This window comes from Tinamus guttatus, unplaced genomic scaffold (genome assembly GCF_059628265.1).
Source record: "Tinamus guttatus ecotype Peru unplaced genomic scaffold, ASM5962826v1 Tinamus_guttatus_pri_ptg000115l, whole genome shotgun sequence".
NCBI lineage: Eukaryota > Metazoa > Chordata > Aves > Tinamiformes > Tinamidae > Tinamus > Tinamus guttatus.
The window spans coordinates 10,862,851-10,984,746 of NW_028288649.1; the positions used below are offsets into that span (position 1 = coordinate 10,862,851).

Here is a 121,896-nt window from a genome sequence, read left to right on the forward strand (position 1 = left end):
GAATTTTGCAGAAGAGTGATCCAGAGCCTCTGGCTGTGGTTTGACCTCTAGCTACAGACGAGGTCACTGCCTGGTATGATGGTGATAGCTGAGTCCTTCAGTCACTTTGGCTGGGTATTAGTTTGGGTGAGGAGCACAGTGGGGGCACATTGGGTCTCTGACATATCACTGTGTGGCCCGTGTGTCACCTGTGAGCCCTCAGTACTCAAGGTCACAGGCTTTTCGGGAGAAGAAGGTCCAGCAGGACCTTGCTGATGAGATGCTGACGGGGTGGCCAGCCTGGCCAGAGCGCCGCAGCCATTGCAGGCCCATGTGGAGTTGTCAGCCCCACACCATCTCTTTCTGAATGGTGCCTTCATTGCAAGTTTAACCTAGGTTTGGGTCTAAACACATGGAATGGCTGTGTTCAGAATTAAAGGAATTGCACTGTCAAACTGTCATACTTGTGAGGCTTCAGGCATATTGAAACTGTCCTCTTCTTGAGAAGAACTAAATTAATCAAAGTCATCCTATGACTTTTTGTTCCCCATGTAATATTTCCCTTGGATAACGTTGTTTCGCTGCACAGGCAGGCATGGGCTTCATCCTCTTACCCAACAACTACTTCTGGCTTGCCGTCTACAGCCTTTTCCAGCAGAAAAAAAGCTATAAACAGCCAAGGCTGGCGATGACATGTACTAGCAGTTGGCGTGAGTGCAGCTCTATTTCTTGCAAAAAGCAGGAGGCAGCTGCCAAAGCTGGGGTCACTGGGGCTGTCCCTGCATCTGGTGGCCTTGGGAAGGCAACGCGGACCAGCCGCCACAGACACACTTTGGTAGCTGCGACCTCGGGTCTGGAGGAGGCTGGAGCCCGAAACAGCAGAGCTGGAAAAGGCAAACTGTGGGTGGGCAGAGCTCTGCGCCCGGGGCTGGTCATGCCCAATCTTCAGTGCTACCTCAAACCCAGTGCGAGTTATCAAGGGAGGGGGAACGACCAGCGCGGAGAGCAGCGTTCAACAGCAGCGCGGTCACATTTCACACTTCCTGCTGTGGTCAGAACCGCCCCGTGTTTGATACGCTTTATACTCAGTAACTTCGCTCTTTCAACTAAAAATAGCCCCTTTTCCGCTTGCTCGGCCGCCGCGCTCCGGCGTCAGGCGGGACGGTGCCTTGCGGCCTCGCAGGGCTGCGGCCGATGCGCGGGCCGCACGCTGGTCCAGGCCGCGCGCTGGTCCGGGCCGCTTCCCAACGCATTTCTCAGCGGATCGAGGTGAGGCAATGCCGAGCAAGGTGGCTGGTTGATTCACCGATCTTGTCCATGTCAGCACATATTCCTTTACTCCAAAGCAGCAGCTGAGCAAGACTTGAGCAAGTTCCGAGTGCCTCATCAAAGGATGCTTAAACACGCTTAAATCAAACAGGCAAAAATGCTTAAACCAGGATAGAACAGTTTTATTCCTATCTTCTGGCCTGACCTCGCTTCCTGGAAGGTTAGTTAATGAGTGGACGTGTTAGTTAATGAGTGCAAGGTAGTTTGATTTGACTTCTTGTTTCTTACTTTCGTGCTGATATTCACATTTTTATTTTAAAAAGCGGAGTCACAAATAGACAACTTTGCTGCCTCTACATAGATGAGACTTTTATTCTGAAGAGGAAAGGAAGGTTAAGATACATAGAAATGCACAATCTGAAGCTGTTTTCATAACATGCTCCCTCCTACTCCCCACTAAAATCCAAAACTGCTTATTTTGGTCTGCCACGAGGCGCGGAGAAAAAACAGGAAAGATCAAGGTATTTTAGGCACAGAACTTGAAGGAAACAGAGACCAAAAAGCAAATGAATGGCTAAGTTAATTCTTATTTAAGCAACACTGGTAGAAGTCCTGAGTGACCTGCACAGAGCTTTGCCGAAGCATCCTTTTATACCCTTCTGCAAGGTTAAAGCCAACCTCCATAGTTTTAAATATCCGTCTTCATGGATGCCATATGCTATCATTCTTGATATATATAAAAGAGAGCTGATTAGAGAGCCACCTTGAAGACATGACTTTACTGAGTCATCCAGGTCTGATGATATGTAAAATTGTGACTGGTTTCTAGGCATTTCCCCTGAAAAGGGTGAATGAGCTGATTAGGTTGAAACTGCTGTTGGATCTTTATTGCCCGTAAAACCAGCCATTGCCTGGAGCAAGAGGACGAAGGCGAAGTGCTGTGGGCTGCTATTTTAACAGCACTTTACCAAAGAGATTAGGCAGGATATGTCTGATATTGAATCCCTGGCTGATGTAAACCTCAGACGTGAGTGAAACATAAGTGTGTTGACTGAAATGTTGTGTTTTGCCCAGGAGCAGCAGCGGATTGTTTAAAGGTAGTGCTACTGTACCTCATATGGCAACCACAGGCACGAGGAGCAGGTAGGAGATGCTCCTGCGAACCTGCTGTTGCTCCCCCAGTGCGTGTGGGACTGCACTAGGAGCCGCGGCCACCCAGGGCTTGCGGGGAGGGTTGCAGGTTCATCTGCCCGGGGTGGCCAACAGCAGAAGACACCATTCTGGAGACTGGAAGAGCTGGTGGTAACGATATCGGGGTTTATCCGCAGAGCCATCCGTGGATAAAGGGAGGCTTTGCTGGAGCCACCTGGGAGCTGCGCAAGGCATCGGAGAGCCGCTCCGCACCACCGGGCTGTTAAATGAGCGCCGTTATCCCGCCGCTCTCCGGCAGCGAGCCGCTTGGAGCTGCTTCCCTCCTCCCTCCGCGCCGAGCCTGGGAGCACCGGCTGCGTTCCGAGTGCAGTGAGCCGGATGCCGAGCGCCCCAAATCAATCCCCGTCTCCCTCCGGCCTCTTTGAGGCAGGAAGGACTGCAACTTTGCTGCTCACTGCCGTGGCACCATGGAGCGAGGAGGGAAGGGGCTTCTGCGCTTTCTCCTTGCTCAGCGCACTGAAGCCTGGCACTCGACACCAAACCAAGATGAGGGAAGGGGTTTTTTTTAGCAGTTTAAAGCAAATTAAGCTTTTTTTTTTTGAGTTTTGGGAGCAAACGATTGTTGTTTGTTACTGAGGGGAAGAGCTGGGTGGTTTTAGTTGGAGTCTGGCAAAATAGTGTATATATAGAGCCAGGAAAGCCAGGTTGTTTTGCTGCCTCTAAATATACTCTTTTCCCTGACTTTGAGTAAGATTTTATTTTTAAAAACAGACAACATTCTCGCAGGCTCTCAGCTCTTGCCTTGAGTAAATTCCCTCTTTTGGGTTCAAGTTGGCCATGCTTTCCCTTTGCTTTGCCAGCTCGACTCTGAACACGGACATCCCCGGCCGGAGCCCCCCTTGGAAGCCGCGTGCCCGTTGCAGGCAGCCCCCGCGCGCAATCCCCTTGGCACAGTGTCCCCAAACATCCCTGCGAGATTTCCCCGGAGGCCGGTGAGGGCTGCACGGGGGGCAGTGCCTTCCCCCGCACCCTGATCTGCTCCCTGAAACAGGGTCGATGCCTTGAGGAGCCAGCGGAATCATTTCCAAATTCACTTTCTTTTCATGTTCCCCAGCGCCGCAGTTCTCCTCCTTCCAAGAACGAGTGGAATTTTGTCTCTTCCGTTGCTCCTATTGAGAAAGCATTAGTAACATAATTTGTGATATCATATGCTATATGGCCAACTGTCTCCTTTTCATTTGCAAAGTGCCCCAAGACGCCTGAATAAGCCTAAAATACCCTGCAGCCGTAAGCTGCGCTTGCGACAAATTGACTGCTTGCACACAAGTCATTAGAGGAAGCAAACAGTGTTGAGAAAGATATACGAATGTCTAAACCGACCGCGCTTCAGTGTCCACTTGAAGTTCACAGTGTAACGCTGATGTATGGTCTCTAGTTCAGTCTTGACTTAAATTGGTTGCTGACTGTGTATCAAATGTTGTTTTCCTACAAAAAAGATGATACATGACATAGAACTGGGGTTTCTAAATTACTGTACATCTAGTTCCCCTGCAATCACATGTTCTATCAGCTAAGGCCTGTGTTTTTTACTTCTAAAACACCAAGGTAACAGCAGAGTAGCCCCATGTGTGCAGCCCTCCCCATGCTTATTCCTCCTCAAGGCAGAATCACTCAGGGACCTATATGCATAGCAGAATGAAAATCTTTCAAAATTTAAATATAAAACTGGGTCCTTCCTCAGAAACTAAACTAATAAAAATCCAAAAGACAAGATACTGATTTGCCACATGTAGTTTGACCTGCAGCTCCTTTCCCTTGGTGCCTCCAATACAGACAGGTAGCTCAATAAATATCCTTGTTTCTGGGCTCGGAGCAGCACATCATTCAGCCCCTCAGAAGAAAGTATTGCCGAGTAAAGTTATAGTTAGCATAAATGTCCCATAGGAGAATTCATGCCTGGTGCACATCTTGGGGTCCCTGTTTCCAGCACAAATACCTGAGGCTTTGGCCTGGTTCTTCAGACTCACGATGAGAAGTTTGCTGCACACAGAGCCTCTTGCGACATCACTTCTGCGTCTGGTCAATAGTTCCTGTGTCGCTGAAACCACACAGAGCAGACGCACAGCAGCAATGAAAAATAATATACTTTTAATTTTGTCTGAGCAGATTTTGCTTTTCCTGCCAGCAAAAACCTCGCTGTTGTGGCCCTGGCATTATGCAGCTGCCTCTGGGAATGGCAGAGCTGGATTTGCCTTTCCCTATTAACAGCCTGCTGCCTGTGTCTGTGAAAAGCTGGAATACTGCAAAGATGGTGGAACTAGAGACTTCAATGGAACCATCCAAACCCCTTGCTTGTCGCCCATTTTAAAGAAAACTGTCATTCTCTTCCTGCATTGCACAAAGTAACTTGCTAATTATAAGAGCCAAGGAAAGCAATCCAAAGAAATAAAATGGGCTGCATTTGCACGATACAGAGGAGGTGACCCTTTTAGCATCTTTATTAAGAGCAGACTTTTTATCAAGTGCATCTTTACCAAGGAGGACGCAAATGGACCCACTCAGGCTTTTAGTCTCCATCCAAAACTAACCACTGGAGCTGGGCTCGGAGCTCAAACACGCTGTGAATGAGCCTTAGTGCCACAGGAAAGCTTAAAGATGAAACAAAACTGAAAGGTCCCGAGAGTTTTCAGGCCGGTCCCCATTGCGACGTGTCCCCTAGTGTAAGCGTTGCCTCCATGTCCCCCAGCCTGGCCAGAGCCTCAAGCCTCAGCGCTGGCACCCACCAACTGCTGAAAATAAAAGAGGGGCAGAAAGTAGCTGCATGTCCTATGGCATGCACCTACCTATGTCCTATGGCTGGCACCCACCAACTGCTGAAAATAAAAGAGGGGCAGAAAGTAGCTGCATGTCCTATGAACAAGGAGACCTTTCACACAACGCTCCTCCAGAGCCCACTCGAGGCCTTTAAAAGCGCTGCTCCTCAACCCGCCACGCATCGCGCCGTCGCCGTCCTTAAGTGCGACTTGTCAAAAGCAAAGCACAGCGGGTATTAATAACCCGCTGCAGGTTTCTGTTTGCTTCCCCAACGAAGCAATGGGAGCTGCTGCAGATCTACTTAGAGACAGTTGTGCCAAAGCGAAGTTCTTCTGTCTCGCTAGCAGCACTATCCAGTTAATTGAAGAACGCCCCCGGGGAGGAAGGGTTCGCTGCAGAAAGGTTACAGCCTGTTGGGGAAAAATTATCCCCATCAGTTGTCAGCTCTTTAACCTAATGATGACAATCATGACAAGTTTGTGCTACTCTGCAAAATTACGTGCAGCACTTAATTAGATTAATTAGCAAAACTGTATTATCGTAAAGAGTCTGGCTCCGTATTCCAATGCCAGAAAGGAAAGTACAAAGAAAAAGGGACAAGCTAACCTGACTGAGACTTGCTGCTTACTTAAATTGTTGGTGGCAACTGCTGTGTTGTGGTTACTGAAAAGCTGTTTTTCATGTCTGCTCCAAAAGCTGCAAAAAATTGTGTTTTGGATGGATGTTGCAACAAGCACCACTCTGGTATTGCTTGTCGCTCTCCTTCCAAAGGTGAGTGTGTCAGTGCTATGGGTCTCTGCTTAGCTAAGGAGCAACAGAAAATGCAGGTAATGCAGATAGCCAAGGCCCTGAGGGGGCTTTGGCAGGTTTCTCAGCTTCCTAGTACTGTGTAAGCCGAAGCATCCCAAATTTGCCAGTGTAAAACCTAATTAAAAATATACATATATGTGTATATATATGTATATATTAAGCGCCGTTCTGTGGGTTTGCAGCAGATATCACAGTAAGTCAATGCTACACTTCACATTTCCTGCTGGGCCTCAGCAGCCACGTGACATCCAGGCACACGCAGCAAACCCTGCGCTTGGGCTCGCGTCGCTTTCTGGCCAAAAAGCCAGACCGCCCGTCAGGCAACTTGTCATGGCTGGAGAGCAACATCACCTCCACCAAGCACCTACCGCTAGGGTAGACAGGGCCCTAAAGTGAAAAAGATGGATTTGGATCTCTTGTTTCATGAAAAAAATGTGTAAGTTTGTCAGAAATCATCCAAATCTTTACCTTCTCATGGAGTGTCATCTACTGAGATGGTTGCTGGGCCCAAAAAGATGGAAAAGCAGCAGCTCTCTAACAGGGTAAAGCCAGTGACTGCAAAATCTCTGCAGCCCTAGGAAGCAGATCATAATAAGATATTTACGCTGGGCAAAATTTGGCAGGGTAGAGGGGAAGGAAATTAAAAGCTGATGACTTGAAAATTTTCAATTAAAATGATTTTACTAATCAGTAGGTCAAGTAAGTTTAACTTCTTACTTGATGGAATTATAATTTGCTAGATAATGCTATTGTGCTGATATTCCATGTCCTGCACGATATTCTGAATTTAAAATAATTAACACCACCTGAAATCAGTGTCACGATGTTAATACCGCATTAGTTTTTATCACCCTGAAGAAAAGCTTCTAGTGCACGGGCATGTAGGCCTGCTTGTTGCTTTCAATTTCTTTATAGTGATCTGAAAGAAAGTACAAAATCACCAAGGATAAAATGTGCAGAGGAGGCACATCACTGGAGCATAACTCAGAACAACGTGAAGCTGCTCATAGCGATGGACTTGCATCCATCAGCAGCATGATAGCACCGAGACAATGTTTAGGAAGAAAGAAATTTTGGTTGCAAGGTGTGACTGGCGATGAGAGCGTAGGATGTAACACCGAGGAGAAGTGTATCTGCTCATTCCTGTGTCATTCCTGGAGTACTGCCCATATTTTCATAGTGCGAACAGCAGAATGTCTGCTGAGAAACCAGCAGGGAAGGTAAAAAACGTCATGAGGTCTTTCCAGTGAAGGGAGATGCACCAGGGATATCAGGGAGATACTTCGGTTTGTGCCGAATGTAATTTAGGGTTCAGCATGATTAGATCACAAGGACGATTTCCAGCTGGCGTGGAAAATGTCATCTGGTCAATGAGTCTGGCTCAAGCTAGTTTTACCACGAGAAAAAATAGCTTTTGAAAAAAAAGTAACTCGTGAACATAGCTTGATTTTCATCAATTGGTGTCTGTTGTGAAAGACACGATATAGTCTCAAAGATCTGCTGTAGGTCTACAGTGTTTAGGCAGGGGACACCGGTGAAAAATTATAAGCGGTGTTAGGCAGACTGGCTTATCAGAAGTTTTTCCGTGTAAATTTCTGAGCTTCTTTTTGCCATTTTTTAAGAGGGTATTTGCCACAATCTTTCCATGAAGTGTAACTGAGACCCACTTTTGCTGCACATTGGCATCCTTTGTGCCAAGATGTATCTGGCTGATATTTCCTTTGGTTTCTAGCAGAGGCATAGAATAAACCATAAATGTTGAGACCATGCACTGAGGGACTTTCAGGAAAGGCGGTGAGAGTGTTATAAATAGGGGCAGGCAAAGCAGCCGAGACAGAATTAGAAACAAGCTCAGCCTGGACCACAGACTGATATTTATACAATCTGTGGAGAAAAACTAGAGCACAAAAAAGCTGTCAGTTACTAAAGTCAGGATGTTTTGTATGAGGGAAGTACCAAAGCACCCCAGGGAAAACGTTTCATGTTTATATGTCTCATTTTTGTCAGGTGCTTTGAAAATGTTTGTCTACCCATAGCCTTTCCTAATAACAGTGATGATACCCAGCTGGAGTAGCTTTTGCTCACATGGGTTGAATCCCTTGTAATCAGTGCATGAGATCTGCTTGTATTAATACTGGTATTTTAGCTCTGCCCTAGTATGCTCGGAGAGAGAAGCCATTGCTCAGGATACCACAGAGTGGCCCAGAATAGTCTGTGGTGTGCCTTAAGGACCACAGCTGCACTTAGAGCACACGGCGCCGCTCTGCCCGATCCCAGCCGGGCTGCGCACCCACCCTCGGCCCCACGGACGCGTATTCATGTGCTCAGCCAGGCTCCAGGGAGCAGAGCGCCTTGAGGCCTCCAGAGCTGCGCTTCCCTCCCAAAACTGTGATCTCCGATCAGAACCAGCCCGCCCCAGCTGGGTCGCTGAGCACCACTGGGGTTTCATTTCTCTTCCAAATATTTCTCTACCTGCAATTTGCTTCCTCAGGTCCAAATATTTCTCTGTCTACCTGCATTTTGCTTCCTCAGGTCATGGTGGCGGTTTAATCTCCATATGAGGCAGAACTTCTTTTCTGTGAGGGTGACAGAGCCCTGGAACAGGCTGCCCAGAGAGGCTGTGGAGTCTCCTTCTCTGGAGATCTTCAAAACCCGCCTGGATGCCACCCTGTGCCACAGGCTCTAGGTGTCCCTGCTGGAACTAGATGATCTCCAGAGGTCCCTTCCAGCCTCAACCGTTCTGTCCTTGGTGCTCTGCTTCAGCGTCCCCCTGTACCTGAGAAACCCCATCTGAGCACAACAGGAAGCGGCCGCTGGTGTCACCGGGCTCTCTGCAGCCGGCGGGGCTGCCTGCGTCTTGCTGTTGCGTTGGGATTTGAAGCCCTGCAGGGGAAACAGGTGAGGAAAAAACCACGCTCCATTTCTCGGCTGCTTAAACTACTCCCACTTGGGTCAGGGTTCATTTTACTCGTCCGAAAGCCACAGGCAGCTCAAAGCTTTTGAGAGCAGTTTCGCAATGGATCACCCAGTGTGTGGTAATATCCCTTCCAAAATGCCAGGGTCGTGTTTTATATCTCTTCTCTTCAGACCTTCCAGCTGAGTTTGAATTTCCCCTTGTTTGCCACCCACGAGCCCTTCCAGCAGCAGATGAAGAGAAACACTTGGAGAAGCCTGAGCTTTCGGCTCCTGTTGACAGGTGAGAAGGATACAGGGACTGAGGTGAGAAATGGTTGGGCATTTCAGCCCACTTGGTCCTCTCCGTGCCTCCTGCAACGTTAGAGCTGTGTCAGTCTCCGAGGAGCCGCGCACATGAAGAGAGCAGCAGAGTCCCACTGCTGAGGCATTTAAATGCCATAAAATGTCACAACGTCAGTCAGATAAGCTTGAAGATCTTAAAAAAAGGATTAAAAAGAGCAGAGCATTTATTGAATGCTGACAGGCAGCTAATAGCACTTTCGCATGCAACTTCACACAATGTTTCTTTGCAGTTTTAAATGTCACGTAAGTGTATAAATTCTGTTCAGACATAACCTTTATTATGAGTGCATCAATAACAGAAAAAAAAATCTAATTAAAGGATAAAAGGCTTGGTGGAAGCATAACCTTTTTTGAATCAAACTGGTAATGAATTAGGAGAGTTCTGCGAGGGATATTATTTCAGATATGTACGGGCAAGCACAGAGAAAACCTTCCCTTGCCCAACCCATCTTTGTGCAATTCCTCCTCTCCTCCACTCTCATCTAGGGTGAACTGCTCATCCATGCAGCTGGATCAAACCATCAAAATCCCCGTCATTTTGGTCCACTCAAGTTATTCACCCTGGCACATTGTGTCCTTGCTGGAGCCTCCCACCCCAGCCTGGCCGGGGGAATAGCCACTCTGCCAGTTGGGCGGTCTAGCAAATTGTGGGCATGCGAGCAGGAACCCAGAACCACGGCTGGCTTCGGGACACCGTGGGCCCAGTAAGAGCGGCTGCGCTTGCCTCGGTCTGAGCTCCCTGGTAGGATGAGGCCACGGTGTCCTTCAAACCGTAATGAGAACTACTGTTGAGAGGACTGTCAATCTGCATAACAGAAGAAATGAGGCTTGACGGGTCAGAAAATCAGGGATAAGTACAGGAGCAGAACCAATTACCAGGAAAGGGTTTATTTTTTTCCTCCATATATAGCCCGAAATGACTAGAAACAACCCAGGCCAAAGCTGTAGTCTAATCATGGCACTATCTCTGTGTGGAGCTGTTGATTTCAGCTTGCAGCACTCTGGATAGGATAAAGTTCCTTCCAGGGTTTGTCTTGCCCTAAATAGCTAAATTCATGCTGTAAAAATTAGGTGTGAACATATTGTATTGCACTGCAGATGGCCTATCCGAATAGCTCCCGTCCCTTTCTATGGCTCTCATTATATCCCCGCAGAATCACTCCAAGAATATTTTCTTCTTTTTGTTCCATTCATTTCCAAACTTCACTTGCTTTTCCTCTGTACTGATTATTAAAAAATGATTAATTTTCCTTCTGACCTGATTAAAGATATTCCAAGTTTTTTTGTAGAATGAGAAATCTCATTATCAGGGAGAGCGGAGGCTCAGAACCATATCAAAAAAGCAGAAACTTTTTGGGCGCCTTTGTGACCTCTCCTCCCTTACCACTGTCCCTCCTTCTCTTTCAGAAGTGCTTTCACATTCCGGCTGTTTCGGACTCCCCTTCCCTCATCTTATGCACCTCGTCCTCTCCTCTAGGCTGCCTCACTGGAGGCATTTCATGAACACTCTGCTGCTACAGGTTAGAGATTGCTGAAACCCTAAGAACCAGATTTAATCATCCCATGGTTAGTGTGATCTACCGCTGGGAATTTGCATTAGTTGCAAGGACTTGAGTACCCTTCCTGAGCTTGCTGAGTAATTCAGAGTCAATGAAACTCTGTAGCTGTAGCCAAATAATATTAAAAAAAAAAATCCCAGCATTTGCCTTTATGTGTTTCTGCCCTCCTTTCATCTCATTTGGCAGACTTTCCTTTTATTAAAGGATTTCACCATTTACCTGTATTTTCTGAATGCAAGGCGCAGCTCAGTAGAATCAAGGCATGGCAACATTTGAATATCAAATACAGCCATTTTTGCATGGCTTTATATGCTATTCCTTGCAACGCAGCTAAAATAATTTTAATCTGGTTCTTCTAATGAAAAGTCTATTTACGGAATTTTAAATGTTATGGTCTGATTTTTAGAGAGGTGCTGTGCTTTGGGAAATCTCATTGACGTCAGTTGAAGCGTTATATACTGAGACATTTTGCAAAAGCTGCAATTCCAGCATTACTTATGATTGTGTTATTTAGTAACTGGCTTTCTAGTTTGCGTAAAAAAGTATAAATATGTGAAAAATACAGTGCTGCTCGGGAATGGGACTGAGAAGGGAAGCAGTGGGAGTAGGGGCTGGAGCACTGAGCCCTGCGGCTTGCTCTGCGTGGCCTCCTCAGCGTCTTGGCGCACGACACGTTGTGGGGTGCTGCTCCCTCTGGGACCCCAGCACCTTTTGGAATGGGTTTCTCATAGGCAAAGTGTGTCCTGAATAAATTCCGATTAGCTTCTAATGCTCCCCTCACATCTGAACGCTGCTCTTGCAGTTTTCTTCTGGGCTTGGAGCTGTGGCAGATATTTTATGTGGGTAGAAAATAGCATTTTTCACTTGCCAGAATTCATCTGGGGAGATGCTGTCAGAGCGCTGCGTTGCCTGCAATGCATCACTTCTTACAGAGAGTTCTCTCATACAAAATAGATTTTTTTTTATCTCAAATTGTCCTGTCTGGGAAGTCCAACCTGCGACACGGGGGAAGGAGTTGGACTTACTTAGTACCTGATCCCACCTCAAGACTGATTAAATTCAGCCCATTTCACCCAGTTCTGTCCCAAACTTGGAACTATTGCAACCTCTGCCTCCTGTGGTAGCAGATCTCCTCAGACACACTGCCAAAGCAGTGGTCTGGCCTAATGGTAAGCTCTGGTCATACTTGAATAACCAGCTTTCACACCAAAACTTCCTGATGCCACAACATTGAAGTCACTGGCATTTTGCATGTTGTTGGGTACTTACTTTTTGTGACCTTAGCTGTGAAAACCAAGTTGGAAAGAGTACTACCTAAATGGTCAGATAGCAGATCAGCACAGCTCTCTGAGCCAATGAACTTTCTGAGTACTGGTGGTGGATTAAGCATCAGAAGCAAATGGGAAATTTGCCTTCTACAGTTTTGGATCCTGCCTGCTTCACTGAAGCATTCCTAGAGCTTGCTGAGTTTCATTTATGTGAGAAACATGTACTCTTACTGTTAGAAAGAATGAAATAGCACTGGAATGAAAACAAGGATGAAGTAGATGGTTCCTTAAAATCATGTGCAAACAAATGTAAGCACAAAATACTCCCCACTCAGTTGTTGCTGGTCCATGCTTGTTGAACAGTGCCTGCCACAGTCATGAGGCTTGTTGAAGTGATGGGACTGCTGGTTCCTTCTGGTGGCTCCCTGGACACCTGGGCAATTAAAGATTCCTGCCCATGGTCCAGCTCTGCTGTAAGAGCTGATCCTTATTTCTCTCCAGAGAAAATTTGTCTTTATTTCTCGGGTCCAAATTTCAGGACTGGCATAAACTATGTGGATAAAAATGCTCTAAGATTTTGTTGCATTTTTATAGTTGAGAAGTTTAGTCATTACTTGTCAAGTACATATCAGAATCACAGGCATCATCACCAAATCTGGAATCTAGGGGCAGAGATTGAGATGTATCACTGACTTCTATGTCTCTTTCAAAGATTTTTTTTTCTCATCAATAAAATAATGTCTGAAAAGGGTTTCTGCTGCGAGCCACAGCATACCTCTTTTACAAGACCGTAACAAAGTCTTCTTTTACTCTCTCACCGAACAGTAAAAAAAAAACAGCTCCTGATGCCAGCCTGGCATCCTAAACATACATGCTAAGATTGTAGTTAATTGACACAGTGCATATTTCAAAACCCTCTTCCCTGCTCAGTAGCAGGTTTCAGCAGAGCTGCTGAGTACATGCCATTGGAAGCACTGCATAGGCATCTATGTGCTTTGTAAGAACTGTCTCTAGTGCAACCTAACACATGTGATAGCCAAGGACACCAAAATGCTGCCTTCTAAAAACAGTCTGCTTAGATGACAGTTTATTTCAAAAACTAAGGCAGCCTCTGAGCCCCCAGGCCCCGTTTCGTGGTCATGCTGCCTTCCTCCCGCCCCAGGGGCTCCAGCTCCGTGCTCTTCTGCAGGTGGTGCCCCGTGGCCAAGGTCCTCACGTTTCCCTCCGTGAAGGAGACAACCAGCGCAGCGTCACCGCGAGCGCCCCCGAGGCCCTCCTGTGCCTGCGGATGGCTCCCCGAGGCAGGGCTGACGCTTCGCTGGGTCGCAGGGCTCCCACTGCTGCTCCAGCTGCCTCCTCTCGAGGTCCCCTCCCACGCCGCCTCCTCACCGCTCCTCCCTCACAACACACCTGCACCGCCCTCCCGCCCAACTGCTGCGCGCTGAAGAGGCACGAGCCTGTCCAAGGAGGAGGTGCCTCAGCGCAACGAAAGCTGCAGTGAAAGTCCATAATTAGCGCCCACCCGGGCTCCCAGGTTTGCTGCCTACATTGCTGTGACAGGTAATATTGTCCTGGGAAGAAATGTTACACTTTGTGCAAGGTAGCAGTATGGTTTCCAGTGCCACCGGGGAAGCATTAGAGATCCTACAGGATGGCACTGAGAGCAGACCAAGGGGTTGTCCAAACTCCTGGGTTGCAGTTCCCTAGTTTTGCACAGCAGTGACTTCTGCCTCCTCCTGCTCACGCAGATCCTCAGCTGCTGCTCCGAGCCGGCCTGCGGCCATGGAAGCTCCCATGGCCATGAGGGCTTCTTGGTGCTCAACTCCCATTTCGAATTTCTCTGCTTTGCTGCTCTTTGCCACCCTGAGCAAAAATGAGTCAGAAAGGGAAGTTTAACAGCATCCAGAAACAGAAATAACCAGAAAACCTCAAGAGTTTTCTTACTGAGAATAATCAGGTTGAAATGAATAAAGAGAACTAAGTGGGTTAGTTTTGAAAAGTATCAAACTGAACTGTCCCACGGCTGCTCTCAAAATACTGAGAGGACAAAAAAAGTCTGTATTTTACAGGAACTGCACATTCTTTTTGTCAGTTATAGCAGTTCTGAAGACTAGATGCTGTTGCAAGATACTTAAAAAATTAGCATTTTTTTTAAACAAAATCATTAAGTTTAACTAGATGATTTAGTCAAATCAATTAGGAAATGTAACTGGTCCGTGTAAGGCCGGTGCAAACAACATGAAGTGGTCAACTCCTACACTAATCAAATGAAAAGCAGCACACACGTAGCTTCAGCAGTTGCAAAATTTTGCCCTAGGCAATAAAAGCTGAGTGGCTATGGGTCAACTCCAAGAGCAGCTCTCAAAGCAAGGTCAGCTACACTGTGGCCAAGACGAGTTCAGAGACACAGGCTATACTGTATGTGAGTGTTGTGCCATGCTTGTGGCTATACTACTCACCAAATATTGCTCATTTGATTCATTTTGAACCTTTAATTGACACATGTTCAAAACTAGCTATGCCAAGGCTTAATGATGGACTATTACATCGTGTACTGGGCTCTGAGGAATTTCCTTGATCTGCACGGCAAACTATGCATAATGCAAGAAGGAATCAGTATTACCAAGACAATAGTAGGAGAAATAGATGATACAAATGGGACAGAAATTTCTGAATTGCAGGACTGGAGGATTGCGATTAGTTCAGTTGATTAGCAGACCAGAGGTAGAATTTTTAGTCATCTTGGAACTCACTTCCATTTTTTCGCACTGGCAACTCTGATTCATCTCTTTCTGCTGCTTAAACTTCTAAACAGGAAAAAATGAATATGGTAACCAGCCATGGAGCTTTATAAAAATATTCATGTACTGTAAGAAATAGCTGCAAAGGGTCTGACTCATACCACATTTTTTACCATGCCTACACGGCGAAATCGTGTGGGGAACCCACCTAATACTCATGGCTGCAGCAACACAGGAACGTGAAGAGAGGGCAAAGCAGCAAAAGACTGTAGAGTTGGAGGGGAAATGTTGCAGTTGTGCTTAAATCCTGTCCTGTAGCTCAGAGCACTGCCTGTGATAGCAGAAGGGCCATGACTTCAGCAGCAGAAGGCAGCCCTGAGCTCTGCTTGGGACACTTTTCCTCTTTTGCTGACATGAATAAGCAGGGGGGACTATCCCACCGGGTACGTGCTCTTTGGAGAATCCTTGGAAGACGGAGCCCTCCTCTGCAGAGGCCGGCAGGTTCCGAAGGGGGACGGCACCGTCACCGCGTCCCCAGCGCCTCGGGGGAGAGGTTTAGGCAGCGGGAACAAAGATGGGGCTTCTGCGCAGATGCTCCTTTTTCAAACAGGCCGTTTTACCTTCTGTTCAAAAGAGAATTCAACAGTAGTCTCTACACAGTAAATAATCTATTTGTGGATTTCTCCTACTTAAATCAGTATTTTCGCTTAAATTGAGCAAGATGCTGACTTTATGTCTCCAGATATACCCATACTCACTGCTTACTGGAGCCAAACCAAAGCAGAAAAGACAGTCTGATGAACAGTCATTTTCATTTTTTTTCCATTTTTCAAAGTTCAAAACTGTGCGAACAGTTCAAGTCTATTACAGCATGTTTTAGAAAAATGAAGGCGAACAAAAATCTAGAGCTGATCTGTGATTAATTTTATTTGGAATAATTCACCAGATCTTGGGTGTTTGTTCCTTTGTATAACCTAAAAAAAAAAAAAAACACTATCAAAAATGGGCTACTAAGGATAAAAAACAAATGGCACTGTAGACGAGAACTCTTTAAGAAAGTACAGCTAAGAAATATATGCTAATAAATCTGAAGTCCTCATTACTGGGTTTACAGCAGAATCTGATACGTTGCTTGTCCCCGTTTACAGCGCATTCTTTTAGCACGTAGTAGGAGCACTTCCTAAAGGGCTTCCAGTTACACATCATCTTTCAACGTGTTTGCTTCGCTGAGCTCGTTCTAAGGCTTTATGGTACACGCAGTTCTGGACTACCTATGAATAATGCATGAAAGTGATCTCCATTTTACGGGATCAGCATCACATTACAATCCCAAAATATTTTAATAGTCACTGTTAAATGTATGTATTTTCAACTTTTTTTTTAAAGCAAATATAACCTAAGGATATTACTCAAAAAAGGTATTAACTTCCTTTTTAACAAGCAGAACAGACTGAGAGCAAGCAGAGTTATATATACCGTTGAGCTGAACGTATGAAAAGCTTCTCAATCCTAACTCGTTTCATGGGTTTTGACACTCATTTTTCATTTTTTTGCCTTAAAATGAGGAAAAAAAGATCTTGTGTGTGTCTAATTTCACAATGTATCCTGATCTTTTTCGAGAAGATTTACTAAATATAAACATATAAATAAATAAGAATGCCTAATTATTAATTTTGATTTTGATTAATTTAAGGAACAGATTCTATGGAAGTGCCTCATCTGGGATCTAAGTGATGTCATTGTGTAGACACCACATAAACACTGACGGGCCAGGACTGCCCAAGAGCATTGCTGCCTTTCGGGCCTACTTGAGGACAAATACCTGGTGGTGAAGTTCCAACGGCCTGGCTTGTGGGCAGGTTTTCTGGAAAGTGACATTGTCCCTGCATACTTACAGCCCAGCTGAATCTCCATGCGACATCGCGTAGTTTTCCGTAGGCAAATTAGGGATGCATTTGGCCCTTGGAGGACTGATTTCATACACACAGCTATGAGTACAATTAGTGACAGTCAGGATAACGTTGCTTCCCACACCTTCATGTGGAATCAGAAGACTCCCAGCTGACAACACAGGACTGTTTAAAAAGCAATGGTTTTAGGTGTTTTTTACCACAGTTGAAATGTTTAATTTTGTATGACATGCAGAAGTTTCCTGCCAGAACCATAATACCGAGGTGTCTGAGCTGTCAATCGGCACTAAAAGTGCTTAGCACCTTCCAAATTGTTTGGGAGCAGTTAGAACCCATTCACTTTGACATTTAAACATGCAGGCTCCAGATGTGACATTTAGCTTGCATATTGTTTTCATCTTTTTTTCTTTCTTGAATTTTATAATAACTAGAATATACTTAAGTCCCCAACAATTCAAATTAAATACAGGTATATCGATACTCTTGGGTAGGGTGCTGTGGACGTTTACAGGTCTTCAAATACATAGTCTGAACACAGAAAAAGAATCTTCGATTGGTAAAAGAAATAAATAACTGTAGACTGCATATCCCGAGGAACTCTAATTAAAGCAATCTTTTCAGCAGGCATCAGCATCTCCTTTTTTTCCCACAGCTGAACAAAAACTGCATTTATGTCTGCATTTATAAATTTATTAGCCTGTGTAATGATAATAGTCCATTTTTATTATTAAATCAGAAACAGTAAGAGAACACTCTAGGTTGGTATAGTCATTTTTACAATGAGCATATTAGCTACAATACCATTATCTATTGTTGTCAGAAAACAAAAACAAACAGAACCAGAACAGCATTTTTTTGACAAATCTGCTTATTGAGATATCACCTATTCTGTAAAGAAGAAAATACTTGAAAAATAAAAAAGTTAAAATTTAGTTAAAAGCTGTATTTGTCTGGGAGCAATCTCATAAAACTTTTTTTTTTTTAATGTGAGCACTTCACTTCACAAAATGAAAAACTATTTACAACATTTTGCTTGCAGTTTGGTCACATTATCTACACACATTTGCAGAAGATCTTAGGCAAAACAGGTCCGTATCTTCTTCTGACATAGGCTATCAGACTGATTGCACATTCTCCTTTTACATAATGGCTCTCCTATAGTGCACTGAAGTCAGTGATCATTGTCTAATTACATTCTCTTTTTAATTTATGGCTCAACAACAAAATCAATACCACTTCAAACCAAAATATCCGAGCGGCTGAATTACATACGGGGTTAAACGTGGATTCTACTTTTTTGACCTGATTTTCAAAAGTTAGGTGTAAATAATACACCTCACCAGCACAATTCTTGAATTGCAAGACACATTGCAACTGCAAATCTAATTACATTGAAAATCAAGGTATTTTGTCAAATTCTGTTGAACTGATTTCCCTCTAGACACAGATCATTAACAAGATGTTCACTTTCCTGTGGCATTTCCATGAACTTTTCAGCACGCTATTACTGAATTACAGTATCTTTTCCGTATATGCTGTTTTGGCCAGTAACGTAATTTCTATGTTACACAACATCATTGCCTTCACAAGCAGAATTGCTACATACATTCACAGTTTCAACAGATTGTAATTAGCTTCTCCAGTTGTGCTTTAAAAATTCCATATATTTCCCAACAGTAAGTGCAAAGCAAATGTCCTATGCAGCTACAATTGGTCACAGAGTTATAAACTCCATAATAATGAGATAGTCATTCTCTCATTCTCCATTTTCATCACCTGCTTTTTCAGGTATGACCTCAAGGCTTCGTCGGGGTTTTGAGATTTCTGCATTTTCAGTGCCTGGCTTATTGAGTCCACATGAAAGAGTGGCATAATGGATTTGTTTCAGGTTCTCCAATGCTTCATTTTTAGCATATTTGAGAAGATCGGCTTGTCCCTGGAAGAAGAAAAAGAATAGTTACAACATAATGGGATTCTCTCTCTCTCTCTTTTTTTTTTGGTCTTCTTTCTTTTGCTTGAATTACTTTTAGTTAATAGGAACCAAAGTCCTTGCTTGCCCTGGAGCCAACTGTTTGGATAAATATACAAAATAAATAATAACGATAATCATAGAATGCTTAGGGTTGGAAGGGACCTCTAGAGATCATCTAGTCCAACCCCCCTGCACACGCAGGGTCACCTAGAGCACATGGCACAGGACTGCGTCCAAGCAGGTTTTGAAGATCTCCAGAGAAAGAGACTCCACAACCTCTCTGGACAGCCTGTTCCAGTGCTCTGTCACCCTCACTGTTAAGAAATTTTTCCTTAAGTTCCTGTGGAACTTTTGGTGTTTCAGTTTGTGGCCATTACCTCTAGTTTTATCAGTGGCCAACATTGAAAAGCGGCCAGCACCATCCTCTTCACTGCCTCCCTTGAGGTATTTATATACACTGATCAGGTCCCATCTCAGCCCTCTCTTCTACAGGCTGAACAGGCCCAGCTCTTTCAGTCTTTCCTCATAAAGCAGATGTTAATAATAATTTTTTTAAAAAAGATTTTTTTTTGAAAAAGAAAGAGCGATCATTACTACCTAATAACTTTCAAGAAAGTAATCTGTGCTAATTTTAACCCACGGTGCCTATACAAGTTTGTACATTGAGAAATTTGTGAAAGCTGACTTTTTGTTTTTGCTTTGTTTTTGTTTTTCCCAACAATGTGTTGTTGGTTTAAGTTTTTTCCCCAAAAATGAGTCGGATGAAGTGGAAGTCCAACTTTACCTTTTGATTTCAAAAATAAAAGAGGAGAGGTGGAATGGCAATCAACCAGACAAAACACGTGTCCACTCACATTGTGATACTTTAGTCTCATTTCTTTAGCAACTCAGAACACAAATACTGTCTTATGAAACAAGCAGAAAAACTCGAGACATACAAATTAAAAACAAACGTATTTTTTCCAAAGAAATCAAACTGCCCACCCCTATCCAAAAACTAGAAGTTCACCATTGTTGAGCACAAGCTTCAATAACACTTTTCAGTTTCTAAAGAAAACCTGAGCTTCCTTTTTTTATCACAAACTTTTTTTTTTTTTTAAATAACAAACAACCAAAAGCTAATTTAAAATGCTCCAGCAAACTAAATGAGTCATATCTGCAGGGCATCTGTTTCTAACTCAAGTTCCATTTTACACGCATTACTAGAATACAGGATGGGAACTTCACTAAAGTTGTTTGTTATAGGCAGTGCTGGTAGCAATAGTCTTTAGGAAAGGTTGCCTGAAACATCCGATTAAAAAAAGGTCTTTCAGTTGCTTATATGCTTAGCAAACTTCAGCCACTCAAGCTGAAATTTATTATGCAAGATTTTTGCTGCTGTCAGTCTTTATTATTATCACTGTTTAATATTATTTAACCTCACCCTCATGGCTCATTCAGTTCTCAGCATAAAGGCAGGAAAATGCTGTCACAATTTTTAACATCCTTCCATCCTTCCCTTCATGTCCACTTTGCAATTCAAATGACTTAAGGAAGCTGCAGTTGTGGATCAAAATCGTGAGCTTTTAATAAACAGAAATGATGTAGTTGCTACAACCATTCTTCATCCCTTGACAGCTCCAGCATGGACAGATAACACAGACTCCATTCCCACACAGTAATCAACATACGTTAGGAGAAAAAGCTGTTTTTTCCCAGTGTGGTTTCCCTGAGTTGGGCATCATGTTTGAGAACTTGGGCTGTACTTGGAAGGCTGACTTATCACTGACATTTGGATGCCAATGCAGGCGGTCTGAAAGCTAAGCTGAAGGAAGGGAAGCCGGAAGGAAGGACTCTGGACAGGAAGGGGATGGCAAAAAGGATGGGGAAGAAAGGAAGATAAGGAAAAGTCGTCTCTGGGACAAAAGAAAAAGCTGGGGTGCAAACACGAGAAGAGCACGGGGTGCAGGAAGCCGCGTGTTAGTCAGAGCAGCTCAGTTTTCAGCAGATAACTGGGAGTCCTGGACAGGACTGCACAGAGCAAACGAACTGGACAGACCGACCCAGGGCTGGGCCCAGGAGCTGGGGGGACAGCAGCAAGAGCCTCTGGTGACAGAAGGCTGGGCAAGAGGGATCAAGGCCAGCGCAGGGTGAAATACACAGATGAGCCGTGTCCACTGGATTCTCGTCTCCAAAACTCGGAGTGAAGCAATCGATTTCTGAGCGCCTCTCAGCTCAGGAAAACGTTTGTGAAACAGCACTGTCAATAACCACTGCTACGGCCCGAGCGCGGGAGGAAACCAGGGCCAACCACAGCCATAAAACACAGCAGTAGCGCGAGTGAGAGCGCTGCCCGCACGGCAGCCGACTGCCATTTCTGCCACCTTCATTTCACAGTACTTAAAATTCACTAATGAGAAAGGTTACAGAACTGAGTACCAGCTAACATTAACACTATTTTGCATATGCTTATATCTTTCACAAAATGGAGCAAATGCACCAAAATATTTTGTAGGCAGATGCGGCAAAGAAAGAACATCAAAGAACAAAACTGATATTCATTCATAACCTTTTAAGAAGCAAAACCCCAAAAGGATGTGGACTGATGAGGAAGTCCAATTCAATATTCTCCAAATGTTTCTGTTCTCCTACTACCTGCTTCAATTATTCTGTTTTCCAAGCTTCTTTTTTATTTTAAATCAACAGGGAAAATACATCTTGCTTTGAAGCTTTAAGATAATATATACATGTGTATATACTTCAAGAAATATTAGGTGTTCTGACAACAGTTCCTGTGGAATTAACTGTCAATTTTGCTATTTTATCGAACTTCCATAGCATCAACTGTGGCCCAAATGTCCCAATTAAAAAAAAAAGGAAACATCAATGTGCACCTTGAGGGTGAAATGAAACTTAATTGGTTTGGAAAATCCATGAGCCCCAGTACATGGCCATAACATGATTCCCCTATGAGGGAGCCAGGAGCTCATGCAGAATTATTTGGCAATGTTCAGAGTCACGCAGCAGTTCCTGAGTCATAGCCAAGAGACCACGTAAAATATTACTCCTAGTTACAAAAAGGTAAAAAGTTAAATCCATCTAAGCATGGCCTTTCTGCAGGTTTGTCTCGCTTGTTGAATAGCAAAATTTGGGGCCGCAGAACAGAGAGGGTTTTATTATTGTGCTAGTTGGGAGGGAAGTTAATTTGAAACAGGCAGGGAATATAGCAGAGAAAAAAGAAATTCTTAAGGTGACCTCATAGCTTTTTATGTCCTGCTCATTTTTTACTCTAAAAGAACACGGGCTTTTACTTTCCATTCCTCATATAATTTTTAGAGAACTGGAAAAATGGAAATGGAAAAAAGATAATAATAGATAATAGAAAAATAGAAGCTATGACTGCAGGTCCTTTCCCCCAAACAGGAACAGCCATGCCTTAGAAACTGGTGATCTCTTTCTATTTAATTATGTCAGTCAAGACAAGTTAGGTGAAAAAACTCTGAGGCTTCCCTGCTGAGAAGAAAAGAAAGCTAAAATTCCCATATAGTACCTCTGTAAAACCACGGAAGATATGACTTAGTATTCAGTTATTAAAATACAGTAGAACAAAATAAAAGCATCAGAATAATGAAGTCTGTCTTGCAGTAAAGCATTTGTATCCATTGTAAGGGCTACCACAGACAACAAACAAAATACACTTTTGCAGCTATCCATAAGTTACCTTTAAAACAGGTTCAAAAAAAAAAAACTTAAATCTAATAGTTTAATACAGTTTCCAAGATGTTTTGGATTAACACTTGATGTGTCCTGTATGGTCATCATTACTGTGGACTTCCAGGACAATTAACTGAATGACACATTAGTAATTTCACATTTTTTAGCTATTAGGACCTACTCTATCTCAGTAACTTGGTGGCAGAACAGAACTGTTTCATACACTTAGTCAACAAACCTTCAAACCCTCAGGTACTCCCTTCACCTGTTTGTTATTTTTAGTTTTTTTCATTTATGGTTGGATTTATTTCTGAAGTTTCTTACATAGGTCTCCCCTTTGAATGACGAAGTCCTATAGCAGGTGCATTAGGGTTACTTAGCATTTGAAGTTTGAGGTTTCTGAAACCAGCCTATAGTTAAGAGCTTGGAAGAAAAATGTTCAATCTGTGCTACTTTGAGCAAATCATACTGGCCTCTCACTTTCTGTATATCTAAATGCAAATAACAATAATTAATGCCAAGTTTAATATCTGTAAAGTACTTCTAAGAAGTAACAACACATGTGAACTTCCTATAGTAACACCTCCTGTTATAGTTTGGACAACAGGCTGACTAGGTATCTCTGGGCTTTTTTTTTGTAAGATACTAAGTATGCAACAAATTTTACCTTCCTGCAGAAGGGTAGAAAATAAATCTGGAAGTTCAAAACAAAAGAACAAAGGAAAAAATATAAGACCCAAAGCCAGTGATGCATAGATTTTCCCAATAATCCATTCAAAAAGGCATCTTCCTTACTTCTTAATCCTACTATTTGTAAGGATATGTGCAAAAGCTCTCGGTGCTCCAAGAAGTCAGATCTACCACTCAGGTTCTCTGATTCACAGTTTATGCAGAAATCATGATTCCACATTTCAGCTGCTCCTCAAATGCAATCCCTCCCCTCCACCAGCCCATATGCTCTGAACGGAAAGAAGAGCGGAAAGCCAAGGCGGTGCTGCTTCAGGCAGCATTAAAATAGATTTGACTATCCACATTGACAGCAGATACCTTTGACAGAAATCAAAGAAGGGAGAATAATTTATATCTTTGATATTGACCAAACCCACTGAACTGACTCTCCCTTTTTGTCTCCTAAATAGTAAAGGAATTGTGCTTGACATCTATATTGTCTTCAGGTAATTCTGCTCTTGTAGGGGAAAAGTGATAGCCTGATCCTTATATCTTTAAGCAGAACTTGGAAAATAATTTAGAGTTTATTACCCATACACACTGCAACAGATTTAGCCTCTTTTTATTTCTCCTCTGCATCTCCTGGGCAGCCTAACATAAGGAGAACTGGAGCACCAAATACTACAAAGACCTTAACAGCTGAGCATTACATGAAAAGTGGGAGGAACACCTGCATATTAATGCTTTTCTACAGTGGTGAACCTCCACTGTGAGGAGCAGTGACAGGCAATTTTAATTTCAATACTTAAGAGAAATAAAAATGTAAAAAATATGAGAGAAAATAAAAGTTATCTTTATAATTAAAACAGATTTTAAAGTTGAAAATAGTGATAAAATACTTGATTTGAGTAGGAGAGAATTCATTAGTAAATGCAAACACAAAACTTGAAAAATTTGGGCTAGAAAGATAGTGTCAAGGGAATAAATTAAAGGAAGTGGTTTTGCTAACTTCAAAAAAAGTTGATGTACTCTACTGAGATGAAAGCCCCCAGATGAGAGATCTGAAAACTGTTCTGCACTCTATTTGCTGAGTGTCTGCAGCAGAGAGCTTTTCTACACGCTGTCACTTGAGGCTGCATCAACAAGTACAACCGCTGCGAGACTCCCCGCTCAGACGCGCTCTGCTCTTCCAGCCCGTCTCGTAGGCATTGTCAATTACCGCTCATCGCTGACTGCTGCAGCAACAGCCTCCTCTCTGTTTTCCTATTTCTCCATTCCCTTTAATGGCCTGAGTTCCCTTGCAAATCACAAACAGGGTTTAAACGTGGCAGAGCCTCCTCGAAGCCCTCGTAGCCTCACAGGAATCAGTGCTCATTGTTTTAGTCATATACTCAAGATTACGGTGGATGCTGTTGAAGTTAAAATATAGGAGGAAAATGTCAGAGACAAAAACCCAATGATACATAGCTCCCAATGATACAGAAGACTAAGAATTCGCATTGAGAGTTTGCTATGTTTTCGAGGTATATAAGCTAAACTCATGACGATCGTAAAAGTAAACAAAACTAGTTGAACTACGGCACATAAAAATGACCAGTGACAACACAAGAATGTTAGTTACGAATAGAAAAATACAATAGCTAACCCAAGGAATTACCTTTGAAAACATTAAAAACATTACCTTCAGAATTGTAATATTCCATGTAAAACTTTCTACTGATTTTTGCAGTTTTCTTTCTTTTAAGCCTTCTCTTGCTCCTATATTGTGCAGGTTTTCATGAAACTCCATTGCTGTGGAGAGTAAGAGAGGAACACAATATCTGTTTATGTTAATGCGTTTTTGTGAACACAGAGTTAGTGACTTGAAACTAATAAGGTAAGAAACTTTTAATAATAAGGTAAGAAACTTTTAATAATAAGAGAGCACTATTACTATACTATAGTAAGAGAGTATGTTAAAGGGCAGTAAAAAAAGCTTCAGATATTTTATTCTTCAAGCACAAATGTTGCACTGTATGTAAAGGACCTTTGCGAGTTGCTACAGAACAGAAGCGCTAATTTCACGAAATATACCTTGACAGATTCATTTCATTCCTTGGCTTTATATGCACTGAATTTACAGCACAGTTACCTGGCTAACAGTTTGCACACTGAGACCAGCCCTGACAAGAGTTGTCTCACCCCACCCCTGAACGCTGGGAAGGGGGAGCACAGGGCAGAATTCCCAGCACACTCCACTACACCCATGGAAGCTACTGGGTCCACGTAGCCTGTGGCCGACAATCTCCAAACCAACAAACAGTTGCAAAATCAAGATTATTCTGACCTAAACACTGAGTGGTGAGACCAGAGCAGCAGATGTATCCCAGCGAGCTGCAGAGATTTAACCTGAAAAGCAATTTGCTTTCCTTGCTGCTATTGTAAGTCTCATAAATTTGGAGTCCATTGTTCCCTTCATACGGGAGAAGCAACATATCCTTCTACGGATACACATGACACCCAAAATGGATTACAGCAATTTTCCCATGGAATTGTCTGTTCAACAGTGCTCCAAGAATCTCCATCAGTAAAAACAAAAATAGGTAACTTGAGGACAAAATTTGGCATGTGGGGTGTGACTTACACTTATGAATTTAACAACGAATTTAACATCGAGTCATAGCTTTGTTATAAATTTTAATTGTAATTATCTCCTTCAGATTTTCTGTCTGCCTAGTGAGCATGTGTGCTTCAAAAATACACAGAATTAATTATCATGGAATAAACATACAAACTTGTATTGATTATTAGTCCTAACTTAGAGTGGGTTTTTAAGAACATCAGAGTATCTGTTTTTCTTTGTAATCTCACGTATATGCACCCATTTAATTATATGTATATATAAAATTAAAAAACGATTCACAAATTCATTTTAAATAGAAGACTGTTCTTTTTAGGCTTTCTTATCCTTTTAACCGATCTGCAAGAAAAATATATGCAAATACTTTTGCTGAATAGCTAGACCATTCATGTTATATTTCCCAAAACCAGATCTCTAAGTCGATGAAAAATTAAAGTTCACTCATCCAGTACCGTTTCCAAGTATCTATTTTCCATTCACATCATGTCAAATAAACCCTCACAGAATGATGCATAGATCCATATTCATGACCTTGCATTTCTAGAGACACCAATAAAATACAATTTTTCTTATCTGTACTAGCAGTTCTCAAACCATACTGGTAAGTTTTTAGAGTTCTGTATTCAGATTCTTAGCAAAGCAAATACATTTGCAAGGTGCAGAGGTGCACTTTTAATCACCTTTCAGCAGTAATACATTCAAAAAATGATGGGAATGGAGGAAGACAAGGGTGTACGCAGTACGTTTAAAGAACAGCCCTTAATCATTACTGACCTCATTTCCATCTTTATAATTATTTCCCTTCAAATCCTAACTCACAGGCACAAGTGATCAGGATGATCTTGAACAGAACGCTGAGGGTCAGCATGAGCGATGTGAGCTCCACCGCTCTGCAGGTGTCAGAGTGTTGTCGTGCACAGAACGTCCCCAGCTGATGAACCACGGCGAGCGCAGTGACTCCATGTTCTGTAGCCAGAGCAGCTCTCTCGGGGAGGCTGGGTACCCTCTGTAGCCCTCATGCTTCTTCATATTCTTGCTATGTTTACATTTCTGCTCTGTAAAACTCAGAAGCAACCCAAGTGATCCCAGAGATGTGAAACGTGGTTCCTTGAATCAATTCTTGTTTCTGTCACGGAAGTATCAGGGCAGGTACTCTGTATAAGCTGCAACACCCCCGTGCTCCAGTGTAACGAAGGGCTGGTTGGCAAGAGCCATTCCATTTCCAAAGTGTCTGAAAATAAAATCTCTTCCATCGCTCATGATCTGATCCAAGTCTTTCACACTAAAGGGCAGCTTTTCAGGGCATCATTCACCCCAACTATTAGACCATGTTGTGTGAACATATTCTAATTAATATGACAAACATAACCGCATAGCGATAGCACAATTCAAGAACAAGCTTTAAAACTGAACAAAATGCTCCCAAACACTTTTTCAATTCATAGTCAAAGATTTTACAGTGTTTCTTTCTCCATAGCATTTAAAAGCATCTTCATAACCAGTCCTTTAGCACTTCCAAATAACTATTTTCCGTACTTAATGCTGAATCACTTTCTGGTTCCCCAGTGAATGCTGATGAGTTTACTTTGAATTTCATGAAATTCAAGTCTGTCTCTCTCATAAAACCCTGAAGGCCTAGAATATATTAGATAGCTCTAACGCTTCTTTTTACCTCCTGGAAATACCTCATCAATCAAGAAGCCTGTCTGAAATTGTATGTACAGCTCTGTTCTCCCATTTTCAATAAATTCAAACACCATAAGGAAAACAGAAGTGCTAATAGAGATGGTGAAAGCCATATGAAGCCTATTTTGTCTGAGGTGACTAATAAAGATTTGCTTAGCATTTCTAGTGAAAAGAAAACCAAAAGGGGAACAATTCTTCTCTGTAAATACACCTGTCAGGTAAGACCTTGAGAAGGCAAAGAGTCATTTCAGCTATGGGGCAATGTCAGAATAGTAACAAGTTAGTATGTATGTCCATCAATAAAGGAGAAATAAATTTATGTATGATTTACACCATTGCAGATGTGGTTCTATAAGCAGGCTTGAAGAGAAAAAAATTACTCCAGTTGAAAACTCATATTAATTTTAAAATGGAGCTTGATGTGATCAGTTTATGAAAATGGCAAAAAATGGGAGTAGACTTCAGGACCTTCTAGTTCTGTATTTTAGTAGCCAGTCAAATCCTCAGCCAACTGCAAATCTGATGCACTTTAAAAGTATTTCGTGGGGACCACAAACCTACATAATTTATGCCCAGCATATTCTGATGGACCAGACAGAAAGCTGAGCTCTGCCAACTAACCTAAACAAGAACTGATACGACAGTTTACATACCAGAGTGTCTTATTGTTACGATATACTTTAAAAACAGATTCTCTTTCTTAAATGAGAAACTCTACAAGGCACCACACCAATCTTGACTAGCTGATAAGAATTTCAAGCCATCACTTGTCAGGATAACTGCCAGATTTGAATTTTAGGTTTATTTTATGGTCCTGAACTTGGCATCAATATTTTAACTATCAAAAATACATTCAGCATATGCAGAAGCTTTCATAACTTTCAAGTGATCTTAAGCATGTGATCTTATAATACGCATGTTATTTTTTTTGCTAATGCTTGGCATGCTGGAGCAAGGCTAATGCCTTATATTGCTGTCACGTGTTTCAGATACATTGGTTTTGTAGTGCAATATCTCTCTTCAGGGTAAAGTTCTACTTGGAGATATGTTTCATAAACAACAGGTACTACTAAAAAAATGCATTATTTGCTTTGGAAATATTTAGATTAATATTTGACTAAATAATACATGAACTATTAGTAGCTTGGTATTTTTTAATGATTTTTAATGATGAATCATTTTAATGATATCTGTTTGGCAACGTGCAGTATCTCCTTAGGAATTGGAACTGTTCTGCAAACCTCAATAACCATATACTATTAAAAACACATTTTGGTGCCAACTCTCCCCTATTTTTCAGAAATTATGAAAAAGAAGTCCTCTGCCCAAGACGGCCTTCTTATCCCAACTTCCCATCACTGCCATAATGCCTGGTTAGAGCCATCCTCTGCAAGGAGAAGGTTAATACTCAGTCACTCAACTCAGGCTCACCCAGTTCCATACTCAAACACAGTAATTCAGTTTTCAACATCAGACTTTTTCTTTAACGCATGGTCACCACGAGGACATAAGATGGTACAGCAACCTGACAATTATTTTATAACCTACTGCCAGAAGGGATTTGAACTAGCTGCAGAACCAAACAGAGGCTCCTAGGAAGTTACAAAGGGGACATCCTAACATCCAGGCTCAATTAAGCTCAGCTACTTCCAAAGAATTTTGGTTACCAGCTTCCCCTTCCTCAAACACTTTCAAGAGCACTCCTACAAAAACATTATTTTTTTAGACACCAAAGCCAACACAACGTGTATCAAATTACAAAGCAAAAAACTGACAGAACAATGTTTTCTGTGTATTCCACAAAAAGCAACCCTACAAAATACATAGACACTAGGCCTTCATATACTGACATGTGTTCTAACAAAATACAATCCACAGCACGTTATTCTTGATCTGTGAAAACTTTCATCAACAAGGACACTCCTCCAGGGAGAAAGGCTTTTCTAAATGCAGGTGAAATATATATTGCCACCATGTACCAGAATGAATGAATGTTGTTTATAAAGAACCAAAATCCAGAGTTAAGAGCGTGGGGGAATATTTTTTTCACAGACTACAGTTTCCATCTTTTCCTTATCAACCCTGATCCTCAAGGGAGAATAATAAATCTAAGAAAAAATATCCTAATTTTATTGAATGCTAGAAGGCACCTATTTAATAAAGACATTGATTTATGGCACATTATAATTTCTCCTACTCTTCAGTTCCTGCTAAACCCACATTACTTCACTGGCAATAGTAATTATTATCTCTTTCTGTCCCACAGTAATGTTACTTTTCCTTTCCGTAATATCATTTACTGTTTCATAGAAGCTGGCTACCTTTTCCTTTCAAACTGTTTCACTAAAACAACTAAGTTAAACCCAGAGCCATTTCCTAATCTGTACTTCAATTTGTTGTTACTTTTTAAGATGTGAAAAAAGAACATATATCTGAAAGCTTGCCTGTCTTTCTGAAGTGCAGCACTTAAGAAAATATTAAGAAATTAGAAATTTTGCCTTTTGACTGTACTGACTATAACACTTCTGCTAATTTTGCTTTTTCTTACCCCCAACTATGGATATGTTTGAAATGTCAGTCTTAGTCAGCAGCTCTTATACCTGTTGCATTGTCACATGTAATACAGATAGGCTGGCAGGGGAATAAAAGGAAACCTCATCTTCATTTCCTGCTATTTTGGATCGGATTTGAGTTAGGATAACAATATAGCCCTTGAACAGATCTCTGCATTTAAAATGTCTGACGTATTTGTGCAATCTGCTGTCTCTATTATTTTCATGCAATTCTCTATATCTCAAGGGATAGAATTCATCTTGTCTGTTAAATCATTTAGCAGGTAGAAGACAGCTGCAAAGCTACACGAACTACAGACTAATATCACAGATTAATTTTGTAAATGTTTTTACGCTAGACAAAGACTACTTAAAAGTAAGACTCGTGTTTTAGTTTCCTCGAGCTATATTCCGATATAAAGTATAGTATATTCTGTGCAGTAGGAAAAACAGCCTCAGGAGAACAATACAGAAGTCTGCATTTGTAGTGTTTGCCCTCTAGAATCTCCCAAGTTTGGCAGCAAATGACACATCTGCAAGGCAAAATAAACTTATAAAAGGATTATAATGTAGCTACTACAGAAAACGGCTAACGTGAAGAAGATGTGTTAATCAGAATGCAAAGTCTCCAGCGCCTAAGAACTGGTACCTTAGCTTTAAGCACCGTAACAGCTATAGCCTATACGACTGCATCTTCACAGCCACCTGTGCTAGCATGTGCTGGAAGTTCAACACACAACTATCTGAATTGTGATAAGTCTATCTGTACTACACATCCATGGGGAGGTACATTTATCTAAGATTTACCTATCAAAGAATCACAGTGCACATATCTCCCTCAGAGCAATGACAGAAGCTTCAATCTATTCTCATTAATGTACTTTTGAATGGCGGCAGCTCAAATTACTTGATTTGTTAATCATACCCTAACATTTTGGATCACAAAATAAAAGGCAGAAGGAAGAAGCTGAAAGCAAAGAGGTGAGATCAAGAAGACCATCTAAGGAAGTACAGGGAAGGTATCCTAGCAATCATCACACTTTACAAGTTGCAAGGATATAGCAGATTCATAGAAAAACCAAGACCATCCAGCTGAGATCTTACAGTGAGCTATGAGGAGCAATACACGAACAAATATTATATGACTGAAGAGAATAACAGAAATAGAGATGAGCATAAAAAAGAGAGAATAGCATCTATTCAAATGCTATCTAAGTCCAACAGATCACTTTTTTTTTTTCCCCAAGGTAGAAGTGGTTTCATGAATACTCAAGGCACAAGGGAGGCACAGAAGCGCAGGGCTGCGGAGTGTATGCAACCACAGCACTGCACGAATTGCTGTGGAGCTGTACTTAATAGAAGAAACAGAGTGTGAGAAGAAAGAAAAAGGAATGAAAAATTCAGAAGCAGCGTGGGAGAACTGCTTAGGGCAGAAAGGCAAACAGGGAAAAAAAGGTAGAGTACAGAGGATAAAAAGAGACAAAAGGGCAGGTGAAAATAAAGGGCAGAACACAGAAAGTAAACTAGAAGACATACAAAGAAAGGGACTGACATGAGTTTGCTCTTTATTTACGCTTTTTACTAGTGATCAGAGACAGGTTATCAGGTTAATGGTCCTTCAGTGGGATGCTGTGCTTGCATGGACAAGTATGTGGAAAGGAGTTAAAACAATTTGACAGCTGTTAGAGAAAAGTGGGAATAAGGAGCAAGTAGGCTAAAGTAAGGATTTTAGAAGAATTGAGACACTCAGAGGGGCCTCGGAGTTTTTGTGTTGTCGGTCAGTATATTCAATTATATCAATTTCTTTTGCTTTATTAATGGTCATCCAGCCTGTACGAAACATACAACACGCAATATCATTTTCCTACATGTTATACGTTTTGTTTTGGTGACCCCTAAGTCTAAAACCAATTTAGACCGTACGTAACAGAAACAAAATATAAGAGCAAAAGCTTTCTTTAGTTTTGCTGAAAGGCATCAGCTGTAACACTAGAGAACTAAGACACATAGCTATTTGAGGAAAATTACATTTTTTTACTTTATTTTTCATTTTCAAAAAGTGTTTCCAGTGCTTGCATGTCTGTTACTGTATTTTTTTTTTGCCTGTAGCTCAGATGTAGTGGGCAGTGTGCACTGTGTTGGTCTTTGACAGCATCCTGAATGATGGTCGATCCCTCTCTCGAAGCTCTACAGCTCTACCTGACACTACTTACAAATGCTTTGAAGTTGCTTTGTAAGTAGATTTACACCTTTGAGTCTTCTACTACTAGCATTGCTTAATAAACTAAGGTACTGACAATTTTGTACAGACAGAATAAACAAGACAATCTCTGCTCCAACAACTTTTAATCTACACCTAAGATAAAAGAGAGCAGATGGATAGAGTGGGGTACTCCCACTCCTCCACGAGGAAGCAAAGAAAATTATTTTGGTTAAGGTAGTAGGAGGATGTGTCAATCTAGCGAGGTGACATTTCTTGTGGGGGAGTTTTAAAAAACAATTCAAAGGAAATGTCTTTGTGGATGTTTACAGGGGACATGTGGGACGCCGTGATGATGGCTGACAATCTATCAGGCAGTGGAAACTTGCTACCAAATGAGCAAACACAAGAATAGTAAAAGTCTCTGTGTTGATACAGAAAGAGGAAAAAGCGGATATAACCATACAGAGAGTGATATCATCAAAGTGGCAAACAAGAAAATGATGTATGTCAGGTAACACTGTAACTGCCAAACTTGGAGGAAAGAAAGCTGCTGTTATGATGTGAGAAGTCCTAACAAAATTTCCATCTATGCAGAGGACCAGAAAAGGTTTTAGCTCTAAAATTACGCAGAAAGAAAGTGAAGTGATGGATCCTGATTAGAGGAACTTTAATGATTTCAGTCCAAGATGTTCATAAAAGAACTTCTATGACAAAATGGATAATGTTCACAGGAAATCTGGAGCAGATTTGGGGGGCCTCTTTTTATCCATCTTTGTTTTAACAGCATATACCCACAAGTTGACTTGAGAGATACAGAACTGTGGTAAATTTAAAATAGAGTCATGGATCTGAACTATGCATACAGTGTTGGAGTTTATATTTATCAGCTATAACCTCACTTCCTAAATCACAACAAGTTCAGAGCCTGTTTCTTGTAAGTGTCTTTTCCAACCATGATTCTATGATTCTATTATCACACATTAATTTATCCATACTGACATTATGCTTCACATGCTGCTTCAATTCTCATTCTCATAAAACCCTTCTGTAACTTTTCATTGTCAAATTTAGACTGCACTCAATAATTCTGTCAGTATCAAACTTTGTTCACTTGCTTTTTGCCTCCTGATCATTTAAAGAATAGTGGGAATACCACTTTTGAGTTCCCACAGCGGAGCACTAAAATAATTCCTAAGCTTCAGTTCTCTTTTAGCTGTAACAGTACTTGAATAATAAAGAGAAAGAATGCAATGAGAGATACAAGTGCATTTCAGGTCTTGCAACATATTAAGAATTAACAGAATGTGTTAGGCTGAAATCAATGTATTGAACTGAAGACAACAGAGAAAGTTTTGCTTTGGTTTAAATTTAAAGAACTAAAATGAGGACAAGTGCTTACCAAACAACTTAATGTTCTCTAAGAATAGTGAAGAAGCTGAATTCTGAAAAGAACCTCTTCAAGAATCATATTATTGCTTGTTCAATAGGCCATTAAGCTAAGTCTTTGACCCAACTGCACTTTATGTAAAATAAGTTGTGAGGAACTGACTCAGGAATATCAAACACATGTAAGTGCACTAGAATCTATATGAAGCAGTAGACAGCCAGGTTTTTGAAAGGGCAACAATTCTAAAGCGATGTAAACCAGATATTAGTTTTTGCCTTGCCTCTCATCAAGGGAACTAAACTGCTTGAGATACTGTTGTATCTATAACAAGCAGGTCACACTGTCACCAAGACAATGGCAGAAGTTTCACTTAAGTCTACAAGAGCATCTCCCTGTGGTAGCACAATACATTTTTAATTCTGTTCTTCAGATAAACTAGAAACAAGACAAGGATTATTTATCTTTTATAGCTTAAAATAAATAGAACAGGCTATTTTTTTTTTCAAATGACATGAAAGAGCACAGAATGGCATAAGCCACAGACACATTTTCTGTAGAAAACCCACAGACACGTTAAAATGTTATTCCTTACATTTTGCAAATTTAGGAATCTAAAGAAAGAGATGACCTGTTCAAAAGGTTTTTAAGGCCCATCAGCTAACATACAAGAATCCAATTTACAGGAGAGCAGTGAAGGGATTGAAGAATGGAAGACAGACATCGGAGATGATGGGAGCTGCAGCAGGCTGAATACCAGATGCAGAAAAGCATATTCGTGTATAAAAGGCTTTTGTCATCTGAAAGAAGTCACACAAGAATGATTGCAGACACTCTGCCTGACAACATGTTGACTTTCTTAGACCTCTTGCTTCTGATGCAAAACGAGATGCCTCATTGCTCGGAGCATGTGTATCAAGTTGTTTAAAAAAATACTTGAAAACAAAAACAAACAAAACAAAATCAGCAGGATTAAATAGCAGAGCCTTGGCTGCTATTCAAAAAAAGAAGGTAACCTTCAAAGCACAACGTTGTGGCCAAATGAGAAAAGTAATTATCATACATCACATGAGCAAGGGCAATTTGTGAAAGGGTTAAGAACTAACAACAAAATGTTTCAAACGCATCAGAAACAGATTTGCAGAGAATTTCAGTACACAAAAGGACCATTAGAAAACTAATAAATAAACACAAAATCCCCCAAAAAACAAAAGCAAAAAATCTTTTTGCTTCTATGGAGTTTGAAAAGACTGCCATATAAGATTCATCCTTCAGACATTAATTCATCTGTCTCAAATATTAGCACCAGCAAAAAGAATTATAGTCTGAATAGACAAAACGAGAAACAACAGATGAGCAGAACCAGATGATGGTCACCCAAAAGAAACATGGAAATAAATCTCTGAACTACTATCATTACGACAAGGTATTTCTCCAAGGCTCTTAAGCTACCATGAAATAAGAGGAAAACTTCTCCCATGGGAAAAGAGCAGATAAAAGTCTTCAGTGTGAAACTAGATCATTCACTACCTTTCCTGTAATCATATGTTTACATTGGTAGATACAAATACACTGACAAGCTACTATCCATATATAAAATATTCATGACTTTCAACTTCTATGGATCTCCTAAGATTTGAAATGTTCTTTCTCTGTTATTGTACATGCCTAAATTAACCTTATTTTCGGCTACAGTTGAATGCACATATTCAATTTATAGTTTGGGGAAAAAAACAAGGATGTAATAAGTTCTTTGTAATATTTTTCTTAGAAGAGAGCTTTGTACTTACCTGCTTTTTGACACTGCACTATCTTCTCATATAAGCTATCTGCATTCTCAACTAGAGTCCTGATAGTCTGAATCATCTGTAGAGAAAATTAATTAAAATATACATAAGTATGAGTAAAATGAAAATTATAGTGATGACGATTTTTAAACTTTAGAAGATTATTAAGTTTGAACCAAATTGATAATCTAATATTTATTGTTAACATAGTAAATATATTTGTTTTCGTTGTCACGACCAGGCAGAAGACTACTCTGAATTTAGTGTAATGGCATAACAAATATGATCTTTATGGGCTGGGATCTGGGAACACAGATATAAGATAACAACTCCATTCCCATCTGTCCACTACCTGTCAAACAAGTTGAGACTGTACAACTATTTAGCAACTAATTCATTTCTGGCAATTTGGGCAAGACAACCTGGTTTCCTCTTCCTCACACACCCTGACATTCAGGATGATGATCAGTCACCAACCAGTACTTTCTTTCTCCTAAGTATCATTCCTCACTTCCCTTTCTGTGGCTTCTGTGTGCATAAGATAATGTCCTATGGGGAAAAACATACAACCAAAGGCTGAAATTGGAAGATAAGAAAAACGAATTCTTTTACCTGATCTTTCTGAACACCAAGTTTTTCATGGAAGCTCATCTGAAAGCCCAGAAATAAAGATGCGACTGTGTACATTTTTCAGACTAGGATATGTATTCCAGAAGTGAAGAGGAGAAGCATTGGCTCTGGTCTACATCTTACCCTTATCTTTGGTCTCCACTCAAGCAGAGAGATTTCTCTTCACTAAAACAATAGCTAAGTCTGACATGCTGCTTGCATGTTTATGTGGAGCTTTCTCTTCCTTAAGAGACCAGAACTGATGTTACGAGCAGAGAAATGTTACTTGAAGACACCTATGGTAGCCCTTCTCTCCTACCAGAACGAGGCTCCTCCAGCTAAGTGACATTGAGGCTTTCTTTTTGAGCACTGTTCTCAGTGAGCTGTAGTTTAGTTTGGAGAAGCAGATGATAGAGCCCCAAATTCTGGATCATGGCAAGTCTGCAAGCAAGCGAGGTGGAAGAACATCTGCACAGATGCAAAGCATGCTACACAATTCTACTATTTTCTGCTACACAAAACAGTAAGGATTTAATTAAGTAATTTACGTTAATTCTAGTTCTGTGTCTATGACTACAATTTAACGTGGGAGAATAAAGAAGGATGCAACACCCCAAATTCCATATTTATGTAAGATTTAAACAAAATGACCAGCAAAATCGGAGAATGCAGAAGTCAAGTGCCAAATAATTTTTACTTTTATACATGTAAGCATCACATCCAATTTACCAGTATTTTATTTTGAATTTTCTATTTATCCTGATTTGCATTGTAAGTCGGTAAAAAAATGTAAATTACATCAATAAATTAGGAAATTTAATAACTTGATCAAATTCCTAAACTGCGAGTGAAATACTTTAGCCTACCACTTTTTATCAGGTTGTTCTGTGAATATAAATAAAAATGTACACTCAAACACTGCCTATAAATAGAATTATGCTCATTAATCATTGGGTAAAAAAATTCAGAACTATTTTAAAAAGAAGCATACTTTAAATACTTTAAATAAGAGAATGTTCTATTTTACTCAGGTAAGCTACTATGAGGAGCAAGCTGTCTTTTCCTGATCAAGAATAAAGCTGTATTTTGTCACGTTTCATTACAAATTAGGCTTTTAAAACAGTATTCAAATAATAACAATAGTGGATCCATTATAAATGTACTTGAAAGACAAGAAAGTTGAATATTTTAATGTGCATGTCAAAAAATACCTTTTATTCTGCAATTAAACAAAAAGAACCAGAACACAATTGACTTTTAAATTGCAAATATACTTGTAAATACTGAACAGGTTATTTTACCAACTAGCTGAGAAGATACTATAAAGCCCTCTACATCGAGCCTTTGCTATATAGCACTCTACACCGAGCCTCTGCTGCTTGGAAAGTTAATTTGTGAATGGAAACGCTGAGAGTGCGAGGCTCCTGTTTTGCCGGGATGCTGATCCTCAAAAATAAATAACTGCAGTGGGATTCTCCTGTTAGAATTTCTTTGATTTGAGAATGCCTTTTCACTGCAGTCAAAACAGGCTTAGTGTTAATTATGTTGACTATTATGAATTACTGATAGAGACAAATCGCGCTGCCCATTCGAAGTGTTTGTTCTAGATGAATTGTAAAAAAAAAAAAAAAAAAAGTGACCATACTGTTCTTCGTTACTGACTACATGTGCACAATAATACAATTTCTAAGTCATCTCAGCCCAGCTCTCCTCTAGATGCAGAACAGCTCTATCACCTGCTCTGTTTCCTCCACACAATATCCCTCATATGCAGGTGTATTTAGATATTTAGAAATTGTAGGGAACAAGTCTCAGCAGATTAGAAACCTTACGCTTTCTACTCTGGCACACTGCCATAGTTTTTAGAAATAAGAGATTCAAGTTAGTGCGGAGTAGAAATGTTTACATCAATGTTGTTTACTTTTCCTACTGACAAAACAAGACAGTTGTAGTAATGCTGAAGATGAGAGGAAATAAAACAAATCACTGTATTAGCGCTCTTTCCATCATTGTAATGTTAAAACTGAAACAAGAATTTACAATAACTTGTACATTTAATATTTCACCATTTTGATACAGAAAGTTTGTTTGGTCTAAATACTCTCAGATCAAAAACAAATGTACACTTCTGCAAATTTTCAATGTGTTTCATGTGACAGAGCACAGAAATTATTCTAATATGACTCTTGATATTTACCAGTAATACCTATTTTCTTGAACCTCAGTCTTCTTTAAAACAGATATAAAACTGTGTTTAAGATTAACAGGACCACTAAGCTTAACTTGCTGAGCTAACAGTAATTCAGGGGTTGAATGTCACAAGTGTTCAAACATTATAACATACCGCTATCTTGTTGATGACAAAGGAACTGGTGTGGTTTTCTTTCTAAATCCAGTGCATTAAAGAGAGAAATGAACAGTATGTATGTTGTGTGCCACCTTTTAGTTGTGTTTCGTTAATAAAGAAACAGGATTAGTTAATTAAAATGTTACAGTTACACTGCTCTTCATCATATTATCATCTTTCAGTATGTGTTCAGCTATTTGCTGAATGACCTTTACTAGAAAAAGTGTCCCAATATAGAACTTCTTTCTAGAGTACAAACTAAAACTAGGACAACATGAAAACATTTGTATAGATGTTAATGAAGACTCAAACACTTTCAGCAGATGCAGCCTTTGAACAACTGAGTATAAATAACCACACTTAAAGAGAAAACTAGCATGATAAGGATGGTACTTGTGCATGTGTGTGTGTGCTGGCTGATAAGGGAGGAGGTAGGAAAGGAAGAGTAAGGAGCAGCTTTAGAGGAGGTTTAGATGGACCTTCCACAGTTGAGGTCCCAGCCTTGCTGAAGGAGCACATCTCCAGAGGTCCCTTCAACCTCAACAATTCTACGAGTCTATATAAATAAATATTTCAGTAAAATTGACATCTTCAAACAAACAAACAAAAAAATAACAGAGCTTTCTGGCAGCACGCTGGTAGAAACTTGCAAACAAGACAATAATCAATAACAACTTCATTACAAATTAAAAAACGTATGTGGTTTGGCCCAGGCAGCCCAGAGCTGCTTTATAATGAAGAGCAATTGATCTCTGTGCTACTGTAAGTACTGTCCAAAAATGTCTATGTAAGAAAACAAAGCTGTTAACTGCTACTTCTGTGCACATTGAGGACTCATCATATCAAACCAAATTGCCTGATGGCAATAATTTTATTTAGAAAATATATTGTCTAAATTAGAAATGATTCCTTCAGCGATGCCAGAAAACAAATTTATGATATAATTACACACTGCCCTCCTCCAGGATCAATGCAGAAGAAGCCTCCCGAGCATAACGCCTTCCTGAACATACTGGCATATTGTGAAATAATATAATGGCTGTATCCAACTTACAGAGGCAAGATATTCCTTGTATGTGGGAGAAACATCAGAATGGACCCACGGTTTCACCTTTCCAGCCTTCCTTTCCTCTCTTACCTTCTTTTGTTCTTATTTTCTAGGAAACATATACATGGAACAATTTTGCTGCCTCCAGGAAGAAGCAGCTGCAATTATGCTATCACGCAGAGCAAGAGGGTAAACGATAGAAGTGACTTACCCAAAGTAACTCTTGTAAAGCCTGAGAAAAAACAGGACATCATCTGTTCTTAACCTTGCAGTAGCCCAAAATGCATTAGGTTTGCCACAGTTGTGCCAAAGGAACAAGCAGTCCTCAAGTTCTCCATTAAACTGTCTCTATGTCTTTCTTAATTCTCACGAGTTAAGCACTTGGGAAAGACTAGGTTGAAGGCAGTGTGAAGATGGGGTAAATAATATAATCATGAACAGCTATCCCATAAACTATGCACACAATGACATCAAACCATTTCAAATGCACTGTCATTTCTCCTTGCTTTCCTGATACTTAGATTGTCAGAGCAAAATGATTTTGATCAGTTGTAAACTAAACTTGATAGAATGAAGAACTATGTAAGAAGTAGAGCTTAATGAAGCAAGCTATGTGTATAAAAGGAAAATATCCCATATCGTTAAGAGAATTACTGTCCTTGGGAAAAATTAACAGGACCAATGCAAAATTGTCTTGGAATCGCGAAATATAAATAAGAAAAGTTACTATGCATCTGGCTTATTTTTATATTCTTCCATTGGCGTTCCATTGAACAACCTTAGACCACACAGTAAGCTAGATGAAGGTGTTTTTTTTAATGTTATTTTATGTTCTTATGAATAGTTTGAGTCATCCATTAGCCGTAATGGAATTGGTGAGAGGACACAAAAGCTTCCTCATCCATGTTCTTAATGAAAAGTGAAGATATCTTGACTTCCCAGAAGTGTCAAGTTGTCATTATCAGAGCTTTTTATTCAATACAGAACAACTCATACTTTGCATTTGGCACTGAAATGCCAATCTCCAAACTTAAGATATTTGTCTCTGCCCTTGTGGACTAAAAAGTCCAGCATATGGCTGTCACCTGCAATTCTGGTTTTGGATCATAATTGCAACTTACAGTTGAGAATGACTGCCCCATTATACAACAGGAAAATAAAAGCTGATAATAAATAACATAACCCTTTTTCAAGAAAATGTCCACACTATTCACTATATTTTCATCTATATTTTTCATCATTTTTTGTGATAGACTAACAACTACACTAGCTATTTAAATATATCTTGAAAAACAGAATCTGCTATTATCAATTAAACATGCCATAAAGCATTACCTGGGCTATTTGTTATATTAAATTGCAATCAGTGACATACCTTTTCCCTTGGTTATTTTCACCACTGAACTATTTCCATCTATTACCTAAAACAAGACAGTTCTGACTCTGCAGAGACTTGACAATGAAATTAAGCATACTGTACAGAGCCAGAGGCGATAATGGGAATAGCGAGACAGCGCATGTTATGGTTACTTGAATATTGTATTTTATTTTGTTAACTCTGAAACTTACTGGTTAGATGTTATACCAAGATGGGAAGTAGATTAGACAACCTTATGGATCTTCATACCTCATATCTCACTGATCTTTGCAAATCTGGGAGCATAATTAAGACACCAAATTCCAGTAGTACTGAACTAAGTTACCTAGACCAGAACTCTTGCAGTTACACCTACCAACTACAACCCACCTACTGGAAAAATGCACCCTAATAAACAATCAAAATAAATACTCTCTCAACAGTGTTTTTCCCATTGAAACAGCAGGTTAAGTCCAACATTTACTCCAGCTATCAGGGAAGATCTAAGAATTTACTTGGGTTAAAAATTTAATAATAGCTTGATTTCACTATGAGCTTTTGAAAAGCAACTTTGTCAAATGGTTTTTGAAAACCCAAGCAGACTGGAACTTCTTTGTCTGCATGCTTCTTGACTTCAAAGAGCTCCAAGAGAGTAATGAGCCATTCACTTTATAAAAGCTGTACTGACTCTTTCTCAATATGATATGTTTATCCATGTTCCCACTAATTTTATTCTTCAAAACAGTTTCTACCACTTTCACAGAACAGATGTCAGGCTGTCTGATTTGTAAGTTCTTGATCTCTCTTAGAAACCTTTTGAAACACTGGCACCACATTAACGACTTTGATAGCCAGCTTTAAGTGAGAGGATGTACACAACAGTTAGTATTTTGCCTAAATGAAGCCTCGAGCTCTTTTTGAGCTCCTGAATGAACATCACATTCTGGTAATTTCCTCCTTCATCATTTTGTCTTTTCCTTCATATTTTTTCCTGTCAGCATTTCAATTAAACATGGATTTTCCAGCAAGTCACTCATGAAGATGAGTTTCATAGGAAACCCTCCCTTAATCTTCCACAGACACACGGTTGCAAAATCTCATTTAGCTTTTCTGCTATGATTTTTTTTTCTTGTGATTTTATTTCTTTATTTTATACTTCACTCAGATAGGGGTCCTGCACACCTTTTGACAGGCTTCCTCTTTTCAATATAGTCAGAAAAGAAATTATTGTTAAACTACATCTGTGCAGGCTCTTCCTGAAATTCTTTGTGGTTGGCCATGCTGTATTTTTATATTTAACATGGTTAAACGCCTATCCTACCTACTCATTTACTCAAGGCTTCAGCTTTTCAGAGGATTCTTCCCTCCTTATTTTGAACTGTACTTCTTCCCTTCTGCCCCCCTTCCTTGTTTTTTGATAGGTGGTATATATTTGTTTCAAGGCCTCTGTGAGGCACCATTAAACAGTCTCTATAATATCTGTTCTTTTGGCTACTCCTTTTAGTTTCTTATTTTAACAATTTTCTTTATTCTATGTAGTTATATTCTTTAATTAAGTAAAAAAGCAGGGCATTATAGTCTTCTCCAACTTCTGTGCAAAGCCTGATTTTTTCCTATATAAGCCAGATGACACTAAGAGGTAAGCTCCAACATGGAGCACCCACAGAAGTGGGTTGCAGAATAGGTGGATGCAGAAATAACATTCTGAACCAACTGGAGAAATCAGAATACTCATTTCAAGCCTATGCCATCATTTATCCCTCAGGGAAGTTGCTGGGTGGAAAATCTGGGTTGTTTTAGGTGTGCAAAGCAACACAGTGGTCAGATGATATCAGGTGCTTCAAAAAGACGTAAGATCCAGAGGTTGGGTTCAATTAGAGTAGACTGGTGACTGTTCTAGACACAGCCTTCTCTGTAACAATCAGAAACTGAAGACTGAAAGCAAAAGAAAGTGGTGCAAGAGCTAAAGCAACCCATATACTCACTCTTTCGCAGCAGACAAGCTAGTAATTTCCAGTGTTGGATCAAGTATTTTTTTTTTTTAGCCCTGAAGTATGCAACTTCAAGGATATTCGGCAGAAAAAAGGCTTCTTAACCTGCCTAAATATTCCAGCAAATTTTAGTGCCTGAGATGAGCTGGAAAAATCTCACTCTACATTTTTTCTCAAAATACAAATTCATAACACTAAAACTGCTCTCATGGTATTTGCAAAGTAACTATAACCAAGAACCTGCATCAGCAACAAGGTAACCAATATGGATTTTATCAGATAAGCATAACTCAAAACCGATCTGCTAATCATGCTCTTTAGGCCCTGTAAAGAGGTAAGGATGGATTTTTTTTTCTGCTTTTGTCAGCGTGAAAGCTTCAGTCCAAGATGTCTGATAGAAAAGCACGTGGTCTACCCAGTGCAGCTGCCTAATGTGAAAAGTTAGCTTCAACAGGACTGCATGTGCAGTAGATTTATAATCTGAGTGAATAGCTGAAAATGAGTCAACGATCATCTAGATAAGGAACTACTAATCACAAGTCACATGATAAATTCAGGTTTACTGGCACTGATGTCTTTAACACCTATCCTTTTCATCTTCTCACAACCCCAACTGTATTAAGCACATTTTCCTCAAGTTAACCTTAGTCATGTCCTTGATCCTACCCCCCTGATCGTGTGTACAAACTCAAACTCTATCCATTTCATTCGATTCTGTTTGAGTCACATAAAGACCACCTATACTGCAGTCTGGATAGACGCTACATTGTAACATAACTTCAAAAAAGATTTTTTTTTTCTAAAAGGACAAAAATACACTGTGACAAAATAGATCTAGGAGTATTATTTAACTGGTATTTAATTACACAACCCTAATTATTGCAGCAGCATTACTTTATCTTCTTTCACACAGGTACAGTTTTATATTGACTGTTTTAGTTTTACTCTTATAAGATCTCACCCTCATTAGATGGGACACCTCATCCTCCAAAAAGGGCTCCACTAAGGACAGAGATAGACAAGTTAGCAGCTATGTCTAGCTTCCCTTGTACAGAGGACATACTAGCATATGCTTTGAAGTGTTATTATATTCATCACTGAATAATGCTGAGGACTTGAGATAAGATAAATATGTTTCTCTTCTTGCCACTGTACAACTCCTCAAGGTTTGGCTATGGTTTATGACAAAGGGCATAAGACATGAAAAAACCGTGCAGTTCTGTGGAAGAGGCACTTGCCTTAACTCCAAGCTTCTGTCTGCAGCACTGATGAGTGATAGGTGTGATGACACCATCAGAGCACAGCAACACATAAAGGAAGATGAAGCTTATGTACAAGAGGGAAAAAAGAAACATTTTGAAAAAGAAATAAAAAGGGTGAAAGAATACTCAGGAGCATGGAGTAGATAAAAATAAGCAACTTAAATAGCAGCTTTTCTGGAAGCTTCCTCATTTCATTTGTTTTTCATTATTCTGAGAAGGTCCACAACTCTTTAGCATGGATAAAAACCCAAAGATCCTGGGTAAAAATGCAGCTGCAATAATGATGATGGCAAACTACTCATTAACCTCATAGATACAATATTTTAACCTGTGAAGAGTTCTACCACTTTTAGCTCCTCTTCTAATGTGGTACTGAATGCTGATAATTAAAAAACATTTTGTGCTGTTTGTCTACAGCAAGCATAAAATTAGCATCTAGTGACATTCTAATTAGCTTACAATCACTTGACTCATTCTCTCCTTAAGAAAAGTATGTGCCTGTGTTATACTAGAAATATCTTCACCTTACCACGTCTCCCTGCAGTACTGCACTTCTTTGTAATTATTATATTACAGCCCTACTCCCCCACTGAAAGGTCCTTACATCCTTTCTCACTTTATTGAGCAAATATGAATCCTCTTACGTAAATGCATTCTGCTGAATAACTTCTTATTATTCTGCACGCTTATTGCCATTAGGAGAATATTTCTGACAAATACTTCTTTCAGCCAAAAATATCCTAACCCTCAAACAAGTACTTCGAGAACATCTTTAAGTATGTAATGTTCAAAATGCACATAAAGTAACAAAGGTTTATTTAAAAAACACCTGAAGTACTCTCTGCTATTATCATTATTTCATAGTTACAGTACGACAGACTAGAAGAACATTGTTAAAATAGAATTCTGACTTATTCTGAGTCCAAACCAGCATCAAATAAGACAAGTACAAACCCTATCTTAATCCTGGGTCAGGCATCTAGATATTAAGCTGAATTTGACACCCCTCTGCTAATTTATCATGCCAAAATAAACACTTGAGATAAAAGCGGGTCATTTTTGAGGGCTCACTATACTAATTTGCCCCAAAACACAGAAATAAAAACCTATCTAAATTCAAATTAGTATCAAATTCTTAACATTTCCCACAATAGCAAATTTGAATCTGTAAGCTAAAAAGGTTCATGGCTTTCCTCCATCCTGAGGAAAGGATGACTGCTTCCCATTGCTTCTCCACATGTTCTTAAAAATAAATGCTATCAGTATGGCTCACACAGCTGACTATATTTTCCAGTATTCCCTACTGATTTTATTTGCTGAAACACTGTCAAATTGGACAGAGCAGTAGCATGAAAAGGGTTTCTAAAATTGAAAAGCTTTTTTTTTTTTTTGTTAGCGGCTTTATGTAACTAAAATAATCATGTTAAAAATAACTATGTTTAAATGACTATGTTTAATATCACTTAGATCTAGAAACTTTGATTCATACTATTTGTCTCTCTATGAAATGATATCCTTATGGTTTAGGGAAGAGATGGAAAACTGCTTTCAACATGCCATTGTTTGAATCTTCTATTATATAGCAAATTTGGATGGTGAAGATCTGTGGAGCCATGAGTCATCTCTATGAAAAAGACATGCAAACACAAAATTTAATCCAGATTCATAGAAAGATCTTGCCTATCTGGAAAAGCTGGATAACTACTAAGCAGCCTCCGCAGTGCAGAACAAAGTGCAAGCAGAGGCACTGCCCGTCAGTGAGACAGAGCCTCATCCCGTGTGTTATATGTGCGATCCCAACAAGCAAGGCTGCCTGTATCCTCATTATACTGATACCCCATAAGCTACCACTAAGAGGATAGAGCAATATCATCTTGTTACTGTGCTACTATTTACATCAAAGGTTGTTGCACTTGCATCATTCAGCTACAGGAGCTCTATCCAAACTGCTGATTACCAATGAGTGCTTTTTGACCCTAGCAGAGTGTCATTCGAATGCTTCTTTTTCTTTAGAAAGCAATTTAATAGAGATATATGAAACTAAGCTACTGGTTTCATTTTTTACCTTCTTTTTTATTTTTTTCTTTAAATAGCAAGGACCATTTTTCAAACACTGACTTGATGCTGCTAGTGGTTTCTCATTTAAGCATACAAACCATTATCCTAGAAATGTTTACTTATTGCCTGATAATGTATCAAATTAAAGCAATTATTAAATAAATAAAAACTCAACAACTTATGCCAGATACTTGAGCTGAAGAAGGATATTTCAAATCACACCCATCTGCTGGATCTTTTCTTCATACTTTCTATTTATGCAAGACTGATATAATTCAGTATATCTCAGTTTATTAGTTCTTCCTTCCTTCTTGCAAACTGTTAAAACTGCAGTTTCTAGAGACACTGTTTACATGTTTACTGAAGTACGAGGGCTGGAGGGAAGATTACAAACGATTTGAGTTGCAAAAAAAGCTTAATTAAATGAGAGTTATGTGAAAGATAATAGCAAACAAACGTGAAAAAGCATGTGCAGAGTTCAACATTTCAAGCTGCTTGCAAAATTACAGTTCCTCAGAACAGTTCCTGACATTCTTCTACTCTATGATATGAGTCAGAGACAAAAAAATGAGGATGCATAAATTGAAAAATGTAAAGTAGAAAATTCATGTGAGTAGTTTATAGCTATGCAGTTTCAAGTTACTGCAAAACAGGTACATTAACATGTCCTCTTCCTGTTACATCCTCTTGATTAGAACTGTTCTGCCTTCTCAAGTGTACAAAAACTTATGTATTTGCATGGAGCATATTAACCTCAGCATTTTCCCCAATATGAAAACACTATCAGTCGCTGTACATTCATGGGAATGACTTGCAGTAAGTGCACGTAATGATGCCTGAAATAGGAAGTCACAGGTTAGAGCGACCTTTCAGAACAGGCACGCTACCGTCTATTGGAAAAAGAAAGTCTTTCAAATGGCATATAAAATAACCACAAAGGACTACTCACCATGTCATATGCTGTTACAATCTTTTTCAAGACCTCCGGAACAATCCCTTGGAGCTCCATCGTTGGATACTGATCATTAAGGTTCAGTACTATCAGGGGTGCATTATCAGGCCCAACCAAGCGCGTAGACACTGCCAAAATGCACTGCATAAGATTTGCTACAGGAGAGAGGCCACATAATTCTTTGAATGAAACTACTGCATTCTGTAAAAAGGAAAGAAAGAGTTTCCTTTGCAGTTAACCATGAATTTCAATTTCCTATTCTCTCAGGTTAAGATATTCATATTTCACTGTTACCGTTGAGCTATAGTGCACAATTCAAGTTTTCCAAAGCAACCAGTGTGACATGTTCGCTATATAGTCTTCCAGAAACGTTAAGATTTCAAACAAAATTCAACACTTGCTGCAGAAAAGCTCTATTTAGAGGTAGGAAGCCTGTTATACATCACTGCAGAAATTAACCATAAAAATAAACGAATTCAAATTCAAAGTAATTATTAAAATGTCATTAAAAGTAACAAAATTTTAACTGCTGAATGTCCCAGATAAGCAAAGGGAAGAGGAAGGAGGATTCAGCCCATTTGTAACTTTAAACATACCTGCACTACTGTCCAGACGTGCTGTGATCTGCTGGCTCCCATTTGGTGTGACTGACAAACCCAGCACTCCACTACTGATGTCCCTCCTATCACAGAATCACACTTATGTGAATTCTTAAGGTACTTTAATATTAATACCAATTTTGTACCTTGCCCTATAATTTATTATACTTGTATTTTATGCCGTATGATAGAATATAAAACAAGACATTTAAGCTTAAAGGAAATTTCAAGTACTATAACTATAACGTGACTCCAGGTAGCCACTGAAATTCCATGATGGGAATGTTCTCATCACTGAAATGAATTTAAGATTTTTGTACCAAGTGGGAGCTGGTGATCTCTGGCAGGTCTGGAGTTTGTGTTCCTGTAAGAAACAAAGACAGAAAAACGGTGTACTTAAGTTACAAATGCGCTCAGTGCTCCTCTCTCTTCTGCCTTACCCAAGCAGAGTATCTGACAAGTTGTGGGGACACAAATTTTCACTTTTACCAAAACTACTTTCCATCTTTCAGGGATGGTAAAGTTTATTTTTGGACAAGGGTTTTTAGAGACAAAATCTAACCTTAGTGCAAATAGGAATCAAAGCTGTGGTTTTTGTTGCCTTTTTTTTTTTTCCACAAAATGCACAAAACTAACTTCAAAATATCCATATATTGTATATTCATGCAAATATGCTTCTGCATGGAAGGTCCATGAAAATGAAAGTACTTCTAATAAGTGGACTAATCCTTAACAACACAAGTGATGAAATAGTGCATTTTTGTATCATAAAAATTACAACAATTGATAATAAAAAGGTTCTTTGACTAAAAAAATTAAACAAATTTTGAATTCCCTGACATACACTAGTATATATTTTGACTGGCTTGCTTACTTATATCAGTTTGAATCACTGTTAATACAGAAACCAGATTATGCACATTAGACAATCTCCTAGTGAAATTCTTCAAATTAGTATTTCCTCATGTGCATAAAATATCTTCTTGGTAGCATTCTGATACAGGACCTTGATGAATTTTGTTCATTGCATATCTTTCAAACTGACAGAACAAAATACATAGAAGGAAACACCTTCCAATACTTCACATCCAAAAAATCATACTACAGCACATTTTTTAAATTACATTGATTCTGGAAAACAACATGGCGCACTTGACAAAGAGCTTAAAATATGTACAAACATTGTATGTTTTCACCGTTTCCCTAAATTCCAGATCCAGCTTCTCCTTGCAAGATATCTTAAAAATACAGCACTCTATTACAGAATTTTACCTTTCAATAGATTAATTACGGATAAAATTCATTCTGTAACTAGCTTCTAATCTAAAACAACTTTAAAAAAAGTTTTTAAAAATGCATTGTTTTATCAACAACGTCCTCCTCCTGCATTTCTCTTTAACCTTCTGAAATTACAGGTTAGCAATACTTTCTCCAGTGTGTATCTAACGTGCCCTCAAAGAACCACTCCTTGACCGCGGCAGTCAGACGCGTATCCAGCACCCTCAGGAGAGGCCGTCACAGACGTACGCAACGGCCTTGACGTCCAGCACTGGAGGCACATTCCCAGCTCCCCGTCAGGACACCACGTACACGCACCAGAAGTCACATCAAGAGATGGTATCAGCAGAGCTAAAATGCTCCTCTGCTACAATCACTTCTCGAAGCTGTTCAGCACCACAATTCATTAACATAACTTATAAAATACATTAAGACTCTGAACAGCGTACATGTGCATCATAATACAAAAATACATATAAGGATTGATAAGATCACCATAAAAACTGTACCTGCATATTTTCTCTCAAATCAGTGGCATCCCGTATAGGTTGGAGAGCATTCTTGAACACTTCATCTATGGTTTTTATCCATAATGTTCTCATAGAGGCATATTCCCTTGACTTCTTGCCCTTCCTCACAGAGAGGCCCCGTTTATGAGGTTTCCCACCACCCCTTCGATTCGTAATGGCCACGTGCACAAAGAGGGAAGCATGTGCTAAGGTTTCTCCAGTTAAAGACTGCAGAGGAACGTGGCGATAACCAGTCTGTAGACATTCAAAGGGAATAGTGTATTGCCCAATAAACTCATCCCCAATATAATCATCGTCCAGTACTACAAAACGCACCATAGCTAGTTCTGGTAGATTTATTTGAAATTCAAAACTTTCATCAAAAATTGGATTATCTCCATTCTGATGCATAGTTTTTGTCCTTTGCTCTGCACAGTCAGCAGGGATTCCATGTATTTCTACATAGACATAAGGATCCACAACATCACCTTTGGCACCTGATCCTTTGGGTTTAGGGAAGTTCTGCCCACTAATAATTTTAATATGAAGCAGCTGAGGCGAAACTCCAGGCACAGTATCTTTTGTATTTGCACTAAAGAAGGAGACTTCTTCTCTCATGATGGCAGGGCGAAGGACGTAGCCACAGTTTCCATTCTGTCGAAACCAACCAATGTTAAGATCCATCATCAAGCCAGGTGTTTGAAAGTTCATTGCTACTATCTGACAACCGCACTTCCAAAAATCCTGTGGATTCATATTACTAGAGTCAATCCTCATAGGGCTGGGAAAAACTCGGGCAAGGAAACGTTTGTTATAATTTACAAAGTCTCCTGGGTTTTCATTGGCATATTTACTAGCAAGCACTTCATTAAACGAGCATACTTCCCAGTACTTCTGGAGTTGGAAGGAAACTTGAAACTCTTTGAACTGAACAGATTTACATATGCTTACCAACTCGGACAGCTCTTTGCAGAGCTGAAATCGTTTCCCTGTCATGGAGTTTTGTTGTTCTACACCCTCCTTCCCCACCCTCTGTGACATTTCCGCTCCTTCGTCTTCGTCTGTAACATCTCCCTCGAGCCCCGAGCAATTAGAAGAAAGCTTCTTTGCTTTAATTAGTATTTTCCCTTTAAGTGATTCAGGCGACGGAAGGTAAGACTCTTCTATGTTTGGAGACTGTGTATGTAGTTTGTCCCCCAGAATTTTCTTCATGTGTTGAACCATCACTTTTTGCTGCTTAATAGAACAATGATTTTCTAAACATAAAATAAGAGGGTATTCTGAAGCAAAAAATGCATATTTGTTAATAATGTCAATCACGCTGCGGAAGACAATCTGGGAAGTCATTGTATGTCCTGTGTAAATCACAGGCTCGTTGTCTGGTCCATCCCACACGTCCAGCTCAACACTTCGACAACCCATTTTAAGGGCGCGAATGTAACCCGTGATGTCAGACGGCCCTCGAAACTGGTCTTCTATCAAGTAGGTATTATGAGATGAATTTATAAAATAATGAGATAATGGCTGTTTCATATCTTGGCAAACTTTTTTGTGCTCTGGATCAAATATGTGGCAGTCTGGAGAAGTAAGGTAATTAGTAAACCCATCTATAGAAAGCCAACCCTTCTCCTGGCCATCTTTGGCTGGTTCGTAGCTCTGAATAATTTCAAGGCTTATTTCTTCCGTGACATGTGCCATACCCTGTTCTGCTTCTAAAAACATCATTAGGTCCCTGGTATCTAGGAATTCTTTATTGCTTGAAAACTGAACCAACAAGAAGTAGATTTCAGGTCGTGTACAAAGCTCATGAAAAACTTCAATAAACTCTTCCTTTGTTACTTCTGTCCCACTCTTTTCCTTGGATCTGTGCAACTCTTTGAATTTCAGTTCAATTTTATTTGTTTTTAAACCAGGACTTAAGTCTTTTATAAACTGTACAGCATTACACAGGGGTATATGTCCCAAATTATCTACATCTGATTCACTGAACATTTGTGAAACCCATGAAGTCCGCATATTATCTTGACTACTTCCTATCATATCTAGGGTATGTTTTCCGTAAGAAATCAGGTATCTTAAGCCAGTAACCCAAATATTTGCAATGTCTGCTGAATTAGCAACAAGATCTAGTGACTCATAGTTATCTCCATAAATAATTGAAAATGCACAGTCTTCTGATATCTGGTCATATATTCCATTGCTGCGAAAAATATCTGTATTTTTTCCTGTTCTTACTTCTTTGATTGATTTAATGTCAATCTTTGCTTTTTCAGAGTCCTTTTTTGAAGGTTCCCAACGCAGAGACTGCATATCTGCATCTAAAAGAAAATATCGGTGGTACACCCTAGAGTTGGAGCGAATCTTTTTGAGTTCAGAGCCTTCAACCATTGCATTTATACAGTCACTTGCACTGCTGATCTTCTTCTCCGTTGGCATACTGCTAAACGACACGGTCTTTTTCCGTTCTCGCTTTTGTTTCGTACCGTCCTGGTAAGTAAGGGGGAAAAAAAAAAGAAAAGAAGTATCAGTATGATTTTGCTCAACACTGAAATAGGTTTTAACTTACGTCTGAAAGTTCAAAAAAGGAGTTCAAAAGAGCCTGACATAAGCATGATGACGAGAAAGACTGAAGTTCTCACATGGCAAATGGAAATATTGACCTAATAATAATGACTTTATAACCGTTCTTTCCTATACAGATAATGTTTCGGATTTTATTTTTAGTATTTCAGAAGAACATAAAATCAAACAAAGCAAGTTTTAACTGCTAATTAAATAATAATGTTCTATAAACACACTTTATTTTACTTGCAATAACCTACTCACAGAGGTAGCCGATTCTACAGCCAAGATACTAGGAAATAACCTTTTTTGTGAGTCTGCCTTTAGTCATACAGTTATATGCTGAACTAGCTCCATAAAATTCAGAAGTCCAAATCCAAGCACCCAGACATAATAGCACTTGTTAGGTCAAGCTCCCTCCTCTGCTGCACCCATCCACACACTCCCCATATACTCTGCAGAGCTTCACTACATTTACCTACATCGCTACATTCACCACACGCCCATATTCGAAAAACGTCCATGCTATTTCCGTGTAGTTACCAAGCTACATCGAAACACAATGGAATGGGCTGGAGCAGATAACTCATCGTATATTCTGAATTTCAGGAAACATGACAGTGCGCTGAGAGGCAACAGTTTGAGAAGATTAAAGTTTAACTGGTTTCAGAAAAACTGTGCATTATTAGAGAGAGGAACTTAAACAGAAAACTGCAATGCTCAGTTAGGAAAGAAAGCAAAAGTAATCGAGCTAGTTCTTTAAACAATGAAATAATCCAAAGTTACTGGTTTTCTAGAGAAAATATTGGTAAAATACTGAATATGTAAGTGATTAAGCAAAACCTGTGTATTAGAAGATAATGCAATAATGTCATTTAGCTCGCTACATTTGCTGTCTGTATTAACTTCAAACACATGAAAACAAGTCATTGCTTTCAAGTATAATCCAGTATACTCAGATACAACCAATTCCATTGGTCCAAACAACTGAATTTAAGAAAGTTATGTTCATTTTCATTAGCTATGTTTTTGAGATTTAAAAATATACATTTTTTTAAAATGGTCTTGAGGGGAAGCTTCAGCTGACTCCTAATCCAAACGGCTGGTTCTCATGAAATAAGCTTTTTTATTTTCAGTATCCTGTTCAGAAATGTTCTTCAACTGATCCTCCTGAAGTGCTCAAAAAATCCATTTTTTCCAGATTTACACAAAATGACTCTAGTAATTTTCCACTGAAAGTATGAAAGTATGTTCCAGTGCATCCTACTAAGAAAAGAGGCATCACTGAGAACAGTCATCAGTTGAAAAAGTATATGTAATATTTGAAGTTCCATTTGGGGGAAAATTATCAGGCACATGATTGCTGTACCTTTCATAACAGCAAAGTATGCTTTTGGCAAGCTCTCAAGAACAAAGAATTTCACAGAGGACTGTTTTGTTTCTAACTCCAGATCAAATGACTGCAATGGGTATTTTGTGGAGTTAGCTCTTGGATTCTAGTTACATGTTGTTTCCACATGAGGACTGCTTTTAGGCAACAATACAAATTCTGTTAATTGCAAAAAAAAAATGACTTACAAATGTGGTTTTTGTTTACAAAGACTTGTTTCCTTTTAAACCTGTTTTTTTCATCTTGGGTAAACCTGTTTACCTGTTCATCTACATCTCCTAACGTGCAAGAGTGCCAAAAGACAGCCCCAGAAAATTGAGCAACGAGGCACCCATGCAGTATTTGAGGCCTCTGAATGAAGCAAAGCAGCTTGATGCTCCAGGTTTCTCATAGGAGAGGAATATGATCCTTAACATCTTCAGGAAGAGACAAATGATGGATAATCTCCTAAGACCAGAACTGTCAAGGCCAGGGAAGCAAAACCTTGCCTGACCACGATCAGCATTTTCAAAGCAGAAGGAAAGTCTAAGCTTTTCTCTCTGACCAGGACCTGATCTGGATCTGATTAAAGACACCTAATGGCAAAGAGGAAAATGAATCTGCCACTTCTGCATGGCATCTGATGCAAACAGGTCCATCTCAATACAACACCATTCCCAAGCACAATTTCCTAAAGACTGGGGTTTGCACTGGTGGATTAGAGGCATAATGCAATCTACCATCTGCCAGACTATCTTGCTTGTCTGCCAGTTGAATTAGAAGCCAGTTCATCAGTTTTCTGCATCTCCGCAGGGCGCAAGGATTTCTCAGCTATTTGCTTTTTCATGCGAAGCCTGCTGGCAGTGCTGACATTACTTGCTGAATGTGATGACTCTGAAGACAAAATACTCTCTAGATCTCACTAGAGCTCTGAGTCTCAAGGGACTGATTATAGAGCTTTTGCTTCTCCAGAGATCACTGATGCTGAGCTACCAGACTGCCTGTGTGCGTCCCCATCCTCAGGGACATATCTGTCAAGAGAATGCAGAATACATGTAAATAAAAGAACCAAAATGATGTCTTCCTAAAGACACTGGCTGAAATCGTGCAGCAAATAAGTAACTGTCTGCCCCAAAAATAAATTCTCGCTCACAAGCTGAAAATATAATTAGTTAGGGCATGCACAGATGAGATAAAGCCAGGCTTGTAAGCCTCAAAAATACACTTGGGCATGGAGACCAAAGAAGATATATATTGCTATAAGACCTACACAACTTCATCCTGAAAGTGGGGTAGCCTCATGAACTAGAATGCATCTTTTATGGACAACCTAAGTCAAAAAGTTTGACAGGCCACAAAACTGTGTAGCTGAAAGAACTCAAAAGTGACTTCTGGGCATTTGGCATGAGACTTATGGCGCTCTTTTGGCTGTTCAAGATGCTTGAAGTCAGACTGGCTCTGTAGTGCGGAAGCATACTGCTGTCCTGAGCAAAAGCTACAATTTTTGAGGTGAAACATCTTTCAGAGCTATTCTAGGATCTCTCACACAATGCAGACTATATAAATCTTAGATTATAGAAAGGTAGCCTCATCACATAATTAAAGACTGCATATCCTTCAGAATGCTTCAACATTTAAATCAGAACTACCTCATGAAAACAGTGTCTAAAGCCATGCCTGCCACATCCAAAGAATTTTAAGAAACAGACCAACTGATGGGTAAAAATGTTGTAAAATATTTGCTGGTACCTGTTATGAGTGGCAATGCACTGAGCTTAGCTCATCCAGGAGTTTGTACCAATTTAAATATCTACTATTTTAAAAAGTAGAAAAACAGCCCAGCTAACATGTATTGCACTGAGAGACAAAGACAACTGAGAAAAAAGGCAAGTGCACACAAAAGTACACAAGAAATTCTCCATGATGACTTTTATTTTCTTTTTTTAATTCCTTTCAAGGTAGGAACAAAGAAGTGATTATGTGAAAAAAGAATTCTGGAAACAATGGAGAGCCAGGAGCCGGAAGCTGAGAGATGTACGTGGCGACTGGATAAAAGCTTTTAAATACATGCAATTTTGTGATAAATTTAAAAGAGAAGTTCCGATAACCACGGGTACTGCTGAGCACGGTGGTGCAGAAAGGTATTTCATAATGTAATAGAAGGGAGAGGAAACAACAAGTAGTGCAGGGTTTGCAAACATCTGCTAAATAGATGGATGAAGAGCGAACTTACAGGTAACATGTTGCTTACTAACTGTAAATAGCTGAATAAATAATGGCCCAGAAGATAACTGTGGAGAAAGCAGTACTGTGAAAAGCCTTCATTGCCCTTTTTAGTGAAATGCGCAAGTATTGCTCAGTATAACATAACTGCAAAAGGCTTTACAAACCCAAGCTGGGGGCTACCATCCACATGCAACCAGGACATAAAAACAAGCATTACAGTGCACAGAATGATCCTCACATCAGGCAGGGCTAAATGCTGAGACGGGTGCCTCCTACCCCATCTTTCCCCAGGACTAAAGCAGCTACCTGCAGCTTTAGTGTGGAAGCTGGACTCTGCAATTAGCCCTCTAAGGTACTCCTTTACCGGCAGAAGACTTTCCTTTATGAAGAAAAAACAAGTGGAAGTGAAAACTCCTGATGCCAATAGCCTGTGAACATTTCATCTGCTGACTCCTGATGCAAGATGTACTGCAGCCCCAGAGCTGGGACCAGGCCACTGAATTTTGCCCTCTCGAGGGAATGGCCCCTTCCCTCCCTCGGTGGCAGATCACGTTGCTTCTTGCTTCGGCTCTAGCCATGCAAAATCTCCCCTCGTGGCTGCGTGTGAGGGGCTCGGCAGAACGCAGGGAAGGCAGCTCCGGAGAACCTGTGCCCAGGACAGGAGGAGCAGTGACTCTGCAGGCCTGGGGCGCAGCGAGACGGCGATGCCCATGCATACAGGCAGTAACAAGGGTGCGCTCGTCCCAAGTTTGCAGAAAGCTCCTGCATCGATCCCATTTTTTTGCATGTAAATTCTGAATGAAGTGAGATCTTTGCGGGACCAAGCCTCGGCGCCGCAGCAATACTCTGAACAACTTTACAGTTGGACCTGATGATCTTGAAGGCCTTTTCCAACCACAACAATTCTGTGATTCTAACTGCTGGCCATAGCTGAGTCTCCTTAGTTATTTTTCCAAAATCACAGTCCTACTTAACATCATCTAACACAGAACTAAGTTGTCAAAACCCCCCACCGTACACCTGTGGGAACGGTGTGAGCTCGGGTTGTTGCTATAGGCGCAGAGACTCTGCAGAGCCGCGCGGGGAGCACGCGGGCTCCGCACCCCCGACCCTGCGCTCCTCGCTGGCCGCTGCCGCCGACGGCTTTCGGGAAGCACCCGGGGACCATTTTAGCAGGAAAACTGCCCGTCTTCCTCAAATGCAACTCGGCAGCAATTACAAAATCACTTAGCTTAACAACATGATGTACAACAGAAGCCTATTTCAGGAAGTGGCTAGTTTAAAAAAAAATAGAAGCTTCATTTATTTAATTAAGATCACAGAGCATTTTTCTTCAGGACCCGCAAAACACAAAACTCCAAATTTTATGGATTTTCTTTAAGGTTCTGTCTTGGTATGTACAGCTATTTAAAGGCAAGCCCACAAAGATTTAATGCAATATTTTGGAAATATTCAACTTCAAAGTGCATTCCAATAAAAATACTATTATATCAGTATTTTTTAATAAGGTTTCAGCTGTGGTTTTAGAGATACAAATACAAAGATCAGTGAATTAGTTACAAATAAAACTCAGCACCATACAGCCTTGTATTTTATATTACATACACATCTTTACATTTTATATATACATATATATAATCTTCACAGCAAAAATATTGAGATTTTTCTTTGAGAAAAATCTTTAAGAGATATAGCAATAAAAAACAGAACCACTTATTTTTCAAACAAAAAGTCAAATTTATTAGTATATAGTGTTGCCAATTCATTTCAGGACATAACTGGGAGCACTACAAAAGAAACTAAGGAAGATTTTGTGCAAGATAATCAGTATTAAAACAGGAGAGCAAAACAACAGATAGTTAAAAAAGGCAATCATGATATTTTTGTTGCACAATATTTAACATCGATTTCAAAATTTACTAAAAACACAAATAGTTATAGGCAGAGAGAGATCAGTATTGCCTCACTCCAGATGTGAAATACTTATTACCATTAGTTACGTACAAATGAACTTGTCTTGTTCAAGTCTATGGGACTATGGCATATTTGTATCTCTCATTAACACTCATATGATACAATAGGCCAAAAACATTGCCCTGCAAAGATCTCATCTACTGTCTGAAGTACCAACAACATCTATAAATATTTACAAAAAGAGAAAAAAAAAACTGATTTTAATTTAAAATGACAGTTAAACTGTTTGGATCCAAATTACGGCATTCTTTGTTCCTGTCCCTGTGGCTCTGAAGATGGCACTGAGGTTAGCGCAGCATTCTGCCTTTTCAAAAGGGAAAGTACAACCAGCCCTTCCTTCTACTGCTGGTTAATTAACTGAAAACACAGGAAATTTTGGTCAGACGTGTTAAAGCTTAACATCACACTTGTTCTGTCATACATATTAATGGAATGGGTCTAAATGAAACTGGAAGTTAATTTTAACAGCATAAAGGAAAATGCAAGACCAAGTCAATGGATTCTTTTAAACTATATTTTAATTAGAAACCATGCAAACAGCACACTTTCCAAATACGCTGCTTGGAGGCTGGTACGCACTAAAAGTTGACTCATCAGGAGTTGTGCAGAGTATAGGGCAGTCTGCTTAGTTTTGCCAAAACAACACATCTATTTTGAGGCACTAATTAAAACTTTTTGGCATTTACTCCTACATGTGCAACTACACATACCTTCCATGTACACATACTTGTATGCATATGTTTTATCTGTTCTCTATATAAAATTTACAAAAAAGCAACTTCAATAAACACGTGCTAAATCTTTTGCTAGCCTTTTTATTATTTGATCATACAATAATTTGACCACACAGGCCCAAGTCCATAAGACTGCTGCATATTCAGTGTTATTTTCCAGCTGCATCCTCATAAAGACTCCGTCTTTATTCCATTTTGCCTTAAGAGAGGGCAACAGCCTCAGCTGTGGGAAGTGGGAAAGGCACCTCCCCACTACGAGCCACACTCTTAACGGCCTGGAGGCCAATGTCCTTCATTCGCCCTCTCTCAGCAAAACTTTTCTGGATCGAGAACACATAGAGCAGGCGAATCTGACAGTCACCTCTCGGCCTCTCTTCTGTAGGGCAGCAAGTCCAAATAGCAGCATGTCTAAATTTCTTCTAGCCAGGGCCTTTGCAGTTGTAACTATTAGGAGACTCATATGAACGTAATGACCCAAATTCCCTGAAAAAGCATGGGCTTCAGAACTCTTTCTGGCAACGTGGCTGCCAGGAGCACAGAGATGGAGACGGACAAGTTAAACTCCCCCAGCCATTGGCAGTGCAGCTGACAGGACCCCGGACGCTCCGGAGACGCTGTGTGCAGCCGTATCACGCACGGCTTCCTGCACTGAAGCTACCGCTCAGCTGCATCCAGCATGACACAGTTGTCTTTAGGACAAACGTAGAGAGCGGTCAACTGAAAGAACAGCCTTTTCAGGGAGACAAAGCAGCAGCCTTGACCCTTGAAAATACAGGACCTCCTGAATCATTACATTTGAGCTCAGCCTTTACATATTTTTTCAAATTTGTACTCATGGCGTATCTGCTTTTTGCAGGAGTCTTTTAAGAGAGGCTGTTTTTCTCATTTCCTCCTGTCTCTTGCTCATTGTGGTGTCCCAGCTTCAGCGTTCCTCTTGCTCCCCAAGTTTTTGTGCTGTGCCCACAGGAGCACCTGTCTGATCATCCCACCCACTAACCAAGGGAAAAAACATTGTTTTTTTTTTTTTTTTTCCAGATTTCTTTTCTGCCATTTTGGTGACCTGAAACAATTTGCCACATGATGAGGTTAGCATCAGAGCAGATTCAAAACAGCCACCAAGAACAGGGAAGTGATTTAAACAGGAGGAAGGTTCGCTTTTCTCAAAGGAAAGCAAACAATTGCCTATTATTATTAAGTAAATGGTGCTTGATCTGCTGAAAACAAGGGGGTTGTAACTGCTTATACTAGGTCTGATTTTAGGCTTTACAATTTCTAAATTATTAAAATACTATACTAATTAAGTCCTCTTCATTCTCCAAGTTGATACTGCTCAGCAGGGTCGCCTTACAGCAGTAGCTACCATAGCTCCCGGAAGTGTGAGTTATGCTTATTGAGCAAAATATAATAGAATTTAATAACATGATACCTGGAAATTAAACTATGGTAATAAAAAATGACGTTTAAATGTCACTGGAGCATGCCTTTATATGTAAGTCTATTTACTAAGTGCATACTTATGATGATAAAATAAAGGAGCATTTGATTTTAGAGATTAACTTACAACATAGAAGAGAAGAGGAAAGGGAAGAAAAAAGTTTGGTCTCAGAAAAAAAAAGAATAAAAAAGAATATTTAGCATCTTAGAACACTGTCTCCATAGCTATAAGCGTGAGAGCCCCAAGCCTAGGTTATGTTTGGCATGAAAGTCTACATTTCTATTTCTAGTCGGTCAATTACAGTTCAGGTTTCTGGGTAGGATTGCCAATGCAGCAAGCAAGATCTCCGGTTTTCACACAAATTCAGTAACGAAGAACATGTACATTTTGGATCAAAGTAAGCTACATTTTTAAGATTCAGAAAGTTAAAATACAGTCACCATTTGTGGAAACCAGGAGATCTTATGCACAGTTCAATCTAAAACTATGAGACTGAGGAAACACTGTTGCCAAACCCTTCAAAGAAATTCATGCAAAGAGGGTGACAATCCTAGATCAATAATTAAAAGGTAATTCAGTCTCCTAATTCTCACCTACAATGAAATTATCTTTAAAACATGGCAAGCAGTTTTAGCTACTACAGCGAAACTGTTGTTCATTATAAGCATCATTTTTTGAGCCATCGATTATCAGAAAAAGGAATAATGTTAAAATAGGCCTTTAACTTTAAGAATAACTGAATTGACACTGTGGGGGGAGATACTGAAAGATTCTAATAAGCCAGTTATCTCAGCAGGCTTCAGTACAGCTCGCGATGGAGCTTGAGACTTGGCTGCCATCCCTAAGAACAGCAAAACGCTCCTTCTGCACACACGCACAAGTTTTTAAACTCCGCCTGAAGTAATTTTCATTTCCACTTCTCCCACAGAATGCTTTAATATATATTATAGCTAGGGTACATTTTATGAACATTTTAATCAAGACTGGCAATGAGATTTAAGATGTGGAATACTACAACAATCATTCTGAGGATGAATCTCTGATTTTTTTTTCAAGTATTCATAGCTGTTTTACTGTTAGAAAGCATAGCATTACCCCATTTCTTCTTTCAGGCATAAACAACAATTTTCCCGAAGAGGCAAAATAAGTAACTTTCGTAATACAACTGTCAGGCTTCACAGTACATGGTAGACTTACAAAGATAGAAAATAAACAGCAGTTTTTTAAAAAATATCATTTCTTTTATGAACTCTAGAAACAATTCAGAGCTTTTTTTTTTCATTTAGCATCAATCAAAGTGATTTTAAAGAGAGCAGATCCATATGTAAGTAATTATCAACAAATTGAAAATAAAACTGCCAGACATGCATCAGTAGAGCAATAAAATTTAGAGTACTATTTGGTCTTTTGTCTTGAATCTGGAAATAGTGAAAAAAATATGACACCTAATGAAGACTTAGACAACTGAAGTCCTGTTAATCTGAATAATGACCAAGGGCAACACTGTTAGCATTTAGCATTACAGTCCTGGATTTTTCAGAAACCTTTTTAGATCGTTCAGCATGTGCTGTCTGGGGTGTTAAGGACCTAAACTTCTCACAGGAGACATGGACTGATTTTGAGATCTCCAAATTAAACAATTTTTCAGAAGAAAATAAGGACTTTTTATTTCTCTTTAGAAGATTTACATATGAACTATCTGAGAGTTACTTGTCCTGCAAATGATCACAGGGTTGTTAAGTGATGTCGGCATCCGAAGCAAGTTGTAATTTCAGATGCAGCCCATGCTCTGCAGAGAGCTGCTCTTCCTCTCCCCCTTTGCTACTCATCTTCAGCATCCTAGAGGAAGAAGTCAGCAGCAGGCCCAGCAGCAGGGGAGCCCAAGCCCCTGTGCCCTTTCCAACTCCTGTTGGAAAAGCCTTCCCACCAGCTTTTCCAAATCTTCACACATACGTTTTTTTTTTTTTTTTTTTTTTTTTTACCAGCTGTCCTACCTATCACTCCCACACGCCATCCCAGCTGATTCAGAGCCACAGGCCAATTTCTTTGCACATTTTGTGCAAACAGCATGTGTCGACGGCAAGTTAAAGATTGCTTTCTCCATATTCTTTCCAAACAAGCAAAGCAGCGTTAAATGAGGCCACAGAAGGTGGTTTGAAGAATGAAGGTGGCACTGGCAGTCCCCTGTCCACTAAACAGGGATACTTAACCTGCCAACCTCTCCTTCTTTTCCTTGGAGAATTCATTCTAGGGCAGCCCCATCTGCAGCTTTTCTAGCAAATTAAACTACTTCTGGAGAATCGAAGTTTTAATTATTAAGAAAAAAAGTAATGTAATTGTATGTGTTTATATATGTGGTTTATTTCACACACTGTAGAATTTAATGGTAGAACTGAAAAACCACAAGTAATGAATCATTCTGAGGGATCATGCTGAAGGCCTTTTTCAAAATCAAGAGGGAAATTATTATCAGGGAAATTAGGGCACCAAACCCTTCTGCACCTAAAAAAATTCCCCGTCCTTTAGATATAACGCTAATAAGATACAGACACAGATGTATTCCGTTTCCTTTGAAGTCAGAAATGAAGGAGGAGCAGGAAAAGGATAAGTTAATTAACCTTATTCAGCTTCATTTTATGAATATTAAAACTCTATTTCTTGAAGTTTCTATAGTCAGCAAGTCACGCAGAGCTAAGAACAACAACATGATAACCTATCAGACAAAATGAAACCTGTGAATTGTGCACCTGAAAGCGCGCCACCGGTTACATGGTCCAGTGAGGCAATTTAAGTTACTTAAATTTAAGCAAAAAAAACTAATAGTAAGGAAAAGGAGACCTTACTCCATGCTGGTAAGCTTTATATCCTTCTGTGCTGCAGATGCAGCCAACAAAGGAAAATTACTGCTTTTGTTGTAAATGATTAATTTAGCCATAAAGCAGGAAAGTGTGTTGCCTCTCCTCCAGCGTGGCGAGTGTCCACGCAGCACTCGCTGAACTGACAAACAGCTTGCAAAAAAAAGAGCAGCAGATTGACCAGGGATGTGTGATACATTATTTAAAGCCTGGACTTTTTCATGCAGTTCCCACGGCACCTCTCAACACAAGGTTATGACTAAATCACACAATTTCACTCATTTGGCAAAATGTTCATATCTCGCTGTACTGCCAAAAGTATTTCATTTTCCATACTAATGCATATGCAGTAGCGTTCTAAAATGAGCTCAAATGCTTATAATGTTGCTACTATATTTGACTGTGTTGCATTAACACCCTATACCTTGGCAGGAACACATACCTTTTTTTTTTTTTTTCTTTTAAAAGGAAATCAGAGTTTTCCAAAAAGATTGCTAGGCAGTGACATTACCAGTAACAACACTTCCCATTACTACTTATATTATTATATTACATACTACTTATTAGGCTTAATATTTTATGCTGTTGTAAAATTTGTAATTTTTAGAAATTAAAAAAAAAAGTAAAAAATGTGTCTTTTTATGGTGTGGCATGTTTTGTATGCTACTGTAAAAACATCACTCATGGACCTACAAAAGAACATTATTCATCTAAGCTGAATTTATTTTTCTACCAGTTTATCCCTAGCAGTTGCAGTGGATATTCCCCAAATGAGAACATTTTCTTTCATTACAGAGTGGCTGTAATGAGAATACAGAAATAAGATCTGTCAATTAGTTTACAATTTTCAATTAATTTTTGAATTGTGGGTTCCCATTTTGGCACATTATTAGGTATCTTCTAAGCACTTACACACATACACTTATGTCTGCTGTTTATTCCTAATGTTACATAATACTTCCCACTTGCTTGCAATTTCGCCAGATTTTAACCATTCAGGCTGCCAAGCTCAGAATACTTCAGACAAAACACAACAGCTGTTTCTGAGAATACAGAAAAGCATATTGATATAGATATGTGTGTATATATACACGTTAGATCTTGAAAATGTTTGAGACCTGTCCTCTGAGTAGCTCTAATGCTCTTGTGCTCTGAAGCAAGGACACGTTTCTTTCTTTCTAACAAAATACGATCAAACCCTGCATACAAGCATCACCAAATATGCTTCAACTACAGGGGTAAGCGGACAAGAGCTTCTTTGCTCTTGCTGCTCTGCCACACGTAGCCTAGACACAGCTGGTTGTGCAAGCAGAAGTGTCGAGCCCACTGGAGAGCTCTGAGGTCCCGGGGGTCTGACGGGGGCTCCAAGAGGATGTGGGCCCGGGACATCTCCAACAGCACAAGCTGTGCTGGCACAACCGAGCAAGCCCTGGGACTGAAACAAGGAAACTCTCTCTGCTGTATGTTTAGCAACCACCTGCTTGGATCTAGGCACCACGGAGCAAGCAGGAACGCCCTGGTTTAAATACAGGAGGTCTAAAATTCGAAGAAGGAACAGATTAAAGTCAAGTGTGTCGTGATGTTGAGGCAACAGAGGGGAGGAAAGCATGGCTAGAACACTGATAGAAACAAGCCCTTGCGCTTGCGACGGTCAAGGCCGAGAATGGAAGGTGATGGGACAGTGGTCCCGCAGTTGTCTGGGCAAGGAATGTGGTAGAAAAACTATACTCAGAATTAGGAAGAAAGAAATGAGTGAAAAGCAAGCACTTGCATGCAAACAACATTTATTCATGAAGAACACCAAGCACAAAAACCTTTTGGACGGATCATCCTCCAAATCAAGATTGAAAGTCACCTGCCCAAACACTCAACCTTCTGTGTTTGAAAACAACACAAAGCCGGTCATGCCTTAAAAAAGATCTAATCCTCCTCTCTAATCTTCTCTTCTCACTCTGCCTAAAATAGTACCCCTAAACCCTCCCAGGCGCACCCTGGCATTCCTACTTGCCTATAAAGTATTCCAACACCTGAGTTCCTATCCTGGCCTAGGACTACCCTTGTGGAGAAGCTGGCTTTGGAGATAGTCCAGGTCAGGTATTCCAAAACTTCCTCTCAAAATACGTTTAATACAGTGAATAAACAGGACAACTATTTTTTCAAATTCTGTGACTTTTCCTGAGTGCAGACAGATGATATTGCCTCCAGAATTCTTCTGAGAGACGAGCACAATTTTTAAAACTACCCCATTCCCCATTCTCACAAATCTGTACCTGAAAAATGTGACCTGGAGTGACCTTCTGCAAACAGGGATTTCCCATACTTTGATTTGAGTGATTTAAAAGCACATCAGGGAAATACTCCTATTACAGCATTCTCATGATGCCAACGTAATGCAGACCCATCAGTGAATATGGCCTTGAGAGCATCCTTCTTACAAAAGGACTAGGCAAATGCATACATAATTGTAGTTTTAAGATATTAAGAAGGAGAACCCCTTTTACTGTGTGTGAGATACACATTTCTTCAATGCAAGCCTGAATTGAGCAGTAATACAAAAATTTTGGAATAGATAATTTTATTTCTATATATTTTGTCTAAATTTCAATCCAAATGGCATCTACTCTCTTGTAAAGTCTAGCATCTTTGTGTGTCATAAGGTTACTTTATTAGAGATCTTGAGCTTCCCAAGTTGAACTGTTCTGCTGTTGAGGTTTGAGATACTTAAGCCATTTTTTGTCAAGTAGGAGAGTGATAATCACTAATATTAACTATTCAACACCATAACAGTATACACAGTTCATTATTAAACTAAATATGGAGCTTATAAAAAGGCACTCATTTGCTAAACAAAAGAATATTATTTTGCAAATTCTGTTTGGTATTATCTTTGTCATTACTTAGATGATAATAAGAATTAAACAGTGATAATTAACTGGAAAATTTTAAGGAGTGACTTCTAATAAATAGCTTTTTGTCTATCACCCCTCAGCAATCACACTGGTAAAAGGTATGAACACAAACACTTTTGCCGACCGTACTGATGAATTCTGAAAAAAAACAAACCTGCAACAATGAAAGATATTGCTGCTTTTGACTTGCTTTCATTGATTCTTACTAGAATAATATACCTCTATCGAATAAGTGAATTCCTCATTTTGAATGCCACATTAAGGCACTTTTTTCCCTTTAACTCCCTTCTTTAATTATTCATAACAGCACTTATAAAAAGTACAGTGAACTATAAATATTTAATACAGGAGTCTGTAACAGATAAAGAAAGAAGTAAAAGAGGCTTCAAAAATCACATACTCTAAAGGATTTGTTTATCCTAAGCAAACAAGTGAACAAACAATAAGCAAGGCATACGCTCTTTATGTTTTAAATTTATAAAAACATTCAAAATAATAGATCGGGTCTATCAAAGTAAAGTCATACATATGTATTACCAAACAATAACAATTACGCAAATAAAAATTACCACATATAACCATTTCCTCCAGATTTCTACTATTTTAAAAGCTTGGGAGAAGAGGGCTGGGCCGCAACAACAGGTTGAATATTGCCCTTTTGTCTTGAGATGAACACTGACTGAGCATCGCTAGAGCAGTTAAAGCATGCAAGTGAGGACTAAATACACCCAGAAGCCAGTGATTTCCCAAATCCCCTCCCCAACAGCAGTATCTTCACACGCACTTGGTGTTTCTGCAGCAGATTCTCACAGTAGGTCACAACTGCACCACTTGCAGGAGCTAAGGAAGGAATCTCCAGCGCCCTCAGGTAAACCTTGCCGTGCTCTGAGATGGCTATGGACCCAGAATGTCAGGAAGCCTCAGTATCATACGGCAGGTAAAAATAATCCTACTGTTATTACTAAGACTCTGTAATATTTAGCACTTTGTGCTGATCATGAGGGAAAGACAGTAAAACCACAATTGCGTTCCGTGGCGGGACAGATAATTAGTAGGAAAATATGCCTTTTTTGTAAATCACAAAGACACTCCAAAGACATATCATCAATCAAAATATTCATGGACAGTATTTCAGTGCACTGTATATTCTACACATCATGAAATACTCAAGAAGTCACATTGTAGAGCACAAAACTTACGCAAACAACATGCAAACACTGAAACCAATCACAGAGGCAAAACAATTTTGCCATTCAACTATTGCAAACTGAACTACTGTCAGCTCACTGTGCAACCAAAGGCTTTCCCAAAGAACACAGAAATGTTCTTGTCCTTTGAAATCAGGTCAGAGTATTCCACAATGAAGTCACATTTGCTTAAACCAGCACAAAAAGATGAGCACGCCTTGGGTGGCCAGGAGAAGGCCAAAGTGCTTAAATAATACATGGAAGATTCTCTTTATCTCAACCTTGTAAGAACTCCACAATACAACCTAGTAGCACTTGAACGACTTCATGATGATAAGGGAATTTTTGTGCTTTTTGATATACCAGAGAAACAGAAACTAGAATTGCTCCCTTCTGAAAATATTCGTGGCCCTTACTTTTCTAGCTGACTACATTCAACTGATTATTTTTCTATTTTGTTACGATTACTGATTAAAAAAACTTTCCACATTCACTGGAAAAATTAAACTATTGTCTTCAGCACTGAAATATTTATGCACAGGAGGTTTTATTTTCCTATTTTGTTGACCGAAGATTAATACCATTAATGAAAACTGAAAATAAATCACATTTACCTCTTTCATACATAAAGTATATACAGACAGTGTAATCAATATGTGGTGAAGAGTGCATTCACTTTATATTTGTAATTCTGCCTGCACAGTGGTAACTGAAAATGACACCAGGATGACACAAAAGTGCTAGGAGAGGCAGTTATAGCTGCCAAATGGCCTTTGGTTACCAAGCTTCCTCCTCTCAATAGTTGAATCAGGCCAGCAAAAGAAAGCCTGCTGCTATAATCTGCATCTTCTCTAAAAATAGAGCTGTGCCACCTAAACCTATAAATCCATCTAAAAGTGGACAGGCCTTCAGTATTAATTCTTACATTTGTACTATGAAAATAAGGGCAAGCATTCAAGTGCAATAATAAAAAATAAAAAAAATAAAAAAATACTTTTTTATATTTAACAATTCTCAGGATAGCTTAACTAATATATAGACTAAAATTCAAGTAGTAAACCTTCTAATTTCTTTCAAAGACAAAGAGATTATTCCATAGAGATACCAATAAAAAGCACTGATATTGAAATTCAAAACTTTTGGGTTTTGGCTTTACAAAAAAAAAAAAAAAAAGTTGTGTTTAGAAGCATTTTAAAAACATATCTTCAACCAACTTGTAGTGCTGCAGTATGACTTGCCCTGTGGGGCTTAGGAGAACTTAAGTCTGAAATGACAGAGGAGCTAAAGGGAAGCCTAAGAACTGAAAGGAAACAAATGCACTATTACTCGAAGGTTACGTTAGAAATGTTAGATTTATATGCTGAAACAGATATGGAGAAAACAATTTGGTGAATAAATTTGATGCAATAGTTAATTGAAAAGGTAACAGATTTTTTTTTAATTATCTGAATACTGCACCTTACACATTTATACATTTTCGATATGGATTTCCATTACCTATTCTGAACGCTGAACTAAAAATGGTCACATTATAATTGAAAAATGCTAAAAATCAACAAATTCTAAGAAGTACCCGATTTCAACTGTTATCACAGTTTAGAAAGAAAGAACAAACATGATTCTACAGACTACACCAACCTTCCCTTGTTAGTAACAGCAGTCTCTAAAGAAACCATGCAGCCTATTTCCTTGGTATGTGGCAACTTCTTGTCTAATATATGTGGAAACCCCATTTCAGTAACTTGCTCTATGCTGCAACTGTATTTCAGCCATTTACTAAAGTGTAGCATACCTAAAAAGATTCAGTTCTCTTTGTACATCACCTTCACCTTTCTGTAAAAATAAACGCACACTTAGCAACTGTCAATCAGTTATTAATTCACTTTGACGTTAAGGTTTTATCTTTTCTTTCCCTTGGCATTTCTCTGCACAATTACACTAACAAAATGAATTCAAGCTCGAGTGGTGGAGTAAAAAGCACACAAAGGGCAAAGCAGTCACTTAGTCTAAAACGTATGGCACATTCGAGTAAGCTCATATGGCAAAATCATAGCTAATATGAAGAAATTACCCCAGTGTTACAAGGTTTTAAATTTCTTTTTTCAAGGGACCAACTCTGTTGTAAGTAAAGCTTTTTTTCTTGCATATCTTGCTTTGATACAGTAGATGTTCTTTAGCAATGATGAGATCTAGAGTCGCATTCTAAGCTATGCGATGGTTCAAGCTCACAGTTTAATTTACGTAGTAAAACCATCATTATGGCTCTCTCAAATGCAATTCTCAAGCTTCTAAATGTACTGATTCTGATTATTACAATACACAGACCCATTCAGGTGTCTCTGATCTATACTCTGTGTCCAATTTTCCAAGCTGAATGAAGCAAGTTTCAGCAGGAAGTTTCATTAAGCAGCACTCCAAACACTCAAATGGAATTTTCCCCGATGTTTAAGGATTTTTAAATTCAAATGGAAAACCCAAAATAAAAGAATGAGCTTTCGCAACAGCAGCAGTTTCAGGCACGTTTGGGTACAGTTCATTATATCCAACTGATAAATACAGAATTGCAGATGTTAAGTTATCCCCAGGTAATGTACGATCCTCTACTGAAATGCGACCATCTGCTATGTTACGAATTAGCCATGGCACAAAGCATCATCACATACTAAACATATAGATTTTTCCTGACCTTTCAGTCTTCATCTTCAAAACGGAGATTTAAAAATAACTTTATAGAAATAATTTGTTAGCTAAGTAGCTCAGAAATGACTGTGAAACAGACTCCATCACCTAGAGTGTGTTAATGCCTTGTCTAAGAAAGACAGGTACTAATGTCCTATCCATCGGCAGCCTCAAATTATGCAAACTCTCAAGCACATCTGGAAGAAAAATTCTGAACATCAAAGACTTCAGGTTTGATGCTTTAACTGTAAACAGGGACCCAGGCTACTTAGCTAGGAGTGGTTTCCTTCCTTTTCAGCATAGCGCCAGTACAGATCACTTGGAGAACTAAATTCAGCATCACAGAGATCTTTAAGGTCAACATTGCTTCAGAATATTTCAGAAACTTTTGGAAAGTATAGGGTGAAATAATATAAATCTATGACCATAAAGACAAAAAAAAAAGCATATTAATAATAAGAAAAAACAACTGATACTTCTAGCATTCTATAGATCTGGAAAGTCAACAACTTGGTGCCAGCCTATTGCATAGCCACAGCTGTGAACACTGCATTGTAGGATTCCTTTTGGAGTCAGTTATTTATTACAAATCTTAAAATAAACTATAAATATAAAATAAACTATAAAATTTCAATTCTTGCGGGTCTCATCCAGCACAATGTTATTTCCAGAATATTAAAGGAGCTCAACCTTCATAAACATCTGTTAAACAGTCTGCATTCAAAGATAGCAGAAATATTTGGATTTATAAAGATTTCTTTTTCTTTTACTCCCTTTCTTCCTTGAACACGTCCCACTATGGCATTTAGTTACAATATCAACTATTTTTTAAAAGTAAGCTGCAGGTTCAAGGAGAAAATCATGGCAGAATAAGTTTCATGAGGATAAAAGTGACTGAGAAAGAAACAGGCTGTTTCCAGGGCTACCAGTGAACCATATATTATGTTTTAGCTTGGTTTCCTAGGAAAATAATCCTAGGGATCATACTGCCTATATGTGTCTTTCTTGTGTCTTTCTTTGTATCTCTCCTTCTAACTTTACAATTCATTTCTTGATTTCAACTAAATCTACCAACGTAGATCTGAAGATGTCTGGGATTTCCAAGTTGCCCAGGTCAGGAAGCCAGGAAGGAGAGAACAGGTCTTTGCTCTGACCACAGGCCGTGTTTGCACCACAGCTAGGACCTCCTCAGATGCCAAGGCAAGACCAAATTCTGCAGCAAATCCCATTTCATTACCCTGGGAGCAGACACAATTGATTCCAAAGTGGAGATCCTGCTGTTTTCCACAACGCCCTGTCTTCTGGAGCCGAGTTTTCTTTAGCCTAAATACCAGCTCCTTCCCTTCACCTCTTCATTCCTTCCTCACCTAAATGAAATGGATACACACCACACTGCTCTAAACATCAGAGCTACCTGTCATTCTCCCTCCTACAGAATTCCTCCACAGACAACACTGTCTTACAACAGTGTTTGGAACTGCTAAAGGCTCAGTAAGAAAAACAAAAGCTTGCTGGGTAAAATTATCTAAGCCTGCTCCAAGGAGGATGAACACAGAACACCGGTCTCTTCAAACACAAAAACTTCTGCTACTACAGAGCCCAAAAAGATTTGTTATCTTCTCTGGGCAAGAAAGCACCAAGAGGCTTATCTCATCTGAGCAAGGCCTCCCATTCTCCCATAGAAGACACCAGTAATCTAGGGAGAGAACGAGGAACATTTTCGACTAGATCTTAACCTGTGCCAGAAGCCCCGCTGTGGCATCTGCTGCTCCTTTCAGCACATAAAATCAGGGATTGCTTTATCTTCTTAAAAGCAGCACTCTGCTGGCTCTCCTCTCCTTTCTGCCAGGACCACCGCAAGCTCCGCACAGGCGCCAAGGGCCGTCCTGCCGCCCGCAGCAGGAGCTGCAGGAAGGAGGGGGGCACAAGAGGCCCAAGTGCCAAGCGTCACACATTGAGCTTGGATGAACAAACCAGTAACACAAATCCTGGGTGATTAGAAATCACCCAGACTGCTTGTGTCCCCATGTGGGCAAATAATCCGTAATTATTTTTTCCTCGAATATACTGGAATGCTCAGTAATTGCTAATTTAGCTGGACAACTCCAGCAGCACCTATTGTGCATCTTCACACCTTCTTTACTCAGTCTTCAGCACAGGCACTACACAGCTAGAAATTTAACGAACCACAGCCTCAGGACACACAGATCAGAGCAGACACTAACACCTAGGCTAGCAGCTGCCTGCGACTCAGAACGGAAGCATCAGCAAACATCAGTTAGATGAAATCACACCAGCATGAATGACTGGAACTATGTCCACCTGAGAACTCTCTGAGAAGAACAACAGCTAAAAGAGTTAAGTTCATGTTAACATATTCCTGACATGAGCTTCCATTCAGGGATCAGAAACATCTTTGTGAACTGGCTCATGCAGATTTTTAACTTCTTTAAACATCCCCACTATATTCAATCCATTGGGTAAATGTATAAAGGATCACACTAGAGGTAAAACCTACTCCTGATGCACAAATTGTAATACAAAGAATTCCGTCAGTACTCCTCTTGCTACTGATTATTGCATGCAACCACTAATAGGGATGTAAATGAAATTAAAATTCCAACGTATCTGTACGTGTGACCAGGACGAGTCTGAAGTCACTGACTGCTCAAATGCACTATCAAACCCACTATACATATGAGTCAGAGTGCTGTGACGATTAAAAGCCTAAATTCATAGTGCAAAAACAGCACGTGCCCACAGCAACTGCTTTTAAGTTATTGACACAGTCACCAGATTGCCTGCAGCTCGGCTCTAGTCCCTGACCCACCAGTGTTAAGATGGTGATGTTGCCTTATAAAGGACAAAAGCAATTAAAGGATTGGCAAGAATAAAGTCAAGTTCAACCAGAAGTGGTACCTATAACACCACTGATTCTTCCCACAAAGTACAATGATCTCCAGTTATGGAGATCGCAGAGCAACAGTTCTGTCCATTGCTTGCTTACCCATAGTTAGGAACCCCCTTGCTTATTATTTAACAACCTTCTGCAATAACTGGTAGCAGCCTGAGGTGAAGCAGCTGAACCTATCAGACTTAAAAACAAAAAAAATAAAATTTAAATACGAGGAGAGTGTACATGTCATGGCGGCTGGAAACTCATCCCCCTTCTGTTACATTAACTCTTTCAGCACCTAACTTGCATCTTTCATGTTCAACAAGCAGCTGGGTACGACTGTATTGTATAAAATAATAAACAGTACTACAGATTATCTTAGACAGCTAATATGGAATTTTGTTTCATAGCACACTTATACAGGATACTAAAATCCATAATATTTTGTATATTGTACCAAACCCACAAATATCTATATTATTACCAGTTGATTTATACAACTTTCCTTTGATTCTGTATCTAAGAGAGAAGAGAGATGACTTGAACACAGTCTACCCTACAGTTTAATGAGAAAGCACTAACAGAAGCAGTACTGAAAAATCCTTCAAAATAAAAACACCAGGTTACTAATTAGATTCATTAATGGTGATTACTAACATTCTGAAAGTCCTCGAGATATGGTTTCTATGCCTTCCAATATTTATGGCCTATTGTCTGTGGTTATCTGCAATTCTCTGGACCATTTCGAAGGGCTACATGAAAGGTAACTCAAACCTAGCGCACAACTCCACTGCATAAGCCTGGGGAACTATAAACTGAATATAAACTGTAAACTATAAACTGAATGAACTGAATGAAGTGCATTAAAAAAGACGGAGTTCAAAACAATCGTGACATGTAGTTAAACAGCATATAATTCTATGCTATACCATAACAGGACTGCAATACTGCTTTTGATATTACAGGTAAATTACTTTATGAAGTGCAACTCTTCAACGTGGATACAACTGAGCAACATATTTGCTAGCAACACAATAAAATAAACAGTATTTGTTCCAAGTATTTGTTTCACAAGAAACTTGTGAAAGACTAAGTTGATATTTAAAACCAAAGGAACGTGGTGAACAGTTCTGAATGGTTTTATGTTTTATACTCACCCTGCAGTAACAGATGAATATTTTCAAAGCTCTTTGTATTTTTGCTTTAATTTGCATGTGATAAAACATTCTAAAGCTTATTTTGCCTGCTACTAAGAGCAGTAATAAAATATTAGCACTAAAAAAAGCAGAAGTTCCTGTTAGCTTCTTTAGACGTGAAAAAGAGGAAGAGAGATATTTGCAGCTGTAATCATTGGTTCCCTTTGTTGTGTTTTTCTTTTGTCTCTCCAGGCACAAAAGAAAAACACATTTTTATTTTAAGCCCACAGAAATGCCTGAAGGCCTCAGGTGTAGGAACAGCAGCTGAAGCTCCTTTTAAATCAGTATTAATAGGCTAGATGTCAAACTGTGGCCCCTTAAAGTGGGAACACGGTCGCTAAAAAAGCCACTTCTGTTTCTATTAAGCTACACCAGTTGTACAGCTACATAGGGGAGCTTTTACACAGCAGAATGGCAGTGATTCAGGTGAGGAGGGATTCAGCGTAGCAGCAATGTAAGGTCAAAACAAGCTATTCTACATGTGCCCAACTGTAGACATGCATTAGCTCTGTGCATGGACTACATGCATGCAGGCAGGCTGGGAAGAACTTCATACAGCAGCAAACTTAGGCAACACTATTCTAACAGTCTAATCCACGCTGCAGTAATAAAAATCTGTTTAGACATAGGATCTAGTGATAAACATACCTTTCTACAAATCCTCTATCGTATCAGCATTAAAACTCCAAAAATATCCAGAAAAAATAAAAAATGATTTTTCTATTTCAGTTAAGAGTTTCTGAAAAGTTTTTATTTCCACAAGAGCTAGAAACAACCACTTAAAATGGAATTAAAACTGTGAAAGCAGTGAGTATCACAGCAGTTGCAAAAAAAAGATTTGGTAACTTCATAGTGCCATAAAGGCCGTTCTACCCCAAATTATATAGTTATATATATAAAACTGGTAACATACAGAAAATTCTCCAATGAAAATTAATTAAATTTACTTTATCCCATAGCTGCATTTTAAAGGGAAGTTTAGGATAACTAATCCTGACTGAAAATCATTATTTCATTTGCAAACAGAAACCTATGATCTGAAAACACAAGCACACAAGCCTAACTTGGTGAGTGGATAAGCCCATGTATTTTAATGGGATTATCCTCACAAATAAATTAATTCTGTCAGCCAAGCCAAACTAAATAGAAAACAAAAACCACAAAAACAACATGTAACATGCAGACTTTTCTCACAGTTTATATCTTTTTCGTGCTAGCAGAAACTTCATGAATATATGCCAAAACTTGTGAAGAGGTACTAATTGTGATAAATAGTTTCTTTAATGTTGGAAGTCGTTTTTTAGCAAACAAATGAAATTTCTTCAAAGCTGTTAGTGTTATTTATTTATGTTGGATTACTGCTTATGTAGAAAGTTGAATTTACAACAATAAAAACTATAAAACAGATATAAGAAAAACAAAACTTGTAATGTTCAAGAACTTGTTAAGCTTCTAACATCATTTTTCAAAGTTGATGCAAAAGAACAAAACCCATATGAATGTTTAAATATTTTTTTCCTTGAAAACATGAATGAAGTATGCCTTGCATTGCACAAAATCATCATCCCATTTTTTCTATTATTTACTCAGTTTAATGTGTAGCCTTCATTAAAGAGAAAACTAGACTCCCTAAGAAAAAGGCCTGGACTTCTCCCTACTCTAAGTCCTGCTGTAGGTTGAGAAGTCATAAAAATAAGTAACTGGATGGCAACTAAAGCAAGTGGCACACATCTGCCCACACATCTTTCCTTGGCTGTCTCTGAAACCAAACTGAACAGCCGTTCCCAAAGTGTAAATAATGGTACACTTGTATGACACTTTCTATCCAGTGAGTTTTTTCAACTTTTGTATTCAAATGATTTATTAAAATATTGAATTATTCAAATTATTCATTTGAATAGTCAAAATGTTAATTATTCAAACTATTTGTTAAATTTCAATATTCACATTCAGAAGACTGAACGGAAGGAATTTAACTTATTTTAAGCATTACATGTGGTCAAAAGTCTTAGAAAAATGGGCCGTTTCATCTGCTGTGCCAAGCTAAGGAGTGTGAAGAGTAGAGAGACAGGATTCAGGAGCACAAGACACACGGAGCTCACTCATGTTCTTTGCCATGATACAAAGCAACAGACATGAGTAGTATTTTCAGTAAGCGTTTTTCCTTGGTTTATTTGTATGTTGCCACAGCAGACAAATATTTACAGAGTCTGTGACCTCCTCAAGCTTCCTTTGCCTAGTTGCTTGGCATAGCCTCAACATTCACATGCTTATTTTATTTATTTATTAGGGAAATTAGAGTAGGTTCAGGGAGCTTCCCAACACCAAACTGAATTCTTGTTTTACTAGGAAGCTTCCACAGGGGCATGGCTTGAAAGCAAGCTGTACAGCCAGAAGCTTCTAATACGGCTTTATGGTTGGACTGGATGATCTAGGCGGTCTTTTCCAACCGTAATGATTCTGCGGTTCTACAAGGTGCCCCACTGGGAGGCGGGGGGCTGCAGTTCTGCCTTCGCGAGGGCAGCCGAACACGCGGTGCTGGTGCTGCCCGCGCTCGGCCGCTTCCACGCGGTGCTGGTGCTGCCCGCGCTCCGCCGCTTCCTGCCCCCACTTCACCGCTCGAAGGCGGAAGAAAAAGGGGGGAAATGAACACTTAGAGTGCACTTAGAGTGAACACTTAGAGCACTTCACTGCTCTTTTACTAGGTAATATTTACCACACTTGGCCACAGTGCAAACCTTTCAGTTGGCTGAAAGTTTTAGTTATTCATCTAAATGTGGCGATGGAAGAAACTATTAATACATATCGATTTTCCATACAGGTTTAAAAAAATACATTGCGTTCATCATCAATTTGATCTCCGAGTTAAAATCGTCTATCCACTCGTCTTCTTGCTCTGCAGGCAAATAATCTGAAAATACTTTAATCCAGATCTCCTCTGCTCATGTCGTAGGAAGCAGAATGGATCCTTCTAATGACTTGAATATAAGTCTTGCTAAATTAACTTGATCTGTTCACTATGTCACCATGGTGAATGCAGAACGCATCAACAGATAATGGTTCGTAATTTGGATGTTGCTCACTGATGTCTCTCTCATCAGGATTTTACACTTGCATAAAAATTTCAAAACACTTCCTATCTTGAAGATTACTCTTATTTTCCTATTTATTTGAGACTGCTACAGTGGACACCTTAATTAGATCTGTTTTCAGTATAAACAAAGTTACTAAATACTGCCAGAACTATTGCACTGATATACAGATTTTTCAGGCCACAGGTACATTTATAACTGGTATAAAGAAAACGAGTAAACTGTGCACTAATGTCTGTTCCAGCATCTACTCTTGAAAATGAAGCTTTACATAAACTTGCCCTACAAAGCAATTCTAAGAAAAAATATAAATTCTATTAAAAAAATTAGTTCCAGTTGGTATGAAAAAAGAAAAGCAAGACAGAGAATAAAATTGCAACAGCATGAAAAAACTGAAAAAAGCTTCATTCACCTCTATTATTCTACTTAATATATAACTTATTTGTCTTTCTATTTATGAGCCCTATAAACTTAAAACACTTAATATTTCTAGTCTGTCTCATGTCAAAGCCTTTTTTAGATCTCTAATATTCACTGCTTGCAATAATTTATGGCTGCATTAGTATTTTTATGTTCCAGTGACTGGCATTAAGTACTTGACATCCCTAATACCAACACACGCTCCGAAGCTGAGTGAGAGGGATGTGGGTTTGCCTCTCTGCCTCTGTGTTACATCTCTTAAGCTACAGCTTGTGACATGACTTTAACAATTGCCTCTATTTTATTCTTCTGCTGAACTCCACTAGGACTTTCATGAAAGGTTTCTGACAGTCTAAATATATTTAATGCCAGTTCTATCCATTATTTTGTTGACAACCTCAAGTAATGCAGTTTTCTTTTTCTTTTAATCTAAGCAAATCCTCCTTCTAAGATTACTCATCCTAGCAAACCGATAAACAACGTATTTGATAGAAGAACGTTGTAAAGACTGAGTCATGGACACATGAACCTGTTTTATACAGTTCACCCATGCCAGTGGGTCAGCCCAGCAAAACTCTCTCTGCACAAGTTGCCTGCTGCTCGCGCAGAGCTCTCGTAGCAGCTCGAGCACCAGCCCTCCTCCCCACCGGTGAAGAAAGAGAAAGAAAGAAAGAGAACCCAGCGGCACAGCTCGTGCAACACCAGTTCTTAGAGCAAACTCTGAGACCACTTTCAGTAGATGCAGATGTTTCCATAGACTTCGGTGTATGTTAAAACTGCAGCACATCAAGGGCCGGCACAGGTCTGTGGCAGCACCAGGACAGAGATCAAGATGAAAAGGGAGAGGAAACGGGAGAGGAAAAGAAAAGAAAATCACCCATAACATCACCCTTAACTGAAATACTTCTATGTCTTCCCCTACTCACAGGTTCCTGTGTTGGAGATAAAACTCTGGTGTCCATGCAACTGGTTTACCAGGTACCTCACTGTCTTGTAGTTAGGATTTTTTTTTCAGGTAAATAAGGAGGTGTGATCTGTATGGATCTCACTATCAGCAAAGAGAAAACTATAAAATCATTACTTTCAATTATTAAAGAACCTTAAAAATCAAATTAATTGTTCATTGTCTGGGCATCCTAGACAGCAACTGCACAGAAAGGCTCAATTACTTGCTGGTTTTGTAAAAACCTCATAAAGTCTTTCATATGAGAGAAAAGACTACATACAGTCAGAAAACATGTTAAAAATAGGGTGTTTTCTCATCTATCAAACATGTTCGAGTGTTCATACAGTACGCCACACAGACCTTCCTAATGTATTTACTTCATTTATGGCTATCTCAAGGTATCAGACAGATTTATATTAATTTTCTGTGAGAATCACAGCCTTGTATTCAGTTCTTTGAGCTAAAGAATACTTGGATTCATGTGAGATTGCAAAATATTTTTGCATTCTGTTTAAATTTAAATGAATTTCCAAATGAGAGGTACTCAATTTTTTTAGATCTATTGGGATGCAGTCTATATTTATACAACAAATAGAAATTTACATCCACAATCAGTTGACAATTTACTATTTTGCATTTTCTGAATACAAATATCAAATGAATAAGTTTCTGGTAAAACCTAATGAATGTCAAAGAAGGATGTAGGCTTTTTTGAGCCTTTTAAGTAAGCATGGCTGATGCAAGCAAAGCAGACCAAAGCAAATAGGAAATTCTGTTTTCTAGATTGGCTAATGCTCTTTCAGGAAAAGAAAAAAAAAGTAGAAGGTCAGTACTGATGATGACACACAGCTGTATTTTAAGATACTAGAGAATAAATAGAATGAGTTCATTTACATTTACATAAATTTACCAGTTTGCCACAACTAGCAAGACCTAGTAACTAAAGCAATGCCCAAGAGCAGAAAAGAGCTGAGCTACATCCTTTGTGCCTTACAAAAATCTTAGACATCACTTGACAAATCAGAGGACTCCTTAAACAGACAGTAGTTTCAATACAAATGCTAAATGGTGCAATTTTAGATACTGTAGGCACTCTTAGCCATGCCATATTTACAGCTGTTTAGTCAGATCGTCACCTTTATTGCTTTTTGCACTTGCATTCACATGGACTGAGTGGAAGCATCTGCAATACAGGCCTTTTAATTTGAAGAGCAAGGTAAGACATTTTTCTCCAAACGCCCCTCAGACACTCTGCACAAAAACTAAATGCAGAGGCCTGAATTATATTGAAGGGAAGGTTATAAATCTTGTATTAAATAATCTTCCTCTGCCATGTTATCAGCTGTTTTACTACATAGCCTACTGGAAATTTCAAGTATCCCCTATAGATTCAATTGACATAAACTAACTACAGACAATTTGCCTGCCTTTAACAATTTACGCCCAACTGGCCATATTTCACATCTGCTTCACATCAAAAAAGATTAATTTTCAAAGGGGCCAAACTAGCTAATTGAAAGAAATCATGTTCACTGTAGATGAAAACCACTGGCAATGTGCCATGCACACTGGCTTCTCCCGGCTATAGGTGCAAGGGTATTTTGTAAGCCTCTTTTTAATAGTATTTTATTTTGTTATCTGGGATACAGAACAGCAGTATCTTCTCTTTATTTTGTGTTGTTTCCAGAAGAAGACTTGCCAAGCCAATCTGTAGTCTAAAGAAAATGCACATTTGTAGCAAATGCTGCCAGTGTAATAGAACAATCCAGTAAAGTTCTTTTATTACCAAAAAAAAAAAAAAAAAATCAGCCAAACATATTGAGACAATCAGTAAGAATTTTGGCACATTTCTCAGAATCAGCTGCAGAAAGAAGACTGCGTAGTTGAGGAAGCAGTGTCAAAACAGCTGCTCCTATTTCCTCTTCAGTTCACTGCAAGTATAGGAAAAATTGTTAATTATACTCTCTACAGATTGATATATTTAAAAATGTTATATATTTTTACATTAAAAGTGAAGATATATTCTCTCAAAAGTTTTTCCACTTACTCAAAAATATCCTTTTTTTTAAACAAAAGATGTAATACCCTAGTTTCTAACCTTTGTACTTTCAACGTTAAAATAACTGTTATTCACATCTTATTTATTAAGAATCCAAAACATTTCAACGGAGGTTCGAATTTCTTAAAGAGAAGAGGACCTGGTTTTACAGTTAAGAGCAAGCCATGACTCTGAAGAAGAGCATATCGTGCTCTATGTTAATGAATAGAAGAGTGCAGTGAAACAGCACTGATTCTGAGGCGGGGGGTGGAATTAAAAATATAGCTGTGTCAGGGCATTTGCATGTATATGCAAACCCCCAAGAGAGTAAAAGGGAAATCGTTCAAATACTTTCACTTTAAAAAACAGCAGAAGCCACTGAATCCTGCCCAATACCCCTACAGGAATAGGTCCCTACAGGTGTTATGTGCTTCGTGCTCATCAGCATTAATGATACAAATATAACAGCCTCCAAATTTTATAGGAAGTTAGCATACAGTTTGTTCCACCTATTAGTGTGCTGATTTCAGGACAACAGGCTTTTAAATTTTTATCAGAACACACTGAAACCTCTTTTTTCAGTACCTAACCATTAGTGAGAATAATTATCTGCCTGTGTAGGTTATGGGTATTTTTGAGGCATACACTTCTTTGCTGACAGAGTAGCCCACTGGCAACAGAGGATAAATTTAACAGTATGCACTCTGACAAAGTGTAGGCTTCCAAATCGTACTAGAGATTTAAGTATTTTGGGAGAAAGCCCAGGTGGTATCCAAAGCAAAGAGATGAGACATGAGAACTAGGATGATTTGCTGTTTTGCTGCACTCCCTTAAAGAAGGCAAGCAGAAATGTAGTGTCTGTAACAACATATACCAAAGACCTGCTGAGAACAGTGTGATAAACATGGTAAACATACATTTTTATACATCTGATGTAAATAAATGATTCCTTTAACTCTCTCTGTAAGTATATACCATATGGAAGGTGACTATAATAAACCCCCATCCCTGCCAAGTTATATTTTAAAATGGTAACAAAGTTTTGAAATCTTAAGATGACAAAAAAAAGTGTCTGCATGTATTTGTGTATGCATACACATATAATACACGCACACCCCACAGCATAGCTTTCACACCCTCCAGAGTAAAAATGGCTGATCTATGGGTGCTTCAATAGCTGTATTATCATGTCTTTCTTCAGGTATATTAATTACTACTTCAGTATTTTCCCTGCAGCCCAAAAAGGTTGATGGTTTGCCCAGGCTGACATATTAAGAATTGCTTGTTCTCACAAAGCAGACAATGAGCAAACTACTTGAAGACCATGTCTGCCCTGCAAGCACTGCTCTGGATTCATTTTAATAAGCTCATTAGAGTCTCCATCCACATATGGACAGAAACTAGAGTGGAATAAGAATAGGGATTTTTATAGGAATGATTATATAGAAAAACAATTAATTACCAATTACGAAGCAAAAACATAATGACAGTAGTCAAACATATTTATCCCATTTTTAGACATGAATCAACTCAATGACCAATTTGTCTCTCTCATCAACTAAATCTATTTAAATTTATTTAGAAAAATAACTACCCGAATAAATACCCGAAACAATTTTGATGTAATACTTTTGATTCCAAAATTGATGACATTTCTACCCCATCTCAAGCTGTCTCTAACTCCACCAACAGAAACCATTTCTTTGCTAAACCACTCTCTAATCACAAGTGGCAGAACAGCACTCAGATTCTGCTTGGTAATCTGCTTTGAATCAAAAAGTAAAAGTACTTGGGATTTCTGATGCAGTGCGGCTAAGCAGAATTAGACTTGACAGTCTTTAAACAAACTGCCTTGTTCTGTCCATTCTTGGAAAATATTTAACTGATCCTGTTCTTCACATGCTCCATGTTCTTCCTCATACAACTCTCTAGGAAATTACCTTGGCACGTATCATATGAACTTACTTCATAGGCTTATTTAACAAAAAAAAAAAAAAAGACATCTTCTACAAAAATCTTCATAGCACAGAAGGAGAAAGCCAAAATTATTTATTATTTTCAGAACGCAGTGCCGCCTGAAATACTGTTATGCAATTCTGTCATTTTACACCTTCCAATACTGTAATCCAATTGCTCCTAGGCAACTAAGAGTGCAAGGAAGACTGAAAATAAATATATATTTTTTTAAATTGAGCTGGAAAGCAAGATTTCAGTCAACAGCACAAATGCATTTCTTCCTCTGTTAATGCTAGTTTAGCTTGCCAGAAAGATTACCACCCATTTTGCAAAAGCTAGCTAGTGTTTTTCATTTAAAAATACTTGCAAGTTCTTAACCACAAGAGCCCTCTAACTACCACTCATAAGGCCATGGATCCCACCACAAACATTAATTAATCAACCACAGCAGTTTAAAGTACAAAAAGAAATAATAGGCCTCTGAACACATATTTTAAATTTACAGCCTTTACAAAACCTGTGTTTGCTCATACTAAAATTAGCCTGAGAAAACACTGGGCCAAAAAAAGCATAAGCACAATTTTACTCTTTCTCCCATTTTAGTTGTTTTAAGAACAGATTAAAAACTGAAGACCATATAAAGTTCAAACTTGTTATTATGGTTCATATGATCCTGAAGTATTTTTAAAGTAAGATTCGGATTGGATTCTGCTGCATCCCTGAAGTCCTGCTGGATGAGCTACTAGGATACAGTGGACTGTAGGAAGACAAAATCTATTAAGAAACTACTTGAATTCTACTATATTTCTGTAGTATGGCTTAAGGAAAAAGATTACATAACTAGTACCTAATTATATACTACTCATAACACTAGTTATATAATCTTTTATAAGTTATACGAGCAATATAACCTCACTAGTACTGGAGTTGCATCACCATCACGTATCAATAGCAAAGACCCACACAGAAACGAAGGAAATTTCCATGGAAGACTGTATGACAATAGCTAAGCAGGAAAATACAGTGACCATTTCAGAAAGGTTTAGATAGTATCTTGAAATTCTTCATTAAAATAAAATAAAAGTCCTTTTTAAGTAATTAAGTTTCCTCTTTTGAAACCAGAAAAGGCTGTATTTTTTAACTAAGAACACATGGATTACCCCAAAACTTCTAAATTTCCACCTGCTTTTCTGTCTCTACCTATTATGATAGCTTTTGAAGGTAGTAGCCCATATTAGTTAAATTTCAGAAAGAACAGACCTATCTTAATTACATTCCTGGAAGTTTCCTTAAAAAGCAGCATCACAAGGAAAAAGATTCTAATCAATATTCTCACTGTAAAAAGTGGGGAAAAATCAGTTGCTATATATACATAATTTGGTAACAACTGACGAACCAGTCAGCATACCTATAGCTACCTATAGAGCTGCCTGTTCCAGAGTTGGGCTTAACAGGAGAATTTTACCATTGTAATGGTAAAATTTTACCATTGTAATGGTAAAATGGTAAAATTTTATACATATCTTCAGAAAACTAAGCCCCATTTGTTTTACTATTCATAAAATACCTTGTGTTCCCTATCAGAAAGATGCGCAGAAGATAATGTTCAAGAATCTTGGATTCTGCAATAAATCACGTGTCTCAAGTTTTGATTTTCAAACAGAAATATGATCTACCCTAATCTTCAGCTTTTTTTAAAATCAGCAAAACTGCTACTGCTGATGTGTCAAAATCTTGCAGGGCAATTTTGGCCTGTCTCACCTTCAGACCCAAGAGATTCAATTTCCCATTTCATCTGCTCCTCCTGTAAAAGTTACATTTAATGAGTTCCAACAAAATTCTGTGATTTAACTGAGAATTTTTATCTTTAACACTGTAAATCCCAGACACCATTTTATTTTTTTCTTTTTCATAGGCAAGGATCTAGACATTGTACCCAAGGAGATTTTGCACAGTGCACCACTACCACGAAACAGTCTATAGCTGGATTTAGGGTTTTACTTACAGTCTCAATATACATAGTTAATCCAGTCTGAAACTTGAGTAGTGGCAGCAGATGGTAATCAGAAATCTCTCATCGGCCTCGGAATATCCTTCTGGTGCATCATCCTCTAAATAAAGCACATCCTTTTCTCTTTGGGCTGTAAAACTGACTGGGCAATATCAGAATTTTCCTCGGATTCAGCAAGATACCACAGTGCAATAACTCATCTTTTTGGAGTGTTTTTATCATGAAGTTAATGCAGTTTTGAAATGTCAGACTAATGTGAAAGCTTGAGCCACTGCAATTTTACATTAGAATTTATAATCAATTGAATTACAGATGCAGTTTTAAAAGACTATTTTATCTTAATGTTACTATTAGTGAGATATTTTGAGTTTTACAAAATTGCAGTCAGCTAGGAATAAAAATATGGAAAGTTAATGACCTGACTTGGTTGGCAAAATAAATTAGCTCTAAGCACTTGAGAGCCGGGGGTACTCATTCCAGACAGAAAATGCCATATCTGAAGTTTGATCACTGTTGATAGGCAACAAGATATATTAAAACCAATTATACTTTGGTTCTCTTCCAAACAACTTCAACAACAATTCAGCAGGAGCTTCTTAACAAATAACCAAGCATTATTACTCCTGTCTTTGCCAGAAAAAAACTGCTGAACAATTACTCAAAATACTGGGTTCTTGTCAGATGACAACAGAGTCCTTAGACTGTCCAAGCTTTTGCATGTTAGTCTTAAGTATAATCAACTTATTATTTTCTGTCCATTCCTGGCTACATATGAATGTATATAGCTCTCTTAGCATGGTTTGTGCCTTCCCAGTGCCTCTAAGAAACAAAGGCTGAAACTAAACATTTCATCACAAATGCTCCTCTTCAATTTTACTTTCCTATTTTATCAAAAAGTATCCTTAACTTTTATTTCCTGCCTTTAAAATGAATTTGTCTATGAGGGCTTTATGTTCTGGGAATCTAAACAGAGTTATTTTGAATTACTTCCCAAACAAAGTGGCAAAGTCAGTCATCAACACCTCTTTTGGCAATAAGTTCCAAGTTCTAGGATTTCCTCAGCTGGAAGCCTGAAAAGGAACTTCATCTACTGTCACATGAGGTCACACAACTTAACCAATCAAGTACAACATCAGTCTCAAAATTTCTTGTTGAGTAGGAACTTTATTTGTTTACAGGTGAAAAATTCAGTCATCTTTAAAATGCTTTAGAATCACATGAATCCAAGGCTTAAAATACAAGACAAGCAAACGAACAAAAAAAGTAAGATTCATGAGGTTCTGAAGTAGTATTTCATTCTGCTGCATCTGTGAAGTCTTGTTGGACTGAGCTGTCTAACTTTTTTTCAGTTGAAAACTGAAAGATGACTGCATTAGTAATTGATTTATACCATCTTTTTGTCACCAACATCTCTTCACCTGACCGGTATTTGACAACAAATCAACAACAACAACAAATGTTACAAACCTTCCTACCCAGAACTTTTGATTGCATCAGCAGCAAATGCAGTTAAGAAGTATTTGGAGGAACAAGGATAAGTGAATCATAGAATCATAGAATCATAGAATGCTTAGGGTTGGAAGGGACCTCTAGAGATCATCTAGTCCAACCCCCCTGCAGTACTACTTGTCACATACTCAGTAGTGCACATATTCCAACTGCAGCATTACACTGCCTGTCCGTACCGACACGAGGACAGCCATCACAAGCAATGCCTGAAAAGCAAGTTACTCCCTTCTTCTAGAGACACTGATCTTAATGGTCTGACACACAAAACAGCATTTCCTATCTAACAGGGTGCAAGTCTTTGGGCTACTGGGGCAATTGAGACAACTCCCGGCATGTTATTTCCAGGGTACACAAGAGCAACAGAGCTCATGTGAAACATGGATTTGCTGGGGTCTGTGGTTGCCTTAGGCTGCTGACAAACACCAACAAAATAGCTGCTCCTTGGCAAAACACTAAGCGATTGGCCCAAACCCTGCATGTTGCTGAAGAATGTGTTGTGACATGGTGTGAATTGTTAGGTGTTTTTCCTAATAGAACAAACATATAAATGAACTATTACAGAGATACCTTTAAAAAGTTAATAACAATTCAAAAATATCTTAAGTTATATTTTAAATGAAAATATTCACATATTTGTATTCATTTAGAAGCATGTATGATAGACCTTATTGACAATGTGCAATTAAATTTATTCATTTGTACTTGGAAATATGAAAATCAATTTCCTATCCATTTTTCTGACATTGCACTTCTATTATGTGGTCAAATTCACATTTTTCATTAGTAAAACTGGAAAAAAATAGACTTCCCTACTCACAAGACCCCCAACAAAGCATAATATTCCACATAAATAACACAGTGCAACTTTTAAGGCAGTAACTTAACCACTGAAAAGTTTAATGCAGTAAAAGCATCTTCAAATCATATCGGCAGTTTTGTTTAATTACGTATACATTGGAAAAAAAGCTAGGAAACCACGATGTCAATAGGGCCAAAACAAATATATCTTAAGCTTTACTACAACACAAAATCTAGCTAGCATATTTATCTAAACATATTACAAAACCAAGCTGCTTATGCTACTGCTATATGCTGTGCTATCATTATTTACAACTAGTACAACCCACTACTTTGTAAGTAACTAATTTCTCTTAGTTATACAGCCACATTTCTAGTAGCCATACTACAAAATCTAAGCAAATCCTAGCAGTTACTGACTACAGAACTCTCTCTGCAAATTTACTGTGCTTCTGGGAGAGAGATTACAAGTGTTTGCACACACTTAGCCACTTCCAAAAGGACAGTAATAAGAGGAGACAACCTCTGCACTCTCCTCCAAAGTTTAAACAGAAGTGGATGTCAATTAAACAAGTTATTCCCGTAGTAAGCTATGACAGGGAAGAAACCTGACGACGGTAATTGGAAATTCCCAGTCCCAGAGTACACAAAAATAAATCAGGAATTTACAGATTTTATTTTTCACACTCATAAACAGCTAAACAATAAAGTTAAATGTGTCATTTGTGCTCAGGGTTTTTATGGTATAATAAGCTACCACAGCCTTTAGCACCAAATCATGTATAGCCCTTCCTATACTATCATCACAGCTGAGCGGCCATGCAGGAAAAAAAGACTTAGTAGAGAAATTGGAATATTCACAGAGGGGCAAGCTGCCTTCAAGGGACTGCACTGGGAGCAGCAGAATCTAGGAAAGTGATAAATAAAGCAAAAGAGTGCATGGAGAAGCACAAATGCAAGGAGATTTTTTTATCACCATACTTAGCAGAGTGCCGATAAGAGGACAGACAAGCACAGCAAAACAAGCAACATCAGTAACCAAGATGACAAAATCCATGTTAGCTTCACTGGTTTTTACTTGCAAGAACCCTCTAAGAAAAGAGGCAAAATAACATGGACAAAATAATCTGAAAATTCACAGGTACAAAGATGATTGGATGTTATACAAGTTGATGAACATGAGGAAGAAGTTTGTTTGATCTGGAAGACTATAGAACAGAAGGAGAAGGTAGAGGCAGGTGGTGGAAAGTCTTCACAAGGAAAGAAGGTGAAGAGGAGAGCAATGCTTGAGCGGGAAGCAAAGCTAAACTTGGGGCCGCATTCCACTGGAAAAACAACACAACAGCAGAAGGAAACTCAATATCTAGACCCTATTCATAGAGCAGGAATAACAGCACTTTCCCAGCACACAAGTCTCTTGTGAGGTGAATGCATTAACATTAGAATGGTGCTGCTCAGGCACGGTTATAAATAGAAATACTTAAGCACTTTGACTCTTACTCTTTGGAGTGAGTGCTTCCTAATAATTAGCAGTTCTGAACATCTGCAAAGTAATTCTGCAACCAAAGAAGATCACGTTCTGTTTTGCTATACTCCTTTCAAAGGCACGTTTGTACTGTGACCAAGAATTTACAATGTTTGCAGAGTTACTTGACTGCTGTAGCTTGCTGCTGTCCATAACAGTGTTAAGCTAAAAAAAAAAAAAGAAAAGAAAAAAGGAAAAAGAAAAAATCATTCTGCTTATGTTTCTGTATTTCTGGTACTTAAATTTCATGAATTATAATAGAATCACCTACTACTCTTCAAGCTTAAGTGATTTTTCTATCAATTTACTGTGCTTTATTAACACAGTGGTTGTGCTTATATATCACAAGCCCATCAATAAAATTTCAAATGAAATAGAAAAATTATTTTCAAGTGCCTTCAAACTCCTCTTGCAATTCAGAGAGATACTGCTTACGACACTTTCTGTGAAACCCAAGTATGCACAATATTGTTTAGGACTTCAAGAAAGCAACCAGACAATTCAGCTGATCACAAATCTAGATAAATGATTCCTCCCCAAAGATAAATATAGAACAAGGAGGGACCAGCTGCTCAGGGTCACATCTGTGGATGTGACTATTTGGCTGTTTATCTCGTTATGTGAAACCTACCAACACTACCATTCAGGTTAGGTCTTTGAGTACACCACATGCAAAAACTCCCCAGCACAACAAAGGCAGTTAATTTTTTGCTTTTACTGGTATGACCCTTGCGCTTTTCTCTTTAACACGGAGCTATACAGCAGCTGCTTACTTATACTTGAGTACAAAGTTCAGTACTGATACACTTTGGCTTCTTAATTTCAGCACTGAACCAACAACACCCAACTAGTTCTTTAACATTCTCCAAGAGGCATTATTTCACGTTCTTCTATTTCACATTGTCTTAAAAAAAAATTAAAGCATTAGAAATGTATTTTAATATTTCCAAGACTAAGAACACAATACCAGGCCTAAGTACCATAATGTAGCAGGAATATAACTCAAGTTATTCAAAGTATCCTTTTCCCTATCAGCACCGCTCCAAGTTCTTGATGGATGCTAATTAAGAATAGGCAGGTTTTTGCCACATTCATTTTAACTACGGCAAGTTTTTTATGGTAAACTATAGTAATGAAGCAGTGCAAGACTACTAAGAAGAACAATAGGTTAAATAAAAACCTCATTTTTTAATAGTAAAAATATTTGTCTCCACATGAACAATTCAACTGCTCTGTTTTACAACAATGTTAAAGCCAGACAAGATTCACTCTTGTTTGAAGCCATCAGGACTAATGTGTTTTCCCTTGCTACACCCAAATAAATGCAACTATTTCCACCTTACTAAAAAGTTGACCAAAACCTGTTTGATGGTGCATATCTACACCGCAATCCCTTGTCTTTAATTTCTCTATGGTGTGAATGAAACAGTCTGTGACTCCACAGTTCCACCCTCTACAGCACGGCAATTAGGAGGAAAACAGGCTAAAGGCCAGCACACAAACCCAACTCGTCTCTTGGCACAGCCGCTTCCTATTTGGAGTATTAATATTGCCCTTTTTTTTCACCTTTTCTCTTTACATGTCTTTCAGGAGACTATTCAGAGATATTTTGGGCACTGGCAAGCTCCGAAGCCGAGCTCCGGAATGTATTTTTCCGAAGGGTAAGGCTGGCTGCCCGCAGCTGCCCTCCCAGCTGCCTGTTTCTCAAGGCCGTTGGCCTGCTCAGCTACCACGCGCGGCCGGTATGTGGCACCAGCGGCGGCGGGCGCCTTCTGGTACAGAAAAGAGGCTTCCTTTCTTGCTCGCTTTCTGATTTCACCTATTGAGCTCTGTAATCACAGGGAAGTAAAATTAGCAATGCCTTTTGTTTTGTAAAATTTCCAAAGAAACATTAGTCAGAGTGTAAACACAGGTTCCCACACCAAGCAAAGAGCACTCAGGCTGGCAATACTCTGATGGCTCAGAAAGGAGAAGTAGATGGATGCCAATTTAATTAATGCTAATTTAGCAGTTGGTGTATCTTTCACTTAATTTAAAATCATTCATGTATAAAATTGCACCTAGTTGTGCCAATCTAGTTAGTTACAGGAAAACTGCTTCAAGTCACACTTATATTTCCTCTAGGCATTTTATAGGCATTTAGATTTTAAAAGCCTTGGAATCCACTGAACTACAACTATGAGAATCAAAACTTTTTGTTTACACAAAGAGAGTACACAAGTTTTACCTGTAATTTGTATTAAGGAAACCACCTGTAACAAAGATGTCCTTCAAAAACACATTAAGATTTCAGTTCTTCGGCACAGACAGGAATGAAGTATCACCTTCTCCAAATGACCATGGCCTGCCTTTTCTTTCTTGGTAATACTGAAAATACACAACAGCCTGACGCTTTGTCATTAGGACAATTCACTATTCTTAAATTGCAAAATGAATATACGTAAGATTACACAGGAGAGAAAAAATGGTATTAATAGTAACCAAGGAAATATGAAGGAAGGCAGATAAAGCAACTGCATTATAGATGGCCCGCGAGCTGTACCAGCTTTGCAGCAATTCAATCCCTTCCAGCGACTGAGCCACAATCATTAATTATGTAATATTTAACTTGCAATGGACTGAAACACTTAGGTTTAAGTAATACGCAGAATTTTTAAGCAGCTAGAAACAGCCATTTTTCAAAGGCCTGTATTTTGTAAGTTTTCTGATCCCAGATCCACACTTGCTCTGCTCATCACCATCAAACAAAAAGTAGCACCGGTCAATTTAAAAAGCAAGAGAAGAGCAGACCCAAACATACATCAAAAACAAAGCATGCATGCAAGGTAAGGCATGTATTCCTACAGGAAAAGTGTATTATTCTGATTATTCAGATTCTGATTCTATTCAGGATATGGGAATACCATGAATACTACTATTTCAAGGTCCTTCCCAGTTCTGTTTTCTGCAGAAGAGTTCTTCACTAATACCACTGTCCTTGTTGTATGTAAAAGGCCAATCAAAAATACTGAGAGAGAACAGCTAAGAAAACAAAGGTTACATATATGTGTGTGTGCATGTATACATATACATACACGCATATATAATGGATGCAATGTAACAGATGTAGCAAAGAAAATTTGCCATTTCAGCTTCTTCTTGATATGTATCCTCATAATTTTCAGATCAAACCTGTAAACATGTCTGTAAAGTAGCTGATATAATTTGAGATTTCTAAATTTGAAAGTATCTTTTCACCATGTTGTTCAACAGCTGTGTTGCCAAAGAGTTTCCAAACTCCTTCTCCATACTCCAGAAACTGTCATTTCTTTAGTCTAACCAGCCACAGTCCAGATTGTTTTTCTAGACTCTGCTTCCAAATTAGCTGTGGCTTTTAATGCTCTAACCAGCATGTTTGTGTCCACCAGTCTTCCAAGGAAATAAGCATTCCATGTTTTCCTTAAGAGAGATGTACATGACTTGTCCTGATAAAAAAGGTTCAAAGCCCTCAACTACTAAATAAACAAATGAATCCTCATTCAAAAATAAATAATAACAACACAATTCCTGCGAACCCTCTGGGCAGATTCACCTCCATTCTAAGCTACTAGAATTAGATCACTTAATTTTTCTCTCCACAAGGATAAAACCATGGCAGCAACAGAGCTTGAATCCTAAACAAAAACTGCAGAAGAAAACCTCTATTGGGACCTCAGCTTTTAGGAATGATGATTATCATTTTAACCGAAGCAGAATATTCTCTAGTTCCCAGTGATCCAGAATGACCTTTGAGAGCTTCCAGATCAAAGGGATTTTATCAATTACCATCCTCGCATCATAAACATTGCGGACAAAAAACAAAAGCTTTTCATTCATTTTTCACCTCTCACACCCACTCCTCATTCCGCACCCTGCTGAGCATAAAGGATTAATTCAAGTCCCAACCATGAGATAACAACAGGTAGCCAAGTTCAGAGCAAGAATTTAGTTAATGGATTCAGCCACCAAGCAATTTCAAGAAATAAGAGGCTGCCTTGAGCTCCTTCAAAAAGACAACAAGAATGAGGGAAATAGTTTCTCTGTGTGGGAGAAAGGTAGATTATCATCCCAATAATGTTAAGAACTGAAAAGGTAAGGTAACTGAAAGGTAAGCAGTATTTTTAGTCTCAAATTGAATATTTTAAATATCAAGTATCGATTTACAGTATCAAGCTGAATATTTTAAACGTGTCCACTTTCAAGTCTAAATTTAAATGCAGCTAGACTTCTGTTTTGTTTGCATCCTTGTTACACCAGATACAGCAGATGTGGCTCTGTCAAAGCTATACATCAAGAGCAACTACTAGGATAACTTCAACTTTCACTGAAAAATACTGCAACTTTTCTCAGCAAAACTCATATTAAAGGGAATATTTGGTCTTCCTAGTAAATCAGCATGATTAAAATATGCATTCACCAAAATAGAAATAGCACATTCAATTAATCCTGCCTATTGCACTAAGGGGAAAGTATCTGCTTACTAGGGTGGCATAAAAAAATGGCAATGACTTTAGGCTATTATGGACATGAACACTAGGAAAAGAAGAAACACAAATACAAACTCATAATGAAGAAGTTGAATGATGCTACCTTAAAAGATAGCTTCTGCAATCAGGTGCTCTGTTTGAAAAACTGTCACATTTCTTACAACATTTTTTAAGGAACATTTTCTTGATCACTGTTCTGTCCCTGACACTGATTTTTGAGACTTTATAACTGAAGCCTTCTATAACATTAGGAAGTATGGACAAGTTTTTCACGCATTGTTAGTTTTGCCACAACTGAAGGAAATCTATTAATGTAAAAGCGAGTCAGGTATCTCAAAATAACTGGGTCAAGGAAAAACTGGAGAAGAGATACCAAAGAACTGCTAGTTTTCCAAAATTTATCCATGAAATTACTGTTTTGAACCAGACAAATTCAAAATTACTACATATAAAGAAAGCACAGTTATGGAATCCTAGTACATGCCACCTTTTCCCAACAAGCTACTGTGAACATCAAATGAAAATGTCTAATGTGGAATAACTACATCTCCAAAAGCAGTTTTGAGCCAGAATCTCCTACAGTGTTAGTACATTTCTTATCAAGCTACATAGCGATAAATTATGTTTAAACAAAGATTTCCTGGAGGCAAGGAAGATTTTTTTTTTTCCTGCAATTTAAAACAAAGCACCAGTTTGGCAAGCTACACAACTGATGAAATTGAATTTCAAGCAGCGGCATTTTGCTTCACGGAACTGCGTGTAGTTTAAGAGACACAGTTAACAACAGAACTGCATAACCAACACACATGCAATTGGACGAGCGCATATTGCTGGGCACGAGTGCACTTGAAGATTAAGAGTCTGAACAGGTTTTGTTTGGTTGTGTTGCCTCTCTGCCTTCCCTCAGTGCAGCAGGTGCGAAAACACGAGGCCTTTTTGTTCTCCCATTGGAATATTGGTGAGAAAACGAGGTGCTCACAGCCGGGCACAACCATCCTTGTTTAAGGAACAAGGTACAGAAAAAGAAGATTAAAAATATTTTTTTCTGATCTTAAAAAAGAAATTTTATAAACTAAGAATTATCATAAGAACAAGTATTTCCAGGAGAAGTAGGAAATTACACACTAATTTCATACTGCAATGCTGCAAGGAGATCGTTTGACAAGTTAGAGAAGACTTCTTTTGCTTTAGTAATTGCTTCTCCCAACAGGATGTCACACGAGAATTTTCAGCAAGAAATTAACTGGCTTCTCAAAAATAATGATAATTTATAAAATAATAAGTAATAACAACAACAACAATAACATGTAGCTTTCTACAATGCTGTATCACTCATTTTGTGAATGACCAAGTCACTTATGTGTTGCAAAAAACATAGGAAAAGGACTTTAGGGGCTTTCTTAAGAATATTTTTCCTTATTTTGCAAGGAAATAGGCATAATGAAAAAATAATCCTTTACTGATATCAAAAATTCCCAAAAGAAGTCTTCTTCACAGTTTCTCAGTTCACAGTTCACAGTTTCTCAGAAATGTTCAACTACTTAGCAACAAGGAATATACGCAACACATTTAAAACCTTAAAACACCTCTTTTGATTGTAGTTATATATTATCAGGCAGCAAGTCGTTTAAATGCCATGGGTATGATTTAGTCCCCCTCCTCAATCTGTGAAACCATTCCATTCCCCCCTTCATTACCAACATTGAAAGCTGTGGACACTCTCAAGCCTCCGATTTTAGAAATCTTGGACTCAAATTCCAGACAAGTAGTTGCACTGTATAATACACAATTACTTTTTCTTTTCTGGTACAGCAAAATTAAGAGCTTTGAACTGAGGCCTCATTTTTTTCACCTCAAGCTTTGCCTGTCAGGAATAGCATTTTAAGAATTTTTTAAGTACCAGGACTTTTTAAAAATGGTTTTAAGAGCTCACAGTCCTGTAATCAGTTACAAGTTTTCTTAAGTTTGGAGATCTGTTTGTCCTAATTGCTCTTCCTCCAGAAACATCTTCATAAGTAGTCAGCTCAAAGGAAACCAGCGAGCATCTGACTCCTGCCATCACCACCATATGTGGACAGAGGGTCTCTGTTCTAACACAGTTCAGAACTACATGGTAAGTGCTCTTAAACAGTTGAAACAAATAGGTTAATAAAATATACAGGACAATCAAGAAACAGTTAACATTCTTCCTAAGAATAATTAAACACTAGATAAGTAATTATAGAACTCATTAAATCTTTGTTAAAAGGTGAAGTTGAAAGTAATTAAAATACACTAGCACTTTCTAATCTTATGAAATGAAGAAACAAAATTATAAGACTAAGGATGTAGATTGATGAAATGTGAAATGGTTTACTAATTTTATATTCTGCTATCTAATGTTATGTGCCCAGCACAGTAGCCATCTCTATAGTAATCACGCAGTCTTCCAGATGTTATCGCAAATCTGATGATACTTGATCTTACCCTTAAAGCCTTTCAGGGATCTGAGAATTTGTGCATTAACTTAGATTTTATGTGTTTTGATGCATTCCTATGCCAGTCATTTGAAAATACATTGCAGTTGCTAAGCAGCTCAAATAAAAGTACTGAAGGAAAACAATATATTAATTTTCATGTCTTATGCTTTTTAAGATATTTCATAGTTTTGCAGCCTTGACTCATTTTTTTGGATGTCTAACTTAGGCAGTATTATACATAAACATAACAGGAATGCAACCCATGTATTTCATATGCTTTATCTCAAAGGGTTTCATTTCAGTTAACCCAAAGAAAAGGACAGAGGAAGCGAGCAAAAAGGCACGCGGTCTCCAAAGGAAGTGGAAGAATCAACAAAGCAAGAATATTCAGCTATAAAGCCCCAGAAAGTTCAAGGTTAATATTAACGAAGTTATTAACAAGTTCAGGAGCCTGCTTTTCATGAAAGTTTACAGAAAGTCAACTTTATTGGCAGGAAGACTCAATAATACTAAGTTTGTTCTGGAAATACAATCAGAGTTCAAGGATAGGGAAGGTCATGAAGGGCTTAAAACTATGTAATTAGCTGATCAGTGCAAGACCAAAATTGTTTACACAGCCGGAGAGTATAAACCCGCAAGGATCCCTGCAAGTTTGGTAAGAGATATCTTCTAGGCAGAGAAAAGAGAGGAAGATCCATTCAGTTTCTTTGCTAACAGTTACATTAACGATTTTGAAATCAACAGACCTAGAATTCACTCCCCCTTATGTTTTTGGAAGACTTCTAGAATAAAGAAGTAAACAAACCAAAGATCTACCTTGGTTATGATCAAAGCAGGCAATATTATTATACAGAAGAGGCACGAGGTTTCTGCTCACCAAGCATCCTAAGTGGTTCAGATCAACCACAGAAAATAAAGAATGGTTATGAAATGTGTGTTTTGGGTATCAGGGACTGTGTTGTTCAATATTTTGAGTAATATGCATATAGAAAAGAATGCAAAACATTTTTTGTAATGGCACAGGAAATTTCAGCATTTTCTACATGAATATTAAATTGATCCTGAAGACCTCAGGAGACCATTATATTTATAATAAAACTGAACACAATCACATCCATTAATTAGCTATACAATTTTATGAAATACCATGCATGGAACTAAGAACTGCATGCAGTCTACTTTGAGTCTACTCATTGTAGCCATCTTGACTCAAAGCTGCAAACTACATTCCCAAATTACTCACTCGATTAAAAAAAAAGTAAGCAGTATCTTCATTATGACTAATTTTAACCAATGCAAAACTTAGTGACATGGTGAGAAAGGGATAAAGTTCTGAGTCAAACAGAGAAAACAAAGCAGCTCCACATGTCTGCTTTATATACTAAATAACGTTACTTGTTTTTGTTTTATACAAATTCTTAAAGATACCAGCTATACAGTATTTTAACAGGATGCAATCAGAAAATTCGTATCTCTGCATCATCCCAGCCACAACCACCCAAACGTCTTCTGAAAAAATATAAAGACCTATTTCACAGTGGATGATAAAGTAAAATAGTTTCTATTTCTGTGTTGTATCACAAGCAGATGCGTTTTCTCCACAAACGGCACATTTAGTTGATGGCATTCCATAATGTAATCTGTATTAATTCTTTTTATACCCATTTTGCTAAATTCACCACTAAAGTCAGAAAGACTTAAAATTCAGTAATTATTCATTTCAGAATATTTCCAATACATGCATAGATTGTTTGTAGATTATACTATAAATCTAAATATGAGAATCTCATTTTCAATAAAAATAATACTATCTAAGGATTCTTAGATCTGTGACAACTGATTAATCTTGCAAATCAAATTTTATGCAGCAGGGCTTTAATCAGAAGGCTCTTTTTTATCCTCTTGCCCCAGAAACAGAATACAGTAACTTCTGTATGTTTGATATAACCCTAAGAACTGATTTGGTGATTTTGGGATTGGATGAGAGGAAAAAAATGCCTTTTTTTTTTTTTTTTTAAGCTAACAGCATTGAAAGTATGCATTAGAGCTATTAATGAATAATAGCTAGAGCTACTTGATTAATACTGATTAAAAATTCATCAGCAATCACCAGGAAAAAAAATATATCAAAGTTTATTAAGACTATACAGGGATCTCTAAGTATCTGGTAGCCTAAATCTTTAGAAAGAGAAAGGTTATCTTCCACATGTAAACTTAATACAAATCCATGTCATGTTCTAGTCTTGTTACAAAAGTGTAAATCACCCTCCAAATAAAAATTAACATATTACTACCTAATTACATAAGGAAATATGGAATATCTTTCCTTCCTTAGAGCATCTAGTAATTATAAGCAGAATACTAAGAGACATCTCATACCACTTGTATTCTCAAGAGCTCAGGTGAGAGAGCATTGGGATTTCCTCCAAGATAAGGCTATTGTACCAGTCCTGTGGGATCCAAAATACTTCTGGCTGCTTTCATGTTTTTACTGTTACACTGATCATTTCATACACTTTTAATCCTTGGCAAGTTCTTCTCACGAGTGAAACATATGGCTATTTATCTCATTATTACCCCTTGTATGAACTTCCTAAAGACTAAAAATCCTCTCTTAGCTCTTCTTGGACTCTTGATATGGGCATCCTGGAAGAGCCTCACACTCTATAAAAGCAATCAGAATAAAACATTGACTAAAATAACACTTTAACATGAGTGCTGGAGGAGAACCTTAAAATCCCTAAGTCTATGGCATCTAAAATACTACCAGGTACATTAATAAAAACAAGGCATTTTGCTTTCCCTTACATTTAACAGCTTATTATAAAATAAAAGTGCTTTTATTAATTCTGTATTTTGGAGCTTAATGCAATGTCCCCACTATCTTATTCTGTTAATATGCAAACAAGTGTATTCAACCATAGCTAGAAGCTGGATGTACTAATCAGCACCGTTTTGTGTCACCAGCACTATAAAAAGACTTTATAGCACATTAAAAGATTTCTAACAGATCTTCAGTCTCCTGCAAAGATGTTAATGCCAGCCACTTCCAACACAAGCATCAGCACCAGCATACACACCCTTATACATTTCTTCAAAGAGAAGGTTTTAAATATTTAGCAAAAGGTTTTACCAGCACTCTCTCATTGCCAATTAGTGACAGTGATACCATTTAAATCTTTTATGATGACAACGCTAAAAATGAATAAATAAATTACACAACAACCTAGTATCACAGTATTTTAAGCCTTTATTATATCATAGCGGATTTATATGTTTGCCTGGTATGCATTTCAAGTATTCTCAAGTTCTGCATTGCAAAAAATAAAAATGAGGGGAAAAAAAAAAAAAGCCAACTTAAAATGCCATAGACGAACCAAGCACAAAACAGCTTCAATAGAAGCAGCAACTAACTACAGAAGAATTCTTTAGCCTGGAAGAAAAAAAGATGGCATAGCATAAATAAGACGAACACCTTTTCAAGTCATGTTTGGAATAGAAAAAGCGAATAGAGCACATTTGCTTACTCTACTCTTATGAGCCAGTGCATATCAAATAAACAAGCAAGCAGATAACAGGTTTAAAAAAAAATAAAATAAAAGAGAACTTCCTCACACAACACAGCAGACAAACTAGAATATTTTGCTATAGGATGTTACAGCAGTGAAAAGCTTACGCTGTTCTTTGACAATTAACAGGGAGAAAAAGGTATCCATAAGGATTATTAGGTCCACAGCTGTCCTCTACTGCAAACTACTTGGAGGCTGGGAGCAGATGTCAGGATGTGCTTTTTCTTATCCCTGCACTGGCCACTGCTGGAGGCAAGCTAATGAACTAAATGGACTTTTGCTCGGACCCAGGACAAGCATTCTTAAATATGTTTGGGTTGGCCACTCATGAGAAGTGTTTCTGAAGGCCGTGGAGGAAAAGGGAGGCATCTACTCAACACTGTGCAATCAGCCTGAATCACAGGTTCTGGCCTCAAGCCTCTGGGACTTGAACCTGCTACGAAGGCTGCCAGCCTGGCACCAGAACCTCTTCCTTTCTTTTCTTCTTGGGATCCCCAAGCAGACACCAAGCTCTGCACACAGCGCAGCTCTGTTTGGTTCTGGCACATGGCTGGCCAGGACCTGCACTAACTGCAGAAGCACAGAAGGGCAGGGACGAAGAGAGTGCCACCAAAGCACAAGGTGACACAACTGGAACCAAGCCAAGCAGGAGAGTAAAAGACCACTGCTATGAATTTTTCTACTGTTAAGCTCTAAGCCTAAATTTACAAAATACCAAAGGATAAAAGAATTCAGTGACTCTCCAGGCTAGAATCTATCAAAATCAGCCTGGCCCTTCACTGAGAAAGGAGCAAACATGAGGTGCACAGAACACATTATTCCAGAAGGGAAACAAAGCTGAAAGCTGCCTACCTCCAACACCAGTTGTGAGTTGCATTCCTGCATCTATTACAACTGAGGAGAACAGAAACAAGCTCCCAACCTCTCCTTTGTCTTCACAGATAAAGCAAATACTCTAAGCTATACAGGGTTTTATATGCTGAGCTATATGGTGCTTTGGGGGTCCTTTTAAAGAGGAAATGCAAAACATTATCCAAACTCAAACTACCTAATGCGATTCAGCTTTCTCCACTATGTGGTAGTAATGTGCAATGATTAAATACATTCTCTCATTCCTGGTATTTCACATGAATTCTAGTCCTTAATTCTTAAATTGTCCCTGGAAGTGTCTTTCGAAGGCTGTATGATGTCAGCACAGCTAAAAGAAAAGATTGAGACACCATTTGCTGTGAATGGCAAAATGAGGTTCACTTGACTGTAGCCCTTTCCTGAAGCAACTTGCATCCAACTAACACTTATATTTTCCCGTCTTTTGTGGAACAAATGCACGCTACTGCTACTAGTGTTTTTTCCATCAACTCCGAGATTATGTGATGTACATGAGGATAATGTTAATTCTGCTTCTAATCTACCAAAGGAACAAGAGTGACACAGTGAAAGACAACTCCAAAAAGGTTGACGTATTTCTTTAAACATGTAACTGTTTCTTATCATTTACAGAACTCATCTAAAACTCAGTAAACAGTTGCCTATGCTAGTAATAAGTTGTAGGAAGAAAAAGTCTGAACAAAAGCTGAATTCCTGTCTTCTCGTTCCAACTTTAATAAAATAAAACAACAAAAAAAAAAGAATTAAGCTATGCATTTATTTTTCCTTAAGTAAGCAGGCATTTATATTTTATTTTACGGATTCTGGTACATTGTTCACTGAAAATATTTTACTAAAGCAAATATTTTAATGAACAATCTGGAAATCAGTCTTAATATACTGTTATTTTATATTTGTGATGTTATTAAAAAAAAATCATCTGCTGTTCTCAAAAGTACTTTTTTAAATAAAAGTTATTTCCTGTCTGCCTGTGCTTATGAACTATGTATAACCATTTCCAAAGCATGGATGTTTTGCTATCTGAAAATATCCCTGAACACAATTTATAATCTAAGTACTTGGGAATATTTTATTACTTGCTCCAAAGGCTCAAATGACATTAGAAGAAACCCCAAGAGAGCCAGGAGGGTCAGATATGAATCGCCTCTGCTCAACTTTCCCCAGACTGCATTGGCTCAACACTGTGAACGCCAGCACTGCTGATTCCCAGGCCCGTGGTGCATCGTGCGCTTCGAACAGGGATGGTCTGCGGGGCGAACGCTTAGGAAGGAAGCGCAGCTGAACTCGGCCGTGTTCCTTTCCAGAAGCAAGGCACAGCCAGGCCAACACTGACAGTTCAGAAATGAGGGATTTGAGGCAGTTTGGAGAATGGGTAACATGCCTTTCTGAAGGGCTGCTCCAAGCAAACCCTCCCAAGACAAGGAGAAACAAGCAGAGTGATGGCTCCTCCTCTCTGAAAACCAATCGCCAAAATTGAGAAAAAATGGGAAAATGGGGAAAATGGGAAGATGCTTGCTACTGACCCTCGAAAGACAAACAGTCCCAGGCCCTTCCAAAGGAACCAATTTACCCCAAGCTCAAAATCTTGTACGTAGATTCATAAATTTGTAAGCACTGTTAGTTATTAATATACTTAATACATTTATAAATAAAATACTTAATAAAATTTATTTCCAAATTGGATTCTACAGCAGTATACTGCCCAGTTTACAGGCAATAAAGAGTAAAATTAACTGGCTTTCTGTGTAGTGGTACAACATGTGGTGTTTGAATGGTACAATTTAAAAATCTATAACCAGCTATAATTTAAAGAAAAAATGAAATCAAGTATCCTTGTAGAGCGGAAAAGAAAACTTGAATTTGTTTCTGATGGGAAGCTGAAAGATATGCACGCATGTTGGAAGATAAATTTAAGATCAGAAAGAGCCAGAAGAATTGAAGATACAACCTGAAATAACTAAAATGAGGTCACTAACTGGTCATATACAAAGAGGAATAAGAGCTGGCATTTCCCCCCATGAGAATCCCATACCAAAGGTGACTGAAATACAAAAGCACCACACTGGAAAACACAAAATGTTGATTCTGTCACAGAATATTGGAGCAGAGCAGACTGACCTCTTGAGGTCTCTTCCAGCCTTATTTTTAATTGTTCATTAATGGCACTGCTTTTTAATCATATTTTCCCTCTTTTCCCCATTCAGTATAAATTATTGCATATCTTTTTTTTCCCCTGAGGCCTACCTACTAGTCTAAGATTTCTGAACTTTGCACATTATCCCAAAATTGTGGGAAAACTTAAATTTTAGAATCAATATACTACTATTATTAGAGGAGTTCTAAATCAATCTGTCTTTCAAAGTTTATGTAACTGTCATTGACTTAAAAGAATTTTGTTATTTAGAAAATACAAAAGCATATGATATGTTCCTATCATCCTGGGCCAGCAAAGACCGGGAAACAATACGAATAACATCTTCCCTTCCTGTCAGCCTCAGCTTTAATTTTTTAATCTTCCATGATTGCAAGCAACATCGAAGTTTAGTGTACAATGCATTATCTGTGAACTCCATGTAGGAAACCACTGCTCTAATTCCTACCCAAGAAAAACAAACCAGAAAAGCACCTAAACCATTAGCCTCTCATTAATCTTGATAATAGGTATAAAAGAAAAAAAAAAAAAAACAAAAACTCAACAAGTGTCCATAATAATTTGTTTAATTCAATTGATTAATTTTCCATTAGTGAACAGACTGAACATAATATTTTTGCTGATATTGTAAGAATTGAGGTGGATGGAGTTGCTATTATCCACACCAGCCAACCTCTACAGTCACTCATGGTCACTAGAAATAGATGAGCTCTTCCAGAGAGGTAGACAGAGAATTTAAACTCCTCCAAATTAAACTGCTCCAAATCTTATTAAAAAAAAAAAAAAAAAAAAACTTTTCCTTCACTGGCCATAGCAGATAAATGAGGTAAGTTCAGCGTGTAATTTAAGTAAAGTGAACACCCCTGTGTACAGGTTGCTATAAACATCTGTTACTATTTTTTAATAGAATTACTTGTATCAAAACAACTTTTTTGTTACTGCAATCTGGAAAAAGTACTAATATAAATAAAGATCATGTAACAAATACAATGCACAACAGATCTGTTCGGTGGCTGTGACGTAACACACACCATGGTCCAGTGTCACTGCTAGCAAGTACCAAATTGTCTTTATATATATATATATATATATATATACACACATATAAAAAAAAATACACACACATGTATATCGTGTATAGCATGTGCATATATAAATATATATAGAAAGAAATACATAATCTTAGATATTTGCATGCAGCATGACAGAAAAATGATGCAAGCAGAGCTATAATATGGTAACATGCAATGTTTTAAAATATATATATAATATTTTTAAATAGATATCCATTACAGAATAAGTGGGAGAGCATGAAGGAGGAAGAACATAAACAGTGACTAGGATATGCAATGTTATATTTTAGGAGAGAGTGCAAGACATCAAAAAGTATCCCGTAAAGGAAGGCTTGAGGATTTATGCTCTATCTACAATAAATCAACTAGAAAAAGTAAATTAATTAAAACACATGAACAGCTCCTTTAGCAAATTCTACACTTCCATTGCCTAATTGAAAGCCTGCTCAGAGAAAGAAGATATAAGGGTAGCTGAACTACCGAGCTACCAAAGCCTTCTTTCCTATGGACATGCTTTCTTTTTGGTGTCAGTTCTTATATTTTGGTGCCAGTTAACATGTGTACTCTAAGGCAAAGGGGGGGAGGAGAGGGGGAACTCTCTACTTTTGGGACACTCAGTGTCTTTCTTCCATATGGATCTTCTCAAACTTGGAAGAGCTAAGCTCACACCGTAGATTGTTGTTTCCAAGGGGAAAAGGGTGTGGAGCGAGAAAGAACATGCTGATTTTCTCACGCTCTCCTCTGAGGCTATTTTCTTTGAATTTAGGAACTTTGGAAACTTTGAGCCTGTTATCACTCAATCAAGTTTACTTGAAAATGTCAGGTACATTGCAAAGTCTCTGCGAGACAAGTGAGCATTCATGTTACATATGTAACTGTACAGTTACACACAGACATATTTTATAAATATATATTTATAGTTGTATACATGTATATATGTGTATACTTGTATACATGTGTATATACACACACATCTACACACACATCTATTCACATCTCTATATATACACACACACACACCAACACATACCATGTGTGTATGACTATACAGCCTTCCAACAAAAGTTGGCTGAAAATCAGGCCATTTCATATATGCTAAATGGATTCCAGCAAAATAACTCTCTTATATCTGTATAGATGGAAACTGAATATGTGTGATCTATTCCTGGATCTCCGCTAAGCCTTGCTAACATGTCATTTTGGCTAAGGTAATTTTGGACTGCACAGGACCTAGATCCACTGAAAGTATTGATTTAGAGTTTTCCATGAACACAAGGAAAAGGATTTATTACAGACTTTAAAACAATCATAGTGGTAAAGAATACCACATAACATTCTCTACAGGTCCTATTTTGTACATCTGATACAAAGAGTTATACCATAGGAACTTACGAACTAGTCATTGCAGAAGCTACACAAGATAATGATGTGTGATATTGTTTTATTATGAAATAAGAAGAACCTGATGCATATGCTGTAGAACTTCCCAGACTCAGAAAGACACAAATATAAAAACGTTTAATTTCAAAAGCAAAAACTCTGTAGAGAATTATCCCCATACAGTATTCACCTGATAAATTTGGTTTCTCTGTCCTCAAGACTTTGGAATTTAAGAGCTGCAGTGATCACCAAGCCCATCTCTTTAGAATGGAAGCATAAGTTTACACACAGAATAAGTTAAACATATATGAATCTCCCTCTTTTATCCACCTAGAAACAGTGTTTTACTGACACTGAAATCACGATTACTATATGCAACAGCCCTTGAACTTTGCTGGCAGACATATGTTGATAGGAACACTGCACTCACAGAATGCCAAGCCACCTTTCTTCATTCAATTTTCACTGTTGCCTTCACAAATCACTACAGTTTGTCCTACATTTGTCTCTTCTTGCTCTGTTACAATGACTCCTCTTCTGATAAAGGAAGATATTTACACAATTGTATCTCTTTTTGCTCAGGTCGTCAGCATTGGCAAACTGCAAGCATATATTGCTCCTGGAGATCCCTGGAAGCAAAAGAGCTCTAGGGAAACCTAAATACCAGAATTTAAATGCATTTCTCAGAGACTTAAAGCCCACAGACTCATTATGTGTTGCAGCTGTTTTGTAATTTTCTCATGGCGAGGTGGGAGAGAAACAAAGAATTTCATAAATATTGAAGGCAAGAAACAAAAACACATACACATTCTCTAGCCTTCAGATCTGTTTCAACTGTGCTATTCTACAAGCTATGTTACAAGAGCACAATCTTTAATACTGTCAGCTTGCTATGACTTGTATACCAAGGTCTAAAAGTCAAAGTAAACAAACATGACATGAAGGTCATATTATTACTAGTGACAATGACTTTACCGCCTTGAGAATATCATTCTCTAAGATCAGACTTTAATCTCAAGGAGTACATGGTCTTGTCCTAAACAAGAAAGGAAAACTCAGAACGATGCAGGTGCACAGCATAAAAACAGTAAGAAGAAAACGGAAACAGCAAAAAAGAGAAAAAGGCGAAGACTGCAAATAAAGAGAAGGACAATAACTCTGAACGGGAAAACAAAGACTCCTTAAAAGGAACAATCAGTAGAAGCACCAACTAAAAACAGAAGAAAATACAAAATGCTTCTTTTTTCCTCTACAGAAATGCACAGATTAAATTCCAAAGAATTTAATCTCAGCTGGAACAACTTGATGTTCAAATGTCAATTTTCTGTTTTTGGCACAGGAGCTTACACAGTATTCTTTAAACAAAGCCTTTAAAACATTAGATAGTTCCTGAACTTGCATCTCCCACCAGATCCACTAACATAATCCTGTATTTTAAACACAATACAAAAAAGAAACCTGTATGCACATTATATATACAGGTTTCTGATCTTACTCCATGCATTCTATAAAAGCAGTTATGCATCATTCACGTAAGTTACTAAAACTCCAAGAATATTTCCAAACAATAGATTGCAAACTACTTTTTCCGCTCTGCTTCACAGACTTCTGCTCTCAAGAGCAGACAACAAGCACGTTAAGCTTTACTCTTCATGCCAAGTTTTCCAAAAGGCTTCATATCAAAAACTATGTTGTTACATAATCTGACTCAAACTACCTGTGAACACTGCTAAAGCAAGGAAGCAGATGAGTATTCAACATAATTTAAAACAAGTATTTTTCCCCCAAAGTATTAAAACACTCTTATTTAAAAGTAAGTATGGACCACAGCTTTAAAACACTGCTGTCAGATTATTCACTCACATCATAATTATTCCAACTACAAAGTAAAACATTAATCAGTTCTAGATAGCTGAGCAGTTTACTGTTCAAATTTGTCAGTAATACTAGAAAGTTGAATAATTTTATACTCTGTAGTGAGGCCACTTTCATATGAACTAAGAAGTCCGATTTAGATATCGACGAGACGCAATCCAAATCCTATTTTCTTGTGTTCCTTTATTTTAATACACTGCATAGAATATACTGCTGCATATGGTATTCCTGTTTGATCCCCAAAGATGCACAAGGTTCCTAAATAATCAAAGGATACAGTACAAAATAATAATAGGACAGCACCTTGCACATTGCAAGCAACATAGTATCTTTCCTGAACTGCCACAGAAGGAACAGAACAATGTTGCAAAATTTAGGAGATCTGTATACAAATACAGGCAAATGCAGTAAATATTGAATTATTCCAACACCGAGCTCAGCTGCCTCTGTTCTATTGTTCTAATGCCTTTAACACACACAGACACACACACACACACCCCGACCCAGCGTCACCGCTCTAACAGGAAGGGTGGATGCAAGTTGTGAAGGGCGCTGCACCGCTGCCTGCCCTTGCAGTCCCCTTGGTTCCTAACCCAGGTCTGCGAGACAAACCGCAGCACAACTTGAGCCACAGAGCTGGCCGCCTCTTCCCACGTGCCTTTTGCTACAATCCAACTAATGGAACTCCATATTCTTGATTTTAGAGGCAGATAAATATTTAAGAAGACAACAAGCCTAGCTATTCTTCTTGATTAAACTCCATTCGGAAGTACTTTGGCAAGTTGCTCTTTATTTAAGGTTAATACAGCCACTATACAAATGGAGTCATTTTTCTAGGTTCTTTAACCTTTTCAATGCAGTCTGTAAAGATTAAAAAGGAGAGGGGGAGGGGAAAAAAAAGGCAAAACAAAGTGTCACCTCTCAGGGAGCAACATTTTAAGAAAAGGAAACAATTGTATTTGTATAACTAATTGTACTAAAAGATAAAAGATAACTCCCATCCCTTTTTCCACTGATCTACATTTTACCATTTTCTGCCCCAACTTTTCACACTAGCACTCAGAACATGCACAGGTAAGTATAAACAAAGACTGTTTCCACAGGTAAAATACAGCACAGTCTCCTTAAACATGCTGTCACTTTTAACAAGAAGAAACCTTCCTTCTCCATCTTCTCCCACCCCCAGTCCAATGAGAACCCGAACCTCTCATCACCTGCTGTGTGTCTGTCACACACACAAGCCAATGGAGTGACAAAATTGCTCTGCACAGGTGCATCTCAAATAATGATATTGTGTAATCCATGTCTTTCAACGCCAGGCTGATGCCCACATTGTCTTTTAACAAGGCATTTGGGTTCTCTCGCCTTCTCCAACTCGTCAGGAACATCAGCACGTTATATCTGAACATCCCTCAAGGCATAGCAGCCACCCCAATGTGTCGATGTGTGCTCATAGCCATCTTTTCACTACTGTCCACCTTGGACAAAGGAAAAGCAAGTCCCCTCAACACAAAAAAAAGACAACAAAAAAGCAGCGTATCCTTTCATCTCGAGACACAGAGCCAAACCTCATGCACACATCTCTGTGTGACAGAGAAATAGCCAAGACCCCGACAGGGAGGAGCAAATGTTCTTACCTTAATTATGCTGCTCCTCCGGGGGATGCCAGGCTTGCCATCTCGCTGCTGACTGGTGGAAAATCCTTTCTCTTTGCTGCTGCTCTCCGGGCTTCCAGGAAGAGCTGGTCCCGACTCCTCGCCAGCTCCCACTAGGGCACAGTCCCCATTAGAGACCCGGCCACCCGCACTGTCAAAGCGGGATCTGCCGCCTCCGCCGCCCCCTCCGCCTTCCCCATCCCCTGCCTTGAAGGCCACCTTTCCTTGGCCTGGCCCCGGGGAGGAGGGCAGCCCCCCAGCGCCGCTGCTGCCCAACTCGGCCATGAGCCTCTCCGACTAGGGCAGGGGCAGGACGGCCGCCCCCTCTGCTCCTCCTGCCACTGCTCGGCCGTGCCTCTTCTTCCGCTTTCTGCGTATTTACGATCGGGGGATTTTGAGCACGAGTCTCTCTGCCTCCGCAGATGTGACAGCTGAAATCGCGCGGCTCCGGGCGGGGGTAAACGCCTCACTTGTGTCTCTGCTGGCAGCAGCCCATCAGCACCTGGGAACGGAGAAGAAACGAAACGTGACAGGCGGCTCCACACGAGGCGGCGGCGGCGCGCGCTCACACTCACGCTCACACTCACACGCGGGTCTCGGGGGGACACGGGGGAGGGCGGAGACGCAGGGTGCACGCGGGGACTGCGCTGCTCCGGCTGCTCGAGCAGCCAAGCGGAGGCGGGGGGGATGTCGATGGCGCTATTTCCACGCTCGGAGCAAAGCCACAAGCCCGAAGCACAGAAAAGAAGCGGGAACGGCGAACAGAGAAAAAAAAAAAAAAAGGCGGAAAAAGAAAAGCTTAAAGGCAAACGCACCCGAAACCCTCCGGCCGCAGGGGCTCAGCCGTCCCACGCAGGGCCAGAGCGCCCCGTGGCAGAGCAGAGCAGCCCGGCCCCAGCCGCGCCGTTACCGCGCGCCGCTACCGCTACCGCGCAGGCCCTGCCCGGCGCCATGGGCAACTTTTCGCCCTCTTCCTCGGCGAGACGCAGCCGCCCCACAGCGCCGTCCCCCGCGGCGGCGACACGCAGGGCCCGGGCGGCGGCAGCTCCGCCGCGCTGCGGAGCCGCTACCCGCGCTGCCGCCCCCGCGCGCCGCGGCCCCGCTACTCACCTCGGCGGCGAGGCGACGAGCGGAGCGGAGCGGAGCCCCCTGCTGCTGCCGCCGCTGCCGCCGCGGGAGTCGCGTCTCCCCGCTCCCCTCCTCCCCGCTATGGTCGCCGCCTCTGCCCGGAGCCGGATACAGAGAGAAACTGATTCATGTGGCCGCTTCCCTCGCTCGCTCCCTGCGCCGCGGCCGCCGCCTCCCCTGGGCGAGCGCTCGGCAAGAGCCGCCAGCGGGGGAACCGCCAGCAGCGCCGAGCGGAGAGGCAGCCCCAGCCGCCCCCGCGAGGAAACTCTGCGGGGAAGGCAGCGCCCGCGGGCCGCGCTCGCCGCCCCCCGCCCCGCGCTGCCAATCACCGGGGCCGGCCCCGCGCCGAGGGGCGGCCCCGCCGCCCGCGGCCCCTTCCGCCGCTCCCGCTGCGGGGGGCGCGGGCGGCGGCTCGGGGGCGCTGCCGCTCTCGGTGAATTCCGCCACACGGCGGGAGGCTCCCGAGCGAAACCCGCGAACAAAAACACCCGCTGCGCCCTGCACCGTCCGCCCGCCCTTGCGGGGCTTTATTTTCACTTGGGGAGGGGGATCCGCGGAGAGCCCTGCCCGCCCCTTCCTCCCGCCGCTGCAGCGGGGCGGCGGGAGGCGCCAACGGACCTAACGGCGGCGGCGGGGGAGGGGCCCGGCGGCCCCGGGCACCGTTAGGTCCGTTGGCCGGAGCGGAGGGGCAAGCCGGCCCAGCACCGCGAGGGTAAAAGTGCTAATTTTACGGTTAAATTGAATAAAGGGGCATGAAACTGCCCAGTTGGCCCTGCGGGTGAGATTCGGGCGCTTGAGGCAGGTGACTCTCCCTGCTCAGGGCATTGGCGAAAAGAGGAACTGGAGAACAAGGGGTCAGAGGAGCCATCCAGAGCAAGGAGACGCCTCCAGCAGGACGCTGCTGACCTTGGGCATTCGCCCGAAGTGCTTAGTATAGTCAGATGGAAGCCTCACACTTTTAATTTAGGCTCTCTGTGTTGCCCTCTGGAGTCACTGACTCCATCAGGGATAAGACACCTAGCTTATAAGGATGCCTAAAATAAGACAGTATAAATACCGCTCCTTTGATGTGCTGAGGGGCAGTCACACAGTGGGAATACTGCGCAGAACAGGGAGCTTTGCATCCCGCTCCTTGCTCCAGGACTTTCCTGAGGAAGACTGTGGACATGGAGGAAGGCACTTCCACCTCTTCACCCAGTGCCCCTCAGTGACGGGACCTCGTGTCTGTCTCCCTTTTATTCCTGGAGGGATTCAAATCTGTGTCCTTGCTACTGATAGGCAGCCTTGCCACGCACACCGTAAAAGGGAATTCAAGAGACACTGGGCCAGAAAGAAGCGGGAATGTGATTGCCTTTGAGTGGTAATCTGTCCCTGAGTGTTGTTAAGTAACAGTCTTGGCAGCACGGAAGGAGCAAACACCACTGAGGTGCAAGAGCCAACTGCTAGGACACAGGGACGCACTTTCCTCCTCTTGACAGCCTCTGGTATGATGAGAGCACCCACTGCTCCCCAAGTGCAAATCTGCTTAATGTGCTTAATAATCACATATTATAAGTCATTAATCTCCCATCCGTGACTTGCCGCAATATATTGCCTGCAAGTCTTGACAATGCTGTTTGTCACTGCAGGAAAAGGGACCACGAAGTATGATCCAGCTTAGAGGAACATATGATCCTATAGGATGTTACTTACTTGGTATCATTTATCGGGGTCAATCAGGGCCAAGGAAGCGCAGGACCTGGCAAGGCTACATCATGCCTGCATATGGTGCCTAATTGTCATCAAGTTATTAACAATGCTAAAGTGAATGGAAACCTAAACATTTGCAGCATCTGGACTATGAACTGTGAAGGACAGGAATATTAAACTTCAGATCTGAAGTAGCCAAACTTTATATTTATGATGAGCTGGAGATACAGTCATTTTACCACTTGTCCTCATCCACATACCCGCTTTTGCCTGACCATTTAAGTAGGATAAAGCAATCTTCCTGTTAAATAAACTTCTGGTGCTGTGCAGATGTGCACTCCACAAACCATCCCTGCCTGAGATTCATTGCCATTAGCATCGTCGTCATCACTTCTGAAGGATTAAAGTTACAAGCAATAGGTAAAAAATATTATTAGAAGCATTTGTCACAGAGCATGGCAAGGAAGAAAATGGACATCTTCAGCCAGTGAGCTGCTTGAGATGCATTTTATTAAACCACCAATTTTCAGGCCTTCAGCAAGATTTGAACAATCTTTCATCAAGGAAAGAAAGCTTTTTTTTTATCCCATTCTACTTACCTGACCAACCTGTATAGTAACAGGATAACTCCACCAAACAAAAGTCAGTTAACTTTAGCTTTAGCAGTTCTTTAATCAAGGATATAAAGAGCTACAGAGATTGTCCCTTTTTTTTAAAGTGAAAAGCTGTAGATATTTGTCTCTTAAAATCCATTTTCCATAGAAGTGACAATTTCATACCAAAAAAAAGCAACTTATGAACCTCATCTTAAATATCTTAAATCTGCAAGTCAATATAACAGTACTGGCATTATGCTTATCTGCCCCACAGATGTTTAAGTACTGGTAAAGATATGGATATCAGATACTAAACTAGAAAGCTTGTACAGGCTGATGGAGGTAGCAAATATGTTTTCCTCCAGTTCTAAGATTCCTTCCATGACTCTTCATTCCCTTTGTTATTGTCCCCCCCTCTCTTTTACTGAATGTCCTTATTTTAGTAAAGTGTTTATGCGGGGGCATTTTGAACTAAGTTAAAAACTACTTTCTTTTACAAAACAAAGAATTCCTTATAAACCAAATTGTCAGAAATGGCCACCAAAACTAGCCCAGTCTATAAACACCTAATTTATTCTAGTGAGCTCAGATTTCCAAAGCATGTGTTATCTAACAGAACCATATACTTTGCCATATACATTTTTTGAGAGGTGAAGACTCTTTCACATTATTATTATTCAGTACTGGCCTTAGCAGACTTTATTTGTTTAATTGTTAAATGACCCAGGGATTATAATGGAATGGTAAGATACCTTGTGACAATATTTAACTGTGAGAACTTGCTGCCATGTGCATACATTAGCTGTTTTTCAGAAAATCCTGTTAAATACCAGAGTTCCGCAGCTAAGCTAATATTACCCATTTAACTTTTACAATTCAAATACTGTGGCAGTAAAAACCTGCCAAGAAGCAGAGTATTTTTAAACCCCGAACCAGTAATTAAATGACCAGTATTCAGATAAGCCACATACCAGATTATTACTAATATCCTAGACACTTTTTGTTATTCCAAACAGGAAGAACTCTTATTAGCAATTATCTTGTTTAAATGTAGCTTTACTGTCATCTCTGCTTGCATTATGTTTTTTCATTATTTACAAGAATCTCTACAAATCCTGTGATAATTTTTTTAATTGCCTCACTTGATTTTTCAGGTCACAGTCTTGCACATACTTGTTTATTATACTCGTTTATAATTAAGTATACATGTTTAAGTAGTCCCATTAAAGTCAGAACCTAATTCATAATTAATTCAAAGCAAAGCTTAGCTATAAATAATGTATTTTTGTATATAACATCTGTAAAGTGCAGGTGTGCTATACGCCCAAAAAGGAGCATACTGTACAAGTGGGGCAATATGAATGCATGTGTAATAAAGGCAGCAGAAATGTAGGTAGGCAAACATAAGGCTAAAGTGACAGATTTGCTTACTAGAAAACACTTGTGAACATTTTGTGCTTGAAATTAATTACATTTATAATACTAGAAAGTTCATTGTACTAGCAGTAAGTATGGTAGAGTTTTTGCTTGTTTTTGATTCCACAGATCAACAGTTTTTAGCCTATTAATGGCAACTTAAGGAATGTTTACTGTTATCCTACCTGCCATGCCGATTAGCTGGGCTAACAGCTGAATTGGACACATGAGGATTAATAAGAGTTTAACCCTTTAAACCACGGGTCTTCCCCTACAGACTTTCGAATCTCGGAGGGGTTGTTTTCCACATAGGGATCATTCAAAAAGTTCTTGTCTGAACTGGCTGCTATTAGACTGTCATTGTCACGTTGTTTTGAAAATCAGACTAATTATTCTGCTGTTTAAAAGACCTACTGAAAGGTCAAGATTTTTCAGAACCGAGTAATTATATTTTATCCCTGATTTTTAAAATATTGAACTAGACATTTAATGGCAAGTTTAAAAAGCAGATGTAGAAGACTTTCTGGAAATCAAGCTCCCTTAGTTTGAACACAAAAAAATTAAGTCTCTTTGGAAAGTCTTGACCTAGGCACTTATTTTGATTAACTGTATTTGAAAGCTGTTATCTGAACAAGGAATGCGAGTTTGTCGTATTTTAATAGTATATTATTTGTTTGCCACTTTCAAAATGCCGAAAATCAAGCTGTTTGTTTGATTGATTTTAATATCACCCTTTGGAAAAACTTCAGAGTTTTTGTAACACTAATATATGAGGTTATGCAAGGCAAGGTTTTTATGGAGCTTTCTTCTCCTAAGACAGACAGACATGGAGAATAAGATTTGCATCAGGAGCATTTAAACTGAGGCTGCAGCAATAAACCTGCTCTTGAAGTGTTACTGATGCTTCATTAAAAGGAGAAGACAAGCAGTGTTTGCTGCCTCCTCATGTTGTACTCTGCCCTCTAAGGAGAAGTTCAGAGTTACAAAACGGGCTGGGAGCCAGAATCCTGCAAAGGATTGGATTTCATTTTGTCTCTCCTTACATTTGTTAGGAACTGCTGGATATATACGGAGGCATCTGACTCGTGGAGCATAAGGCATTTCATAAGTCATCTATTTTTGTAATTTGAAGAATCTTGTTTTATCATTGCAAGAGCATGCAAGTAAAAATTGCCCATGATAAGCCTTTATAACTTCTTAAAACTTTAACTTTGCTCTTGCAAACTTGTCTAAAGTTTGGACATCTGATCAACATCTTTCATTAATTTCCCACATAGAAAAAAATAAAGCATAAAGCTTTCAGTTTGTAAATTCAGGATGATGCACTTCGCAAATTCTCCTCACAGGAGGGTTTTGAACACTCTGACTACTTGGAAGAAAATTCCATCTCTTACTTTAAAAGAGAGTAGATAAATAAAACAAGTTGATTTTTGTCAGATGAGTTTCTTCTAATACCTTCTTCATTGTTTCATGTCCATGCACATGCTTAGTAGGAATTACTGTGTTCAACACTTACTTCGAAAATATAAGAGGAAAGTTAACATGTACACACATCGTCTGCCAACTGCTTAACTGGTTAACTGCTGTTGATTTATCCTGTTAGAAAGTTGGGACACAATACCACAGAAAGAGGAAAAGATATGTAAAAAAGAGGAATGAGCCTCTCTTAATGAATGACAGTCAAAATCTGCGCTGTTCACTTTAGGCTAGTAACCTCTCTGAATTACAAGAATATAGTACGCTTAGTCTATGCCTACAGACAGGTAGAAAGAGAACAGAAGTTTATTAAAATCGTCATACCCCAAGACCAAATAAATTTTCATTTAATGATGTGGGAAAATTAAGCAGCACGAATTATTTGAAACAAAAAGGTACTAAAATATGATGAATCTATATTCATCTATAGTGGCTTCATCTATATCTATAGTGGCTTTTGCTGTTTGACATGGAGATTTATAACAAGATAGTAACATGACAGTCAATGAGACAGTGTCCTGTCCTAAAATTGGTAATACAGTTTCCTAATCCCATCATTTTCTGTGCCATTGCTTATATTCTTAGAGGTCACACCGCAACTTGCCCATAGGGAAGGCAGGGTTGGCTCTGCTGCACTCATGAGCACAGTTCTTAACTGAAGTCAATTCCACTACTTAATTTCTTACTTTATTTTTCAACTTCTGAGCACAAATCAACAGTTGTATTAGTTCCTTTATTTTTAGCTTTAAAAATGCTAATAAGTTACAGTATTTATAGATGCCTGCACATGTATATTCAAAACTTCTTCACTAGAAATAGCATTGTGGCTGAAACATCTGGCCAGAAGACCTCAGCCACCACCTAACTCAGGCATTTTAAGCATTTATGGTACAATTACCACAAAGTGATAGCAGTGCAGAGGCAGAAAATGCCCTTAATTTCTGTGGAACATTTATATTTTGCATAAAACATCTGTGAAAATCACAGTCCTGACTGTTAATGTAACTTCTACAGTGTTTGCTGATTTATCACATAAACATATACATATATATATATATATATATAAAATCTCACTGCATCTGAGAGATGGCAATACTAAACCAACACCATTAGACCACAGAAAGAAGAAGAAATTCTTGTTAATGTACTGGAAATTTGTTGTCTGATTAAACAGAAACTTAAGTAAAGGGAAAGCACTGTTTTCCTTCTGCCAAAAGGCAGTAGGGAAATTCCCCACTTCTCTTCTTTGCTATGGCAAATTACTGGAGGAAGAGTCATCAGGAGGGGGAATACTGAAGTGGGACAGTAATAAAACTGAGCTCTACTTGAAAAGTATCTATATCTTTTACCTTTTTGCTTGCAAGTAAATGTATCAAAAGGTTGGGAACGCAAAGTTATTCCAACTGACAGTCCTCTAACTCCTGCTTCTCATACGGAAAAAGATAATTCCATCCTTCATTCTCCCAGCAGGCTCCTCCTTTCTGTTAGGGGATGAAAGGAAAGAGACAATCCACACATTTGCTTCCCATCGGTAGATATTGCTTATTTGTCCATCCAAGATAAAAAAAATACTCAATTTTAAATCCTAAATCACTTTCCAAGGATGGATGGAAGGAAGAAATCCCAGAAAAGTGAGGACCATAGTATAAGGGAAGTGGATGGATAATAAAATTAATTAAAATGGAAAACATAGGGCAAAAGGACATGAACAGGGAAAAAATATTAACATAGATTTATTCCAAGCTGCAGGGTCAATATCATCATATTCCCTGCTACCACGTGGGTGAGAGACAAACAAAAATAAAGGAATAAACAGTGAGATAAAGGGCAAATAGGACTTGGAGTGGGAGAAAAAACCCCGCTGGACCTGGTAAATGGAAATCCATAGCAGGAGAAAGAGAATTGGAACTCTTAACCACTGGCACTGGGAAAATGAGGAGAAGATGGAAATAGAAAAAAATAATCAAGAAGATCATCAGATGGAAGAAAAAATATTATTGTAAAGAATGACACAGTTTTACAATGAAATAGATACTACGGGTATAACTCTTCAGAGGAAGAAGAAAACTAGACTGCTCTCGTGAAATGGTTGTGAATGCGAGAGTTACGTATCTTCAGATATAATGAGGAAGTACCAGACACAGGATGGAGAAGGGATTTTCTCCTCGAACTACATTGCTAACTTAGATGTGTTTTCACATGCATGTTGTCTGGCAGAAGCAGTGACTTCTAAATATATGCTGCTTGACTTTGTTATTGTAAATTTAAGTGCTTAGCAAGGTCACTTTCTGGGGAAAAAGGATATTAGGTCATTTAAAAATTCAATTTCATTTAAAAATTAAATTTTATTTTTCTTAAGTGCAAAGAACAGACCAAAAAATATTATTTTATGAAAAGTAACATCAGATATACTGATTTTAATCATTCTGGAATTAGTTAATGCTATTTGCATCTGTGTTGTAGAAAAGTCTAAAGGCCCCAGTCAAGATCAAGGCTCGCTACCACTGACATTGTATAAATATAAATATATGCCAGCTTCCAATTCAGCACTGGCTCAGAGCCAGGCTTGGAAACCAAACAGTGTGAGCTTGCATCTGCTTGCAAAAGACCACCGAGACATGCTCCGGGTGATTTAGGAAATGTCTATCTGTTGAAAATTGATCCAAGACCTCCAAAAACCTCGTTCCCCTTTTTAAACACTTGATCATATTTCTTCTCTGCAAAAAAAATCTTCTGGTGCGTATGCGTGTGGCCAGAGGGAATTCAGGACAAAGAGCAGGGCAGCACGGTGTGTGCCCAGAGGATCAGTCAGTGCACATCCGTGGCCTTCACTGATTTCCATCAGCCTGCATCCACGTATTTTAATTTGCTTCAATTCTTTTAGGGCACCTTTAAGCTTATTTGAAGGCTTAAGGAAGAGGCACTGCAATAAAACTAGTCATTTTACATAAATGATTCTGCACAGCTGCAAAGGGTGATGGTGCCAAGGAAAGGAAAATTACCTTGATTAATCTTCATTAAGTACTGCATTTTAACATGAGATAGGCACTGAAAATTAGGGACTGATTTACTTAACTTCATGTCTTCTAAAGTTTCATAAAGGCTCCCACAATGTTTGGAAATACAGGTGTGTTTACCCCAGGTCCTTAGAAAAGTTTCTCTCTTCGACCAGTCATCTCAGAACTTTCAACTCGCCCAACTCCTTCATAATTTCTGACTGAGGAGGTAGAGATTAAAAAGATTTAAATATTGTCCAATGGGGGAAAAAAAAAGTTTCTTTGCCATTTTTTTTCCTATCAAGCTTGTTGAATTATTAATAATGCTTTGTTTCACACTATTTATCAGCATGGTCTCTGGACCATGATTCTGCACACACACGGTCATGACCGTTTCTTTTGTTTCCACATTCTGTGGTGAGTTTCCTTTGTTTGGTTTGGTTTGTTTGCTTTTTGTTTTGTTTTGTTTTTCCCAGCAAAATATAAGGCTTTACTCTGGAGAAAAAAAAAAAAAAAAGATGGAGCAGATGAAATTGATGTTTCCAGCTCCAACGAACTATGTGAAAGGATCGAGTAGAGCTGAAGAACAATAGACAGCATTGCTCCCCAATCCCTAACTTGGACTTGTAAAGTACCTCACAAATATAAATACATATATTACTAGTTGCGACTATAAATATGAGATGCCCCCACACCCTGAAAAAAAAAAAAGTGGTCAGAAAAACATTAGGTTTCATATATGGGTGCTTTACTTGAATTTCTGTTTTTTTTGTTTTTGCTTTTTTGAGCATTTAAGACGTTAGTATGTGAAAGGCTTACAAATCCAGTGGGAACTCACAATTAATTCAGCAAAAATCTTCATCCTAAGGCATTAAGACGGTTTCATGTCAGCTGTTTTTCCTTAAATTATCTAATATATTTTTAATTTAAACAGTAATAGCATAAGATAGAAAACAAAAGCATAGCAATTCGCTGTCATCCTTTTAGATAGAGGTCTGGCCTTCCAGTTCACTAGCAACAAATTCCTCTGAAATATCTGCCAGACAAAGCAAAGCAAAGCTTTCATCTTGATTTTACACTTTAATCCAACAGCTTGCACATTACAATTCTGTCCAAGTAATGAAAATACATTATTCTACATCCAGAGCTGCTTTTGTTTCAAACGCATACAAGAATCAGTTACAGCCTCCTTTGTGCCCTACTTCAGCCTAAAAGAGTAGTGCTAGATAATGGGATATTCACATTTCTCAGTTGTCAGACGGGCAGAAGGTCTGTATACTACCAAAGGGAGAACACTTAGTCTCAGAGGAGCAAAAAGTGCTGAAGAGCAGCTTGACATTACATATTTTACATCCTTTGAGCTACGACTTAATTAAATCTTGCAGAAATTATCTGAATATCTGTATGTCATGCTGTTACGTGGGGGTCTCAGGGCACTCTTTGTCACGCTACTGACTAAAAACAACTTCATGCAGGATTTTTTTGAGTTGACTAGCTAACACAGTACTTAAGATCTCAATTGAATTCACTCCACTTCCAAGGCTTATTTCATGTTTTAAATAACCAATAACGTTTCCTTCCCGTTCCTTAGGACTGCTGTCTCTGTATAGCAACAGTCTTCTCTGCAGAAATGGTAATCATTAACTATAAACTACACTCCTCAAATAAATCAACAAAGTATGACAGAATTTGGTGCTGCCCCGCTTTATTTTGCTGCACTTTCCTGGGACCCTTGCAAACTGCAGCCATTTGCCACGGGGCTTCAGGGCCTTGTTTTACAAAACACAGAATGTCCTGGCTCTCATCCAGAAAAGCACTTAGATGCATGTTGACATTTAAGCCCATGAGTGGCCTCGGCGAGGTCAATTGGACTACTTATTTGTGTTAGGCTAAATCTGTCCATAAGTATTCTGCTTGATGAACCCAGAATATTCAGCACTTTGAATGATTGGGCGTTCAGTGAGATCGTGGTGTACGCACAAATGCCTTATGCAATAATAATTACTTTTCAGATGATTTGAGGTATGCAAGCTCATATTAGATGAACACTTACTGTATTGAATTTCAGTCCAACCCCATGGAAGTGGTGTGAGATTACTTCTGATATGCACGAGGTATTTCTAACTTCTGTATTATGCGTTGTGTATTTCTGTAGTGTTGTGGGGTGCTCAAATGGAAAATATATGAAATACTAGCGCTCAAGAGTGACCGCAGACCTGCCCCACTGTGCAGAGCTAGGCCTCCCTCACCCCGCGCAATGGAGGAGCATAAACATTCCAGCTAGGGAACTCACAGCAACGCTAGGGCTTGCACAGCCCAACACATCCTATCAAGGGAGCAGTTTTTAAAGCACAGCAAATGGCCAGACCCCTACCTTTCTAGTTTCTAGAAAGGGAACATCAAGCTATCTCAGCACTATGTTGGTTGGCTCATCATAAGCGGCCTTGCGGTGTGGTGGCTGAGTGCTGTTTTCTTTCTCCCTACAACATTTTAGGTCAACACTTAATGTGAAACATAACCAAGATTTTTTTTCTTCTTCTTTTTTATTCTTCCTCCACAGAATGTCTGCTAACCCTCGACACTGATATATTTTTTGTATGTAAAGTCTTAAAGAGACTGTCACAGAAAATAAGGGTCAGTTACCAGTTCTTTCCATGATGAACCAAGAAGAGAAGGGAAGAAGGATACACTTGTTGTAAGACCTGCTAGGAAAGTCCAGCTGTATCCGGTCATCACAAGCATTTCCAGCACTGCTTGTTGCCATTATGGCATGCTGGGCAAAGACCTTACTCCGCTAGGAGGAATTGTTAACAAGCAGCACGATTACAGAGTCACAACAACAGCCCCGTTTCCGTCTGTGCTCTTCTTTCAGCCTCCTTCAGACTGCCGTCAAATAACTTATATTAATGATTTTGGCAAAAATTCCAAGACTTCCTACTACAGCAAAATTCTTTTTTCCTATTTTCATTTATACATTACCAATATAAGTAAAGAAACACTGTTTGGTGAGATCCCAATTAAAAATTTTTCTAGTGCTTGTGTACTTTTATTTTTATGATATTCGCGTTGTCCCTGAAAAGTGAAAAGCTAATGCTCTGAGGGATATCATCCCAAAATGCTTCATACCACACATGAACTCTCCCATCAGCTGAACTCCACAGAAGATTATTGCCAAGCACCTGATCTCTGAACTTCAGTTTCCTTATACAGTTATCGATGTAAACAATCTGTACACAGCTGTACACAATTATCAATTAAATCATCAGCACATAAAGACATGTCACTCCTTTCCCACAGTATGTATTCAGCATCAAGTAAAACATTACTTTTCGGGTAAAACCAGCAAAGTTTGCAAAGTTTAAATAGGTCACAGAAAAAAAAATGAAATCAGGTCTATTCAAAATAACATGAAATCTGAAGACAATCTCCGATGGTGTTTGAACGACACGGCCCTTTTCTGCTCCTCAGAAGAGGGCGGCAGCGTTTGCAGCGCTGAAGTGGCTGGCAAGAGCCGGGCGCTTCCTGCTCGCCGCGCGCTAGGCCGAGCCCCGAGGCTTTCTGCTTGTGACACTGGGCAGGATCGCGAAACCAGAGAGACGTCAGAGAAAAATATGTTAACCAAGCTGGTGGAAAAACTTCACGAGCAGCTTGCCACAGCTTAGCCGAAGGTTAAACTTGTTCACCTTTCCTACCAACTTCGTTTTATGCTTTGTGCTGCAGATAAAACAGGAAGCTGTGTGCAGACCAAATTCCGGCTAAAATACGCTCCTCCGCTTTTCTCTCGTGCTTGACTGTTCAACTCAGCAAATCGCTTGTTTATTAATTTTTTATCACGAGACATAGTGCTTGGGTAATCCAGGAACAGGCAACCTGCTTGAGCTTTGAAAAATGCATGCCTGGGCCTCATCCAGATGTTAAGTTTTAAGTGTAACAGTTCAAAATACTTCTGTGTGTTTATTTTGTTTTGATATTTTTGGTATGGCATGACTCTAAAAAGAGCACAGTTTCTGCACAGTCTGTAGGGAGGCATAGTAAGAAAAGTGAACCTCCTTATTTCCAAGGTATGCACATTTTCAACACAGTTGGAAAAGAAACAAAAAATCAGCTTGCTAGCAAATCTCTTAACACATGAAAATAACTTGTTGGGGATTTTTACAAAAAAAAAAAACCCAACTTTTCGAATCAACTTGGAACAAACGACCGTTTTCAAAGTCTTCTGCTGGAGTGTGTGTAGTGGCACTTTCCCTTTCTCTTTTTCTATCGGTGTTTCCAAAGTGCCTCCACTCAGCAGTTACCAGGCAACGCAGCAATATTGCTCAGCTCGCACAACCAGCAATAACCGACATTATGCTCCAATTGTGCAGGGATTTTCAAAGAAAAAAATAAATATCCTGAAATAGTGCCTCGTGTGATAGATAAAATAGCTAGCATCCAGAAACATTTGAACACATCTGAACACCGAAAATGCTATGTTATTTTGTTTTCATAGAAATGCAGAGCCTGAGAAAGCCTCCTATAATAGAGGAACTCCCCTCCACAGTGAACTCATAATAGCAACAGAAACCACACTGCAGAAGAAAGCTGCTCCAGTTGTTACTCCGGAGTAATTCACAGCCTTTTGCACTCTACAGCCACTTGCATAACTGGCTTTGCTTCCAGTCAAGGCGAAACTAATGCAGCAGCTACATACAGCAAGTCAAAGTACTTTTTAGTGTTCAGCAGCTGCATACAGCAAGTCAAGTACCTTTTAGTGTCTTGAGGACAAAAATGCTGGATGATAAAGCTCTTTTTTTTCCCTGTTTTGCTTGCTAGTTTGATGTCAGTGAAACAAAGTTTAGCAGTTTGCACAAGAATCTTTGCTTAATACCAGTTATTAAAGATGGGCCCAAATCCCAGGGAAAAAGCAAATCCTCTCTTAACCATCATTGGAAGGGAGAGATGCTTTGCAGGCCTTCATCTGGAATCAAGTTTCATTCGAGAAAAGTCTCATTTTAGATCGTGACCAAAGCAACTTCGGGTCCTCTTGTGTTGTGGTTCAGTTTCACATTTCACATTATAGGTCAAACTCATCTTTGGGTAACTTGAAGACAAGTTGAAGGCTTTTTTTTTTTTTTTTTTACTTCCAAAATAAGAAGAGAATATTTTAACTGTAAGCAACCCTTCTACAGAATCCCACTCAAATATATGATGTACTGAAGTACTGATTCCTTATTATTAATTACTAAAAAAGGTATGCAGCTCAGCCTCCGAAGAAAGATGGTATTGAATAAAGAGCTCTCTCAGGTGTACTACACAAATTTAACAGTGCTAGTGCTGGGTTTTCAAATCCCAGAATACTCCATAACCTAGTTATGTTTCTTCAGAAGTCATATTCCATTCTTTTATA

The 121,896-nt window shown here is 39.1% G+C and overlaps 1 protein-coding gene across 1 annotated transcript; it reads right to left on the bottom strand.

The window, feature by feature from the left end:
* Window positions 1–17,445: 17,445 nt before the first annotated feature.
* On the bottom strand, window positions 17,446–107,528 carry PLCL2 (phospholipase C like 2). The gene is made up of 6 exons (XM_088521179.1): window positions 107,192–107,528; window positions 49,337–51,823; window positions 46,948–47,151; window positions 35,330–35,405; window positions 24,776–24,885; window positions 17,446–18,696 (listed from the first exon to the last, which is right to left on the bottom strand). Exons 1-6 carry the CDS (start codon window positions 107,492–107,494, stop codon window positions 18,517–18,519), a joined length of 3,360 nt encoding a protein of 1,119 aa, XP_088377305.1. The 5' UTR covers window positions 107,495–107,528; the 3' UTR covers window positions 17,446–18,516.
* Window positions 107,529–121,896: the final 14,368 nt, after the last annotated feature.

What these genes read in the sequence shown, in the direction of transcription:
- PLCL2 (XM_088521179.1), bottom strand. Translation starts at nt 107,494, where the DNA reads ATGGCCGAGTTGGGCAGCAGCGGCGCTGGGGGGCTGCCCTCCTCCCCG. An exon ending in GGAGGAGCAGCATAATTAAG is followed by an intron (nt 51,824 to 107,191) that starts GTAAGAACATTT and finishes CTTACTTACCAG; the next exon opens with GACGGTACGAAACAAAAGCG. An exon ending in AGTGCAGTGTCAAAAAGCAG is followed by an intron (nt 24,886 to 35,329) that starts GTAAGTACAAAG and finishes TACTCTCCACAG; the next exon opens with CAATGGAGTTTCATGAAAAC.